This window comes from Microplitis mediator, chromosome 5, assembly GCF_029852145.1.
Source record: "Microplitis mediator isolate UGA2020A chromosome 5, iyMicMedi2.1, whole genome shotgun sequence".
NCBI classification, from domain to species: domain Eukaryota; kingdom Metazoa; phylum Arthropoda; class Insecta; order Hymenoptera; family Braconidae; genus Microplitis; species Microplitis mediator.
The window spans coordinates 8,643,351-8,748,632 of NC_079973.1; the positions used below are offsets into that span (position 1 = coordinate 8,643,351).

The 105,282-nt window shown below is 29.4% G+C and overlaps 3 protein-coding genes and 1 long non-coding RNA gene across 5 annotated transcripts; 3 read left to right on the forward strand and 1 right to left on the reverse strand.

Annotated features, from left to right (window-relative positions):
* Positions 1-14,882: 14,882 nt before the first annotated feature.
* Positions 14,883-85,899, forward strand: LOC130667981 (proto-oncogene tyrosine-protein kinase receptor Ret). 2 transcript variants are annotated; one of them, XM_057469942.1, is made up of 20 exons: positions 14,883-15,184; positions 15,697-16,041; positions 50,425-50,652; positions 51,619-51,737; positions 51,829-51,964; positions 54,541-54,794; positions 56,585-56,759; positions 56,844-56,941; positions 60,647-60,918; positions 61,237-61,428; positions 62,699-62,871; positions 63,130-63,360; positions 73,824-73,926; positions 74,426-74,594; positions 77,878-78,182; positions 80,037-80,232; positions 80,357-80,486; positions 80,591-80,792; positions 81,761-81,939; positions 82,779-85,899. In XM_057469942.1, the coding sequence occupies exons 2-20, from the start codon at positions 15,954-15,956 to the stop codon at positions 83,204-83,206; spliced, it is 3,678 nt and encodes a 1,225-aa protein (XP_057325925.1). In that variant the 5' UTR covers positions 14,883-15,184; positions 15,697-15,953; the 3' UTR covers positions 83,207-85,899. The 2 variants fall into 2 exon arrangements, with proteins under 2 accessions (XP_057325925.1, XP_057325926.1); XM_057469943.1 differs by having other exon boundaries at positions 73,827-73,926.
* On the forward strand, positions 66,989-72,467 carry LOC130667982 (uncharacterized). The gene is made up of 5 exons (XM_057469944.1): positions 66,989-67,341; positions 68,127-68,534; positions 68,632-68,861; positions 70,030-70,204; positions 72,062-72,467. Exons 1-5 carry the CDS (start codon positions 67,263-67,265, stop codon positions 72,199-72,201), a joined length of 1,032 nt encoding a protein of 343 aa, XP_057325927.1. The 5' UTR covers positions 66,989-67,262; the 3' UTR covers positions 72,202-72,467.
* An 8,396-nt stretch (positions 85,900-94,295) lies between the features above and the next one.
* LOC130667944 (uncharacterized) lies at positions 94,296-96,134 on the forward strand. The gene is made up of 3 exons (XR_008989932.1): positions 94,296-94,941; positions 95,021-95,892; positions 95,968-96,134. It is a non-coding gene; the product is annotated as an uncharacterized LOC130667944 (long non-coding RNA).
* Positions 96,135-100,463: 4,329 nt separating this feature from the next.
* Positions 100,464-101,426, reverse strand: LOC130667845 (S-phase kinase-associated protein 1-like). Its single transcript, XM_057469713.1, has one exon. It carries the CDS (start codon positions 101,250-101,252, stop codon positions 100,785-100,787), a length of 468 nt encoding a protein of 155 aa, XP_057325696.1. The 5' UTR covers positions 101,253-101,426; the 3' UTR covers positions 100,464-100,784.
* Between the last annotated feature and the right edge of the window lie 3,856 nt (positions 101,427-105,282).

Sequence of the window (105,282 nt, forward strand, 5' to 3'; positions counted from 1 at the left end):
TAGATACATACATGTATATATAACTTTTCTTTATACTTTTCCAAGGGAGGGATCATTCTGATTGTGACTCACCATAACGGGGAAATCCCCATTGCGTCTCGACGACATACTGAATGATGAAGCGTGAGACGCCTATCCGGATGATGTAGAGAGAAATACCACGATGTCACTGCTCCTGGACCAACCCTCAAGATAACACCCCTATATTATATGAACGAGCTAGGAGTTATGGAATGTCCTCGTATTTTATGTATGTAAATCATAATGTCAAATATTTTTTAGTACAGTTTTACTGTTATTATTTTTAAAAACTTATAAAACCTAATAAATCTTATAGTACATATTATTTTAAAATATATGATGTATAAATAATTTAGTGGTTTATGTACCTTTTTTTTTATGTGTTGAAAAAATTTTATTATCGAATGAGCTCTTCAATTATAAAATATAAGCTTTAAAATTTTATCATTGGTAATAAACGAGGGTTTAATTTGTACCAGGAATGATTATTTTAGAATTTTATTTTAATGCAGAAGGATCATTTAAACACAGACTTTTAATCTAGTGCTTTTTATGATCTAAGCAATAATAATCCTACCAAAAACAGATTCTCTGTATAAAATCGCGCCAAGTACACGTTTAAAATTTTTTACAATTAAGAAAAGATTCTTTTTACAAAAAAAATAAATCAAATCGAAAAAATACCAAGTACCTAATATAATTCAAAATCATGAAAAACATTTTCATAGAATTGAAAAAATATTGAAAAAAAAAATTTCAATGTACTTGGTGTGCATTACTAAATTTATTCAAGCAAAATTAATTTCTAGAATTGATTTCGCATATAAATTATTTTCTAATAAAATTGAATTTTCTTTTTTTTCCAGTTTATAGGCACACCAAGTACATTGAAATTTTTTTTTTCAATATTTTTTCAATTCTATGAAAATGTTTTTCATGATTTTGAATTATATTAGGTACTTGGTATTTTTTCGATTTGATTTATTTTTTTTGTAAAAAGAATCTTTTCTTAATTGTAAAAAATTTTAAACGTGTACTTGGCGCGATTTTATACAGAGAATCTGTTTTTGGTAGGATTTGTCTTTTTTTTGTCGTGTTGATTGATAATGATTTTAACATACACTATTAGAAATCGATTTATAATTTAAGTCAAGTGAGCCTATATTGTTTATAGTATTATCTTGTAGAAACAATAAAATTGTTTGTTAACAATTGTAGTAATTTTGTACTGCTAAATATCATAACCTGATTAATTAATTTTTACAAGACAAAGAGCTGCAATTGTTTAACGACAGTTCCCTTTAAAGTTAACGTCAAATATATCCGACAACGTCGGACTTTTCTGTCAGTAATTTAAAACATCAAATGGCTTACTAGTTCGACCTCTCAGCACCTTCCACCTATTACAACTAGCACATGATGCTAACTATTTATCCTCCCGCCCCTCTGACCCAATGGAATGCATTTTTTTCAGAATCTCAATGGATTCAAACTAGAAAAGGGTCTATTCATGATTTTTAAGCGTGTTATTTAGGTTTTAGGTATCGGGTGACAGGAAACATTCCAAAATCACTAAAACTATGTTTCTATTTTTCCGAATACAATATAATGATTTATTCATCTATTTATTCCAACTTTCTTATAATCTAAATCAATAATTTAATAAGTATGTAATACATTGATTTATTATTTAAATTATCGACTAATTATTGATAAGATGCAATAAATGTTGTAAGATCTCAATGTGTAAATTTCGAATGGAAGTTAAATGCACGCCTATTTATGATTTTCAAGTTCACTAATTAATTAATAGGTGGAGGCACTTGAGACCACTGAGGACATAACATGAGGAAACTTCCTTTATAGCACAGCATGGGGACTTCTGAAATCTCCATGTAGCACAGTTTGCTTTGACAAAAGTTTACTTACAAAAGTGTCCTTGAATTTTTCGTCAAATGTCCGTCAGCTTCGGACTTTTCCGTTTTTGACGACAACTTATATACAACCTGCTATACAATTTGATGTAAATTTACTACCCGAATTAGAATGCAAATTTACTTCAAAAGTTAACTAGAAAAAATTTATTGTCAATATTCAGGCAAATTTTTACATTAATTTATTGTTGACTCGGAAAATTGTAAAGTATTTTACCGTCATGTAGACATTTTTATGTATAAATTCGCTTATCTTCAGCAATGGTAAGAACGAACATTACAGACTTTTTTTTGTAGTAACAATTAACCTTTAAATTGAGGAAAAATTAACCGCAAATTTTTCTTTCCAACTTTTGTTGTCAAAATGTCGGCAAATTAAGGCAGAAAATTTTAGGCAATTTCAATGTCAAATTACTGTCAATTTCAAGCTAAAGTGGTTATTAGGAAAGTACCCTGATAGCCACCGTAACCGCAAGTGAACTTCAAGACACTGCCGTATTCTGAAGCCAACTTAAAGGAAAATATTAGAGAGCAAACAGTTACGGTTAAAATGTAACTTTAATTCAATTTGACTACAAGTGTTACCGTCAAACAATGACATTAAGTTGATTTTTCCAACTTTTGCTTTCAAATTGTCGGCGTATTTGGGCAGCGAATTTCGGTAATTTCAATTGTCAAATAACTGTCAGTTCCAAGCTAAAGTGGTTATTAGAATATATATATATATATATATATATATATATATATATATATATATATATATATATATATATATATGTATGTATTAGGGTGATTCAAAAAACAAACAAATTTTTTTTTTCTTCCAAACAGGTTCAAAAGTTTCGTATGGATACAAAAAGACGCCTGTGAAAATTAGAGCTCTTAATATTAATATTAACATTGTCCGCATTGCATTTTTCTATTTCCCATAAGAATAACATGGAAAAAATTTTTTTTACGTCTTCTGATTTTTATAAGTAGCTAACGATGCGTCATAGAAATAATTGACAGGCATATATTTGTAGGGAATTGAATGCTCTACAAAAAAAATTTCTTATCATTTTTTGAGGAATCGCTTTGTTCAAAAGTTATTTGAGGTTGAAGTCGAATTTATATTAAATTTTGAGATTTTCTTACTTTTTCGGCGAAACTATCAGACCTATTACGAAATATCATTGAACCTTATTTGTAGACAATTTTATTCCCTAGAAGTTATTTCCAATAAAGTTTTTTTGAATTCCGCATTGTTTTCTAGTTATTTTTATTTTAATGTCAAGCTCTTAAAATCGATCAGAAGACTATTTTTTTTTATGAGCATGACGTTAAAATGAAAATAACTAGAAAACAATGCGGAATTTGAAAAAACTCTATTGAAAATAACTTCTAGGGAATAAAATTGTCTACAAATAAGGTTCAATGATATTTTGTAATAGGTTTGATAATTTCGCCGGAAAAGTAAGAAAATCTCAAAATTTAATATGAATTCGACTTCAACCTCAAATAACTTTTGAACAAATAGATTCCTTAAAAAATGATAAAAATCTTTTTTTGTAGAGCATTCAATTCCCTACAAAAATATGCCTATCAATTATTCCTATGACGCATCGTTAGCTACTTATAAAAATCAGAAGACGTAAAAAAATTTTTTTCTATGATATTCTTATGGGAAATAGAAAAGTGCAATGCGGACAATGTTAATATTAATATTTAGAGCTCTAATTTTCACAGGCGTCTTTTTTTATCCATACGAAACTTCTGAACCTGTTTGGAAGAAAAAAAAAATTTGTTTGTTTTTTGAATCACCCTAATATGTATATCCTTATGCATACCCTAATAGCCACTTTAGCTTAAAATTACCAGTAATTTGATATTAAAATTGCCTGAAATTCGCTGCCTGAATTTGTCGACAATTTGACAGCAAAAGTTAGAAAGAAAAATTTGCGGTTAATTTTTCCTTAATTTAAAGGTAAATTTTTACTATAAAAAAAAAGTCAGTAATGTTTCTTCTGACCATTACAGAAGGTAAGCAAATTGATACATAAAATAAATTGATGTAAAAATTTGCCTGGAAATTGACGAAAAATTTTTTCTAGTCAACTTTTGAAGTGAATTTGAATTCTAATTCGGGTGGTAAATTTACGTCTAATTGTTTAGCAAGTTGTATGCAAATCGTCGTCAAAAACAGAAAAGTCCGAAGTTGACGGATATTTGAAGAAAAATTCAAGGAAATTTTTGCTAAAGCAAACTGTGCTATTAGGGTAGTTCGGCCAACGACAGCCAATGACAACACCCTAATAGCACAGTTTGCTTTAGCAAAAGTTTACTTACAAAAGTTTCGTTGAATTTTTCGTCAAATTTCTGTCAACTTCGGACTTTTCCATATTGGACGACAATTTGTATGCAACTTGCTATTGAATTTGACGTAAATTTACTGCCCGAATTAGAATGCAAATTCACTTCAAAAGTTGACTAGAACAAAGTTGTCATCAATTTTCAGGTAAATTTTATGTCAATTTATTGTTAATTTGACTTGAAAAATTGTTAAGTATTTTTTTACCCTCAAATTGTAGACAATTTTATTTATAAATATGCTTACCTTCTGAAATGGTAAGAATGAACATTACCGAGTTTTTTTTTCGTAAAAAGTTACCTTTAAATTGAGCAAAAATTAACCGCAAATTTTTCTTTTCAACTTTTACTGTCAAATTGACGCTAAATTCGGGCAGCAAATTTTAGGTAATTTCAACATCAAATTACCGTCAATTTCAAGCTAAAGTGGCTATTAGGGCATCTGTATCTGTCATCGAGCTAAATATTATACGATTTTGATACCACCTAGCGGATATAACTAGATAGAACTTAAGAAAATAAAAGAAATATACTTTTTAGCAACCCACAAATAATATTTCTGTGGTATATATATCTACATATGTATGCAAAATCAGGAAACATTAAAAAAATACAAGTAAACTTTGAATGCGAAATGAATAAAAAAAATGCATCTTAGCCATTAACGAGGATTTATTTATATCATTGAAATCTAAAACGTTCTTATATTCTATTGATCGTCATCTCCTGATATGATATCGATAATTTAAGTAAGAATTGTTTGAATTTTATATCAGAATTTCTATATAACTCAATGAAACTATAGTAAAAAATACAGACTGAAGCACCGCTAGTGGCGCAAAAATGAATCATTGCTTTGAAAAAGTTTCAATGTTTTATTGAATCATGGCATTTCTTACAACTTTTTATTCTCTGGCAGTGCCCTTTTTGCATGAAAAAATTTATAAAAGTGTCTAAATTGGGGGTGCTATAGTATATGCTGGCCTAATTTCATTATTTAAATTAGTTCCCATTACTAAAATGAATAAAGTTTTATAATTTTAAGACGAACAATCAATCATCTTTCGAATGAAGAAGGAATTTTCTGAAAATTTATTATTTTAAAAAAGTTTTAAAAAATGAGAGCTAAAAAGAGCCAAAAACCACTATGTCTACGGAATAGATACACGGCAGGCTCGCGCCATGACACTTCACACATATACATGTGTTTGAACGTGTACTTGGCGCGAGACACTACCGTGTCTCCTGATACATTTGGTATTCCTCTAGAAGTATTCAAAATTTATCAGTCACTTCTTACTAATTTATATTGAAGAAATGAAAAAATGGAACAAAATGAGACACTGTTCTTGATAAAAAAAAATCGGTCTATAAGTTGACCCTGCGGGCCAGCCCCAAAACTTCCCGCTGTTTTCGAGCTCAACGAGCTCAAAAACACTATTGTGAATACATTTTCAAGCTCTTCGAGCTCGCAAATACTTTTGTATGCCATTGTTTTGTAAAAAACCATTTTTTAGCATTTCTTTCTCCCACGATATCTCGCGAACGAATTAACCGATTTTGATGGTTGAGGCGGCAATCGACGCGTTTTGTCAAGTTCTAAAGCTGATCAAATTTTGGATTCGATTTATCAAGTCGTTTTTGTGATATTTCAGGAAAAATAAAAAATTTTTTTTTTTTTAATTCTTTCGACAACGGTTTCTCTTGAACGAATGAACCGATTTTGATGGTTGAGGTAGCATTCGACGCGGCTTATAAAGCTCTAGAGCCCAGTCCATTTTGGAATCAATCTATTGAGCACATTAAAAGTTATCAAAAAAAAACATTTTTCAAAAAACTTTATTTTTGGAATATCTCTGAACGAGCCCTACCGATCAAGCTCAATTTTCTCTCGGCTTCAAGATATTGTCAATCCGCGTCGAATGACACCTTAAAGTTCAAAATCGGTTCATCCGTTCAAAAGATACAGGTATTTACATACGTACGTACGTACGTACGTACATACACACATACATACATACACTCGGACATCATCGTGAAATTAGTCAGAATAGCTCCCTCGGACCTCAAAACGTCGACATCTGATGGAAATTCGATTTTCGTAAATCGAACCGAAACCAATAACTTCCCGAATTTTTGAAAATTTACAATTTTCTTAGCGGGAAGTTAAAAATATTATTTTTGTTTAAAAATACTCAGTTACGGCTTGGAAATAAGTACGGGCAAGTTGATCAGGCCAGACAGTGAAGTCAATTTAAAGTTTTCCGTAGAAACAAACTTTTTTTATTCGTATTCGTTATTGGAATTATTTTAATGGGAACTAGAGAAAGCTAACTTTGAAATAAAGTAGGAAATTAAATTAAATTGTTTATTAACTTGACGCTTAACGTTTAAAATTGATACAATTCGATTATTATTCAATATTAACAAAACTATATGATTCCTTATACCTTGAAGCCAAAAACCACCATCTCGTGAGAAGTTTGAAATTTCGATTCATCAATGGTTTTCCAGAGACAAAATTCAGGCAAAGATGTAATTTGTTTTTTTTTTAATAGCGGCCTATTTTACCTTAGAGTCAGCTTTTTTTAGCTCTCAATAAAATAATTCCGATAACGAACACTTAGAACAAAAAAAAATAGTTTCATTTAAAATTTTGAATTGTTCGCACTGTCTAGGCTGATTGACTCGCCCTCTTTTTTATGATAAATCGTAATAAAGCATTATTAAATGAAAAACAATGTTGTATCTAAAAAATATTTTGCCTCAGCCTCCCCTATAGTACAATGCCGTCGTACTCCGGATTTTCTTAACTTCCCGCTAAGAAAATCGACGATTTTCGAAAAATTAAGAAGTTATTGTTTTCACCCCGATTTGCAAAAATCGAGTTTTCAGTAAATGTCGGCGTTTCAAGGTCCTAGGAAGCTATTCTGACTATTCTCAGAATAATGTTCGAGTATATATATGTATGTGTGTGTGTGTGTGTGTGTGTGAATGTATATAAACTCTTTATAACTTTTTAACTAATTATGCGATTTAGACATCAACTTTCCTGTGAATTTTACATCAATCGGTTAGATAGAATTGGAGATATATAAAATAAACAAAAAAAAAAAAAATTTTATCTTCCCGCTAAGAAAATTCGAAATTTTTAAAAATTCGGGAAGTTATTGGTTTCGGTCCGATTGTCAATAATCGAATTTTTAAGACTAAGAGATCTTGACGTTTTGAGGTTCTAGGAAGCTATTTTATCTGATTTCAAAATGATGTCCAAATGTATGTATGTATGTTTGTACGTATGTAAATATCTGTAACTTTTGAAGGTGGCATTCGACGCGGCTTGTTAATATCTAGAAGCTGTAAAAATTTGAGCTTAATCGGTATGGTGCGTTCGGAGATATTTCAAAAATAAAATTTTTTCAAAAATGTTTTTTTTTGATAACTTTTACTATGCTCGATGGATTGATTCTAAAATCTAATCAGGTCTAAAACTTTATAAGCCGCTTCGAATGCCACCTCAACCTTCAAAATCGGTTCATCGTTCAAGAAAAACCGTTAACGAAAGAATTAAAAAAAAAAAAACACTTTTTTTAGTTTTATGGAAATTTCTCAAAAACGACTGGATAAATCGATTTCAAAATTTGATCAGCTTTAGAACTTGATTAAACGTGCCGATTTCCACCTCAACCGTCTTAATCGGTCAGTTTGTTCGAGAGATATCGTTGGAGAAAAAATGGTAAAAAACGTTTTTTTTCGAAAACAACGGGATCCAAAAGTATTTTCGAGTTCGAAAACGTATTCACAACAACGTTTTCAAGCTCAAGGAGCTCGAAAACAACGGGAGGTTTTGGGGCTGGCCCGCAGAGTCAACCGATAGACCGATTTTTTTTATATTCTGCCTCGACCTTGTTTATCACCTAAAAGCTAAAATTTATTTGATAACGCAGCTTATATTCCACAATCACCCACGTCTCGGATGGAAACTAGAGATTAGCAAGAATAACATTCGCGAAAGCTCCAACATTTATTTCACGTACAAGTGCGATTATCGTTGCTCGTGAACTATTCTACTGCAGTTAAAGTACTCGAGCTTTTCCCCACAACAATAACGATGTAACTAAATTTCTGCTTCATCCTTCTCATCAACTTCTCTTTTAGTAAAGTAAACTCTCAGAATAGTTAAACTGCTGTCACTTAAATTTTATTGCACACAATACAACAATATCATTTAATAATATTGTCGTCTTCAAGTGAAAATAAATTTTTATAGTTGACATGAGATGACATTTAGATTTTCTTAATCAACATTTAAAAAAAAAAAACTAACTGAAAGTTATAAATAACATGAAAAGATACAGATAAATTTACGAGTCATTGCCATACACCCTCGTTTACTTTCTTGTGGTCTTTGTTTTCTCAGAGGGTAACAAGTATTTCTTGCATCATGATGAAAAACTATCATCAGAGAAACTATGAAGCAAAAAATATCATTGGGTCACTTGGACAGTTTTAGAATGTCATGGGTTCAGTTTTTTATTTACGACATAATTTAAAACACTAAATAATGCCATAAATATATTCCCCAATCATTATGCTAAATTTTTTCATTATAATAAATATACACTGTAAAAAAAATTGTTTGAATTTTCAAAGATTGTATATAACGCAATAAACACATACATTTGTGCTTAAAATTTCATTACTAATTTCGTATAGAATTTAAAATACACGTTTTTGAATTTTCATATTAACACTTTGGATTTTCAAATACTTTTTTCTGAATTTTTAATTAAGTATTATGAAATTTCAAATAGAATTATTAAAATTCAATATATGTTTTAGAATTTTCAATACTTGTTTTGAAAATTTAAAAATCAAGTATAAATTTTCAGTACGTTTATTAAAATTCATATTTTTTTTCTTAATTTTGAATACCAGCTTGATTATTAAATTACGTATATTAAATTTAAAGCTTTTTTTATTGAAAATACAATTCAAATATCTAGTTATGAAAATTCAATTCCTTTTGTATTGTAATTTTAAAATTATTTTTAACAGTGTACACATAATATATAGATTCTCTTTATGAAGTGAGAAAATTAACGGAACAGTTTAATAAATTATGAAAATCATTTTTAAATTTTATGGAAATCTTATGTGTGTATACACTTAAAAAAATTTGCGAAGTGAACCTGCATCAAATCCAGAGTAAATTTGAAGTTATGAATGTGTATTGATATAAAGTCCACGTCACTCCGAAATTACTTAGCTGGAAAAAAACTCCACATTCACTTTGATAGTGGAGTGACTTTTTTTTTTATAAAACTACGGAACAATCTCTTATCAAAATTTTAGCCCTTTACATATTTTAAGAACCCTCTTCAAAAATCATCATGATTAAAAAATTTTTTAACGTCGCTCAAAAATTATAAAAATTTTAGGATATTCAAAAATTTACTTTTTCTTTTCCTCAAATTTTGTTTTTTTTTCTCGTTTTATTACTCTATTTCCTTGAATATTTCATTATTCCTTCGCATGTATAATAGTATGGTAGACAACTAGAGTTTCATCGAGTATAATTTTCGATGTCACTAGTTTTCTACGATTTTGTATTAAAACGACGTTAGATTTCTAAAGTCGGCGTCATGAAGTCGCAATTATTCTGATAATTTGTATTTATAAAAATCCATGTTCATTCATTTTATTCAATTTATTTATTCAATTATAAAAAAATAGCTATGAATAAAAATTTATGACTTATTTCTTAATTGAGTTAATTTTTATAAGTATACTTATTATACTTATAAAATTATAAAATTACGGTGGTTGATTGCAAATAATAACGAACTAAAAAATATTTCAATTATTAGTTGTAAATAATGTTAATCAGAACTTTAAAATATTTATTAAATAAAACTTATTTTAATTCAAAAATCAATAATTATTAATTGAAAAAACCATAATAATAAGTTAATTGCAAAATTAATAAAAAACCTAGGTTAGCCAGTTCTGGCCCAAGGATGGGTAACCATAGGTATAGCCGAACTTAGGTCATCCTACCTTGGCCCAAGTCTGGGTTGCCATTGGACGGCCAAGGCAGGGGCACCCAGTCTTGGCCCAATCTCAGGTAATCATTGTAACGGCCAAAGCTAGGTTACCCAGTCTCAGCCGAACTTGGGTAATCCTACTTTGGCCCAAGCCTGGGTCACCATTAGATGGCCAAGGCAGGGGGACTCAGTCTTGGTCCAAGTCTGGGTTGCCATTGAATGGCCAAGACAGGTAAGCCCAGTCTTGGCCCAAGCTCGGGTAATCATCGTAACGGCCAAGGCTAGGTTACCCAGTCCTGGCCCAGGCTCGGGTGATCATTGTGACGGCCAGGACTGAGTACCCAACCTTGAGCCAAGCATGAGCCAATATAGGTGTGCCAAAGATAGGTTCCCTATTGCTGGGCCAAGTACCCGTACGAAAAAAGTATATATCCGGATATATTCAGGCAAATCTGAATATATGCCGCATACATGAAACATATATTCAATTTTTCCCGTATATATACTTTTTTCATACGGGTAGGTCCTCGTCGTTCAACTCTGGCAGCTCCTGCATGCCTCCCTTCCCCTAGTAGTAAAAAAAAAATATCTATTTAATTTTAATGGTTAATATTATAAATCAATTAATATAAAATCTCTCGACTCAATTGATATTTTCTTATTAACAAATTTTTAGTTACTGTATATTTATAATAATCTATTTATTTATGAAGTCTTCGTTTAATTTAATAAATTCTCAGAATTTTCGTTTTTGTACTTGACTCTATTCATCCGTTTTTCGTATAATTCTCTAGACTGTAGGAGTACTGCCAAATGCGGGGGTGGCTCTCCAACATACATATTTTTTAGTGACTCTATTTATTGTAAACCGATAATTTTCTTGTCTTTTATTTCCAGCAATTTTCCGCTTAAATGGTTTAATTAAAAATAGTAAAAGAACAAATTTAATGGTTTTTTACATTTTAAACAATTGCATTTATTTTAATTTTTTTTATTACAAAATCTCTTTATCTATTAGTGAAATACTCATCAAGTCATCGTATTGTATTTTGGAAATATTATTATAGGCATGAATATCTTCATATAAATTGTTGATTGACGCAAACTAATGCAATGTACAACGATGGCAGATGGAAATAAATAAAATAAACGGAGCTGAGCTGTGGCACGTGGATACACACTATACGGTCTCATAAGAGGATTACATGAATTGGGGATCGACTTAATCCTCTCACTCGTCGTCATTTCGACATTCGTCTTGTGTTACAAAGAAGCTAAATATGTTTTACCAACATTCAATTTTACTAATTATCGTCGTTATTATTTATTTTATTTCGTATTATTACACTCGTAAATTTATTTTCAGTGGATAATAAGTTAGATAATTTTTACTCAAGCACGTAAACAAATTTATTTAGGATAGAGGGGAGCATATTGGTTCCCTCAAGGAAAATAATTATAATATCATTAATTTTTTTTACGCGTTTACTTCTTTTCAGACCCTTGACACTTATTTTCACTTCATTATGGTGCGTCCAGTAAAATTGAAAAATCGAAAATTAGGGGCAAAGTGGGCCCTCTAAAACATTTCGGATTTGATATTTTTTATTCATTACACGTGTGATATTTGCAAATAACTATAAAACAACTGTATTATAATAATTAAAAAAAATCACTTTGATAGTCTGCTGCGATATAACTTTAAAACGTAATTTTATTATCTAGAACCTTCTTAATAAATTATATTTAATGAAGAGTTTTGGTGGTCTATTTTAGCCCTCATTATATAAGAAATTTTGATTAGCTTATTATCCGTTCGAATTTATTGAAGTATAGGAAATTTTGAGGGGCCCACTTTGCCCCCATATTTTTTGAAGTTTTGAAAATTTTAAGGGGCTCTTTGCCCCCTCCTCCCCTATAACATGCGAGGAAATTAGGGCATAATAGAATACTTTAAATATTCTAGGTGTCACATATTACCTCAGATATTTTTATTTACCTGAAAATTCATAAGAATCGCACGTTAAGTAAAGTATCTACTGCCTTTTTTTTTTTTTTTAAATAAATTTCGAAGATGCCGAATTGTTACCTGAATATTTTATATGACTTTCAAAAGTGGAGCTAAGAAAATATCGTGACAACGTATTCAGATCTCTTTTATCATGAATACACTCAGAAAATTGAGTAATTGTGTTTATTATGCTAAATTTTCAATTCCAATCATCTAGAATGATTGGAACGTTTTTCAAGGCAATGATAGTTAGTGTTATAATTTTTTTTGATAGAATTAATAATTATTGGATGATAACTCCTGCAATAAATTTCGTAACAGTTACTATCAGGATCGTAACAGTTACCATCAGGATGATAACTGTTACTATCAAGGATGGAAATTAATATTATTGATTGCAATGAAAAAATTGATCGAAAATTCAATAATTTTCAAGTACTGCTGCAAAATTGTAAATTTTCGAATACAAATATGAGTAAAAAATTCGCGGAGTGAATGCGGATTAAATCCGGAGTGAATGCGGAGTGAATGAATTCTTAATTATTCACTCCCCTCGGAGCAAAATTGACTCCGCAGGGGAGTTTTCGCGGAGTAGATAATTTTTTATTAATTTAACTCCTCCGGAGTGAAATTCACTCCGGAGCGGAGTTTTGTAAATATTATTAATAAAAGATAACGCCACTCAATAAAATCGAAGTAAAAACTCGCGTATCACATAATTGATCAGCTGATACGCACACACATACGCACACACATATTTAGACACACACGCGCACTCGCACACACACGCACGCACACATTTGCACACACACACACACACACACACACACACATTTGCACACATGCACACATGTACACACATGCACACATTTGCACACACGCGGACACACACGCAGATATTTGCACACATTCACACACACGCACACAAACACCTGCACACACCCAAACACACACATGCACGCAAACACACACTCGCACACACACACACACACATTGTTTAGCAGTTTAATATAAATTTATTTAATTATTAAAACTCCGGACTGGAGTGAATTGGGAGTGAAATAAAATCCGCGTCACTCCGCAATCACTCCGCTAAAAAAAAACTCCCAATTCACTCCGCATGCGGAGTATTTTTTTTAAAGCTCTGGAACTCCGAATGGTGGAGAGAATTCGGACTGAAATTAAATCCGGATTCACTCCTCATTTTTTACAGTGTATCTCGTTTTTCTTCCGAGCATTATGATCCATATCCGAGTGGTGGAGTGAATGCGGAGTGAATTCGGATTTAATTTCAATCCGAATTCACTCCGGATTCACTCCGGATTTTTTACAGTGTAACTACTAAAAAATGTTATTACCATTTTAGATAGTTAAAATTACAATTTTTGTATTGTAGATACAATAATTAATTTCTCTCCGTGTAGTTAACGTACAGAATCGTAACAACTATTATAAATATGGTGAATATTATAATCTAGATGATTTATACAATCATCTAGATAATATTCACTCCTATCAGATTGATGGAAGAAATTTTACCATAACTAGATAGTAGTTTCTATTATTTAATTTTCTAAGTATACAAAAAAAAAAAAATATTTTTCTATAATATATCATGATCTAATAATATATAAACATATGAGTAATAAATTTTTGTAAAAGATAATCCTTATAGAAAAAAAATATTAAATTTATAGATGTTGTAATTAAAAAGCTAAGATAAATTTATTTCATGAAAAAAATAATTAAAGCTATAAATTTTCTCGTCTATCTTAAGTCCAAAATCTATAACCGTCCTATGAATTTCTTTAAAATTTTCTATACTTAATTCCATCAAAATAGGCACATATATATGTCTGATCTGTATTATTAAAAAAGATTTAAAGTCAAGTGTAATAATTATAACATCACATTAATGATAAACCGAAGAAGAACAGTAAAAAAAAAGTTTTTTTGACGAGCATCACATTTTATAATGTTAAAAAATCGATATTTTAATTTAATTAGAATAAAAAGGGTGACAACATGAATATCGACTGAAAGGCAATGCCAAGTTGTATTAAAAGGTGAAAGAGAATTATCGATTTCCGTAAGGAAAAAAAAAATTAGATAAATGTATTGTTAATTTTGATCTTTAAAGATTTTATCTGCAAGAAAATATTATATTGTTTTAACATACGAATAATTCATATAAAAACTTATGATGTTTAATAAAATTATAATGATCAATTAAAGGATAATACGAGAACAAGTTCAGGCGGAGGTGGAAATGAGTTTGGAAGATACTAAAGACTGGGGAAGTTGAGATAGAAATGGGTTCAAAGGACAGACGAATAAAGGATAGACTATATCCTATCATATACATATATATATATATATATTATATATATATATCCAGGACTAGGGATAAAAAAAATAAACTTAGTAGTAGTAGACAGCCGTTTCCGGGTGATGCGCAAGCGCGGAAAATTGTCTGATAACAACGTGCGCCCCTGCGACGCTTTAGTGTTGGTTGTAACACCGACGCGTCGCGACGGCGTTTGATTATACGCGCGGTAAAATATCAAAGATACCGGTTTAACGCGCGCTTCGTTCAAATTAAATTTGCAACAATAATATTTATGTATTAAAACTTTTTTAATTCGTTATATGAAAGACTTCTTAAAGTGAATATATGTTTATTGTTTTAAAAAATTTAAATTAGTGCTCTGATATATTTAAGTGTCTAATTTCAACATTATTGTGATGCTTTATTGTTAATCAATGAGTGACCATAATTTTTATTTTTATTTATTGACAGAGAAACTTATTTACAAGAAACGGTAATGGGAGATGTGATTGCAGAATTGTTGATGATTTTTTTTTTCTTTAAATCAACATAAAATTTTTCTTCGATACTGAAATTAGCCGACGTCTTATAATTTTTTAATTTTTTAAAAAATGATAATTTATAAAAAAAAAATATTTAAAAAAATTGCACTAATAGTTTTCTTAATTTTCTGCAGGTGCATATTTTTAGTTTTTATTTTATTCAAATTTAATTTTTCAAAAAAAAAGTCCAAAAAATTTTAATTGTCCGCTAACTTCAGTGTCATAATTTTTCTGATATATTCTATTATTTTTTTTGACTGCACAAAATTAATTCTTTCTTACTAAATATATCCATAAAATAAACGTTTATAATTTTTTGTTTATTTAAAATTTTAAGTTTTATTTAAATGAATTAATAATAAACTTTTTTATTAATCTTATTATTAAATAATTAATATTCAAAATAAATTTTTACTAAGTAATAAAATATTAAACTAGTCAACCTTTTTATGATATTAATTAGAAATGAAACAAGAATCAACATGTCACCGAGTGCAAAAGAGCAGTTAGGTTGCAAAATTAATCGAGTTGCAATGATGAATAATTAATTAACAAATGCTGATTTACATTCGATGGGACAACAAATCTGACTAAACCACGCACTGCAATCTGCACTCGTTTACCCCTTCCATAACTTTCTCGGTGCAGACAAAAAAAAATTAATCAATTAAACTACAACTAAAAATACTTAAAAAAATTTAATTGAAAGAAAAAACAAACATGGAAACGAGTAACGGAAAAAAAGAAGTTCAAACGCAGCTGGTTTTACTGTTTTTATTGTTGACACTTTTCACGACATTTGGATCAGGTAAGTTTACTTACTTTTAATAATACAATACTATATTTTTTATACTATCATAATACACAATACACTTTCACACTTGGAGTCTTTGTAAGTTTGTGTACATTGTACGGTTAGGTCTGCGATGAGGCGACTGGAGTTAGACAACGACCTGCATCGACGACGCATTTTAAAAAAATTAAATAAAATAAATATATATGTATATATATTTAGGATATATACATACATATGTATATTGTATATGCTGATTATACTTAACATATGCAGATGGTTCATATCGTTTTTCAACGTACAATCGACAGTAATATTTAACGATTTAATTTATGCTTTTCAAGTTACGTTTAAAAAATTAGGGAAGATTTAAATATTAATTTTTTATTTAAAGTAAAAGTATGTTTTATTAATTAATAAACGAGCAACCTGCAGTCACTACGTGACTGCCCAAATATCATTACTAAATTTATAAAATACGCAGAAAAAAGGGATTTCTTGCCACAACAAAATTTTAATTTGCACCAAGAAATTTTATGCATTATCAATTAAATACAAAAATTGCCTTGGGGCAAGAAAAGATTATTTGTGTCAATCAATCCTTTTTTTTCTATTATGCACACTTTTTTGGCTTTGGGAAGCTTCCTAAAACCAAAAGAGAGTACAAAAATCTGTCATTTTGGAATAAGTAACGCGATATAAATAATATATTCAGTGACATTCAGTCATATTTAGTGACAGAATAATTAAAGTATTAATTTATTTAAATAAAATAAATACGATCATCTTTTTTCTCGCGTTATTTAAATGTAATTCGAATGATATCGATAAATCTATTTATCTTAATACTTGGCAATTAAAAAGAGTTTAAACTATAAAAGGTACAAATTCAAGTCTCCCTTTAAACTAACCAGTATAATTATTAATTTTACAATTTTACAATTGTAAAAGTTATGTGCTCATATTTTTATTATGCAGAATTTTAAATCTGAAATAATGTCGGTTTTCATTTTTTGAAATGACTAAATTTTGATATTGTTCGTCACACAAATGATCAAAAAATAAATTAATTTAGATGTGAAGATGACGAGTGTGAGGTTGATAAAATTATTAAAATTTTTTATCTACATTTATCACGGAAATGATAAACGACTACAAAAGCATCATTGTACTGTTAAATTACTTATATGAGCTTGAATACTTCTGGTTATATTGAGTAAATGCAATCAATTTTTAGCACAATATGCAACAGGTTAACTATTGACATAACAACATGGTAAATAATATTGACAATTTCAAACAAAAAAATCTGAACGTCGGTTGGCCCTGCAGGCCAGCCCCAAAACTTCCCGCTGTTTTCGAGCTCAAGGAACTCGAAAATAACACTGTGAATATATTTTCGAGCTCTTCAAGCTCTAAAATGCTATTAAATGCAAACACCGAGAAAAAAATTTTCTCCTGACAACAAAATTTTAGTTATGACAACAAAATGATTTGATTGCCCATTGCTAATCATATATTTGGTTGTTTTAGAGTCTACTTAATCAAATGATCTGAAAATTTAGGAAAGTTGATGGCCAACAACCTCTTTCGATTGCCACCTTAACCATCCAAATCGGTTCATTAGTTAAAAAGTTATAGAGTGTTCACATCTACACACACACACACACACACACACACACACACACACACACACACACACACACACACACACACACACACACACACACACACACACACACACACACACACACACACACACACACACACACACACACACACACACACACACACACACACACACACACACACACACACACACAAACAAACAAACAAACAAACAAACAAACAAACAAACACACACACAAACAAACAAACAAACAAACACGCGGACATCATTCTGAAAATAATCAGAATAGCTTCCTAGGACCTCAAAACGTCGACATCTGATGAAAACTCGATTATCGAAAATCGGGGTGAAAACAATAACTTCCCGATTTTGTTAAAAATCATCGATTTACTTAGCGGGAAGTTAAAAAATTGTTTTGTTGAATGAAACAATTTTCGTTCACGTGTAATTTTGTTCATTAAATTAAATTGTTGTAGTCATTTTTAAGTATAAAATAAAATTGTTTTTATCTCAATTAACGATAATTCCGTAATTCCAACGAAATATTATGATTATTTTTTTTCTATTTTGTAGATCTTAAAGCACTTATACTCACCCTCATACTCTTCATACTAAAAAAAAAAATTTTATTATTTATTGATCTTGAAATGCAGCTCATATACTGCCGTGCGTTTTATTGAAATAATTGAACTTTTAGGTAATGCGTAATCAATATGAGTTTAACGCATTTTTATAGCCGAGAAAAAAATTTTTTGCATGATCATATATTAAAGGGGTAAGAGTTGAAGCGGCATTAGTGACGAAAAAAGTTTTTTTCAAAGTGGTTTTGATTTTATAACATTTTGCTTTTTCAAGAAAAAAGTATTAGAAAAAAAATAATTTTTTGTCACTTATACTCTTTCAGTTTTACCTTTATTGATTTAAACGTTTATAAATAATTATAAACTATCACGCAAAATTTTTTTTTCTGTAGTAGTATTGATTTCATTAATTAAAAATATATTTCATTAAATTGAATTTTGAAAAATTCATGTTATAAATTTCAAATATTTCTTATCATTCTGTGAAAATAAATGATTCTTGCCTATAGTCATTTAGTATGGTCATGAAACTACTCCTCAGTTAATTTTATAACAATCATTTTTTCATCAATCTCCAAAAAATCTAATATCCAATTAAAAGAGTTAATTACTTCCAGTAGAGTACCGATAATTGAACGACAAAAAATTCCTTCAATTTTCTAGGATACTTGTATTTACTATAAGGATTATTAGATTATCAGCTTGCGATTACATTAAGTGAAACCAGTCATATATTTTAAAACCAATAATTTATGAACATTTTAATTCTTATGATTTTAATTCATCAAAAATAAATTTTTTATTTTGCACACCTCAAGCGCGAAAACGCTGAGGGTGCTCTATTGTCGTTCGATTTTTTTCGGGTACCTCACTCACTTTCAATCACCTCTACACTTTTTAAAGTACATCAAAATAGGATTACACTTACATCATCATGTAGAAAATTTATCAAGGAATAATTATAATATAACATAAAGTTGATTACTCAATATGTTATTTTTAAAATAAATAATTCAGTTGAGGAGAGGCTTGATGTCAATTAATTAACTGATTTCTTGTGATCACGATAACTCCCGAATAAAACGGCTCAGGATCCTAAATTTTTTTTATTAGCATTAATTTTGTGATTACAAGGACCCTTTTGTTAATCACTATCCAACTATTTTTGGTTTTATTGTAATTAATGAAAACTTAAAAACTTGTAATTCACAAAAAATTGAGCTGCCATTTTTCTTACTGTAGTTATTATTTATGCACCAATTTTCTTTTTTCTTCACCAACTACTAGCAGCAGCACTAGCGTAACTGTACAGGATTAAAAAAAAAGAGCGACATCTAAGACAAAAACGCGGGATATTTAAAAAAAAAAAACTGGAAATAAGAAATAAAAAGAAAATAAAAGTAATAATTTAAAAGTGGAATAAAAATTCATAATTAAAAAAAAAAATTAATGTTATGAAATAAAAATAATGATTAAAAATAAAATGAGCGATTGAGGTGTGCACTTTTGGATTTTTCAACTTTGTTTTTGTTTTTAATTATAAAATAAATTTCTATAGTTCACATTTACGGTGCTATGCACATACAGTTGCCTTGTATATAATATATATTACATACTGAGAAATTTCAAAACTGAACCGTCCATCACTTCACAAGCACTCGGCCATGACATTGCGTAGGTAGTCCGCTAACGAAATTTCAGATGAAATTTATACTACACATCTCTATTATTTTATTTTGGTATTATATACTTACTCGAATCTTGATTGAAGTAATTAAAATGCAGACAAGACTTTTTTCCAAGAAAATAGAAAAATATAAACTTTTATTCGAACAAACTATTTTATAATAAATATAAGCGTATTTGTAAATTAAATTTTATTGAAATAAAAATAAAAAAATTAAGAAATAATATTTTTCCACAGACGATTCAATCAAAAACGTTAATTTAGTTCTGTCACACTAAATTTTTGTTAATTCAAAAGAGCGCATTGTTTCTCGTGTCACATCACTACGAAATGTAAGGGGATGCGTACTTATAATTTATATCTATAGTGGTGGTAACATGAAATAAAAAAAAACCGCCAATTGCAGTCGCAGGGTCTCGTTTTCACGCACAATGAACGCGCTAAAGAATTGAGTAAGGCCCCAAGGCATTTCTCATTCTGTAAAAGTAAAAAGTCCTTCATTTTTTTTATAAATATTTAAAAAAATAAAACTTTATGATCATCATAATAATATAAAAACTTTTATTACAATTATGATGTAATAAAACAAATTTTTTTCAAGTTTTTAATTTCCACTGAGAAAAAAAAATTATATAAGCCGTAAATTATGACTTCTCATCTTCTTTAAAATATTTTTGCCAATAAAAGTTAATGTTTTCACACCGTGAAGAAAGCAGTGTTAAAATGGATTCATAGTGGTATAACAGTGTTACTTAGCGGTATTAAAACGCTACACACACGGAGAGAAATGTACCGAAAATATTCCTATTGCGATGAAAGCAGTATTGGTAATGTACCTTAAACAGCCTAGTAATAATTCCTATGCGGTATAGTACTGAAAATTTGTGTGTGATGGCGCTTCGAATGTACTGTGAAAATGTCTATACGAGCACAGTAAATATTACTGTGCTGCTCTAGAGTATATGAACATTTGAAAAAGTATCCGTGTCCGTTGTGATAAGTTGTAAGTTTTATTTTATTGAGTAATAAATCATAATACTCGTAACTTAATAACTGTATTAATTTTAACTAAGAAATTAAAACATTAATCTTAAAAAAAGGCAAGATATTTACAATCTCGTCAGGATATATAGATTTAAAAAAAATAACTCACAGTTATTTCGAATCACATGATTCACAAAATTTAATAAAAAAATTGTAGCCTTAAAAATTTGACATTTCGACTTATTATGTTGACATGAAGATTTTACCGAAATTTATTTAAGGAATTTCATTAAACAGATAACGTAAAAAAACTATAAGTAATTTTTTCAAAATATACATCCCGGCGAATTTATAATTACGTTTTTATTTTTTAAATTATTGCTCGAATTTTTTTTTTAATTAATAAATGAAATTTCTAAAATAGTTATAAAAATTCATGATCATTAAAAATTTTCAAAAAGTGGGGGGCATCGTCGGAGAATTGTCTTGAGTAATTTACCGCCATAGCTACGACTTATGACTGCTTAGCAGCGCTGGCGTCACTGCAGAGAGATAGCAGCTACTCAGCACAGTAATTCTTACCGTGCTGTTTAGGAAACTACTCTCATACAGGGAAGGTAAATCTACATAAAGCAAAATAAACTTTACTTGAAAATAATCTCTTGACAACATAGGAGCCCTTCCTATCCGTAACGTATTTACGGATCTCACCATACAATATAGTAAAATTTCAGATGCTTATTTTTTTCGTGAACTTAGTACTAGATAGCAAAGTAATATTTACTAAACTTTTTCATCGCAATAGGAATATTTACGATACATTTAAGGAATAACCTTGATTGTAACAGTACAAACTATACTATTTGAAGTTTTTTATACGAGGGTCCTATTCTTGTACTAAAAACTGTAATTTTATTATAATTTCACATGTTTTATTAGACTCATTAAAAAGTTTAAAGACTTTATTTAACTATTTTCACTGTTACATTCTATCACTAAATTGTCAGTTTTTTCGTAAAATATTTCAATCAAAAAGTTAAATAGATTTATTTTGTGAATCCAATTAACTTTTGCAAAGGAAAAAAAAATATGTTTAACCTTTAATAGCTCAGATATATAAATGTCTACTAATATCTTCGTCACTTACAGCTTGTACACAGCAGGAAGTTCTAGGGTTGACCCATATGGTGAATCGATTTGCACATTTTTTATGTCGAGTTGACATCACATCTAATTAATTTCAATTGGTATTTTTAAATTGATGCATCAATTATGATTTGATAGCACTAGATATACCTTGACCTTTCATAAAACTTATAAATAAAAACCTGACAGTTTTACTCAACGATCATAATTGTTAGTTGGTTTTTGAATTTTTTTTCATAATAATAATAATTCATTCATTTTTATCTCTGTTATTGCAGTAAATATTTCTTCAAATTAAACTTTTAGAATTATATATATTTATTGAATAATTTTCGTTCTGAAATTTTTTTTATCATATTTATATTGATAAAAAACGATCGAACTACTTGGGAATAACTCGATGAACGTCATCAGTTCATCACTATACACAATATTGTTGTAATGCTATAATAAAAAAAAGGGATTGACGGTGATAGTAAAGAATCGTGTGAATACACACAATACATACATACATTAGCACTTACATATATATATAGTTTGCAGAGGCAAACGATCGAAAAAGCACAAGGCCGACTGATACACTGTTGGAGATAAAAAGTTATCGTGAATAGGGACATTGATTTAGGATATGTCATAGTGTGTAGGTATACCATACGGGAATAAAGGCTTTACGTATTGACACTGAAATAAAAAAGGTGCATACTGAAATCTAGAGGGTGAAACCGACAAGACTCAATATCGAGTATTTATGTTATAATTTATATCGTATATATTGATACGTAGAGTACATATATACATTAGACCGTTTCAAATTAGGGGACTATTTTTTTTTTATGAACATTGAAAAAACGAAAGGGTATCTTAAAATATGGCGCCACACTGATAGAAAATTTATATTGACTCAAATATTTTCTTGAGCCAAGAATGTATTTCTGAATACAGCCAATTTTCCTGCTTCAAGAAATTCTTGTCTTGATTTAGATTTTCTTGGCTCTAAAGATTTTATATCTTCTATGAATAACTCTCGTGTCTTCCCGGGTCAAAAATAAAACTTGGTTTAGACTTGGTTTACCAAGTCGAAATTTGGAGCCGTTTTTCACCGGACAAACTCAACTTTTTTTACGGAGATATGGCATACATTGAGTTTTCGCCTTGGTTTAGACTTAACTGGCTTACTTAGTCACGATTTAAGACGAAAAAGTTGAAATCAAGTCGAAATTGACTTGGTTTAGACTTATTGGACTTAAATTATAAGGCGAAGAAGTCAAAACTAAGCTGAAAGAATTTTTATATATTAATGCGAAAGTAAGGTGAATAAATAACTTTTTTTCGACTTGGTTCAGTAAGGTCAAAAGTAAGGTGAATGACTATCGTGCTCGAAGTAAAGACAAATAAGTTCAAACTACAGGGTAAGAAATGAATGGCGTTCAACACCATGCTGGTATGGTCTCGAGACAGATACTACTATAGTATGTAAAATATTCCAAGACAGTATTGTAACGAGTCCCAGAAGTATGGCGTTATTTACTATACTGTATAGTACTGGAGCTATTGTATTGCTCACTCGTGTGCATAGCAGGCACGGCGAAACAGCATGGCCCTGAGACCCATACTACAATGTCGAGGGCACAATGCTACTATTTTTTCCCGCCATAATTTCTGGCGTGTCAATCAATGTATACTATCGTATTACCACCAAAACTATATAGATGTCTTTAGACTAGGTTTATCGGCCAGAAACAATGTGGATACGGCAACGCAGTATGGGCCTGACGGCCATACTGACATTGCGGCGTTCGCGACAACTATTGCCAATGTTACTATTCCCGCAATGGTTGCATCATCTATGCATACAATTTTATAACCTATAAAAATCTTCGATACCATACAGTATGGCGTTCACGCCCATACTGGCATAGTGATATCCGCAAAATATTATCTTACCGCGTAAGATAAAAAAATACAAGTAAGTTGAAATAAGTTGAAACTAAGATGAAAAAAGTTCCAAAAGTTTAAAAAAATTTATTTTTTCGTCGAAAAAGTCAAGATCTTATTGAAAAATCGTCGGCAAATTGATAACTTCAAAAGAAAATAAGGTGAAGCGAGCCTGAATCAAGTTTTATTTTTGACCCGGGTTGACCCGAAACTATATTATCTTCAATCGATACTATCGAACTCTTCAAGCAAGACCACTTGTCTTCAACTAAAAATGTCGTATTATTATTTTAAGAACTTTAAATTTTTGGTTTAACTAATAATTCCTTGATGAAAGATGTTTGTTAAGTAATGAAAAAAAAAAATTTTTTTTTTGAGCCGAGTCAATCGATATCTTGATTTTTAAAAATCGCGTCATTATCGAAACAAGTCGGTCGTCATGAAAACAAACACAAAAAATTAGATTTCTATGAAATACACTAAAGAATCATAAAAGAGTAAACGTGAGTAAAACAGACGAAGCTTTTAGTGCATTATATGACACACTCAATGATTTCGCGCTTGATGATGTATGCGAAATGACTACTTATAATATTGTTTTGGTTAGCGTACCAAAATAAATTATGTTTAAAAGATATTACATTGATACTTAAATTTCTTGATAATCATGAAAATAGTATTTTTTAATGCTGTAAAAATATAAATTTTATTTATAATCCATTATTTAATAGACCGTTAAAATGAATTATGAGTATCATATTCCTTTTAAGAACTTTCTATTCTACACCAGTTCATAAGTAATATTACACTGTGAAAATAATAATATTAATAATATTAATGATAATAATATCTTGTTAAAATTATCGTTCATTGAGATAAAAACAATAGGACCTATAAAGAAGGTTATTCGGCAGCTGAAATGGAAATAGATTTCTCGTAATATATTCATTATTGAATCGTGAAAAGTTTTAATTATAGTAAGCACCATTAAAAATTCATGATATAAAGTTAGAATCATAATACACGGAAAGAAAATTATGGAAACGGTTCCCGTAATTCTATAAAATTTTTTTCTATACCAACATAGGAATTATGACCATCAATTATGGTCAGTTCCTATGGGAGCAGTTCCTATAATTATAGGAATGCTACGCATAACATTATAGGAATAGTTCCTATAATTATAGGAATGGTTCCTTTAATTTATAGGAATTATTCTTATAATATCATGAGAACCATTCCGATAATATTATAGGATGGTTCCTATAATAGTATGAAAACTATTCTCATAATATTCTAGAAATGGTTTCCGTAATGCTATTGGAATAGTTCCTATACTATTATAGGAATCATTCCCATAATATTATGGGAATAGTTCCTATACTATTATAGAAACCATTCCTATAATATTATGGGAATGGTTCCTATTCTATCATGAAAAAATGAATCTAAAGAAAAGTGTGGTAATCACTTCCACAATACACAGAAATATTATTAAATATAAAAACAAAAATTCAAACATTGAAAAAAAATTCGGATTTGACAAAAACATTAAAATTTTTAACAAAAATTTTTTTATTTCTAACAAATTTAGCGTCGAAGAAGCATCATTTGAATCTCTCCATATCATGAGGGAAACTTCTACACTATTTTGCAAAAAAAAATTTTCATAATATTATGGGAATAGTTCTCATAATATTATGGGAACTATTCCCATATCATTACGGGAATGGTTCCTATAATGATATGGGAATACTTCCCATGATATTACAGGAATGGTTTCTATATTGGTATAGGATCTATTCCCATACCATTATTTATATATTTATGCGAAAAAATTAAAACATTGTATAACTTTTAAGTTAATAATAATTTTATTCAAATGAATTCAAAGACCATATGGAAAATATGTGATTACTATATAAATCAAAACTTTTTTTTATCTTAATTTTAATAAGTAGTGAATTTCGTATTCGCATGTTCACGAACGGTTTGTCCCTCGTATATTATTAATGTTCGTCATTTTCGTGCAGCTTTTTTCTTTCGCCTTTCATTAATGTAAGCTCGTTTACTTTTTTTGGCTAAGAAATAAAATATAAAAACTAAGAAAAAAATTGCATTGAAGTTTTTACAGAACTTACAATCACGATTATAATAATGAATATTCAAATTTTCTTTAATATAAAAAACATAAGAGAATTGTAATTAATAATCAAATTACACTGGTAAAAATGTTCCTCACCTCGGGCTCGATATTCAATCGCCATAACTCGCGTCTTATACACAATCGCACTAGATACATGAACGAGTGTTTAAATGCTGATGATTTTTCGTCTTTGAGAAAACTTACAAATAATCACGGTTTTTCAAAAAAACTATTCAAACTTTTTAACTTTTCTAATAAAAAATTTCCTCATTACCTTAATTAATCATATAAACCATATACACGGAAAGAAAATTATGGGATCTTTTGCTATGCATTATGAGAATAGTTCCCATAATGGTATAGGAATTGTACCCATACTATTATAGATTCCACGCGTTTTCATCCCCCGACAATATATCCTCGACAAAATATCCTACGGACAAAATATCCCCCGACAAAACATCTCCGGACATAATATCCCCGACAAAATATCCTATCAGCAAAATTTCTCTTTTTTATTTAAATGTTTTATTTGTACTATTCACAACTAATTTGGGTGCTTGTTTTTCAGGGAAATTGTGGGAATTTATAAATAAAAAATAACTGCCTATTTAGAGTGCTAGTTTTTCAGGAAAATTGTGAAAATTATATGGAAAGATATTTTGTCGGGGATATTATGTCCGGAGATATTTTGTCGGGGGATATTTTGTCCGTAGGATATTTCGTCGGAGATATTTTGTCGGGGATGTTTTGTCGGGGGATGAAAATGCGCATTACCCTATTATTGGGATGGTTCCCATAATGATATGGGGATAGTTTCCATAATAATATGGGAATAGATCTTATAACGATATGGGAACCATTTCCATAATATTACGGGAACTATTCCTATATCATTATTGGAACCATTCTTATAATATCATTAAAATTTTTTTTGCTCAATAGTGTAGAAATTTCTCTCATGATATGGAGAGATTCGAATGAAACGTCTTCGACGCTAAATTTGTTTAAAAAAAAACAAAAATTTTTTAAAAATTTTAATGCTTTTGCCGAATACGGATTTTTTTTTTTCAATGTTTGAATTTTTGTTTTTATATTTAATAATATTTCTGCGTAGTTTAGAAGTGATTACCACATTTTTCTTTGAATTAATTTTTTCATGATAGTATGGGAACCATTCCCATAATATTATATGAATGGTGCCTATAATAGTATAGGAACTATTCCAATAGCATTATGGAAACCATTCCAATAATATTATGGGAATAGTTCCCATACTATTATGATAGATAAATGGTTCCTATAATTTATGGGAATGATTCCCATAATATTGTAGGAACAATTCCTATAAATTATCGGAACCATTCCTATAATGTTATGGGTAGCATTCCCATAATTATAGGAATAATTCCTTGTAATTATGGGAAAAACTCCTATAATTATAGGAACTGCTCCCATAATTAATTGTCATAATTCCTATGTTGGTACAGGAAAAAATTTTATAGAATTATGAGAACCGTTTCCATCATTTTCTTGCCGTGCATTTTATTTTTATTCAACTATATGCTCTCATACACTGTCAAAAATTAGCGGAGTGAATGCGAAGTAAATCCGAAGTGACTGCGGAACGGATGATTGCTTCTCATTCATTTAATCCTCTCGGAGTGAAATTCACCCCCAAGGAGGGTTCAATTTAATATCAAAACTCCGAATCGGAGTGAATGCAGATTAAAATAAAATCCAGATCACTCCAAATTCCCTCAACTCAAAAAAGAAACTCTGTATGCGGAGTGACTTTTATAAACTCCGGAACTCCGAGTGACGAAGTGAATTCGAATTGAAATAAAATCCGTAATTACTTCGAGTTCACTCCCAACTTTTTGCAATGTATTTGTTATATTGATCAATGTCACTTCGCTTTTGCTACCATATTTTTATGCAACGAAAATAAAAAAATTATTATGCACTTACAAATACTAATTATAGACAGAAAAATAAACATAATAAATGTTTCTATAAAATGAATTTAATGATGTAATACGACTGAAAGTGCATATAAAGTTAGATAATTATGATGAAAGTTAAAGTTATCGTGGATAATATAAAAAAACATAGGTATTGATTGAAGAAAGTTTCATGTTAACTCGATATAAATGCTAGCAGAGCTGGTCTTATTGCTTTTCAACATGCAAAGTCCCTGGCCTTAACCTCCTCGACGTCATACTAATAGCTATATATATTTATATGTATATCCAAATACATATACACATACGAGAATCTCGTGTTTATATTTTAAAACCACGTGCTGATAGACTTCAACTAGTCAAAGTGGTTCCAGATTATTTATGCTACAGAAAAAAAAAATCTTTATGGTTTTCTTTTTCATCACATATCACATCACGATTCTAACTTTTCTTTATAACTTTAATATTTTTTGTTATTTATTTTTGCGTGTAGAGTTGATATTGTTGATATGTTACTTTATAGGTAAATTAAATTTATGATGTGATAGTTCAAAGGTCACTGATGGGATAGTATTATTTTATTACCTTGAAATAGGTATCCAGTTATACGTTTTGAATTATGTCTAGTATTAAATAGCGTTGTGCGAACATTATTATCAATAAATTTAATTTCAATACAACCCTTACGCTTTGTATTTCAGTATTAATATTCATTAATTAAAAGATACATTCTAGTGATAACATTTTGTTTTTTATAAAATTCAAAAATAAATAAAAATAACATGATGATTTGTAATTAATTCATATACGTCTTATTGATCAATTTTTTTATTTTTTTTATATACTTTTATAAATATTCATTTCACGCCAATAAAAACAATTTTTGGTTTCATAATAAGATCAAGCTTAAAATAGTATATTGTGTGACAAGGGATGAAACAAGACGATTTCAGATTAGGGTGAGGTTGGCTGCCCTAGTCGCAGGCGAGGACTGACATCACCCGTAGTCTGAAATCGTGTTTTATCCTGAGTCACACACTATATTTTTCATGATTACCTGCGCCGAAACTTCAAGATTCAGTGTCAGCGGCCAGTAAGAAACAAGTTAATTTTAGGCCGATGATGCGGAAAACTATTAGAGAATGAGAAATATGTGATTTACAGTATGGCGTTCACGCCAATACTGGCATAGTGATATCCGCAAAATATTTCTTACCGTGTAGATTGTAATTTTACTGTACCATATACGGGCTATAAATTCAGAATTTCTAATCGGCATTGTAGCTGAGGTGTCAACGTCATTAGTCACGGTGCGAAGAAACAGTGAAGACCGGGTTCGATCCCAACTTCAGGCAAACAATTTTATTTTCCATTTTTGATGATAAATTAGTCCGCGTTTGTATACGTATGTGTGTGTGTTTTTGTGTATATGCGTGTCGTAAAAGTGATTTAGTAAATTTTTGTTCATCAGTAGGCAGTACATGAATGCGTGTCTCCCGACGCGCATGACTATTATTTTAGGAGTAGGGACGAAATTACAATCTGGATTGTAAAAATTACTCGCCAGAATACATCTTTCACAAATCGCGTTAATTATTATTCTAAATAATATGCGGTAATTTTTACTTTGAGTTGTGTAAAAATTATGATTTTTTTTAACATTTTGAGATTAGTTTCTCGGATTGTAATTTTTTTTTCAAATTCAGTATGAATTCTTTAATTTTTTCTCCGTGTATTGATTAATTTTTTTTGTTTTTTTATTGTTTATCAATTAATGGTCATATGCCTCATAATTTATATTTAATTATTTAATATATATCCGCATTCGAGTCACAATAGATACTAAAAACATTCTGTAAATAAAATCAATTGTAATGAATTAAAATACTTACAAAAAACAAAAAAAAATCGCCGATAGTTTATTTAGCCATCGAATAGTTTGTGTGAATAAAAAAATTTAATTAGCGAAAGTAAATGTAAAAATTTTACCTTCATGAATTAAGAAGTAAAGTAGAGTGGGGATCGTTTGTAAAGTTATCTTTTATCTCATTCAAGGATTCGTATCTATCTGTGTGTATGCTTTACTGTACGATAAAATGAAAGAACATGTTGTTGAGTGAGAATTGAGAAATTCATTCAATGCTCTCGTCTGTTTACATCCCAAATTCAAGAAGTACAAAAATATCTCGCTTTATTTAACATCACTCGTCTTTCAGTCATCATTGCAATCAATGGACATCAAAAGAATCAATAACAATTTATCATTTTTTTATTATTTTGTATAAACAACAATAACAATAAATTTAAAACAAAATTTAAGTACATCAATATCAATAAATTATTGTATTTATTTTTATACTTTTCGATAAAATTTGTAATCATGCTTTTTAAATTTTTACCGGTCAAATATTTCAATCAATTGACGAAACTGAAGTTAGCCGACGTCTAATAATTTTGGGTTTTTTTTTAAACTATAAATTATAAAAAAAAAAATATTTGAAAAAATCGCACCTATAGAATTTTAAATTTTCTACATGTGCATATTTTTAGTTTTTATTTTTTTTTAATTAAATTGTTGAAAAAAATAAACCGAAAATTGTTAATCGGCTGCTAACTTCGGGATCATATCAATAGCGGCTTGCTACACACATATATATACGTGTGTGTACTTATATATCTATAGTGTACTGCTATAAAAACGTGCAGCAGATTGTCGAGTGGATAAAAAAAATATTTTATTATTTCCACAAACTTGAAAAGTACCAACACATTTTCCACATTTGTTGAAAAATATGAAAATATTAAATATTAAAAAAAAGATATATTGTGAAACTTTTATTTTATTATTTTAATTTATAAATACACGCGTATATATATAAAGATGTAGAGAGAAAGAATAAGAAATATATATATAGAACTTGTAAATGAATTTTGATAGTTAAGGTAAATAAAACATAACATACTCGCTAATAAACGGATTTATTTTCGAAATAAAATTGTTTATATCATAAAGACATTTTTGTTATGTAGATCAAGGAGAAACTGTACGTGTCTAATACAGTATTTAGGTCACCAGGTGTGGTGTAATAGCTCCCATAGGATCGCGTAGATCAAATCGCGATGGCCCGCGTACTCTTGATCTTAATTATAATTAATTTATTACTCATTAATTAAGTAAATTTTTAATGAAAAATGAAAAAAGTTGGAAAATCCGAAAGTGCACACCTCAATCACTCATTTTATATTTAATCATTATTTTTATTTCATAACATTATTTTTTTTGAATTATGAATTTTTATTCCACTTTTAAATTATTAATTTTATTTTTTTTTTATTTCTTATTTTCAGTTTAATTTTTTTTAAATATCCCGCGTTTTTGTATTAGATGTCGCTCTTTTTTTGAATCCTATACAGTTACGCTAGTGCTGCTGCTAGTAATTGGTGGAGAAAAAAGAAAATAAGTGCATAAATAATAACAACAGTACGAAAAATGGCAGCTAAGTTTTTCGTGAATTATAAGTTTTTAAGTTTTTATTAATTACAATAAAACCCGAAAGAATTGGATAGTGATTAACGAAAGGGTTCTTGTAGTCACCAAATTAATGCTAATAAAAAAAATTTTGGATCCTGAGCCGTTTTATTCGGGAGTTATTATGATCACAAGAAATCAGTTAATTAATTGACATCAAGGCTCTCCTCAACTGAATTATTTATTTTAAAAATGACATATTGAGTGATCAACTTCATTTTGTATTATAATTATTCCTTAATAAATTCTCTACATGGTGATGTAAGTTTAATCCTATTTTGATATACTTTAAAAAGTGTAGAGGTGATTGACAGTGAGTGAGGTACCCGAAAAAAATCGAACGACAATAGATCATATTGCGCTTTCGCGCTTGAGGTGTGCAACAGCGCTTTCGCAATTGAGGTGTGCAAAAAAAAATAGTTACATTTACTATTAATGAAAATTTTCAATAAATTAAAATGTTATAAAGAATATAATTTGATAAGATAAAATCGTTTATTGCTTTTGGAATAATTATTAAATGTCATAAGTAACATCTATAATAAGTACAGAAGATAAATGACTATTTAAATGTCAGACTCTCCGTTGATCTGCACCACTCTTATTCTATTTCACATTTTGTTTGTAGCTTATTTTTCTTTATTCATTATTCCTGTCACAGCTTGTTTTGCAACATAAATCTCTGCGAAGTACGACATGTGTGGCATATAACATGCTCACAAAAAATAAAAAAATTCAATCTAATTTTGTGTGACCGAATAGTTTTACTATTCGAGATTGAAAAAAAAAAAAGATAAAAAATAATTTGACGAGATCTGGAATAAAGTATAAACAGAGAATAATAAAATTTAAAAATTGATTTTGTTTTTTCGACAAAACAAGACTGATTGGATGACTTTTTCTAAAAATTATTGCGCTTGATAAAATGAAATATACGCCTATTAAAAAAATATAGAACTTTAAGATTGACTTCGATTTTTATCTCAATTATTTTATAATAACAACAATAATGTTTTCTGGGGTGATGAAAATAAAAATATTTTTTTCATCTTTTTATCTTCTACGACGATAAAATGTAATGAAAAAAACGTATTCCACTAATCGGGGTCGTGTTTACTGAACCTTTGATTAAAGCATTCATCACCTTATTGCGGAGTAAAACTGTCCTGTTAGTGAGTAGATAAGGATGCTTGAAGACTTATTACCTTCGTTACAGTACATCATCAATAAATAAACTATACTAGTTATTATTCAATATAATACTTTATTTTTCTTAAATAAATATAAATCATAAGAATAATCATTTTTCATCCTTTTCATTTTCCAAAGTGTAAATGATTTTTCTATGTCTGATGATGAAAGTCTTTCTGATCTGTGTATTTAATTCATGCATAGTTTTAAAATTATCAAACATTTATTTACTTTTTCTCATTATTCTGTGCCACTCTAGCTTCCCTCATGAGAATCTCGTCTTTAAAGGTGACTTTCGGGAGGTAACCCTGTTTAATTTGGTGATTGATAATGGGTTCTGCAATTGTCATATGCATACGGGGTGGAATCGTGTACGAGCGTGATGGTGTGACCTCTAAACTGAAATGTACAGGTCGTGAGGGTCGGGGAAGCAAGTTTATAGACTGGTGATGGTATGAAATCTCAGCTTGTTCTTTTCGTAAGAAGTTATTGCCAAGGATCTCGACCCCATTAAAAGGTAGATTTTCATCTACCACGTGAAAGAGAATTTCAGATCCTAATACCTTTAATTTTACAGTGCCGATTGTCTTAATTCGGCACCCATTGAGACTTCTCAACGACATGACCTCATTTTGATTTATTTTGATCTGAGGTTTGAGGGCAGATACGTTGATCAAGCATACATTCCCCCCGTATCAGTGTTGAAGCTTTGTGTAACTCACCGTATAGTGAATTACATGCATCGAAAATCTTCGGTCCAGTCCCGAGGGTTAAAATAGAGTGTTCCTGGGGATCCTTATCCATTGTGAATGGGATGGGGCGAGTAGGTCCATAATTTATGTGACCAAACTGTATAAATAAATTTAAATGATTGACATAGAAAATGAATAAATCAATGTTTTTTTTCTTAAAAATAATGTTAAGTACTTAATAACCGCTACTTAACAATCGGAAAGTGCACACCTCAAATATTCATGTTATACTTGAACAATAAAATATCAATAATAATAATATTGAATGATATAGTTTGTATTTACAACTTAATCGTATAAAATCTCTAATTAGTTTATGTATATACGTGTTGGTTTTGTCGATACTACGAATGCGGTTTACTGTATCTCGAAACATAATCAGTATGCGCCGCAGCTTTAACTACCTTCATAAACTGTGGAATCAGCATGAGAGTTCGAGGGAACTCATTCTTGATTCTCTGTACTCTACACTACCCTCCCAGAATCAGCTTCCGAAAGTCATAAACGACTTAAACATTCAACATTGCCATTGAATGTTGACGATACCCTCTGTAAACTAAAAGCATTCTCATGTCGAGGGGTTGGTTCGCATTGAAAAAAATATAAAATAATGCAACACAATACAGCTAATAACTTATGACAATTATTTTAATAAATTTTTCATATGTTTCACAATATTTTCATTTCGATTGTTATTTTTTTTACTATTATTGCGTATGAGTGATTTTGTTTTATCAGCTGTAAGCTCCTATCATAACAAAGGTTTTCGTATGAAAATATTGATTTCAATAGACAGTATTTTTTAAATAAATTTTATATTTTTATCATTTGGTTTTTTTTATTGCCATCTTTTTAAATATACCTCTTATTGATTTATAGGTAAGGAGGCGGTAAAGTGGGCCCCATGGGGCAAAGTGGCCCCTTAAAATTTTCAAAACTTCAAAAAATATGGGGGCGAAGTGGAACCCTCAAAATTTTCTATGCGCCAATAAATTTGGACGGATAATAAGCTTATCAATATTTCTTATAATGAGGGCTAAAATAGACCACCAAAATTGTTCATCAAATATAATTTATTAAGAAAGTTAAAGATAATAAAATTAGGGAAGGGAGGGGCAAAAAGGGGTACTTTAGGAAATACCAAGTTTTCGAGGACTCAAATACGCTAAATCTTTTTTTTTTAATGATTTTCAAAGTAAACAGAAGAAATTTTCAGTTAGGGTTGAAAAAAAAAATTTTTTCATTTCTGCGGGCAAAGTGGGGTACTCCCCAAAAAAGGTAAATATTCAAAATTTCTGGATTTTAAACGAATTTGATCAAGTTGAATTTTTTTTAAAGTAATTTACATAAAGAAAAATTATATTTTACATGTTTATCGAATACAAAAGAAAAAAAAAAATTTTTAATAGTTTTTATCATAAAACAGACGTCGTTCATATTTTTCAACTGACAATTGATTTTTGAAAAAGTTTATCAAAAAAAATTCAAAGTAACGCTCAATTATATTTACAGAAGTGATTTTGGAATGTTTAAAAACCATTGAAATATAAAATTTTTTTTCATCAAATTTTGAGGGTACCCCGTTTTGCCTACCCTACCCCTACGTTTTAATGTTATATCGCAGCAGACTATTAAAATGGCTTTTATATTATTAAAATACAATTGTTTTATAGTCATTTGCAATTATCACACGTGTAAAGAATAAATAATATCAAATCCGAAATTTTTTGGAGGACCCACTTTGCCCCTAATTTTCGACTTTTCAATTATAATCGACGCTGCATAATAAAGTGAAAATTAATATCAAGGGTCTAAAAAGAAGTAAACGCGTAAAAAAAATTGAATGATATTATAATTATTATCCTTAAGGGGCCCACTCTGCTCCCTCTCCCCTATTTTTTGTAAAGAATTTTACCAGAATACATTAGTATATTAGGAATAATAATCATGATTTAAGTATGATCTTAAAAATTCGGTGATCACGAAGCACTATCTATAATGCTTCACGTTAAGAGTCATGCAATAATTAGTGAATTTATAAATTATTCGAGATTGGTCGCAAAGTATTGAGAATAAATTATTTTCATTCAAACGTTCAATTATTGGATTAAATTATATAAATAAAAGATAAAATGAGGATTTAATTAATACTTGAAGCATGAATGGAATATTTTGCATAAACTCTACAATATTGAAGTTGGTTGCTCCAATTAGTAACAGAAATTATACGATTAATAATTTGTAATATTAAAAGTTATAATACCTCATACGTAGTACTTATAACTTTGTAATTATATATTGCGGTAATAAAATTATTGAGCCATTCAAATGTTCAAATATGTGATAATAACATACGTAGTATTGTAATAATTATAATTAAATAAAAATAAAATGACCCTCGTTGAAAATCAATCAGAAACTCCAATTGTTTGAAACTCCAAAAGCGTTTCAATTCATCCGATTGAAATCCAAATTACTGTCAATCGAATCCATCAATTTGAATCGGAGTCATTATTTATAGGAAAGTAATTATACTGTTAGTTTCTGAAAACAGCTTGAAAAATATAATGAACAAAACAGACATTACACCTTTTTAAAACGTTCAAACTCATCGCAGGTCAATCAAGTATCCAGATTTTTTATTATCTCAATTCAATCCTAATTTCTGTAGTAAAATATATTTTTTTATTTTTATTTTGTTTTTATTTTTTTATTTGTCTCTACTTTTTTAGTAAAATTACTATTTCAGAATTTCTTCCTTCTGTTAAACTCTATCCTCTGGCCCAAGGTAACGACCTGCACATATCCCAAAACTAACAACCAGGTAACATAACAAAAATCATATTCTCATATAACCCATTCAATTTGTTCGCTGCGTCCAATCGCTGGCTGCCTTTTAGCTAAAAGTAGTAGCGTTTTTTTTTTCTCAATATAGGAAGTGAAATTATAAGTCTTAAAAATAACAGTGCAAAGTGAAATATCCAAAGGAAACAGAAAGATATAAAATAACAATTTATACTCTGAAACCTTACTTTACATTCGAGTTACGATTCTTGAAAACAAACCCTACCGAAAATGATATGAGCAGCCTTATAATTTAGCCGAGTTCTTCATAACACTTGATGCGGCTAAAAAAAAAAGACAATGAAGAATATATATATATATAGTGTTCAGGTAGGACAGAAAAAAAAATATCGCCTAAATATGAAACACCCTAATATTTATATTTAGCAAATATCTAGATATGCAGTCAATAGAAAAAAAAAATAGATATTGAATTGCGATTGGTCATATTAGAAAAACTTTAAACAGACCTATAGTGTCAGTTCGTGCTTGATCTATATCGACTATATATAGTTCATAAGTATTTTCAGCGCCAACTTATGTATTTTTTGCTTTAAATCAGAGAATATCACATAATACTGAAAATAGTTATTAGTAGTGAAAAAATAACAAGGGTACCAAGATGGTGACAAAGATGACACTGAAAAGATACATAAATAACAAAAAAAACAGTAGGGTGGACGTTTTTTTATTGTTTTAGACAGTAAAAAAAACTACAGGTGGATTTAAAATGAAATATTATATTTTCATAGACATGAAAAATAATTTATGATCCATTTATAAAAATTAAATGAAAAACACTATTAAATAAATTTTTTTTATTATATCAGTATTATTTTTTTAACGGTTATATTTTTATTTAATACTTATAAATATTCATTAAAAAGAAGTAGGTTAAATTGTAAATATAATTGTCATAGTTGTTATGATTTATTAAAGTGTAATTAATTATTAGGACGTTAATAATTTAATAGTATGCAAATAATTCACGTACATAAATTAACGTAGCCACATGCAAATGTATAAGTAAAAAAAAAAGTTTATAAATATAGGAAGGGAATTGATAGAAGCATAAGTTTTAATATAAGTTTTTTTAAAATTATGTACAGGATTTTATTATTCAAATGATTCCAATGAATCGTTCCTTTATTTCTCTATTTTTAAAGATTTAAGCTTAGCAATTATTTTTTATAATTTATGACGACATAACTTAGTAGTAGTAGTATATGCGTCTTTTTTATTTTAATATTTCTATTTTATGCAACAGGTTTAGAACGAATAATCGATTAATTATATCCTGATTAAATCTGATTCAAACTCAATTAAATCCGATTTACAATATTCAATTGAAAAACATTTTTTTTTCTTTCAATTAAAATTTTTCCATCGGAATCAATCGAAAAATAATATACATTTTGGATACCAATCGGTCCTAATCGAATTCAATCGGCAATTTCCGATTGAAAATTTTTAACCAGATTTAGATTCAATCGGAATATATAATTAGGGTAATAAATCATTTTTAACAACTTAATATTATAAATAACTTTTTATAACTTGAGTTTGCTCTATTTTAACAACTTAAAATAACTATTAATTTTTTTATCATTAAAATTTCTTATTTATAATATAAGCCTAATAAGGGAACATTTTAAGTTTAAAAACTAAAAATTAAAATTGAATACAGTTATCACAAATAAATTTGAAATTGTCATAATAGATGTCAGCACATGTATCATGGGCCCACTCATTACATGTTTGGCACCGAGTCCGAAATTCAGTGGATTCAATGTATCGTTGGCCACAAAAAGACAATAGATACGATGTCTTCTTCGCCAAATTTTAATTAAAAAAACATCATATATCTTTAGTCTTTTTTTTTCTGCGTCTATTCTGCTGATCAACTTGCTGCATCCTTTCCTAAGAACCGTAATCGAACTAAGAGTTTTTAAACAAAAAATAATTATTTTTTGTCTAGAAAATTATGTCTCACTGTGACTCGGACCCCAATCAAAAATATGTTGTCTCATTTTATCTCTGTCTTCTCGGCCGTCCTCGAGCTAAAAAAATGGTTATTTTTTTGTTCAAGCGGACGTCCATCCGGAAATAGTCAGAGTAGCTTCCTAGTAAAACAAAGCGTCGAAATCTGATAAAAACTTGATTTTCGGAAATCGGACTGAACCAATAACTTCCTTTTTTTTTTTTTTTTTGAAAATTTTCAGTTTTCACAGCGAAAAGTTAAAATAACTATTTTTTTTCGACACAGTAAAAAACGAATCGTCAAAGTGTAAAAAAAAGCGTGTGTTAAAATCCTGAGTGTTGAATTTTTAACACTTTTGTGTGTCAATTTAACAAACAGTATTTATCTTGTTTGAAAGGTCGCAATCGATTAATTTGTCAACTCACAAAAATGTTACTTCATACGAAAGTAACACTTTTTATGTGTTACTGTCAAATCAACACACAAAATATCTTAAAAATAATCTTGACCATGACAAAATATTCTTAAAAAATTTTAAGTAAAATGACACTTTTTGAACGTAAATTTAACATACAGTTTGTGAAGATTCTTTTAAGTTACACACAGAGAGTGTTAAATTTACATCTAGTCATACCTTAAGGACATTGCCTCTGTTGTTTTTACGCGGGAAGTACTACTGATTGTATACCCGAGCTATTGTAATGATCAGCCGGCATTTATCATTATTCGTGTCATTTTATTATTTTAATTTCAATTATTATGCAGCAAACATTAGTGTTAATTTTTTTATTCGATAGTGTAAATCGAGTTGAACTTAAAAGATTAAGAATAAAACAAAAAAACTTTGTCAATAAAAAATGACTTATAAAAGCTAATTACAATGAGTTTTTATTAATAACGAATCTAAAATTTTTGAATAAATTTTAAGGACGTTTATATTTATGTTGTGCTATGGCAATGGTTATAAATGATATTTCATATATATATATTAATTACTATTATTATTTTACTGCTGAAGAAAAAATAAACTACATTTGTTTGATTGATTTCAACTTTAATATTAAATAGTGTAAAAAATACATTTAAGAAGTGTCCATAAGTAACACAACATCGATTATCAAATTTAAGACTCTGTAAGTGTTACGAATAACATATAAGTGTGTAAAAGTTGAAGGTTCGATCTTCGAGAATTTAGACACTCATATGTGTTACTTTTAATGTTCACAAGTGTAACTTTTTCCATACAAACGACGTATGTTAAAATAACATATAAATCTACCGTTTTACACACGGCAAGTGTCAATTTTGACGAATCCTTTTTTACTATGTAGTATAAAGTAGTACAATTATGAATTATTCATTTTTATTAAAAATTAAAAATAAAAGTACGTGTTAAAATGAGAGAACAGAAATAGATATATATATATATATCTATTACAGCACAAAGTTATTTATCACATGTTTATAAATAGTCTAAAGTCTAATATACTTAACCATATTTTTCTCTACATCACGAAAGCTCGTGTCTCGTGTAGGGAGCGACGGATTTATAAATCCCTTCACGAAAGCCTATCGATAATGATATATTCACGTTCACTTTATTAATATAATAAAAATATCTTCTATACAATTATTTCAAATTATAAAACAAACCAAACAAAATTTGGATTACATTTTTTTTAAGCTTTTACAATTTTTTTTCTTATTGTTAAAACTAAAAGACTTAAGTACAGTTATAATTTTTGAAGAAAATCTTCGTTTCGTAAAACTTTGAAAAAAGTATAATGGAAACTCAAGATAAAAACTTATCTAAACTTTAACAACATAAGACAGAATGTAACCATCGCTCTTACTTCTAACTAAAGTTGTAGTTTATCGATTTACAGCCATAATAAAACAAGCTTAACTGCAGAAACATAGGTTAAAATGTTAGAACTAAATCGCCCAATAGTAAAAAATGCATTAAAATTTTAGTTTTATCTCTCTACTTTTAAAACCAAAAAAAGAATCCTTAATTACTTTTTGGTAATCCGTGAAAAAATAATTTAGATCTAATGAAATCTTCTTATTTCAAGCCTTTAATTAACACTCATTTTTGTTGCTTACTTCCCGTGTAATAAAAATTCGTTCCTAAAAGATTCCAAAAAAGTTCCGCATGTGAAACTACTAAAAGTGGGACAGATTAGAACGTCGAATGGAGCTTTTTTGAAACGTTAGTCATTTGATGGTGAAAAAAAAGTTTTTATGAGCAAATTTAGAGTCAAAAAAGGACGTTCGTAGAACTTTTTTGGAATTTTTTATGGACGTTTTTTTTAGTTCTATAAAAAATTCAAAAGTTGTGATTTTTGAAATATTTTGGCATGTTTCTAGAACGTCTTTATTCTAAAAAGATGCAAAAGTAGTGATTTTGGAAAGTGTTTGGAACGCCTCTTTTAGTCTATAAAAAAGTCAAAGTGGTGATTCTGGAACTTTTTCGGAGTGTTTTTGGAATCTCTATTTTAGTTCTGTAATAGGTTGTAAAGTAATAATTTTTAGACCATTTTGAATGTTTTTGGAACGTCTTTTTTAGCTTCTGAAAGAGGTCAAATGTGGTGATTAAGGAACTTTTTTGGATTGTCGATATAAAATTCCAAAAAATTTCCAGGAACCTCCTTTTTTTGGCTCTAAATTCGCTCATAAAAACTTTTTTTTTTTACCATCAAAATTACTAACGTTCCAAAAAAGTTCTATTCGCAGTCCTAATCTGTCTCATGTTTAGAAGTTCTACATGCGGAACTATTTTGGAATCTTTTTGGAACGATTTTTTTTTTTTTATCTAAATTTAGATCAATGCAAATTTATCTGAATCTTAGATTCCAAATTTTTATTTGAATTTTTATGTTTTGAATTCTCGTGTGAAATAAAAAATTAAAATTTTTACGGTTTGATTTGTCTTTTTTAGCTTTTGACTGTAAATCGAAACAACTTTTTTTCCGGAAATTCATTAAACAGCTTGTTTTATGTTAATATGTACTTTTTCATGTTTTTCGTCAAAAAAATGCGTTAAACGTATTCCATTTGTCAAAGTTTAAAATATCAATTTCAAAACTGAAAAAAAATTTCTCGTAGTTATATAACTATTGCCCTAATGAATGAAACTTTTTTAATATCAATGAGCCATAAGTATTTTTAGGTACAGAAAAATTTGTTTTTTTTATCATTTAAACTAAATTTATTTTATTTAAAAATAAAACTAAGCCCAGGATCTACAATCTAAACACTACATGCGGCATCAGCTTTCATTGTGTCTCACCTTCTTTTCAGTGCACTTGAGTTACCACCAGAATATGCAAATGCTTAGTACCCTAGACACGCGAACTAAAGGATTTCTGATATGTTCACATGCTGCACTACGTTTTCATGATGGCTCAACACAAGTGGACGGGTTGAAGGTGTGTACACAGGTGCTCTGACAGCTTAGTAACCTTATACATATATGCATTTATACAAATACATATATGCATGTACACAAATACATATGTAACACGTATATGACTCTGCAGTACTACTACTATTATTCGTTTAAAATGAGCTTGACTACTGGTAAGATGAAAAGATGGTCACGCAGTTCACCACCCTCGGTTTAACTTTACTTTTGCGTGATCCTTCTTAGCTAACGGTTCAACAAAACAACCCTCTTGGTCAGGCCAGAAATCCCATTCGCTTTTATCACTAATGTATATACAATTCACCAAATTATGTGTTTTACAGTATATAATCAAATTTGTTCATTTCATTTCGTAGTACACTCTTTAGTTATTGCGCATTAAATTTTTAATTATTATTATTAACTTATCAATCACTTTTATGAATACGATCCAGGGAACGTTAACTACTATGTTAGTTTTTTTTTTTTTTGTGTAGGTAGAGAATTAAAGTGAACGATACTGAGTATGCCATAAAAGAGTAGACCGGTATTAATACTCAGTTTTATTTTATTATAAAGCTTAAAAATTCGCTTTTTTAGTGAAATGGAAATCACTGGAAGCTCATTGAAAATAATAAAAATAGTCGAGTTCAAAATTTTATGATCATATTATTTATTTAATTCAGTAAGCCGATTTTTATTGTCGAAGCGGGAGGGAAGCAGCAAAATTAGTTTAAAAAAAAAAAATCTAACTACTAACAGACATTTCTTAGGAAATATTTGAGACAACCCATGCAGGAGCTGCCAGAGTTGAACGACGGGGCCCTACTTGGCCCAGCACTGGGGAACCTAACTTTGGCACACCTATATTGGCCCATGCTTGGCTCAAGATTGGGTACTCAGTCCTGGCCGTTACAATGATTACCCGGGCTTGGGCCAAGACTGGGTTCCCCCAAAGTCTAAAAACCAGGACTGGCCCTGTGTTATCATTCTAGACTTCTACTGAGGCTAGGCCAAGGCTGGCTTACAAGCTTGGCCCAAAGTTCTACACACTTGGGCCAAGCCTGGTCCCGTCGTACTTTCCTCTCTGGGAATTCATGAGATATCGATAATTAAAAAAAAAAGTTATATGATTTCAGCGTTAGTAGCTTTTATTTTTTTTATAAATTATTGAACACCAGCTGTTTGGCCAAGTAAATTGTTGAGAAAAGATCAATGAAGAAGTATCCTATCAAAAAATTAATCGAAAAACTTTTCTTACTGCACAGACCTTCTTCAAGTTTAAATAAAATTATTGATTTTTTTTTCTCTGTTATACTTATCGACAGTTAGTTGCCAAAGTTTGAGTTCGGTTAAAAAATTCGAAATTCCCAATCTCGAAAAATATTTTTAATAATTTGTTGACGATTATTTTTTTTAAAGAGAGTATTTTCAAATAATCAGTCACAATTTTCAAATATTTTTTTTCGTACTTAAATTTTTTATGTTGAGTGTATGTATAAAATTTGAATGCCTCAATTTTTGATTAAAAATATAAATTAATTAATAAATAAATTTTGTAAAATATTGTCATCGTTAAAGTACTATAGAAAAATTTATATTTAATCGGTAAAATAAAAGTTTTGAGAGCTGAATGCACATTTCAAAATTTGTTAAAAAAAATGTAGCTTGAGTAATTTAGAAAGCTAACATTAATTCCTTATTGTCGCTTGAAAAATTTGTTGTTTAAATTATAAGAAGCCTGTTCTACTTCTCGTGAATTTTATTTTTAAGATGTTACTGCGGACAATTTGATCATCTTTTTCTTCTCTTTTTTGACAACTCCATATTTTGTATTAAAAATACTTCAAAGTTAATTCTTCAACACTGCAAGACAATATCGCTCAAATTACTATTATTTTTAATTTATTACTAAGAAATTTATTAATTTAGAAAAAAAAAGTTAAATAATTTTCCGCTTGATATTTATTAATTATATTCAAGTGTAATTAAAATATCATAAAACTTATACGATATTGATGAAAAATATTGCTAAGTAAAGAGTTTTTAAGAGGGGAAGTGCTCCGGAATTATTATGATTTCACACTCGAGGTGTTGAAGTTCTGAAAATACTAACAAAAACCGTTAAATGATACTTGAACGTCTCGCCATTTGATTAAAATAATCAATATATTTGAAATTCTAATATTTGATCATATTAAAACAAAAAAAAATAGACAAAGAATGTTTTTACATTGCACTGTGAAAATACAATAACTTTTGTGAAAACAATGTTTTTTCGAGTAATAAATCAACATAAATTAGTGCATCATTAACGAAAAACATCAAAACATTTTGAAATAAACTTGGCCCGAGTCAAAAAACAAATTTTAGTTTAGTCCTCAAAAGCCTCAATTCCTTTAATGTTTTATTTTTCGCCCAGAAAGTAACTACACTTTAGTACTCAAAATCCTCAATGAGAACTATGTCGTCTAAATGCGAATAATTTATCAATTTTAAATTATAAGTAAGACCTCAAAATCCTCAACGGATGAAAAGTTGTACTTCGGACTTTGAAAAATTTTAGATAGAAAAGGGAGGGGAAAGAATACGTCGAATGAGACTTTCGAGGTTCAAATGTGGATAAAATTATTCATGTATATTTTGAGTATTTTGCGACTCTAATCCAGATTATGTTATTCCAGTTTATTCCTCAAAATGGTAAAAGTGGTCATAACCCTTATTGGAAAAAACAATAGGCCCAAGCTTGGCCAAGGCTTGGCACAAGACTTATTAACTCTGAGGAAAGCTTGAAATCCAAGCTTGGTCCAAGTCTGTCTAAGCATCGAAATAATAACACCGAGCCAAGCTTGAGTGCCAGTATTGTGCCAAGACTGTTGCTAAATAACCACCTATACTTATTAAAAATAAATTAACAAAAAAAAAAAAGTTAGTAGACATGTGCGTGATGGTAACATATGGAAATAAATTTGAACACAGAGAAATCAGGTAGATCGATGAAACTAATTTTCTTTTTTTTGCATTTCTGGGTCTCGAACCTGGTTCTTCATGGCTGCTAGGCAAGTGTCTTATCCACTAGGCTGTTACGCTATTCATAGAAGCCAGAGGTTTTTAGGTACCATTTGTTATTTAGACTGGTAAAGCAGGGCTTGTCACTTGAGTATTGGCTGAATCTTGGCCCAAGACTGGCGAACTGAGGCTCATTACTTGAACGTTGGTCGGATCTCGGACCAACCTTTGGCCCTTATTAAAAGAAGCAATTTAAAACGATTTGTAATGTTAAATTCTCATAAGAAGGGTGAATCAAAGGTATTCAAAGTATTCAAAAGCATTAAAAAGTATTTAAAATTTTTTTTTTCTAATCGTTTTGAATCGCTTTTTTTCTCGTGTGAAAAATGTTATATAATGTTTTTATGTGAACATTGATTTATTAAAACGTAATCGTCATAAGCCTCGAAAATAATTTTTATGACTTTCGCTTAGCAGTCAAATTCACAAAGCGGAAGTATACCAACATCATTTTACAAGAGCACTCTTTATTTTGTAAGAGTACTTGAATACCAGATATTTGATACCTATTTTATTTTCACAATGTAATATAATATTTTTCATTATACACTCTCTCTCGAAGAGGTAAAAATATCTGTATGGTTGCTTCATGAAGAGTCGTACTTATAAAGTTATTGTGATGTAAAAAAATCCATGTATGAACAATTTTTTATTTTATAACACTTTTATACGATTATAAAAAGGAGTGACTTACGTACAGAGTTAATTTTTCATTAGGTTTTAATGTGAAAAGTACAGAAAAAATTATAAAACATAACAAATAAACGGAATGTTTTATAGACAATATTACTTTTACTCGACTAGCGTAATACTGTTTAATGTCGATGCCACGAAATTTTATGTGACGATTATATTAGTAAATTTAACATAACCTTTCATTTAATGTTAATAAACCTGATTAACTTTCCTGGTATTATTAAAATTACAAATCAGAATAATTCGTGAGAATTATTTAATTTTTATATTTGATATTCCAAATTAACTTGATTATTTTTGTTTCATTTTTCTTATAAAGAAGAGTTTAGGTTTCCATCAGTTTTTAAGCAGTTTCATAATTTCAATATTTTAATTAATGTATTCAACTACTTTTTAAAGTCATAAATATTTACTTTTCTTATACAATAAAAGTTTTAACTTATTGTTAGAGCTAACAATATAAATCAATAATTTCGTAAATAAATTATACCCTAAAAAATTATGAAGATAAACATACTGTTTAAAACGTTTCTTTAAAATGTATGGCGAATACCCAGAGAGGAAAGTACAACGGGACAGGCTTGGTCCAAGTATGTAGAACCTTGGGCCAACCTTGTAAGCCATTCTTGGCCCAGCCTTGGTAGAAGTCTGGAATGATAACACAGGGCCATACCCGGTTGCCAGTCTTGGTCCATGGCTGGTTTACCATTGAATGGCCAAAGCAGGGGCACCCAGTCTTGCTTGCCATTGGATGACAGAGTCAGGGGAACCTAGTCTTGATCCAAGCCCGAGTAATCATTGTAACGGCCAAGGCAAGATTACCCAGTCTTGGCCCATGGCTGGTTTACCATTGAATGGCCAAGGCAGGGGCACCCAATCTTGGCCCAAACTTGAGTAATCATTGTAACGACCAAGGCTAGGTTACCCAGTTCGTATGTAAAAAATATATATCTTATGTAGTCAAAATGTATATCCCGTATATTTTTTCTATACGGCAAATATATATGATGAAATACATGCGAAATATATTTTCATTATACAAGCAATCTAATAATTGAAATGTAATAAAAATATATATAGAAGACATTAAAAATATAGGAAAATTAAAGACCGGGCTGAAGCATCAAGGGCTCAAGCTGTCAGAAAAGTTGATGCATCTTGATAGACAGGCTCAGCTCTTTTTTTTTGGCAAAAAAAAGATGGAGCAACAAAATAATTACTAAAAAATACAACTGGTCCAGGCTGAAGTACCAAGGGCTCCAGCTGTCACATTGGTATTCCAGTCTGGACCAGTTGGATTTTTGAGTCATTATCCCCCCCCCCCCCCTATTTAAAAAATCTTATAGAATCGCATAGACTCTCATAAATTCCCATAGAGATTTTATAAGAATGAATGAGTTCTATGAGAAGTGCTATAGTCAAGTATAAGGCCTTCTACATACAACTATGAGAATCTATAGGTTTTTTTAAGCAGGGCCTCCACAAAAAGATCTGAGCCCCCCTGATTAAACAACTGAATTCGATAGAATTAAACAGAATTAAATTTTTAATTCTATTTAATTCAGATGAATTCTGTTAATTCGGTACCTAACTTAACAATGAATTCTGTCTAATTCGGCAGGAAAACCAGAATTTTTCCAAATTAAAACGAATTTAAATAATTCTATTCGGTTTAATTCTGATTAATTCAAAAATAATTCTCCAATTTCTGGTTCTGAATCCGAATTAAACTGAATTAAAACGAATTTGAAATTTTTAAATCGGTTTTATTCTGTTTAATTCAAATTCAAATTTTCAATTCAGTTGAATTCTGTTTTGCAGAATTCGACAGAATATAACAGAATTAAAATTTTTAATTCAGTCGAATTCAGTTGTTTAATCAGGGCCTCTCATCATCGAACAACAAAACATTGAATTCACTGAAAAATCCCTAAAAAAATTTTGAATACAAATTTTGGACACATGAAATTGTACAAAAATGATGATAAGAGTCGTAAATAACGGATAAAAAATTTTTTTTAACAAATAGTATATTGTGTGACGAAAGAGGGAGCAAAACGATTTCAGACCAGAGTAAAATCGTGGTTCTAGGCCGATTCATCTCCAAAAAACTCATCCTCGGTCATTTTAACCCGGACATTGCACATTTTTTATGTCAAATACTCCAAAAACTACTTAGTAATGTATTCTATGAAATAAATTTATGGTTTAGCATCAGCTATAAATTGTATGTGTACAAGTTTTTCCGCACCATCTAACGACTATATAAGCATACAACTTACATTGTGTACATTACGTATCAATAACATATGTTGATAATTCACATTACGACTTTATCGGTGAGTTGAATTGAACCAAGTTTAAATTTTTTGCGACGAAAATACCGAATGTTTAATATTTTAAGATGAAATTACAAAAGGTGAATCTATTTGGGGTGAAATGACCAAAAGGTGAAATGATCAAGGATGAGATTCCGGGGTGGATTGATCAGGATTGAAATGCACGTAGTTGAATCGACCTGCCACCAAAATCGAGTTTTATTCTGCGTTACACATTACATTTTTCATGATTATTTTGTATTGGAAGTTAAAGTTTCGGTGTCGGCAGCCAGTCAGAAACAAGTAAATTTGAGACTAATGGTGTAATCAACTATTAGCGTAAGCGTAAATCGTGATTTGCAATTTATAATTAATCAGAAACTATAAATGCTATTTATCATTTAAATTAATTTTTATAAAACTTCATCACGAAGTCAAAACTGTCATTTACGTAAATAAAATTAATGCTCTAAAATTACTATTAAACACTCTCTAAACATGAATTAGTGAAAATAAGTAAATATATTCACTAATTCCAAGTGCAAGCCGAACCACTAATTCTGAAAAGTGGTTCGGTTGATACTCAAAATTAGTGAATATTCACTTATTTCACTTATTCATGTTTACACGGAAAAAAAAATAGGTGCTGCAACAGCTGTTGCACCAACAGGATTTTATCCTGTTGCTCCCACAGGACTGCATGCTGTTGCAGCACCTATTTTTTTTTCGTGGATAGAGCAAAGGACAAGTATCAGAGTCGAAATTGCGAAAGCCTTCAGTCAGCGAGCAGGAACATGATTTTTGTTTTTTCTCTTTCGCTTTCCACCTGCGTCGAGGAGAAAAACAGTATACACACCTTGGGCAGCAAATAATAAAGCCTCAGATCACATGTTTGTTGACCTCAGCTTCGCCTTGGCCAACCATTACTTTACTGCCGTAAGGGTGTAATATACTATTTCCTAAGGGACGAAACAAGTTTGTTTCTGCCTGCTGACTGAAGGCATTCACAATTTGCACGTTTACTTAAATTCATTCGCAGCATTGGACTGAAATTAGCTTGTTTCGATTGGTTATATAAACACTGAAGCTTTAAGTTTCGATGCTGGTATCATGAAAAAAATTTCTTAAATAATTTTTTTAGGGTAGCCCATTTTTTTCGTTCTATCATAAATTCATTAAAATTTATTTTATTTATATGTAAATATCGTTTTTCATTTTTTTATTTTTTTATTTTTCTTGTCTACAGCAAAAATATTTTATTCATCACTACAAATAATTCAATCATAAATATGTATTTCTCGAGTACAGTCCACCCTTTCCTGAATGTGGTTTAGTTTGGTAAGTACAGCATATAAAATATGAGTAGCTAAATCGATGGACCGAAATATACATATATTTTAAAAGTATATTCAATAATCTCAATCAATCATAAACAAAATTTATTTAAAAAGTAAAACCTTCATTTCATATATTATCTATATTATTAAGAGAATAAGGAAAATTTTGTTCCCGCCATATCTATATAATAAAATAAGTTAATGTTATTAAATTTGGTATCGTTAGAAAGGTCTTAACTTGAATTTGTGCCTTTTCATACTTTAAACTCTTTTTTACTGCCAAGTATTGAGTGAAACAAAGTTATTTATATCATTCGCAATACATTTGAATTAGGCGCCAAAAAAAAAAAACAATCGTATTTATCTTCTTTAAATAAATAAATAAATACTTTAATTATTCTATCACTGAATATAGCTAAATATCACTAAATATACATCTAATATCAATATTATTAAGAGAGAATAAGAAAAATTTAGTCTATGCCATGTCTCTATGATAATAATTAATGATTTTATAAAATTACGGGCATACAAATTTTAAAAAACTCTAAGATTAGATACTGGATTTTTTTCGTATCAATAAAAGCCAACAGCCCCTTGGTAAACCCACCAAATTTAATCAATTTTTTGTATTTTTCATCGTAGTTGATATATATTAGAAAAAAAAAAGTATCGACAAATTGCAAAAAAAATTTTATCGTGTAGATTTTTTTTTCAAATCCTATGATTAACACAATTTTTGAAATCGATTGGTTTGCGAATTAATAAAAACATCTGAAAATAAATTGTTAAGACCTTAAGAAACGAGCAAATCAAATTTACGAAATTTGGTAGTGATACTCGGGCTGTGGGTTGCTCGAAGTTATAAACTATTTAACCAAGTTCTAAAAGACTTTAATTAAATAGTATCAATTATCAATCTCAATATATATGTGTAATAAAAGTTCCTGATTAAAATCCAATAATCCGAAGTAATTGCAGACAATGTTACTCATGACTAATTCAGAGTATTGTCGTCGTAGCACCACAAATTCAACCTTTTGCTCTTTCATGTGCAGGCGTCAGGTATTTGATTTATGCGCAATCTCCAAGTTAACTTTAACTACGACATTGTTCACCAATTTAACTGACAAGAAACTTTAAGTAATAAAAAAAACCCAAAACATTTAGTAATCAAAGCTTTTTTTGTTCATTTGTTTCAGCACTATATTTTCCACAATCAGAATTAACATTGCGGCTTCCATATTTCTTAACAAATGATGAAACTTTAGAAACAGAACTTACCCTCCTTATTTTACGAACTCTACCTAACGATTCTATTACATCAAAATATCCAAAATATAAAATCGTCTCTGAAACTGATGAATATGTAAGATTAGTCGATGGAATTGGTGAAATTATTTATGATCTTCATTCACTTACAAAAAAAGGTAAAAAAATTCTATTTTTTTCTCATTTATTAAATAATCGCTTATTTGTTTGAACGGCCCTGTGGTAGAATGAGGCACTATTTCTTTCTTCTTCTTCTTATTATTATTATTATTAAAAATATTTCATTATGAGATCTTGAAAAAATCAAAAATTTTGACCCAGAAATTTTTTTATCTTTTTTTTTTATTGTAGTTCAGTCTACCCATTTTTGATTCAATTTGATAAAATAACTCAAATAACAAACACTTAAAACGAAAAAAATAGTTTTTACCAAAAAGTTTTGCCGTTCTACTCAGGATGTCCAATTTACCCGATCACTTTTTAAAGTCCGGAAATTAACATGTTTAAATAAAAAAAAAATCATTTAAACTTTAATCAATACTAAATAAGTTATTTTCAAAGTTTACTGTCCGTACACTGTAAAAAATTCACAGAGTGAATGCGGATTAAGTCCGGGGTGAATGCGGAGTGAATAAATTTTTAATTATTCCCTCCCCTCGGAGTGAAATTCACTCCGAAGGGGAGTTTTGAAAATATTATTAATAAAAACTAACTTCACTAAATAAAATCGAAGTAAAAACTCGTGTATTACATTACTGATCAGCTGATACGCTCACACACACGCACACACACGCGCGAACTCGCACACGCACGCGAACTCGCACACACACATGTTTAACAGTTTAATATAAATTAATGTAAATTAATTTAAATGTCAAAACTCCGGACCGGAGTGAATTGAGAGTGAAATAAAATCCGTGTCACTCCGAAATCACTCCGCAAAAGAAAATCTTCCAATTCACTCCGCATGCGGAGTGGTTTTTTTTAAACTCCGAGTGACGGAGTGAATGCGGAGTGAATGCGGATTGAAATTAAATCCGGATTCACTCCCGATTTTTTACAGTGTACAAAAAAAAATTATTTTAAAAACTTATTATTTAACTCCATATACTTTTGAATAACAGACACTTCAAAAGCAATTATAATACAGGCTGAAGAAGAAGGAAGTGAAGCAAAAATGGAAATAAAAATTTTGCCAATCGAAGGGAATAACGGAAAACTAAATTGTACTGAACTTACGAAGGTAAGAATTTTAAGTTATTCTTTCCAACACTAAAAGTAGCTTAGATTATATTTAATATATTAGAATAAACCGATTAATATTATTCCAATAGGACATGTGTTTTTGGAATGTATCAAAATATAGAATTTATGAAAATCAACCTGCGACAATGCTTGGAAGACTAAATTCACCTGCATATAAAACTCTATGCCCAAATTATCAAGTAACTCACTATGAATTACTTAATGGTACTAAAAATAATTCATTTCGCTATACAGTAAAAAGTTTTACCTCAAAACTAACATAATCACACGTAGAAAAAAGGTTTATAGAAATTTTTATGGTTTTTTGATACTTCGTTGGTACAAAAAGAGTAATAAAAATCTATGTTTAAAGTAACACGAATAAATTTTAATATTCACTGCATTCGAACCATAGGTTATTTTTACATACTTAAATGTTATCTGCAACACAAATAAAGAATATTTATTTCAATATTTGTTTTCGTGTTGTTTTGATATTTAAATTCATGGGATCAATACTCGTATTCATCAAAAATGATTTATTTACAAAAAAAATAGTATCCGAAATAACTATCGCCATCGAGTACAATATACACGATGTCATTAATCGCTTGTACCATATTTTACATAATGAATGCTCACAATTAAAACGCGGTTAAATTCCTAAAGTCGGTGTCTTGCGATCGCAATTATTCTAATAATTTGTCTTTATAAAAATCAGTGTTCATTCATTTTGTTCAAATCAACCCGAATTTCATATAGAATTTACATTTGTACTTTTAATGTTCCACTAATTGGCCCGTAACCTCCGAGAGTATTTTAATCTAAAATTTGCATTAATTTTACAGTAACACTCAGAAAATATTAATTTTGTATTTAAAAACATTTTACTTCGTTCAAAAATAAATTGATTCAAATCTAACAACCTGTATGAAAAAACCATACACTGTCGATAATATATAAAATTATATGGTAAATAACTGAACATATATGACGCCAATTTATTTATATTTATTAATATATGTTTGATCATACACTGAGAAAAAAAAATACTTTTATCAAGAACATTTACTTGATACAAGAACATATATTCTTGATAATGTTCAAGAATATATAATTTTGTCTCAAGAATTCGTAGAATTGAGGGAAATAATTTTTATTTAATTCAAGTAAAGCTATTCTTTTGTTTACTCATAATATAATATCAAATTCATATGATAACAAAAATAAATTTGATGCTCTTTTCTCAAGAAATTGATAATTAATAAAGATATAATAAATATTTTGATCGGATTTCTTAAACCAAGAAATTCTGGTTTGGACAATAGTATTTTTTTTTCTCAGTGTATACACTTATCCAAAAAATGAAAGGAACAAGAAAATTTTATAAATTTTTTAGTGATTTTTGGAAGGCTGTATTTTCGTGAAAAATGATTGTATCGAAAAAATAAAAAAAAGCAAATTGAAGCTTGAAATCTCTAGTTTAAAGATCTTCCAGCAAAATAATTTTTTGAGGCACGGTTTTTGCGGAATCATAAAAAAAAGGTCAAGACAAAATTTTTCCAAATTTATTAGATTTGTTTTTCAGGTCTATGGGGCCGGGAGAATTTTTTTCGAAAATCCAATTCATGACTCGTTTAGGAAATTTAATCAGCTACAATTTGCTTTTTTTGTTTCTCTGTACGACAATTTTCTGCTGAGATATCAGCCTTCAAATGAAAAAGGATCCTTTTATCTTTGATTATCGATATCTCAGCAACTAATGGTCGCACAGTAATTTAAAGGACCGTTTGAGAAACTTGAATCAATTCCCCACAAGCTCCATTTTCGATTTAAAAAAAAAAAAATTTTTTTATCCTTAACATCAATTTGAAAAACCCACAAAAAATGAACATTTTCTGGTTTTTTAGTCAACTCATCGCTACTTTGCAAATATTGATGAAAAGGTTAATGTTGTCAGGTGATTTTACAAATTAATGTACCCCTAAAAACCCTGGAAATTTTCAGATTGATCCATTGAACCGTTTGTCCGGTCCGATTGAAAATTTTTTTTTTCTCTTTACCTTACATTTATCGAATAACTAACGCTTGAGCAAGACCCTTAGCTGCTATTAGTAGTGTCTTTTTCTACCTATGTGTCTTTCACAAGATCATGTATCGAGAAACCTATGTCAAGATTTGTGTATGTCTAGCTCATGGTATCGTACGCAAGAATATTAAAGATATCTTGAACACGTGCAATGAAACAGTGTCTGACGCATTTCTTGCACCAGTAACAGCAGGTACTTACGTATGGCTTGCTCAAGGCTCAAGGTCAATTTCAAGCACTGAGCAGATCTTGAGCAAGCCATGCGCAACTATTTTCAACTATAGTCTTCCTCCAGAATTGAGCTATATTCTGGCATGAATTTCTTGTGTAAGGCTTCCACCAGGTTTGCAATTTAAATCTGGTCACAACTATCTGCAGCAAGACACATACGTAGAAAAAGACACTAGCACCCATCGATCTTGAGAGCAGACTTACTCAAGAATTGAAAAAGATTGTTATATGGGTATGACCTCTTACAATTCCATATAATTTACCATATCTTTTAAATTATACTGAAGCTCACATATTGCTTTTTCATACGGGAACACAATGACATTGTGTTATAATTACAAATAACAATTTGAATATTCAAGATAAAATTTTTCACAATTACTTTTGTTTACACAATTACGGAAAACTTTTTACTGTGTAATTGAATAATATTAATTAATGTAAATAATACGAATTTAAAAATTAAAATAATTGTTTTTAGGAACAGAATACTTTCATGTTGTAAATGAAGATTTTTATTCAAATGCTTTATTAGACAGAGATACTGTAGATTATCCTGGTGGTCCGGGTGCTCATGTGGAAGTTCAAGTTAAATGTGTTGTACGAAATGAAAAGACTGGAATACAGTACTCGCATGAAACAAATCTTGATATTGACATCCTGGATTTAGATGACAATCCACCTATAGCACAGATTAGTAACAACGTCGAGATAACACTACGGGATTTCACAGCAGTAAGTAAAAATAAATTTCTTTCACCATACCCCTGTTTCAGATTATAGTATTATAAAATACCGGGAGAATAAGTAAAATTAAATGAATAGGATATACAAAAGAATTAAAAATAAAACGAAATAAATGTATAAAGAGCGAAAAATATATAACCTCAGTTGAGAAATAAAGCGTGAGAGAAATTCATGGTGGCTTATCTTGATTAAACTCTTGCTCATGATTTACTTTTTTTTTTTTTATTATTTTTTTCACTACTTCAACTTTTCTCTTACTCTTTACATTTTGAATCCCTGAGTTTTCAGTACTTTTAGCTTGACGAATGAGCATTACGATTACTGTCTACTGGGATAAAATTTTATCTAAAAGTTATTAATAAATAAAATTTATATGAAAATTCGTACTTTCATAGAATTTATAACTATTTTTTTTCTAGTGCTATAAATATAATTTATTTATGTCAAGCTCATTAAAGTATACAAAATATAAGTTTCATAGAACTTAAATAAAGTTGTCCAAAAAATATTTAAATAAAAAAAATGAATTATTCAATCAAATTCAGTTCAATGATTTCAGAGAAATAGAATAAAATGAGAAAGAAAAAAAACATTTGCAAAATATTTTTTTTTCATGCCTAAAAATAAGTGCAGCCGTCCACTGTAGAAAATCGAGAGTGAATATGAACTTTATTTCAATTCGAATTTACTCCATCTATTAGAGTTCCGCAATTTTAGGCAAATCACTCCTCATACGGAGTAAATAGGGATTTTTGTTTTTACCAGAGTCATTTCGGGGTGATATCCCTAGCCGATCTGAATTACGGTAAATTACCGTAATTTACCACAATTTACAGTACCCAGCAGAACTATCGTAATCTACGGTAAATTACGAGATTTTACCGCAATGCCCCGCAGATTACGGTTATTTACGGAAAAATACCGTAGATTGTGGTAAATTACCACATTTTATAGTAAATTACGACAAATACCGTAAATTGTGGTAAATTAGCGCATTTTACCGTAATATGCGGTTAATTACGACATTTGATCGCAATTTGCGGTAACGTACTTCAAATGCCGTAAATTGTGGTAAATTACCACATTTTATAGTAATATACCGCAATTTACCATAGGTTACGGTGATTAACGGCAAAACATCGTGAATTGTGGTAAATTAGCGCATTTTACCGTTATCTGCGGTTAATTACGGTATTTGACCGCAATTTGCGGTAATTTACGACAAATTCTGTAAATTACCGCATTTTGCCGTAATCTATCGCGATTTACCATAGATTAGGTTATTTACAGTAAAATATCGTGAATAGCGGTAAATTACCGCATTTTTGCCGTCAATTCCGTCAATTCTACTGGATGCCGTAAATTACGGTAATTTACCGTAATTTGGATCCACTCGGGATGGATCGCATTTCTGTCAGCGCCCATTCCGATCGGGGATTTCAATGTTAAAATAAAATCCCATTCGAAGTGAATTTCACCCCAGGGAATTAATAAATAAAAAATCATCAAATCTTCATTCATTCCGGATTTAATCCGTATATTTTCTACGCCGTATACTTACTTATATTTCGTATCTTTACTGGATTGTTTAATAAAAATTTTTTCAAGCATCGAGTGATTACATTTCATTGAATTATTCAAATCAAAACCTAAACCGCAGAGTTATAGGGTTCCGCAGTAATACTCACATCTACCCAAAGTGAATTTTGTTTATCTTTGAATAAATTTTAAAAAATATAATTTAATTTAAATTTCATTATTTTTTTTCGTTCTTACAGAACACAAGACTGGATGACAATGATTTAATGGTAAAAGATGCTGATTCAAATGCAAGCAATACATATACTGTTAAAATATTAGGCGATATTCATAATGCATTATATATAACATACGATGCGATATCCGTTGATTATTCAACTCCAGAAACACCCCCGACAACTGCAATATACACAAGTCAGTTGAATAATACATTTATGTGTGTCCTTAATAATTAAATATATCTATCAAAATTTATTAGCTTTTACTATTTTAACATAGGAGTGTTTTCACGTACGACATTACTTCCAAAGTCACCTTACAAAGTAATATTACAAGTAACTGATGAATCATTGATTCCTGGGAAAGGAGAAAAATCCGTAAGTAAAAAAAAAAAATAAAATATTTTTATTTGTAAAAAATGAATATTTCAAGGTCATAAAAATATTCTATATTTACTCAAATATGCAAATATATACACAACATGAAAATACAATTCAGATCGTTTTTAAAGTATACAAACAATAAAAATTATTTGAAAACTCGTGAAAAGATTGAAACGAGAGCTGGATGATTTAATATGCAATATCCGTTGAAATAATAACTGATGTGAATGCACACACACAATACAGCTTAAACACTCACGTTTGCATTCTATTCCCGACAAAAAAAAAAAAAAAAACATTTATCAATTTACAATTAGTTCGTCCTGTTTTAAAATCAATACCACACCCCAAGAATAATCAACTATATTATCTGGTCTATAATATAACTTCGATTAGGTGCTAAGTATGAATAACGGATTGTGTAGTACTTACGGAAGTGTTGTCTCGACAGGAAGGAGAATTTAATTACTTTAATTATCACTTCCGTATATATATTAATGTCCTTAAAATTCTTCCGATTAAATAATTGTTCAGTTTAATATCTCATTATTCATAAGTAGAGGCCACAAAAAAAACATAGTGTCTTCGCTATATTTAAATTTTATACGCTACTTATCTTTAATAATTTTGTTCGTTCGAAATCTTTATTTACTACACTCGGAAAATTAAATAATAGAAACTACTATCTAGTTATGGTAAAATTTTTACCATTGATCCGATAGTAGTGAATATTATCTAGATGATTGTATAAATCATCTCGATTGTAATATTAACCATATTTATAATAATTGTTACAATCCTGTATGTTAGCTAGAGTTAATTATTATTATTATTCTAAATAGTTATATTTATAATCCAGATGGTAACAGTTACCATCAGAAATTATAAAAGTTACAAGGTTCAAAAAATACTGAATGTTAATAACGACCAAATTTTATTTATTATTCAGTACTTGAATGATTCTTATTTTGAATAACATACTCAATCATTCAAAGATATTGACAGAAGCTCTCTCGCTTGGAAATTTTTATTTTACGCTGATCTAGACGACTGTACAGTAACTTATTTCAAAATTTTAAACAATAAAATGTACATTACTAAATCATGGATTTAAATAGAAAATATTTGTTTACAATTTGAAAGTAAAATTAAAATGGGGCTAGTACGCCAATGAAAAATTTAAAATATAAATAATTTTAATACTTGTATTTTAACTTTTAAAAAATTGTCATTTTCTTGTAAAAATTTAATAATTAAAACTTAAGTATGTTTGTCATCATATTTGTATTCGAAAATTTACAATTTTGCAGCCGTACTTGAAAATTATTGAATTTTCGATCAATTTTTTTATTGCAATCAATAATATTAATTACCATCCTTGATAGAAACTGTTATCATCCTGATGGTAATTGTTACCATCCAGATAGTAACTGTCACGAAATTTATTGCAGAAGTTACCATTCAATAATCATTAATTCTATTAAAAAAAATATAACACAACTATTTTTGCATTGAAAAACGTTCCAATTATTCTAGATGAGTGGAATTAAAAATTTAACATAATGAACACAATTACTTAATTATCTGAGTGTAACAGTTTTAAAAATCTCTTTTTTACTTAGATTAGATATAAGCAAAAAAAATTTTTTCTAACTTTTTTTGAGGGGTTGTCGGTTTTTTCCACCCGTTGAAAGAAAAATTTTTCTATGGCAATTGAAAATTTTGTTTAATGACTTCAAATAGGAGTGAAAAAAAAATATTTATCGAATTCAAATACTCATTCTATTGTTTCCTAAGTGGTTCCGTTTTTCCACCCTTCCTTCTATACATATATGTTTATATATATGTTTCAGAAAGCATATAGTTATATACATGCAAATACATTCATTAGTTTTATTTAAATTGTGATGCAATCAGATATAATTTTGTGACATTATATTAATGTATCTAATCAGATGTAATTATTTATGAGTAGATAAAATCATTGTAAACATTATTTGACGTATAATCATGTATCCGTAAGCTCGTTGATATATCTTTTGTTTTGTAATTAAATTTATGCTTTTGTTACTGGGAAAAAATAATTAAGATCTATGTAAATCTGGAATTTTGAATGAATTGCAGAAGATCTCTGATGATTTCGGCAGATTGACAATCATCTTAAATCTATGGTGATCTCAAAAGATCTCGACTGATCTCAGCAGATCTTCGAAACTTTCACGATAATATCAATGGAGATCTATTTAAATTTCTGTAAATTTACTCAGATAGATAAGTTATAAACATCAATTTTTCTTATTAGGGCTACAGAAATACGGAAGATTCTTGTAAGTTTCAACAAATTTTTGTCAATTTCGTGAAAGAAAAAACAAGCAGTATCAATTATGAGATCCACCTTGATCCTTGTAGATCTGCGTGAAGTAACGTAGGTCTAATTTTTGGAAAAATCAAATCTCAGCGTAGATTTAAATGATTTTCTTTCGGGGTAGTGAAAATTTTTTTGAACTAAATAAAATGAATTGACTTTAATACTAGATGATTTAGATATTTTTCAGTAAATTATCTATGGATTTGCTAGGGAAATTTGATACATCTAATTTATTAGTGGAATTTGACTAGGGAAATTGTGAAATTCACAAATTAAGAAGTTAATAATAGCTTCACTTGTAGAAATTATGAAAACATCGCTAGTTCATTAGCAAAAATCACTAATTTGCCAGTGAAAATTATAGTACTAAATTTATTAGTGAGATTTCACTAATTTGTTGTTTAAATATACTGATTATGAAGTGAATATACACTGTAAAAATAGCGGTGTTAAAAATGAACTCATTTTAACTCCGCCCGGTGTTAAAATAAAATTACACCGGTGTAGAAGGCGTAATTCGGCGGTGTTATAATACCGGTGTTAAGCTGGTGTAAAAACGGGGTAAGCGGAGTAAAAGCGAGAATATTTACACCGGTGGCGGAGTTATTTTAACACCGGTATAGAATATTTACACCGGTGGCGGAGTTATTTTAACACCTGTATAGAATATTTACACCGGCGGCGGCGTTATTTTCACACCGCTTTCGGTGTTAAAATTTAACACCGCCGATTTTAACACCTACACCGCTTGGACTTACCTCGGTGATTTTTTACAGTGTAGCTTTACTAACGTAATTAATGAAATTTTCACTGATTCATGTTAAGAAAGTAATGTTTGCATTGCTTCTTACAAAGTTAACATCAACCAAAAAAAAAAAATAATACAACCAAATTCGCTATAGTTTCATTTATGAATAAAAAAGCGATTTTAAAAAATCTATGAGGAAATAACTGTTTTTATAATAAAATTATTTTTAAAAAATTTGTCAAAAATGTCGTGACCAAGTGCCATTTATTTAATGTCATGCTTCAAACTAAAAGATAGTCGCATGTAATTACACTCTCATAAAAAGAAAGTAAAAAAACGTGATAGCTATATATCAGATCCAACTAAAAAGGGGTTCAACGAGCTAGCAATATAATCCACCCTTTTCGTCACGTTATTCCTTCTTCACGACTTTTAGACACACACACTTACACACATATATACATATATATACCTTTTACAATATTAATGTATTCAAAAATTCTTTTTGTATTCAACGTACATTATATTGCTATTATAATACACTTCATTGTTCTTCATAATTATCATTATTCTTGACTTGTAGGTAAATATCACATTGTCTTTCATTGGACCACAGCATCATGTAACTTCAACGACAACGGCAATACCACCAAAGAAGCCAATTTCTTTTCCCAGTAGTGTAACAATATCTCGTCATTCTTTACACTTTTTTCGAGTCGCCCAACCGTCTTTTAAGCCACCATCAAAATTTAACTTTAGTATTTTGAATTCTAAAATTTTTAATATCACTACCAAAGGTGGTATTGTTTACGTCACTAATTCTTCTTTACTGCAAGCAGCTCCTTCAAAAATTTCGTAAGTAGAAAATAATACTTATTATTTTATTGTTTAGACGAGACCGGACACGATGGCCCAATAAGTAAGCGAGTAATTATTTCTTTCGGCTTTTGATAACCAAATAAAAATTTTTTTGATCTATTTTGAAAAAATCTGACATTATTTTATAATAATTATGATAAGCCAAAAAGTTATCGCTCCAGCGCATGATGACTCATCCCGAAAAGTTTTTACTAAATTTTGTGGGTGGGCCATTGTGCTCTAGTCTCATGGATTTACTTTGTTATTAATGACTACTATGTCTTTATATATTATCATCATTATTTATTTTTATAGTTTAACAATTCAATGGAATTCACCAGGGCACAAATTATTTACGGCATCATTGACATTATACATAATAAATACATCAACTGTATTCGTAAACACTAGCTGTGCTAATCAAACTACAGCAATACACTCGTGTGCGAATGCCATGACACGAAAATCGTGCGAGTCGCAATGCGGAATTGGTAGTGGTTCACTTAGGTATACAAATTAGTCTAATGCATGTTTTATAAATTAATACGTGTTCAAATTATCTGACAAACAAATATTATTATTATTATCTATATTTTTAAGAGAATAAGGGAAATTTTGTTCCCGTCATTTCTATATAATAAAATAAGTTAATGTTATTAAATTTGGTATCATTAGAAAGGTCTTAACTTGAGTTTGTGCCTTTTCATACTTTAAACTCTTTTTTATTGCCAAGTATTGAGTGAAACAAAGTTATTTATATCATTCGTAATACATTTAAATTAGGCGCGAAAAAAAAAACTATCGTATGTTTCTTCTTTAAATAAATAAATTAATACTTTAATTATTCTATCACTGAATATATATCTCATATCTACACTCTAAAACCAAGTGTGTAGTCGAAATTAACACACCTGTCGAATAGCATTGAAACGCCAAAAGCAATCTATAGATTTTTAACACACCGTGAAACGTGTTTTAAATGACTACAAAAAACTATAGTTTTGTTTATGGCCTTAAACAGAACACATTTAATATGTGATAAAATAATACACTTGTAACACACTTTGTTTTAGAGTGTTAGAGTGTATATTATTAAAAAAGAATAAGAAAAATTTATTCTATGCCATGTCTCTATGATAATAATTAATGATTTTATAAAATTACGGGCATAAAAATTAAAAACAACTCTGAGATTAGATACTGGATTTTTTCCGTATCAATAAAAGACAACAGCCTTTTGGTGAACCCAGGGAATTTAATCAGTCCCCAACGGACCCAAATTACGGTGGGTTTACCGTAGATTGCGGTAAACCCATCGTAAATTACGGTAATCCGCCGTAAAATACCGGTTTACCGTAATTTACGGTGATTTTACCGTAATTTAGGGGAATTACCGATTTATCGTAAATTACCGTGGATTTACCGTAATTACGGTAAACGCACGTAAATTACAGTAGATTTACGGTAAAAATAACGTAAATTTGCGGTAAATCAGGTCTGCTAGGGGTTTTTTTGTATTTTTCACCGTAGTTGATATATTTTAGAAAATCCTATAATTAACACAATTTTTTAAATCGATTGGTTTCCGAATTAATGAAAACATTTGAAAGTAAATTGTTAAGACCTTAATAAACGAGCAAATCATATTTACTAAATTTGGTAGTGATACTCGGGCAGTCACGTAGTGAGTGTGGGTTGTTCGTTATTATTATTGTCTAAAATAACGATAAACATAATTCAATATTTATTTAAAAATTTAATTGCATTTCTACAACAGTAATTCTACTGCAAGTGAGTGCATTTGGAGATCAAATAATGCTGCGAATTCAGCAATAATGACTGAACGTTATGAAACATGTACTGCGGATTTAGTTCATTGCCCAGACAACATTTGCGATGAATTGGAACATCTGGATCCACGGATATGTCCTCAAGACTGTACTATTGAATGTAATTCTTTTATTTCATTTTTTTTCTTGTTTACTTACTTATTGATAAAAAAAGTTTTCCTTTTTTTTATCGAAAAACTATTTTATTTCTATTGCTATTCAATTTTACTGTTTTATGTAGTATCTAACTTTTTTTTTTTAAGAAAAGAATCCTTTTAAATTTATCGGTATTCCACAAAAAATTCAAAGAAAACTCATGGAAGAGAAGCATCTGTAGTTTAATAGTGTTAAACGTCAAGATGTATTTATTTTATTACAGCGGAGGTGCACTTTGGTGAAATGAATCGAGGTGGCAGAGGTATAAAAAGTGGTCTCGGCACGTGTTCATGCAATGATATGATGCAGTGCACATGCGGACCTGTATCTTTTCGTAAAATAAGCTCTGGCGATAGTTCAGGGGATGCTGGTGCTTACGGAAGTGGCAATAAAGAAGTGGCTAGATCGAAAAAGGAACGTCAAAAAGAGGCAGCTATATCGGATGCTCATAAAGGTTAGTAGAGTCGTAAACGTCTAAGCCGAAGAAAGAAATGAATCGATTTGTTAAAGCTCGTTAAAGGGAGCTGCCGCTGAAAGAATCTTCATTGTTATTTTTTTTGTCCCTTTGTTTGAATCGATTTATTTGAGTCTTTTCATGCAACTGATAGAAAATAATGAGGGATTTAATTGCTGTAAAGCCTTTTATTACGCGCAATTAAAGCTTCTGGTTGTAAAAGAATTTTATGTTACTGCCATCTAAAAAAAAAAATAGCATCACATTATTTATTTGTGCATTTGAATTATAGTATATTACATAGCAAGGGATAAAATAAGACGATTTCAGACGAGGGTAAAGTTTACTGTTCGACTAAAAGGTGACGGCTGACATCGTCCGAAGTCTGATATTGTGTTCTATCCCGTGCCAGCACTAATTTTTCATATTACTTGCATTGATACTGGAAGCTTCAATGTCTAGTGTCCATCGAAACAGGCTAATTTCTGACTGATAACGCGGCAAAAAATATTGTTGCATTTCAATTATGGAAATTTAAGGAATTTAACAGAGACAAAGTTAACCCTGATTAAACAACTGAATTCGACCTGCAAAGCAGAATTCGACAATTGAAAATTTAAATTCTGTTATATTCTGTTAAATTCGGTAAGACAGAATTTACAAGAATTCAAGAATTTTTTTCGAACTAAACACGATAAAACTGATTTAATAATGTTGAATCTGTTTTTATTTAGTTTAATTCGGAATCAAAACCAAAAATTTGAAAATTATTTTCGAATTAAACCGAATAGAGTTATTTACATTCGTTTCAATTAGGATAAATTCTGGTTTTCCTGCCGAATTAGACAGAATTCATTTTTAAGTTAGGTACCGAATTAACAGAATTTATCTGAATTATATAGAATTAAAAATTCAATCCTGTTTAATTCGATCGAATTCATTTGTTTAATCAGGGAACTTTTTATTACACGGAAAAAAAATTCTATGAAAATTTACTATACGAGTATCGTAATCCTGGACCCGACTCGTTTTACCGTAAACTATCAAATATTTTATATGAAAACTTACTTAGAAAAAATTTTTTACAATTTACTATCGTTATTTTAGCAGAAGATTGTTGTATTAAGTTCAGTTAAAAAAAAATTGGTCTGTCAGTTGACCCTGCGGGCTAGCCCCAAAACTTCCCGCTATTTTCGAGCTCAAGAACCTCGAAAACATTATTGTGAATACCTTTTCGAGCTCTTCGAGCTCGAAAATACTTTTGTATGATGTTGTTTTCGAAAAAAAACGTTTTTCACCATTTTTTCTCTAACGATATCTCTCAAACGAATAAACCGAGTGAGACAGTTGAGGTGGCAATCGACGCGTTTTATCAAGATCTATAGCTGATCAAATTTTGAATTCGATTTATCGAGTCGTTTTTGAGATATTTCAAAAAAAATTTGTTTTTTTAATTCTTTCGACAACGGTTTCTCTTGAACGAGCCTTACCGATCAAGCTCAATTTCTCACAGCTTCAAGATATTGACAAGCCGCGTCGAAGACACCTTAAAGTTCAAAATCGGTTCATCCGTTCAAAAGATCCAGGTATTTACATACGTACGTACATACATACATACACACACTCGCACATCATCATGAAATTAGTCCGAATAGCTTCCTAGAAGCTCAAAACGTCAAGATCTCTTAGAAATTCGATTTTCGTAAATCGGACCGAAACCAATAACTTCCCGAATTTTTGAAAATCTACAATTTTCTCAGCGGGAAGTTAAAAATACAATACTGGTATCGTAAAAAATATAGGAATGAAAAATAAGAAATAAAAAACATAATTATTCTTGTATATTTTTTTTAACTTTCCAGTGCTGCCTCTGTATCTTTCCAACGTAAGTAACAAATTTTACGATACTCAAATATGAGTATTTCTAAATTGATGTTAGTAGATTTGTCGTGCATAGCGCTAGTGTACATATGAGTGACCAGTGTATGAGTTACCTACACTATGATAAGATGTTTGTATATAGGTATATGTAAATGAATACTGGGATTCGGCTTTTCCGTACGAGATGGCACTACCATCTACGCTTCTCACAAGTGTTTATATTTATGCCTGTTTCAATATATAAAAATTCTACCTCATAATCATTTGACAATCTGGTCAAGAGCCATGACGTGAAATCCTCAGATGATGAAATGACGTCATGTATAACCTCAACAATCTTCCTTCAATTCTTCTCTTTTTCTATTTTCGCTCTGACTGCATCAGTCAAAAACCTACTCTTTTTCGTTCGTAGGGGCGGAAATTCAACATTATCGACTTTTCAATTTTACGATACTCGTATTGTGTAAACTTTATGAACCAGACTTGTATAATTTGCTCTGTAGTATTAGTCATCATAATGTTTTTGGTAGTAATATTTATTAAATAGAATTTACGATAGTATATAGTAAAAACTATTATTTGGAGAGTCTGGTCCAGCGTTACGATTTTATACAATAAAAAGTACGATAAAAATATCGTGAAAATTGCGAGAATTTTTTTTCCGTGTAATTTAATAATATTTTTTATTCGAACTTAATAATTTTTTTAATTTTTCAAACACAACAAACAGTTTGATTGGTGATTAGAATGACATATAGTATATGTCACATCAAGAGAGGAAAATTGGACATCCCGACCGTCTGTGTAATGGCCTACCCGAGACGAAGGCGAGGGAGGCAAACACGCGGATCGGGATATTCTACCTTTCTCTGTGCTTTCTTAAGCTTTAATTAATGAAAATAGTGACTATCACTGTTTACTAGTAAAAAGAATGTCACTAACTCAAACAGTGGTATATTTTTTACTGACAATAAGTGACTATTCACTGTCAAATAATGATTTTCACTAATTCGTTTTTAGAGAGTGGTGTGTATACTATCTTTCACCAGATCTGCAGCTAAAAGTTTAAATTTTTACCTTTGTTTGCGGAAAGAACAGCGTGTGAAAAACATACGACTTTCTTCCTCTAAACCGGACAGGAATTTTAACTTCCGGTGCAGGAAATCGGGGATAAATGAGACACTATTTTGGAAATAATTTTTTTAGTTTTTGCTAAAAATATTTACTCACATAATCAAAGAATAGATGGGAAAAGTTTGGCACCCTGAGCAGTGTGACGATTCCAAAAATTTTATCAAAAAAATATTTCTTCTTATTTTAATTCCATTATTATTAATTTCCTTTCATTACCCCTTAGGTTCATTTTGCTTCAGTTTCTCAAATTCAAAAAAATAATAAATATTTAAAAAGAAATTTCCATCACTCTGCCCGTAATCAACTTGCCCCTAGATTTCCATTCTCTCCTAAATAAGTAAATAAATATTTGTGAATAGAAATACACTTAATTTCCCTACTTGTTATTCATAGAGTCATAAATAAATATGAAATGTATATTTTTCAAGAGCTATATCTATAAAAACATTAAATTATTATGACCTGTAGGGATTTTATTGAACTTCTACCACTTATTAAACTTTCAATTTTAATCTCGAAAACAAATAAATTATCTGCAGTATAAACAGAAAATATATAGTAACCGGCTTTATTTACAATTAGAAGGTATTTAAAATTATATATAGTGTGAGTACAGTTGCTCAGTTATTAGTAATTTACTGTACTGATAAATCCGTGTTATATTTTTAATTTCCTGACAAACTCTCACTCGTACACTTGAAATATTTTTTTGTTAAAATTACATTTCGTATGTTAGAAGTGACTTAATCGATAACTATTTAATACGTTTCATTTCCAACGACTTAATCAATCAATCCATACGTCTCAATCCACAACAGCTGTATCAAAAAGTGGATTTATTAAAGTGAATTAATTTGTTAAAAATAATAAACTAGTATAAGTGAATTATGAATGACATTTTGGGTGAACGTTCACGAAAAAGACGTTATAATCACGTAGATACTGACAATAGTTTATTTGATGGCGGTAAGTATTATTTTAAATATATAATTTGAAAAAATTAATATCCAGTGCAAAAATATGAGATTTAAAAATATCTAATAATACAAACATGTCGGTATTGCTGATGGTACAGTACGCGGCTGATAGAGAATATTTTTTGTAATTGAATAGTTTTGTCGGTGGATATTAATTTTTGATATTTGCACCTGAGGCTAAGGAAAATATCATGAGATTTTATTAATTTCTTGTGATCACTCGCAAAATGTAAATAAATATTTTTTGAGGTAGTTCACTCGCGACCTATAGTGTGTGCTATTGGTTACTCTGTCACTCGCTATTGCTTCCTCTTTTACTTGATATCGCTTACTCGCTTCTTCTTATTTGAAATTGTGAGACAGATTTCTTTGAATATCTATAACTTTTTTACTAATTCGTAGTATGATTATTCTAACATTTTTTTAAATTTGAAATTTTTTTTTCTATAATCTGTTAGTTTTTAGAAAGATTCTTAAGACAAATAATTTGAAACATACGTGAAAATATGACGTTTTTTTAGCTTAGTTCGAACTACTACATGTTAACTCAGCGTACTTTGATTATCAATATCTCGCCTTACAAACGATTAAAAATTCTGATTTTTTTAAATTACATGCAGGACATCTACCTGCGGTGACAAATTGCTTAGGAAAATTAATTGCTTGACTATAATATTTACAACAATTAATAATTCTTGAATAAAAATTAACTAATTAACTACTGGAAAATAATATTTTTTGTATGCATTAAAGATTTTCATTTATTTCATTTAGAGAATTGCCATATTCCAATTTGTAAACGTATAAAACTAGAACAATTTGATGATGAGGAATCTGAAGAAATACTTCATACTCAAGATTTGACATATTATAATTATTTATCTGAATCTGATGTTAAGCAAGAAAATATTTACGATTACGACAATAATATTGATACTAGTGATGACAATAGAACAGAAACTTCTGATATTGATGAAGGTATTCAAAGTTATTGCAGTGAAACTTATATTAATAAAAGCTGTGATATACAAAATGACATTCGTAATTGGGGATCAACTTGTGGAGTTAATGATGAAGATATTAATAAGCTTTTTGGTATTTTAAAGGATAAACAAGTTTTTTTTCGTAATAAATCTATAAATGAATCAGAAGTTTCTGCGAAATCCGCCACGAGTAGTGAGTGTAAGTTACTACAAAACTATCAAATGAAATTAAATAGTTATAGACATATCTATCAGTTTCAATTTTAATGGAGAGTTTCATTATTTATTGATTACAGTTGAAAAAAAAATTTTAGAAGAAGTAAAAAATATAAAAAATTATCAAGAAGAAAATTTCAACAAATTATTGAATAAAATAAATAATAAATATATGGGATTTGGTTCGGAAGATGAAATTCGACGCAACTGGTTTAGAGAATACAATTTATTTTTGCCTATGTCGACGACTGAAACGTTTGATAATTTCTGCAAATTGCTGAATCAAGTAAAAGAATTTGAACAGAAATTTGTAAGTTTTTTCAAATATCTATTTTTTATTCATAAATGTGTGGCATGAAAATATTTTTTCATGATACTAGCATCGAAACTTGAAGTTTCAGTGTCTCTACAGCTCGTCGAAACAAGCTAATTTCAAGCCGATGCTGCAAATGACTGCTAGCGAATTCGTAATGCAAAAATACCTTCATACAGCGGGAAAAAACACAATTGTTTCTGCCCGGTGTCAGTTATATTTAATGTTTATTTGCAGCCTTATTACTCTCATTTGTTTACTTGTCACTTCAGTTTACTAATTTCATTTTTTAAGTTACAGTTTTAATTAACCAAATAAAATTAATAAAAAATGAGTGAAAATAATATTTTTGTCTTATTTACTATTTAATAAGTAACTATGTAACTTTCTCATTATCTAACAGTTCTCCGCATCATCGGCTTGAAATTAACTTGTTTCTTACTGGCTGCTGACACTGAATCTTGAAGTTTCGATGCAGGTAACCATGAAAAATATAGTGTGCGACTCAGGATAAAACACGATTTCAGACTGCGGGTGATGTCAGCCAACCTCACCCTAGTCTGAAATCGTCTTCACGGTAAGAAATGCATGGCGTTCAACACCTGGTATGGTCTCAAGACAGATACTAAAATAGTATGTGAAATATTCCAAGACAGTATTGTAACGAGTCCCAGAAGTATGGCGTTATTTACTATAGTGTATAGTACTGGAGCTATTGTATTACTCACACGTATGCATAGCAGGCACGGCGAAACAGCATGGCCCTGAGACCCATACTACAATGTCGAGGGCACAATGCTACTAGTTTTTCCCGCCATAATTTCTGGCGTGTCAATCAATGTATACTGTCGTATTACCACCAAAACTATATAGATGTCGTCAGACTAGGTTTATCGGCCAGAAGCAATGTAGATACGGCAATGCAGTATGGGCCTGACGGCCATACTGACATTGCGGCGTCCTCGACAATTATTGCCAATGTTACTATTCCCGCAATGGTTGAACTATCTGTGCATACAATTTTATAACCTATAAAAATCTTCGATACCATACAGTATAGCGTTCACGCCCATACTGGCATAGTGATATCCGCAAAACATTTCTTACCGTGTTGTTTCATCCCTTGTCACACAATATACTAATAAATATAATCATTCTTTTTTAGATGACTTTTGTTGAAGTGATTGCTAAGCCGAATGAACGACATACTCTACCTCAAAAAATTGGAGTGATTTTAAAAAAATTGATTACTCGTGAAGTAGTTGTAAAACTCTGGGTAGTAAGATCCAAGGAGGGTAAAGTTACTTTGTCTAACACAAAATTTTATGATTGTTTACTAGGTAAGAAATTTTGAAAAAATTTAACATATGAATATCTCGATTGTCGCAAATATTTTATATCATTTCTTTTCGCATCACATCTATTGAAACTATGAGTTCTAATGCCTATTTATCCAGTTGAAATAATCCTATTTCTGATTAATGTGATTAAGCGGGTTCAAATTCATCGGTTTCACCCCTAAGGCAGAAAACGTCTAGTTTGTCGGTTAAATTACTGACCAAATTGATAGTTAAATTAGTACATGCGCTATTAGTATCAAGGAAAATCGAACGGAACTAATAATGAGCCAAAATAACATCAAATTTTTTTAATTTACTTAATTCTTTTGGTGATCATGACTATTTATAGTTATAATTTATAATCAGATAACAAGCTAGCTTATTGATACCTGGCATATATAATCAGATCAATAAATTAGACCCCAAAATTTTCTGATCGAATATATATTAAATGAGCATACAAGTTTGAGTCTGAGTTTGTTCCCTTGTCGGTCCCATACACGCAGGGAAATTTTTAGTAAAATCTACCCAAAAAGTTTAATACTGTGAGGACTTGTAGTAAATATCTAAATTTTTTCCATGCACTGATAGAAGGATTTCTTAGCATTTAAAAAAGATTTCTTAGTATTTGAGAAATCATTTCTTAAGCATCATTTTTTTGTATTTAACAAATATTTTTTACTATTTAAGAAATTCTTCTATCAGTGTGCACATTGGAAAATATATAACTCGATAGCATGTAAATAACGAGCGATTTCTGCTAACAACATAGTAAAAGTTAAGTTACTGGCTAGATGTCCATACAGTACCAAACTTTATGGGTAATTTTTACTCAAAAATTCTCTGCGTGCACGGAAAAAAAAATAGGTGCTGCAACAGGACCCAATCCTGTGGAAGTAACAGGACTAAATCCTGTTGTAGCACCACAGGATTTTCATATTACAGCAACAGGACACATCCTGTTGCAGCAACAAGATTTTTCCTGTAGAATCGATAAAATAAGGAACAAGTTTTATGTACCAATTTTTTTGTCAGTATGGTAAAATTTCAAAATGTGAAAAAAAATTCAGTTTAGAAAAAATTCAAATTATGAAAAAAATTCAAATTTTGAAAAAAACATTATAATTTTAAAATTTGATTTTTTTTTTTAAATTTTAAAATTTTACTATACTGACATAAAAATTAATACATAAAACTTGTTCCTTATTTTATTGATTCCACAGGACAAATCCTGTTGCTTCCACAGGATGTGTCCTGTTACTGTAACATGAAAACCCTGTTGCCATAACAAAATTTTGTCCTGTTGCAGCGCCAATTTTTTTTGCGTATGTAGTTACTCTCTAAAAATGAATTAGCGAAATTCATCAGCAAATTGTTAATATTAACTAATTCAGTTTTAGAGAGTACAGACTCACAAAATTTGGGCCATCTGTGATAGTAGCCCTTGCGTCTGGCTTGGACAGTCTGCATTACTCTTGTCTAAAATCACCTTGTTTCGCTCCTTCACGTAAAAAAGAAAACAGAAAAAAGTAGAATTCCACTTAGTCACGCAGAGCTTCACGTAGAAAACTGGAAACATTTGAAAAAATTCTGGAAAAAGTACGGTTTTAAATAAGAATTTTATTAAATACTAATACGATAAAATATATATGAGACGTATATGCACCGATGTATTGGCTATATGGGACATGTATATTTTGTTTTGTACGGATGTAATTCTTAGCAGTAAGGTTTACAGTTTAAGATGTATGTTAAACTAAACCTTTAATAAAATTGTAAAATTCTTATAAGAAACTGTAATTTTTCTAGTTTTTTTTTTTTTGTCAGGCTGCTACATATTGTACTATTTTATTCCAGATTATTTTAAACCACAACTCAAAGCTAATAAAAAAAAACCGAGTCAAATAAGAACAGAGTTTAATGTGGCATTGAGATGTGCGATTGCAAATGCAAAAGATTGGGGTAACAAGAAAGCTAAAAATCGCCAATCCCAGTAATAATAACTTTTAGAAGTTTTAATTAATTTAAACAAGACTTTATCTTCAAAGATGTTAATATCAAACTATTTATTCATTTTTATCTTTCAATTTTGTTATCTAAAGTGTTTATTTTTTGTTATTCTTACAAAGGAAAAATGTTTGTTGATTATTGAAAGTAAATATATGTATTATTTTTTATTTTAATGAAATGATTCGCGTATACTTAATGTTTATATTCTGCACAAAAATATGTTTATCGTCTATTATAATTATCAAATATTTTTTAGTTTTTATAATGATAATTTATTGTTATTATTACTAGTGTCTGTGGTTAAAATTAAAGTTTTTTATTTTTTAAATTAAAAACTGTTCAAGTTGACTGCTGATACCAAAATTAATAATTGAATAAAATATTAAATAAGACTTTTTTCTATAACGAAAATATATATAAGGTTTGACAATGTATGATAAAATTATAATTAATTTTTACAATAAAAATGTTCTTTATTAAAAATGAATAATTATTAGCCCGATCCTCGACAATCGATTATTTAAACAACAAATGTACAAATATAGTGGAAACCTAAACATGCAAACATACAAATAACCTTCTCAATAAGACAATTTATAAATAAATTAAGAAAAATATAGATAGCCCGAACTGGTAAGCATTACCATAACATTATGGTAACCGTATATATACTATGGTAATGGTTACCACTATATTATGGTAACGATCACTGTAATTTTATACCCTGTAAAAAATCACCGGTGTAAGTCCAAGCGGTGGAGGTGTTAAAATTATCGGTGTTAAATTTACCCCCGAAAGCGGTGTGAAAGTAACGCCGCCACCGGTGTAAATATTCTTTACCGGTGTTAAAATATTTTATTTTGTGAATATTTTTATTTACTCGATCACTATACTAGTTGATAAATGATATTTTTTATAAATTTTCATAAAGAACTGAAATTTTTTGTGTTTTATAATTTTTAAAGTTAATACTCCAAGCGGACGCAATTAACCCCGCTTTTACATCGGCATTACTCCGCTTTTACTCCGGTTACCCCGCTTTAACACCGGTATTTTTAACACCGGTGTATTACTCCTCCTACACCGATGTAATTTCATTTTTACACCGGGCGGAGTTAAAACGAGTCCATTTTTAACACCGCTTTTTTTACAGTGTAGTACACTCAGAAAATTAAATGATAGGAATTATTATTTAGTGATGGTAAAATTTTAACTATCAATCCGAAAGTAGTGAATATTATCTAGATGATTGTATAAAAATACATATGGGTGCCGTTCTTATAATCAACTTTAAAAAAAACCAGCTACCACGCATTATGGGAACCATTCCCATAATATATTGTAATTATTACCATAAATTTCTCTCCGTGTACTGATAATTGTCGTTCGGACTCGATAAGATTTTCAGATATAAAAAAAAAAGCTAAAAAATTTAGTTTATTCAAGATAAAAAAATAAACGATCTTTTACCGTTTCCATTTTGCCCACCCTTATATACCTTTATCATAAGCAACTAACCAATAAAATAGTAATAAAGTTCACCGTCGACTGGAAACTAAAAAATACTTTCTTGATTGTAACGTAAAAAAAAAAATTTTTTCATTTTCAGTAGCGTCATTAAACAATTGTGGTCCGGCTTGTTTAATTGGTGCTGTTGGAGCCAGTTTCTTTGTTATCTTGGTTTTTGGAGCTTTTGTCATGTGGAGATATAGGTGAGATCAATTCAATAGTTCATTTATCACTACTATATTTGCTCGCTTTATTTTTTTTGCTTTTTCAATAACTGGAAAAAATTACCCGTCAATAATTTATGTTCGTCCGTTTTTTATGGAAACTTTATTCTCAAGGGGTTCCTGAATAAATTTTAAATTTTAATCTAAAAAACTAAGAAGTTTTTGAAAAAAATTTACAAAGTGATTTTATGTAGTAAAGATTCAATGCATGCAATAGTTATAAAAAAACAAACTTTGCTTCAAAGAAATTGATGTTTGTAAGAAGATTTTTATCGTAGACATGCAAGTTGTACGATCGAACATTTTTTACCACTTATGCGGTAGAGGGATAAAAGCTTTTTTTTTGTTGTTGTATTTACTCGTGAAATCTTAGAAAAAAACTTTTGATTGAACTATTAATGGACAGCACAAACATGAGAACGTTTGTAAAAAAATTTAATAGCATGATTAAGCTTGGTTTTCATGTTCTTATTTTCAGAACTATTGGGAAAAGTTCAAGACGTGAGTGCAAGCACCGATCAGATGACATGAATAACGGTCTTGGAATTCTTCCATTGGACTACTTAGACCGCGGAGACGGACACCTTATCAGTGTCGATTCATTTGCTGCTACTAATCGAAGTCTGCTTCTTCCGAAATCATCACCAGTAAGTTTTTTTTTTGTGTGTCCCGTAATTGAACATTTATGAAATTGCTCGGATGTCCGGCTGTCATTTTCACTAAAAGTTTCACCAAGTATTTACAATACTTAACCCATTAGAGCACAATGTCTAGCTTTCGATAAATCATACATCAGATAATCTTAATTTTAGGGAAGGAAAAATTTTTTTTTTTGGTAATTTTTCATCTTATCGAAAGTTTAATATTTATATTGTTCGCTAAAATTTAAACAAAGTAAGCAAATTATTAATATTCAATGCGTTGTTTTTGTTTCGAAACTCTCCAAAAATGAAGTAGTGAATATTCATTACACAGAAAAAAAGGATTTCTTGGTGCAAGAAAATTTTACATCATGAAATGAAAACAAAAATTTTCTTAGCCGAAGAAATTTTTTCTCGCCTCAAAAAATTTTTTCTTCGCTTAAGAAAATTTTCATTTTCAATTTATAATGCAAAAAATTTCTTAGGACATATAAAAATTTTTTGAAATAATTAAAAATTTTTTGTGCCAAGAAGTTCTTTTTTGCTGTTGATTTGCTAGTGAATTTCGCTAATTTACTTTTAGAAAGTACATGATTAAAAAAATTCCAAGTTTTCATTGTTTCCAATAAAAGTCACAATAATAAGAACATAAATAATTTTACACTGTAAAAAATCACCGGGGTACGTTCAAGCGGTGTAGGTGTTAAAATTGGCGGTGTTAAATTTTAATCCCGAAAGCGGTATGAAAATAACGACGCCGCCCGTTTAAATATTTTTTACCGGTGTTAAAAGAAATTTTCCGGTGTTCAAATATTTTACTTTGGATATGTGTGCATATGTGTGAGAGTGTGTGTGCATGTGTGTTTGAGTGGGTTCGAGTGAGTGTGCGCGCAACCGTGTGTGTGCGATCGTGCGTGTGAGTATGTGCGTGTGCGGCTGGCGTGTGTGGGCTCGCGTGTGTGTGTGGTCATGATATTTTTTGCCTTTTATAAACTTCCCAAAACTAATACTTTGAGCGGACGCAGCTTACCCCGTTTTAACACCGGTATTTTAACACCGCCGAATTACGCCTTCTACACCGGTGTAATTTCATTTCAACACCAGGTGGAGTTAAAACGATTCCATTTTTAACACCGCTTTTTTTACAGTTTATAATTTAATGAGATATCTGATTATTATAAAATTTGGCATAGAAATAATAAAATTTCAGCGGAAATTTCAATTTCTATGAAGAAAAAAAAGTTCCGGATAATTTCGATTGGACAAAAAAAACGACAAAGTAGTTGACAATATATTATATTTCAAATATTTATACCACTAAATTATTAAAAGTCACAATAAGTCAATTTGTAAAGAGATTGATGATAAATAAATTCAACAATTTATGAATTCAAAAATTCGATTGTGAGTCAACTCACCTTTGATGAATTTTTTTTCTTTTTCAATAAAATAAGAATCGATTAATTAATTAATTAATTAATTTTCACCTTTAAAATATATCTAATTTTAAAAAATTACGCATTTCCTCAAAATAATTTTTTTTTTGTCTATAGCAGTCAATTAAAAAAAAAATAAGCAGGATGTTGAATAAATATATATTTCTTAAAATAAATTATTTTTATTGCTTAGAAAATGTTATCACACTTCGGATCTAGCCTTTTATTGTATTTTTAAAATAATAAACATTTAATTTTATTACTTAATGCTAATTAATATCTTGGTAATTTTCGGGTAGCTTAAATACGTCAACAGTACTTTTGTCATTAAAGAAGTTAATTTATTCTATTTAAATTAGTAATTAGATTTGTAAATTCTCATCATAGATCGTATTCATTTACATACAGATTAGCGGATTAGCATAATTCAAATAAAGTCTTCGTCAAATTATTATTTTATTTTCTTCAAAGTAAATTATTGTATTTATCTGATAATATTTCACTAAACTTCCGGAAGTTAATAATAATCTCTATTTCCCTTAGTTTTCTCAACTCTACAAACAAACTTGACGCTAACTTAATACCGACAATGGTAAAATAATTTACACAGTGGTATTATTTATTTCGGGTACACTAGTTCCTAGTGATAATGATCTCCACACATATTTCACACAAGTTTTGTACAAAAAGGTACACAGTAAATTGTCTCGCGATAGTGAGCTTCGTTTCATAGAATACACGTGTCACGGTAAAAGTTACACTATAATGAGATCGATTGTATACGCCTAGAGTAGAGTAAAAGTACAAACATATATATATATATATATATATATATATTGAGAGGTCGGTATCAATTCAGTGAACTGAATCAAATGATAGCTCAAGTGTGATATCTCGTTTTCTCGCACCAGGTTTTTATGATACACGTCTTTGCTTCCAAATACTCAACTTTTTATTTATTCTTCCAGGAAATCGAAAAATTCTCAGTGGAATTCTGTAGAGTTTATTACATTCATTAAATTACTGTCAATAATTTTTAAATCTATAATACGATCTACAAGTCAAAAATGAAATTACAAATCATTAAAAGATTAAGTTTTTTATGTATACGAAAAGAAAATTATGGGAACTTTTGCTATGCATTATGGGAATAGTTCTCATAATGGTATAGGAACTGTACCCAAACTATTGTAGGGATGTTTCCCATAATATATGGGAATAGTTCCCATACCATTATGGGAACCATTCCCATAATGGTATGGGAAAAGATCCTATACCAATATGGGAACCAATCCCATAACATTATGAGAAGTATTCCCATATCATTATGGGAACCATTCCCATAATGGTATAGGAATCGTTCCCATAATATTATTGGGATGGTTCCCTTTTCCCTTCAGTTTCATTAAAAATTCATAATGGAGTGTACTAATGAAAATTGCAGTAACATATTATTGTAAGCGAACATGAACTTTACAGTAAATCTAGTCATCGAAAATTATTCAAAAACTAGACATTAAAAAGTTATTTGCCATTTATTTCAATTTAAATTGAACGACTAGTTTATATAATTTTTATAAAGTGTTGGTTTTTTTTGTCATTATTACCGATTAAAAACTAAAAAACACGGAAAAAAAATTATCTTTAAATGTACAGAAGGTCTCGTAATGGTGATTTACTGTATTTCTCGATTTTTAAATTTAGTAACTTACTTTCATCGAATCACTTAGCGAATATCTGAACTCAATCCTAGTGTATAAAAGTTTAGAAAACCCGTTGTTTTTTTTTCGAAATCACATTAATAATTTTGACAAAAATATAAATATGATGATATTTTTGACAAAAATTTTCAGCCGGACCCTAAATGGGAGTTTTCAAGATCAAGATTAACAATTGAACAAGTGTTGGGTGAAGGTGAATTCGGCAGAGTATTACGAGCCAAAGCTGTTGATATTGGAGGTTGGCCAGGACCAACAACTGTCGCTGTAAAAACATTAAAAGAAGATGCCAGTGGAGCTGAACTTGCTGATCTTCTTTCCGAATATCAACTACTTAAAGAAGCGCAACATCCAAACGTTATTAGATTACTTGGTGCTTGTACATCGCCTGGAGGCCCTGTCTATTTGATTATCGAATTCGCTGAGTTTGGTTCATTGAGGTAAAAATAACAACAAATACCAGTAAATTTTCTATAAGACTCTTATATTTTATCTTATATGTTATATTAAATAACAATAATAGTAATAATAGTATTAATAAAATAAACGTATAAAGTTGAACCCGTTCTATTCAATATAAAAAAAACTCGTGATACATTTAAATATATTATGTTATGTATATTGTCAATGTGGAGTCCAATAAAAATACCATTGTCTGTCTAATGTACCCGGAAATCCTCAACTCAACAAATTCCATGACCACTAGAATGCATTCCATCCAAAACAATAACCGTCTAGTAATCGTAAAACTTTAGTAATTAAATTTTTCTCCCTTTTAACATTCAACACAATAAATTGAAATAATAATTAAAGTCCAGAGTCGAAATTTCAGGTCTGTTTTGATCGTATTTTTTTTCTATACATTTTAGACACAAATTTGACGATTACAATGAATTTCTACTGTATTGGTATCTATACGATAGCACGTCTGATTTCATCGTAACTAGTGGAGTTTTGTCCACTTTGACTGTTTTACGATCAAACCAGGTCTGAAATAATAATAATAATAATAATAATAATAATAATAATAATAATAATAATAATAATAATAATAATAATAATAATAATAATAATAATAACCATCTTTAAAAGTATCTAGCGAGCGTGGGTTCGAATCCCACATAGATTTTTTAATTTTTTTTTCATTTATTTTATAACAACCCAAGGAAAAATTCATTTGTAGCTGACGATTTCTTAAATTCCAAACAAATTTTGTAGAGTTCCCTAAAATTTTACGGACAAAAATTATTTTTCAAAAAAAAATTTGAAATCGCAAAAAAAAAAAATTTTATCCAGACATTTTCTATGATCTGTTGAGTAAAGATATTTATACTGAGATTGACCGAGTATGTATGATGTTGATGAAAAATACCTGGTATCTGCTGCATGGTCTCGAACCCGGATTTACGTGCGTGATCGCGTTGGAGTAAATGGTATATTTATTGAAATAAAAAAGAACAACTTATGAAAAAATGTTAAGATCATGATATCATGGCTGACTCCATAATTCATGTTCGGAGCAAAATATATTATTTTATAAACTTATATTAGGGAGATTTTCAAATAGAATAAATTATAAATGTTCTTAAGTTCAAATGTTGTTATCATAATTGATAAGATTTTTTAATAGCTTAGCGAATTTTATAAAATTATATACTAATGTATAAAAACTTTGATACTCATAACGATTTTTTTTTGCTGGCCGTTGAAAATTTTCAATAATTTCGAGTAAAAAATAGCATGAAGTTTAATAAAAAAAAAATGTAAAATTCGAATAAAAAGTATCATAAAATTGTTCAATATTTTATGACATTTATAAAAATTTACAAAAAAATTAAAATTTTATGTAATTTTACTTCACTTTCTTACAGATTATTAAACGGATATTTTAAATCGAATGAAAAATTAAAAAAAAAAAAGAATTAATCTAAGTGGGATTCGTACCCACGCTCGCTAGATACTTTTAAAGATAGTTGTTATTATTATTATTATTTCAGGCCTGGTTTCATCGTATTTATTCTTATGTTTCATCTTGCACGGTCAAAACAGGCTTTTTTTTTATGCGATAAATGAAATATTAGTGATTGGAAACTGTTACGATCAAATCGGTTCTTGAATTTCCACTCGGGCGTGTCATTCGAATAATTATTTATCATATCAATAAACATAGTTAGAAGTTGAATATTTACATAGTATATGCTCGTTATCAATTTGCATATATGATTTTTAAAATAGTAAAATGAATATTAATACATGATTTTTATAGAAAAAAAAAAAAACTTGTTTTTTTCTAGAAATTATTTAAGAAGAAGCCGTCACCTTGAATCAGAAGGACGTGTTCCTTGTTCAACATCTTTACTATCTGCATCGCCTGGCAACACACATGAAGAATTACAAGATACTTCGTTAAATTACACAATAACTCCTCATGATATACTATCCTTTGCTTGGCAGATCAGCAAAGGAATGGCGTACTTGGCTGACATTAAAGTAAAAACCGCAATACATTATTCTAAAACATTGTTTCAATTATTCACAGCTTCTATTGTATATATGTATGTATATATATGTATACAATATAGGCTGTTTCTAAACTATGTAATCAATTTAACAGTTGGTGCATCGCGATCTTGCTGCTAGAAATGTTCTGCTCGCAACTGGCAAAGTTTGCAAAATTTCCGACTTTGGACTGACTCGGGATGTTTATGAGGATGATGCATATTTGAAACGAAGTAAAGGAAGAGGTATTTTGATCCAGACTTCATTATTCAATTAATAAATTAAATAATAATTAATAATTATAATTGATGATTAAATAATATTAAACTTCTCGATTAAATCAATATAGTACCGGTTAAGTGGATGGCCCCCGAATCTCTTGCTGATCATGTGTACACGAGTAAATCGGATGTATGGAGCTTTGGAGTGCTTTTATGGGAATTAGTAACGCTTGGTGCTTCGCCTTACCCAGGTGTAGATGTTCATAATCTGTACAATCTACTCAAAGCCGGATATCGAATGGAGAGGCCTGCTAATTGCTCTACACAATTGTAAGTATATACTGCTTATATATTGATATACATTTATTCATAATTATAAAATATAATATAAACTTCTCAATGTTCGGAAATTTACTATCTTTTTAGTTTTTTATTTTAGTTCATTTTATCAATGCATATTAAATCATTTTGATTGCAGTATGAATTTGATTTAATTTATGTTAATTTATCTGTTGGTTAAATTATTGTAACACAATATTCCACATTTAAAGGGGGACCACTTGTGTGAAATTTTTAAAAAATCAATTTTTTTTTGCATATTTCGATAGTCTGTATCTTCAAAAATAACATACTAAAATTTGAAGTGCATATCTCAAATAGTTTTCAACTTCCCGCTAAGAAAATTCGAAATTTTCGAAAATTCGGGAAGTTATTGGTTTCGGCCCAATTTTCGAAAACCGAATTTTCAACAGATCTTGACGTTTGAACGTTCTCGGGAGTTATTATGACTAATTTTAAGATGATGTCCGAGTGTATGTATGTACTTACGTACGTACATATATAAATATTCTGTAACTTTTGAACGGATGAACCGATTTTGATCGTCAAGGTGTCATTCTTTAGAAGTCAATAAAACACGTCGATTGCCACCTTAACTGTCTCAATCGGTCAATTCGTTTGAGAGATATCGTTGGAGAAAAAATGGTAAAAAACGTTTTTTTTCGAAAAGAACGGCATACAAAAGTATTTTCGAGTTCAAAGAGCTCGAAAATGTATTCACAACAATGTTTTCGAAATTTTCGGGCTGGCCCGCAGGGTCAACCGATAGACCAATTTTTTTTTAGGCAATCACACTAGTGGTCCCCCTCAACTTCATAATTTCTTTATTCGGATTTTTTAAAATTCTTTATAATTTTAGCATTTTCTACATTTTATAAACACTAATAAGACGAAAATTTTTATTCCATTTTGACATTTTGCGTTTGCTACCATCACATACTTTTTTTTCCTTATTACAGATACAAATTAATGGTTTCATGTTGGCACGATGAACCTGGTATGAGACCCTCATTTAAAGAACTTACTTGTCAATGGGAACGTATGCTTGAGGATGGTGTTGAGTATCTTGATTTAAACCCTCGAACTGTTCATAATCAAGCTTATTTTGCGTCACTTCATGCACTTGATAGTCCAACTAGTAAGTATTTTAAAAAAATATTTCTAAAAAAATAAATGATTGTGTACATTTCAAATGTTCATGTCCAAATTAAAAGTTTACAAATCACTAAAGAAAATCACTTTTGATTAGAAAAATATTGTTGATTCAATAATTCACTTCATTGAGAGTCATACTGTAAAAAATCGAGAGTGAATTCGGAGTAAGTACAGATTTTATTTAAATTCGAATTTACTTCGTCATTCGGAATTCTATAGTTTTAGAAAAAATCACTCTGCATACGGAGTACATAGGGAATTTTTTTTTAACTTCCGAGCTCAAGGAGCTCGAAATCATCAGGAAGTTTTGGTGATCTGCATTATATTTAAGTCTGCATTCGGTCCGATCCGGAATTTTAATATTAAAATAAACTCTACTTCGAAGTGAATTTTACTCCGAGAGGATTAAATTAATGCACAGTCATCCGCTCCGCATTCACTCCAGATTACATCTACATTCACTCCGAAAAGTTTTTACACTGTATTATACTAATTTAATGTTGTTAATGTTTAATTATTGTTAATTTTCATGAAAATTAGCAATTGGTAAAAAAAAATCATCGACTTTTTTCTAACAATAATCCAGTATTGTTTCTCTTCAAACATTTAATTAAATGAAATTATTATTTAAAATAATTTTTACGTCAAGAAATTTACACTTTTTAATCATTCATTTTCTGCTCAGTGTTTGTGGATGTTATCAAAGTGAATTTATTAACGTAAACTTTTTAAGCGAATATATAGCAGCCATTACTTAGCATTTGAAATGTGCAAACATTATTTTAATCAAAAATAAATAATCTATAAAATTAATTTATTTAGGTACAAGTAATGAAGGAATAACAAGCGGTAACTTTAGTACTTTTCGTACAGAAGCAGTTAACTACCTCAGTAAACCATCAGCAGAGCCTATAACAAAATGTGATAAAATCGATAAACTTCAAGCTCTTTGGCAAGATCCAATTTGTACCTTTCCAGAAGAACCATTAAAAACGACTTATGTCAATGAAAGACCGGATAATTTAAATGTTAATCATTATGAAAGTCCTATTAAATTACGTAGAGTAAGTGTAACAAGTAATTGTGAAAATAATCTAAAAACACCGACAAAGGAACGGCCTCAATCTTACATCGATATGCAGGGAAAAAAAACCGATAACACTAAAGATCAAAATGATTTTTTATTATTCAATAATGTTAATCATAATAATGATGATAAAATAAACATAACAAACGATTTTACTAAATGAAACTACAAATAGTAATAAATAGAGATGCTGTGCGAATAGTGTTTGAATTTAATTGAATACAACTACGCTGTAAAAAGAGCAATGTTGAAAATGGACTCAATTTAAAACCACGCGGTGATAAAATAAAATAACGCCGGTGTAGGTCGTGTCATTTGGCGGTGGTAAAATACCGGTGTAAAAAAAGTCCACGTATAAAAATTAAATAAAATTTTAATACATATAAAAAAATTGATATAGCCCTGGCAGATCCGAATTACGGTAAATTACCGTAGTTTACAGTATTCGGAAGATTAACCGTAATTTATCGCAAATTACCGAATTTCACGGTAAAACTGCGGCGATACCCTGTAAAATTTGCAACAAAAGTGAGGTATTTTACCGCAAATTTGCCGTAAAGTTGCGGTAAAACACCACAATTTACCGTAATTTATGACATTCGAGGAATTGCCGTAAATTACCATAAAGCGCGTCATGTTACCGTAAATCATGGTGATTTACGGTAAATCACGGTAATTTGCGCTAATTTGCCGTAAAATAGGTAATTTACCGTAATTCGGATCCACTAGGGGGGCCATGGGACGATAAGAATACCGAATTGGCCCCAGAAAGGTATCGGACTCATAATTTCAGGAAATGTTGGTATCGAAATAATTTCATCGAAAATTGAATGAGGAATTCAAAAAAAATAGTTTCATATTTTTATCAGTATCGTAACATGGTTAAAAATCAAAATTAAAATAATAACCTCGTTTTTTTAAAGGTTCTTATGAACAGATATTGCTCATATTTTTTTCCTTAGAAGCTACCATCATGCCCCAAAACATATCCGGTATTTAGATCAATCGATTCACAAGGTGCTGAGAATAACAATTTCTACTGATTGTCACCCTAGCAGACCTGATTTACCGAAAATTTTTGGTATTTTTGCAACAAATTTACCGTAGAATAGGTAAATTACCGTACAATTTCGGCAGATTTACCGTAATTTACCGTGATGTACGGTAAGCTACGGTAGGTTTACGGTAAGTGGGTAAATTACGGTGGGTTTACCGTAAATTTACCGCTAAATACGGTAAATCTACCGTAAATTTACCGCTAAATACGGTAAATCTACCGTAAAAGTTCGGGTGGGTTACCGAATTACCGTATTTTACGGTGTATTACCGTAAATTACGGTAAAATCGCCGTAATCTACGGTAAACCCACCGTAATTTGGGTCCGTTAGGGCAGTATTTTTCGATTTATTCAAAAACGGTAATAGATAAAGATCTGAAACTTGCAGCATCGAAGTATCTTATGAGTACCAACATTTCCTAAAATTATGAGCCCGATACCTTTCTGGGGCCGATTCGGTATTCTTATCCTCCCATGGCCTTTAATGTATATTATTTGGAGGAAATTTTAATTTTGCTAAGTTTTTATTTAAATAATTGTTTATGGTATACGTAATTATTTAAAAATTACACAATTTTACGCCAACCATTTCAATCACCAGTAATTTAATTAGTTAATAAATACACTAACTGTAGTAATCGAGAAAGTAAAAATATTCTGAAAGTAAAATATCTTCAACACCGAAAAATATTTCAACACCGGTAAAAAATATTTGCACTGGTGATAGTGTTATTTTAACACCGCTTTCGGTGTTGAAATTTAACACCGAAGATTTCATCACCTACACGGCCTGGACTTACCCCGGTTTTTTTTACAGTTGATTAAATAGTTCGAATTATTCGTAAATTTTTACATTATTCGATTTAAATTCGAATTTTCGAACATAAAATTTATATCTGACTTAAGATCGATTCAAAAAAATTTGTTACAATAATTCACGAATAACTCGAAAAATTACGAATACTTTGAACTTCTTAATGATTTGAAAACACGAAAAATTTAAAAACTTACGAACACATAATCGGAAAACTGACGAATACTTTAAATTATTTGTAAATTCAAATTATTCGATTAGAATTTCGATTTCTACTCGATTCGACACAAATAATTGGTGAGCTTGAATTATTCGCACACTCTTAGTAATAAATTAATAAGGCAATTATTTAATCAAAATGTATATAAAAAAAAAAAATAGTTTTTTAAAAAGCTAATTACGAGCAGTTGCAAATGATTAAAAAATATGATGACTATAAAAAAGTTTATTCGACTCATGCGCGCTATTCACGTTTTATCATGCCTAGAATCCGAACTCTAAATGGCCGTTTACCGACTGGTGAAAAATTATTTGTCAAAACGCAATAAAGATGTCTACTATCCCGGCCATTGTGGCGTAATAAAAATAAACGTAACTACATGGATAAAAATAAATAGAACTGGCTACCATGTCAGATAGTAGTCAGTGCCATCTGTAGAAAAAAAAAAAAGTTGAAATAGCAATGGGTCCTATCTACGTAGTACTGGCTACTATCTACATTGGACTCACTACTATCTTACATATTACACTCTTACATGTTGCCCAGTTCTATGTACATAGCAGCTAGTCGTATGTCAGATAGTAAAGGTTACTTTTTAAACATATTACCCATTGCTATCTGCAGATAGCGCCTGCGTCTATTTTTACATATTGCTGGTTACTGTGTATCATAGTAGAGACTTCTATGTAAGATAGCAATGAGTACACACTCGTTGTCATTAATGCCTGGTCCCCTGCATGGCTAAGATTCTATATTCTGGGGGACCAGGCATTAATGACAACGAGTGTACTATCTGAGATATTTTTTTCCGTACCATCTTGAATAATTTTTTTTAGAGATGGCGCTAGTATTTATTATTGACAACGAACAAATAAAATTATCATCATAACTAAATTAATTATGAATTATTCAATGTTTACGTATTAAAATATATGATTATATCATATGAGTGAGTTAATTAATTAACACTTAAATTTTAAATTTCATTTTATAAAGATAACTTTTTTTATTCATGTTCATAAATTTATTATAATAATAATTATTATAATTCAATTACAATTATTAATTATAATTAATGAACACTTGAATTTTGAATTTTATTTTAATAAATAAGTTTTTTTCATTGATGATAATAAATTTATTATAATTATTATTATAAATTAAATAATGTTACCCATTGAGCAGCCAAGATTGTGATGCCGAATGTTTTTAAAGTGGAGTTAAAACTTTGACTTATTAAATTTGAACTTCCGTTGAATTAAATCTACATCCCTGTAATATTGTCATATTCTTAATATGATAATTTTTTTTTTTTCACCATGTCAGTAAACAACTATTTCGACTTCGCTTTTTAAGCGATGAATAAAACGTAAATAGCGCACGTGAGTTAAATAAAATTATGGAAGCAACATGTAGGTTAAGTCATAATCCGTCATCCGCGATGTGTTTAGCGCTGACACACTATGAATAACTTACCCTACTAGTTACGCCAATAACTAAAATAATTGCAATGTTTGTTTGATGTAAACTCGGACCAAAGTGAAAAATGAAATAGATGATGTATACCAAAGGAATAAATAATTAATCTTGCCATATTTTTGAGTAATATATTTATATCAGTAAAATCAACAATATATTTATGATAAATAGATAAAATAAGAATTACTTTCTCTACTTAATTTATAAATATAATACAAATAACATCATTTATATGCTGCAATATATGTTATTTGAGCTTCCTCTATACTATTATGTATCAAAAACCAAACCAATGATTTATATAAGATTAATAAGAAAAATCCTCAAGTTTATTTAATTAACCAAAGTAAACTTAAATAAATATTTCATGAGATCGCAATAGATGAGATCGACGGACTGAGATTAAATGAACAGGAATAAAAAAGCTTCATAAATATAATTTTATTGATCCAATTAAATCTATGAAGGTCAAGCACAGTCGAGCACAAAAAAATCTCGTTTTTTTTTTACACATTTACTAGACAGCATCAGAATCATAATGCCTAGTATTTTAGAATTTTTAAGCTATCGTCATATCAATAATATGAGAAAATATTTATTAGAGCCCTGGTGGATCCTAATGACGGTAAATTACCGTAATTTACCGCGTATGTCGCACTTTTCAGTAATATACGGTATTTTACGGCAAATTACGATAAAATGCGGCTATTTACGGTAATTTGCGGCATTTTTACCGTAAGCACCGTATGCTTTTTTATTTTTATAATTTTTGTAGTGCAATACTTCACCTTACGGTAAAATACCGCAGGTTTGCCGCAATTTTACGGTAAAGTACCATTCTCTTACTGTAAATATGCGGTAAAACTACCCTACTGTTTCCGTGAAATGACGTACTTTTGTCGTACAACACCGTAATTTTACCGGGGATCGCGGCATCTTCTGGTAAATCAGGGAATGATATCGGAAAATACCGTAATTGACCCTAAATTACCATAATTCTTTCAAATACTGTGAATTACGGTTATTAACGTAACTACCCCAGCAGATCCGATTTACGGTAAATTACGGTAATTAACGCAATTTACAATTTACGGTATCCAGCAGAATTGCCGCAATCTACGGTAAAATACGAAAATTTACCGCAATTTACGACAAATTACGGCATTACCGTATTTACAATAGATTACGGCCAATTACCGTATTTACCGTAATTTGCCGTAATTTGGATCTGCTAGGGAATTGCGGTTATTACCGTAATTATTACCGTCGTTCGGATCCGCCAGGAAGGGACGAAAACTCAAACGGAACATAATAATAGATTGATTTACAAGTGCATTAGAAAAAAAAATTGTAGTGCGTACTTTGAAAAAGAAAAAAAAACAATAATAAAAAAATAAAAATTGATTCTGATGGCGGTTACATTTTTTGGGATTCTGATTAAGATTCAATTATAGTAAAAGATTATTAATTGTATAAAAACGAGAATTCATGATTGATGTGTGTATATGATGCGAGGTATAGCAAGTGCATGTGTGTTTTTAATTAAAAAATAATTCTAAGGCTTTTTTAAAAATATTAGGGTAGTATTTATTATAAGTAATTAGTTATTTATAAGAGACTGTGTTATATGTACCTTAATTATATATTTATGTTGTAATAATTTGTAATTATACATACTTCACCATTCCATTATTATGTATCAAGTTACATTTTGTTTTTCATTATATTGTAAAGTTATTTATATAAAAACAGAAGATTAAAAATATAACGATAAATATTTTATTGATTTGAATTTAAATTTATTTAAATATTATTACTTTTTGAATTTAATAATTGTGCCATGTGTCATTTATCAATATCTAATGGATATACTATTCACCGCTGATATGAAAAAGAAATTAACAATCACACGCAGAAAAATGCCGCTCAAAATTAAAGAGTAATTACAATCAAAACTAAAAATTTGCTATCTCAAATAAAAAATCCCAACCCATAATAGTATATTGTGCACCTAGGTAGAAAAGTAGAACAGAGTTTTTAATTGTCTGCTAATTTCAAAAGCGTCTTTAGGTTTTTACTAAAAGATAATATTATCCTATTTCGTATCAAAAGCCCTAGTTACAATAGTTTTTCAATCAATGTTGCACTCACAAAACTATATTGTTTTTGAAAACTGACAGAACTATTGCTGCGCAAGGCAATCATGTTAAAATAGTGAATCCTTGATAAGACCTCATTTAAGTTATATTTATTATTTATGGTCTATCAAGGACTAAATTTTTTAGAGTAATAAAAAAAGTAATGTGAAAGTATTAAACGTTTGTCTTCTCACTTTTGGTAGGGTTTCATTTTTCTTTTTGTTTAAAAGCTGCCTATCACTTTGTACAATTTTCCATTTCGGTAATTGCTCTGTCAAGATCGCTTTTCTGTGGTAGTTCTTTTTTTGATATCGTTTTTTCGAATCGGAAATATTTCAAAAGTAATACTTTTACTCTACTGTACACAAAAAAAAAGATTATCGTGAATCAAGAAGAAAATGTTGTTTAAAATTTTGTTTGTGAATGAAATAAAAAATTTCTATTTGATTAAAGTGAAAAATCCTTCGGATCTAGAAATTATTTTCTTAGTCTGATAGGATTATTTCTTTTAAGTATTGTTATTTCATAGTATGAGAGATATTTTATTGAAGAAAGTTTTTCGTTAAAAGTGAAAATGAATTGTTTTTTTAGTGGCATTATATATAATTTTGTATTGTTGTATATAATTCTACATGAATCATATATAATTACATACACTTATCCAAAAAATTAAAGGAACAAGAAAATTTTATAAATTTTTTAGTGATTTTTGGAAGGCTGTATTTTCGTTAAAAATGATCGTATCGAAAAAAGAAAAAAAGCAAATTGAAGCTTGAAATCTCTAGTTTGAAGATCTTCCAGCAAAATGATTTTTTGAGCCACGGTTTTTGCGGAATCATAAGAAATAGCTCGAGACAAAATTTTTTTTAATTTTTTGGTTTTGGTTTTTGGGTCAACGGGGCCGGGAAAATTTTTTTCAGAAAAATTAATTTTTTTTTCGGATTTTCTTTTATTTTTGCGTTTGTTATTCAGTAAATGTAAGGTATAGAATAAGAAAAAAAAACTCCAAAAACGAGATAAAAAAAAAATTTTTTTACGTTTTACTTTTACTCGGGTTTTTTTAACTTCCCGCGAAGAAAATTGCAAATTTTTAAAAAAAGGGAAGTTATTGGTTTCGGTCCAATGTTCGAAAATCGAATTTTCATCAGATGTCGACGTTTTGAGGTCCTTGGAGACTATTTTGACTATTCCCGGATGGACGTCCGTGTGTATGTGTGTATGTGTGTGTGTGATCTTTTTTTTGTCCGACGATATCTTTGGAACGAAGAGCTTACCAAAACTTAGGATTGATTAGATTTTGGGGTATATCGGTCATGGAGTTTATGAGTTATTCGAAGAATAAAAATTAAAAATTTTTTTTGTTTTTTGTCTTTTGCGTATAACTTATGAACCACTTGCCCGATTCACTTCAAAATGTAATCAGTTTTAAGTTTTGTAGAGCCCTTTCGATTGCTACCAAGAACGTTCAAATCGGTTCATTCGTTTCAACGATATCGTCGGACAAAAATTATAATATTTCAGTGAAGGCATGGTTTACCGGCCTAACAAATTTTTGAGCTCGAAGAGCTCAAAAATTTACAAGCAATAATGTTTCCGAGCTCCCTGAGCTTGGAAAAAGCGGGAGGTTTTGGGGCTGGCCCGCAGGGTCAGGCGATTTTGAGATTTTTTTTTTTCGTTTCTCGGAAATTTTTGTTTTTTTTCTTTTTTATTGTAAGGCTGATATCTCAGCAGCAAATAGTAGCTGAATAAATTTCCTAAACGAGCCAGAAATTGATTTTTCCGAAAAAAATTTTCCCGGCCCCGTAGACCCAAAAACCAAAACCAAAAAATTAAAAAAAATATACCCATATACATATACATACACCGAATAAATATATGCTTAAATATAACAAAGAAAATATATGGTGCCATATATAATATAAATTATATGCTACCATATATTTCATTTAATATAAAAATTCTATATTTTTTGAATATAAAAATAAATATATCGATAAAATATATTATAAGGTAAATGCAGATGTATGTATAGCTCAATATAAAAAACATATAATATACATATATGGAATACATATATTTACTACTATATATAATTTTATAATAAATCGGCGAAAATCTCTGTATGATTTTTTATATTATACAATATAATATATCATATATTTTTTTGTTGCAAAAATATATGATTTTATAGATTTTAACCATATATTTTTTTTTTTTTTCATACGGGGTCTTACTAACTTTGATAATTTCGTTATGTTCAGTAAAAAATCTCAGTTGATTTATCGATTAAAGTTTAGTTCTTTCAATGACTTCTTTGAATTTAATATAACTATTTTTAGTCAGTTACATTAACAATAAAATAATTGACTTACTTAAAAAATAGTTTCTGCAACTAAATTTAGTTGTTACATTAACTCAAACTGATTTGTTATCGTAACTAAGAAAAATATTTGTCTCCGTAGTTCACTATTTTTTTGTAGTTACAGTTACTGAATTTTTCTCTGAGTGAAGTTATGTTTATATGAATTTCACAAAAATTATTCATCCGTATTGACTATAATATTCAAATTATTATCTGTATCATCTTGACTTTTACAAAGTTAATTACTATCTAAGATAATAGAATCTACAAAACCAATATTGCTAGTGCTAATACAAAATTTTTTTTGTGTACAAATTTCTTTTCTTACTTTAACAAATCAATTTTCGTAGTGTAACACAACAGTTGTGTTATAGTTATAAACTATTTCTAAGCGCAACAAACAATTCGCTATCATTACAAAATTATTGTAATCACAAAAAATGTTTCGTTATACGTATGTCAAAGCAGAGATTTGTTACCATACGAGTTATCTTATCTCGCGAATAAAAAAAATTGTGGCCGTGCACAGGTATGGACATTAATGCCTGGTATACTAAACTAGCACTGCAATAGTATACTAAGCATTAATGACCACATCTGTACGTGCTACCTATGTAATGAATAACCCAGTTGTTACTTAGCACTCGTTGCATACAGAGTATTTTAAATCTTCGACACATGGATTACCAGGAGTGCGATATTTGTAATAGACCATTAGTCAACGAACACAATTTACGTATACTACGTCAACGTATATTAATATATACTTCAGCTGGTTTTGTTGTCGGTGGAACAATTGGTCCAGCAATATTGCCAATTTTAGGATTTGGGTCTAGTGGAATAACCACTGGGTCATTGGCTGCATGGTGGCAAACACCAACCATAGCTGCTGGTTCGTTGTTTTCAACCTTACAATCATTAGGTGCAATGGGTACAGGACATTTGTTGTTTGGAGGAACTGGTAGTGCTCTTGGATTATTATCACAAATATCTATTTCAATTGGTTGGTGCTCTGGCCATGAGGGTCAAAATTAAACATCACACAATACAAGTAATTATTAAGAAATAAAAGGTAACGAATACTTATGATTATATGAACCTATTTATTCAACGATAATTAATGGATGTATGATTTAATATAACTAAGTTATATTATTTTATTTATAGACGTTAATAATAATTATTTATCTCCATCATTGATACTGACATCGATATCCGTTCCTGCATACTGATTTCTTATATTCACTTATATGCACTATTATGTTCACACTGTTGAAAACAAAAGTTCATTTTCATCAAAAATGTATAAAAAGTTTTTTCTTTATAAACAAAATTTTAATTTTAGTATCTATGTAAGATTGGAAATTAATAGACTGAAAAAAAAAATAATAAATAACTGAACTCAAAAAGAATTTACCCGAGTCATGGATATCATTATAAAGAAAATAGTATATATTACACACTAAGAAAGGTAAGTAAGATATTTCAACCGACATTTGTAATGGCTCCTGAGTCGAAATTTTTTTAACTTAAACTCTGTTTCAACCTAGTATAGTTTTTAGTCTGAACGTCAGGGTGAAATGGGTTTTAGAAGATAGAGAACTCCATTGAAATTAAACCCTATTTCAGTCCAGTAGCGCCTACATACGTTCGTTTCCAGACGGGTTAGGTTGAGAAAGGTTTTAAATTTAAACTCCCTTTTGGTCCTACTCATGTTTGTTTCCAGGCGAATTAGGTTAACCTAACCTAATCTATAGATCATCAGATGAACTAGGGTCTAACGGGGTTTTAATTAAAACCCTTTCTCAATATATTTACGAATATCAGGACTTACATTATTTCCACTAAATTTATAAATAATATTAGAAAATTATAAATAAAATTATACTTTTATATAAAAACAAAATTAATTGAATAATATCGCGGTATTTTCATTCAGAAATGATTCATCATTCTTAAATAAATAAATATAAATAACATTTTTTTTAAATGTCTACTTCTTTGAAAATTACAATTGAATAATCTATAAATTCCTATTGGTTGATTATTTATCTAACTCAATCATTAAACTCATTATTCAGTTATTAAATTATCTTTTATGTATTAATTTCTTGTATATTTTTTTTTAATTTTAGTTTCTTATCAATACTACAAGATAAATAATTTTTAAGTTTTAATCCCATTTTCACCCTAAACAAAAATTTACAGGTTCGACTAGTATAAATTGAAACAGAGTCTTAAATTTCAAATTAAACCCTGGTTTATTATTTTTCGAACTTATTTGAGGCGTACTACACTGAAAAAAATAAATATTTGTCCCAAATAAATCAATTTATTTATGGCTTTTTTTTGAATATTTCTTAATGTCAAATAAATATATTTGGTGCAACAAAATATGACAGTTGATTCAAATTAAACTACTCAAATATATTATATCTTTCTCACAATTAAATATTTATTTGGCCATATCCAAATATACGATATCTTTGGCCCAAATAAATCTTTTTTTCAGTGTAGGATGAAATAGAGTTTTAAGCTTCGAACTAAACCCTCGTTCACTCCTTCTTACCCGAAAAAGGTTTTAAAATCGAGGCTTACCCGAGCCAAAATCGAAGATGACAAATATGTGGGTGGGAACGCTTCATTTTCCTGTATTATTTTTCACTAGATATGCACCTAAAAGTTCTAATTTTTCCTCTGTATGAAAAATAAATGACACATGCCTAATTTTCTTTCATTCATTTTTTCGTAAAAGAAAAGTTCGAACTTTATTTTCGCTTAGTGTGAACATAAAAAATGAATTCTCATTTACTAACACTGATTTCAATATTACTTTTGTTTTTTATTCAAATTTTAAAATATGACATCAATTACTGAGCAATTATTCGTGAATCAATCACAGTATTTAAAAGCTGACGGTCGTTCTGCATTACTATACTAGCCACACGTATTATCGTGCTCACAAAAACTTAACTTTGTTCATATATATTGTCATCCCAACAAGAGATTGGTTTTCGGGTATCGTCGGTTTTTACTCCCACTCTGGATGTTTTATGTGCTAAATGTTCTCCCACTTTTCTATACGCATGCGCAGTTCATAAATCTTCGGTAGTGGGGGCAATCTCCGAAGTCTATTCTCTTACGGAGACCACAATACTACTCAAAGTGGGGGTATAGGAAATATGTATGAAGTGATTGCAGTAGGGCGACCGTTCGCTTGATGGGACAACAATGCTTGATTGATAAGCGATAAGCCAGTTGTTGTTTAGTACTCGTGGTGACATACAAAGTATTTCAAACCTTTACAACATGTATCAGTTGTGCAAAATTTGTAATAAACCATTATTCAACAATCACAATTTACGCGTACGACTTTGGAATATATTCAAATGTAGTTCAATCAGTGGTCTTGTCGGTACAATAATTGGTGCTGCAGCATTGCCACTTTTGGGTTTTAGATATGCTGGAGTAATGGCTCGTTCATTGGCGGCAGCATGCCAAACAGCATACACAGCTGCCGGCTCAGTATTTGCAATTTTACAATCATTGGGAGCCACTAGAATTGGAATTTTTTTGTTTGGGGCTATCGGTGGTATTGGTTTTGGACTAATTAGTTTTCTATTATCATCAAATTATTTTACTACAACTGGTTGGTGCTATGGTCATAAAGATTAAAATTACAGTTCTCCGAATGAGAAAGTGTACTTTGGGTTTTCAACCCTCTTTTATAAGTTATAAACACTACACATCGAAAATAATTATTAAAAAATAAAATATCATAAATACTAATAAATATATAAAAATTTTCATTCAATGATGATTTAAAACGTATGTATGATTTAACATAAATAAGTAAAAATTTTTTCTCTATAGACATTCATAACTATTATTTTTTTTCTTTTCATAGTTGATAGTGCTATCAACACCGACATTGTGCTTCACATACTCATATTACACTCTTGTATGCAGAAACTTATACGCATGTATATAAGATTGCACTCCTTCCATACACTCCATGTAGCAGTTACGCAGTCCAATTTAAGATGACAGCACTTATTTTTTATATTAAATATTGCGAAGAGACGGCATTTCTTTATATATAAACAAATCAAACAGTTGATATATTATGTACTATTATTTACTTCATACTTTTTACTGCTTACATAAAAATAAGAAGTTAATCATTAGCAATTCAATAAAATGATTTTCTTAATAATTTGGTAATTGATAAAATTGTTAAACTTATAATTCTAAATTAATTATATTTGAAAAAAATGTCTTTTGTGTGCAATAAAAATTTTCAGTCCTTATATTTACGGCAAAACTTCTCGTATAAACAAAATTGGTGTGTTTTACTTTATTCCTGTTTATTTTAAGGTAGTTTACTCGCAAACCGACTTTTTATAAGAATTTCATATGATTGAAATATGATATCAAGGTATATGTCCTGCATGTATTTTTAAAAAATCAGAATTTTTAATCGTTTGTGAGGCGAGATATTGATAATCAAAATGCACACAGTTAACGTATAGTAGCCCCGACTAACCTATAAAAAAAGTCATATTTTCACGTATATTTCAAATTATTTCGCTTAAGAACCTTTCCAAAAACTAACAGATTGTAGAAAAAAAAATTTCGAATTAAAAAAAATTTTTAAATAACCATACTACCGATTAGTGAAAAAGTTGTAAATATTCAAAGAAATCTGTCGCACAATTTCAAATGAGAAAAGCGAGTAAGCAATATCAAGTAAAAGAGGAAGCAATAGCGAGTGAGAGAGTAAGCAATAGCATATACTATAGGTCGCGAGTGAACTGCCTTAATAATAAACAACTTTTTTTTTTTTTTGCTTAGGTGCAGTTCCTGGTATCCAGTTGCTCATTTATTGCCGGTTTAAAAATTGCTTATCAGTATATAATTTTCTCATTTTAATGGTGGTTCCTTCATCAAAAAACTGACAAAATACACTGTTAGAAGTATTTATTTGAGCCAAATAAGATTTATTAATAGTTAATAAATGATTTATTAAATGAGATTTATTTGAGCCAAATAAGCCATTTCTTAATAGTTAATAAATGGCTTATTTGAATAGAAAGAAATGACACATGAAGTTAAGGTTATAGCTTGAACGGAATGAGTATGATTGTTAGTAAAAATTTATTGTAATATTTCATTTTTTTTTTTATTTTTTGTATAATAATTTTTATCTTCAATTAACATTAATTGTGTGTATTATTTTCTTTAAAAAAATAAAATTAAACAGTCCTATAAATTATTTGTCATAACCTTACTTAATTAACTTCATGTGTCATTTCTTTCTATTCAAATAAGCCATTTATTAACTATTAAGAAATGGCTTATTTGGCTCAAATAAATACTTCTAACAGTGTAGTGTTTGACGGAATTTAATAATCGTGATAGTAATATCGGTATCAAAATAATTGTTTTTTAGTATTATATCTTTTATCAAACAACTACAATAATATATGTTTTATGTTACTTCAATAGATATATGTATAAATACTGCCATAATCCCCCCCCCCCTTACCCGTTTTGCTGGGTGACAATGGAACTTTCAATGCTGTTTTAACCAGAGTATCAAATAATATATTGGAAAAATAATTAAATTAAAATTCACATTAGGATTTTTTTTTTTTTTGTAAGCCTGAAAATTTTTATTAAATATTATTTTTAAATAACTAATCCCAAATACCGGATTAAAAAATTAAAAAATAGTAATTTATCAATCGAGTGCGATTGTGTTTAAGACAATGATGATAAAGATGAGCATCAAATGTTGGCATTTTTAGATTTCCTAAACCTTTATTAATCTATCCAATTGTTTAAAATGATTATGATAGTAGAATCAACAGACAGAGTCAATTTTTACATTTTCAAGGAAATAAATTAAACGTTAATAAAAAATAATTTGAAAAAAATGCATATGAAGAAGATTTTTCATAGTATTAATGTCTTCCCTGTCGAATAATTTTTTAATAACATAGAATTCAGTAATTAAAAATTATCAATTTTCTACTGATTTCATAATCATAAAAAATAAGTTTATTTTATAATTGATTTACCCTTTAGACTTAGATTTCTTTCATTTCTGTTTTACTATTAAATCACAATGTAATATCTACTTTATCAACAATAAACTGTAGCTGAAATCGTTGGCTGGCACCACAGTTTAATTATTTGAAAACCAAGTACACTTGATTTACCATTAGAGTTGAACTAAATCCCAATGGAACAAACTCACATTCTCTACAACTTCAATATCATCACAAAACTGTGTGTAAGCAACACTAAATGATGACTTTATTATAATATGAATCTACATCGCATTGATGACAAGTACAATTAATTAAAAGTTAACTTTCTCTTACATCGATTAGTATAATAGACGTATCGATTCCACCATCAATACCAACTTAACGTATACGGTATCAAACAGAAACGATGAAATGTATGTTCTCCTCAAGTACTTACTGTAATTAATATAGCGTTCGTGCCTAAAATGAATTGCCTCCTCGTTCTACGAAAAAATCTTCGATTGATACTTAAAAAGACAAAAAAAGATGTACTTCGAAGACAAGTGAATGGCACCCGAATATTTAAAACAACCAGCAGTGATCGGCAAAGTCGGTTAATTTACTCTTCGGTTATTTCACTGTAAATTTGACTTTAAGCTCAAGTACCTTTGGAACAGTTGGACTTATCGAAAAATAATTATAAACTTTTTTTGTAGGGTGTTCGATCTCCTACAAAACTAATTATCGTGCATTAAAGTTCGTTGATTGGTTTGTGAGCTAGAAAATTCTAAAAAAAAAAAATTTTTTTCTGTGTTATTTGAATAGAAAATAGAAAAATGGATTGAGGCAAACCTTAATATTATTATTAAGAGCTCGGAATGGTACCAAAATTTTTATTTATACTTTCAATTTTCGGATACCATAAAAAAAATTGTTTTTTTTTAACTTCCCGTTAAGAAAATCGATGATTTTCAAAAATTCGGGAAGTTATTGTTTTCACCCCGATTTGCGAAAATCGAAATTTCATCAGATGTCGACGTTTTGAGGTCCTAGGAAGCTATTCTGACTATTTGCAGAATGATGTCCGAGTGTCTGTATGTATGTATTTTTATGTGTGTGTGTGTTTGTGTGTGTGACCGATCTATGACTTTTTAACTAATGAACCGATTTGGATGGTTAAGGCGGCAATCGAAAGAGCTTGTTGGCCATCAACTTTCCTGATCATTTGATAAAGTAGACTCGAAAATATTGACGAATTACGAAAAAAAACTGTGCGTCGGTTGGCCCTGCGGGCCAGCCCCAAAACTTCCCGCTGTTTTCGAGCTCAAGGAGCTCGAAAATATTAGTGTGAAATCGGCGCATTTTATTGAATTCTACACTGAAAAAAATAATCGCTAGCAGCTAGCGATTGTTTTTTTTCAGTGTAGAGCTGATTAGATATTGGAATCGATCGATCAAGCCATTTCTGAAAAATAAAAAAAAAACTGAAAAAAAAAATTGGTTTTTCTGTATTCCTTCTATATATTAAAGTCCATTCGATCGATCGATTTGAAATTTTCAGAAAAGTTGACGTCCAACAAAATCTTTCGATTGCCACCTTAACCATCTAAATCGGTTAATTCATTAAAAAGAAATGAAGAGTTTATTTCCATACACACACACACACACACACACAGACACTCGGACATCCTTCTGAAAATAGTCAGGATAGCTTGCTAGGACCTCATAACGTCGACATCTGATGAAAACTCGATTTTCGCAAATCGGGGTGAAAACAATAACTTCCCGAATTTTTGAAAAGTAACAATTTTCTTAGCGGGAAGTTGAAAATTAATTACAAGTAAAAATTTTAATGCAACTATAAACTTTGAATCTTAAATTTTTAAATTATTAATATTATCATGATTTTTTTTGTTATCATCCTAACTTATTATCATAAACTGTGCATACAAATAGAGGAATAAATTTTTTTTATAACACATTCTGAGCTATCGTAATTAAGATGAATTTGATGTAATGAAATTAACCGACAAAATTAACAAAAATGTTCAATCGAATTCAAATTAAAAAATATAGGAAGAAACTAAATTCAAAATTTGCTAAAGTTATATATTTTCTCCAGAACTGCCGGGTCCAAGATTGCTGGTTGACTCATCATCATCAACAATAACAGGGTCCATGAGATCAGGTTACTATCGAGATTTTTATGGTATTTGACATCATCGCAGTTTTTTCATCAATCTCGAGTATTTTTTCATCACTAGTTGGAACTTTGACAGTCTGCATTTTTAATTGATAATTAATATTACTAATAGTAATAATAGCAAATAGTTGAAAATTTTATTTATAACTGATAACTGTATGTGGTAACGATTTCGAGACTATTCGAATAGATACTCTGCAAAAGCAAGAGCTCAAGTGTACGTCTGATCATTTTGAAATTCTGAGCTCGCCTGTCTACGTCTTTGCTGGTTGAGCTTCTGGTATTTCGAATTGTCATAAACTTTAGAGTAAGGATGGCTTTGTACTTTGTGTCGTATTTCGAGGAATTCAAATAGTAAATTCATTTTGAATGGTTGATAAACTTTCAGATAAACAAAAAAATTAATTAAAATAATAAAATTTAAAAAAATGCGCGTACTAATTTTTGAAATATCCAAGTACGTATTTTTTAATTTTTACTCCACTTAAATTCTATTTATTTATTCAAACATTGCCAATTGACAGCTACATTTACAATCGTTCAAAATATGGTCCTGAAGTTATAAGACAGTTACATAACAATTTTCGGATTTTTTATATACTTATTTCTTACTTCAGGATCATAACTATCCAAGCTGCCAGTTCTATGAACACTAGTCATACGACTATTAGACAGCAATTAGGCTCGTCATTATTTAAATTCTTGGAAAGGTTCGGGATTAAATCTTTCATAGAAATCTGTTAATGACGAGGAACATTAGAAATTCAAGCCTCACATGTTTAAATGGTCAAATAATTACTTTTGCTTAGTGTGAAACATCTGGACAAGGTCCATAACAATGGCCAGCGAGATAACAAAAAAAAAAAAAAATGTAAATAATAAATATGAAACTAAATCTAACTTTTGACTATAAGTTTTCTTGAACTTCAACGAGATAATTTAAGTATCAATTATAAAATTGCTAATTAGTATAATTAACAAATATTAAAAATCAATTATTAAGTAATTTAAAAAAATATAAATTCTAGGTTATTGATAATTACATACTATGAGAAATTAATTAAATACAAACGACAAAATAAAATATTAAATTTCTTTTATTGTAATTTTTCATTTAACCACATGGTAACACTGTACAATTACCAAAATTATTATAAATCATTTTCATTTCATGTAACAACAAATTTAATTATTATATTAATTGGTCATCACGTGTAATCGTATACTTGTATATTTTTTGTTAAATATTTAGTCGTATCACAAAACAATTTCTTGCAATATAAGAAAAAAGAAATGAAAAATACAATCAGATAATAAAAAAAAAAAGAAAAAAAACTTATTTGATTAATAATTTATGTTTGAACTTAATAGTTACTTTATCATTGACTCGTCTCCTTGTCCGTCTCTTCATCCTTCTCCGTGGGCCCGCCATCTTATGCTTTTACGACATCGTTATTATCAACAGGAGTTTTGGTTGGAGGCAGGTTGAAAGTCTTTCTAATTTCATCAGGAGTCTTTCCTTTAATCATGCAGGCGACAGTTTTGCAAGTTACGTCCATTAAGCCCTTGATGTCTAGGTAATTAGCAGCGCGGATTATGGCGAAGAGAGTTGGCTGATCAACTTTCAGGAATTCAGAGTCCCAGGTACTGATGTCGTCGCACCTTTTTTCTTGAGTTTCGTCGTCTTCAGGAGCTGGTGGATCATCCTTGTGATGCTCAGCCCATTCAATAACTTTTTTTAAGATTGCCGAGTGTACATTAGGTAGAGGCACCACTTCGTCATCGCTATCTCCCAATCCAAGATCTTCCAACATGGTTTTAATGGTCATCGACATCTTAGCAACTTTAATATCAACCTCGAAAAGCTCTTTGTCGTTGCTCTCAAGTTTTATTAAAGACATTTTTTATTTATTTAATAGTAGTCACTTTTAATTCACAGATCTTGTTCAATTATTTTTAAAATGTTTGTAATATTTTTATGCGTCACTAAAAACTGTTGCACGTGTTGTCGGTTCGACGACGAATTACGATTTGTGAAGCCAACGACGCTCTGCTAGTTTTTCCGTTTCGTTGTTATTTTTAGTTCCTATGAGGTAAAGTGGGGGAAAGAGCGCAGCAGCATCGTGTTTTTAAAATCTACTTCCTTCCGTCTTGTATCAGTACTCGTTTTACAGCGCCACGGTGTACGAAGTTAAAGTTAATAAATATTTGAATTATAAAATAAAATTTATGACTTATCGAGTATTCAAATAACTAACAAGAGTTTAAACACTGAGGGTAAATATTTAAATCTGATATTTACTTAAATCAGAAATTAATTTTTTATTTAAAGATTTAAATAAAAAATTTTAAAATTTATGACTTACTTTGATTAAAGCAAAGCTTCAATAATAAGAGTTTTATTTCAAAAGCCTTAAGATTTCATTACGATTTCTGAAAAGTAATAGAACTAAATAAAGGATTTAATATTTGTATTAAAAATAAGTACTTGATATGAATGAATTTTTATTTTTATTGCACTGAATTAAATTATAAGACCATCAGAGTAAATTATACATATCAATTTGATTAGAATTGGAAAAATTAATGACAAGCATAAATTTTAATGCAACTATAAACTTTGAATCCTAAATTTTTAAATTATTAATATCATTATAATTTTTTTCGTAATCATCCTAATTTATTATTATAAAATATACTAAATTGTATACTTTTTTTATACTTATTTTATATATTTGGGATATTCTCGTTGACAGATTTGCAATGTATATCGATTATGAAACTTTCTACTTCTATAATAAATATCTTCAATCAACTATAGTTTAGTTTATAAATTCCGAATATATTAAAAAGTATACTTTGAGGTATAGTTTTGCATATATGTAATATTACACAATTAATAATATCTTAATCATAATAAATAATAATTTAATAATAATAATTCAAATAATAATTTAATAATTATTATTTGAATATTTAAATGTTAAAAAAGTTTTAATATTTTTCTAATTTTTTGATAGCCAGTGAGTGTGCACAAAACTATTTATATTAATACTCTTTTATTAGCTTCACCTGTATGTATGTTTGTTGTATGTATGTATTAGGGTGCTTTATTTCGATTATTTTTAACTTCCCGCTAAGAAAATCGACGATTTTCAAAAAATTCGGGAAGTTATTGGTTTCACCCCGATTTTCAAAAACCGGGTTTTCATCATATGTCGACATTTGAAGGTGCTAGGATGCTATTCTGTCATTTTCAGAGCGATGTCTGTATGTATGTGTATGTGTGTGTGTGTGTGTGTGTGTGTGGATGTAAACCTTTCATATCTTTTTGATGAATGAACCGATTTAGATGGTTCTTGGGGTATTCGAAAGATATCTTCTGAACTTAGATTTTCAAAAAAATTTTAGACCATTTAGTCAAATAAACTCTGAAATATTTAAGAAATACGAAAAAAAAAATAATTTTTTGGATATTATGAAAACTGTTGGATCGATCAATTCCAAAATTTAATCAGCTCTAGAACTCGATGTAAGCATTCTATTGCCACCTCAACCGTCCCAATCGGTTAATCCGTTCGAGAGATATTGTTGACGGAATAATAAATGTAAAATCTATATCTGCTTTTTTCATTAAAAAACATCATAATTACTGAACATAATTACTCAAAACTAATATGTTCTTCTTTATATAAGTCATTGGAAGGGATTGCTCAAAAATCGTCATGTTCGCGGGTATCACGATGTACTTACACGATGTAGATACAACGTATCACATAAATACTTATTTTTGAGCTAATTATTGAACATAATTGTAAATAAATATATAAAAAACGCTCATGCATTCATTATTTTGGATTCTAAATTTTCAAACTTCAACATAAAGCGTAACCCTTTTGAGCTTGAAAAGCTCATAAGACAAGAGAAACAAAGGTTTTTTCGAGCTCGAAAATGTATTTATACTAATGTTTTCGAGCTCTTGGAGTTCGAAAACAGCGGGAAGTTTAGGGGCTGGCCTGCAGGGCCAACCGATGCCCAGATTTTTTTTTTGATCACATCACGAAATTTTGTTGAAAGTACCCTAAGAAAAAATTCTCTCACAATTTTAGGCCTTAATATTAATATCAAGTGGTGGTCCAAGGCATGTAAAGATTTTCCATTGAAAATACACGTAAACTTTGATTTTTTTTTTTAATTTCTACAGCGCAGCCGTATTTCATGGCATCATTTTCACCGTAGACACTTATTTCTCAGAATTGAATGCTCTACAGAAGTGCCCATTGTGGCTAAGTCGTAACTCACACTAGCGAGGTAGTACGGGCCACTAAACCTAATTTTATCATGAAATTTGCATTTTTTTAAATATATCTCGTAGATAAGAAGAGCTACAGAAAAAATGTGAATGATAAATTTGTAGAAAATTTAATTACCTACAAAAAGATTCATATGAAATATTCATTTATTAACATTTTTGTAACGATACTCCAAAGTAATTTACTAAAATTTTGTTATTAATAAATTCACTACCAAGTAATTGAAAACACAATAATTATTAATTAATAAATAAATTTTTCAATAGTAATATTTCTATGGTTAATTATTAAGTATCGAAAGAATTGATTATATACTGATAAATAATTACTAAATATCGGATCAATTAAAAATACTTAACTGACTAATTATTAAGTATTTGAATAATTAGTAACTTTTTTAGTTTTAATTAATTAATATTTAGCAATGAATATTATTATTATTATTTTGTCATATTAATAAATAATAATAATAGTAATAATTTATTACCAGAAAAGATAGGGGAGGGTGGGGCAGAGCGGCCCCCATGGGGCAGAGCGGCCCCCCTGAAATTTTGACCAAAAAAAAAATTTTTTTTTTTTCGACTTATTACTATAAATCCGATATGTTTGCGCATTTTTACCCCTACGCATGACATTTGGGGCAAAATGGACAAGCCCAAAATTTTGAAAAAGTGATTTTTTCATATTTTTATCGTCAAATTAAAAAAAAATTGTTATAATTCCACATTTCTAGCCCTACGCATAACACCTGGGGCAAAATGGACCAGCCGAAACTTCCGAAAAAATTATTTTTTCATATTTTTCGGCCGTTTCTCTATGTAAGAGACAAATTTGGTCACTAAAAATTTATAAAAATTAAAATTTTTTTTTTAGTTGATAAATTTTTTAAATAAAGTAAAATTATAGAATTGATGTTTTTTTTTCTTAAATAACAATTAGTAATTAAGGTAATCGAGAATGAACGATTTTTTACGCTTTAAAAAATTTTTTTCGAGTAATATAAAACCAAAAATAGTTGTCAAGAGGAAGAAATACATTCTTAATGATGAAAACAATTTAAAAAAAAAAAAAACGAAAAAAAAAATTTTTTTTATCACTTTTTGAAGGGGGCCGCTCTGCCCCACAAAAAAAAAAAAAAAATTTTCAGAATTTTGGCAAAATGTCCATAAATTTGTTCGAAATAGGACAAAAGTAAAGTGATCTTATGGTTGAAAGCCACAAAAAATAATAATTGGCTTAGGGGGGCCGCTCTGCCCCACCCTCCCCTACAGATATTTGTTCTTAACTTAATGTTAATATTCAGATATTTAAAAAAATAAAATTCCGAAAATAATAAATTTTAGAAAAATAAAAAATAAATAATAAAAAAATATTTTTTTGCTAATCTCGGGTCCTTATATTTACGGCAAAACTTCTTGTATAAACAAAATTGGTGTGTTTTACTTTATTCCTGTTTATTTTAAGGTAGTTTACTCGCAGAACGACTTTTTATAAGAATTTCATATGATTGAAATATGATATTAAGGTATATGTTGAAACGAAGTTGAGGTCCACCCCCTATAGTAGGGGTGAATCAACCGTCCCTTACCCATTTAAATTAAATGGACCCGTGTCTTTT

Excerpts from the sequence above, each read along its gene's own strand:
- LOC130667981 (XM_057469942.1), top strand. The coding sequence starts at position 15,954 with ATGGAAACGAGTAACGGAAAAAAAGAAGTTCAAACGCAGCTGGTTTTA. Across the intron at positions 73,927-74,425 it reads TTTGTCATGTGGAGATATAG|AACTATTGGGAAAAGTTCAA; the intron begins GTGAGATCAATT and ends TCTTATTTTCAG. Across the intron at positions 74,595-77,877 it reads TTCTTCCGAAATCATCACCA|CCGGACCCTAAATGGGAGTT; the intron begins GTAAGTTTTTTT and ends AAAAATTTTCAG.
- LOC130667982 (XM_057469944.1), top strand. The coding sequence starts at position 67,263 with ATGAATGACATTTTGGGTGAACGTTCACGAAAAAGACGTTATAATCAC. Across the intron at positions 68,535-68,631 it reads ATCCGCCACGAGTAGTGAGT|TTGAAAAAAAAATTTTAGAA; the intron begins GTAAGTTACTAC and ends TATTGATTACAG. Across the intron at positions 70,205-72,061 it reads ATTTTATGATTGTTTACTAG|ATTATTTTAAACCACAACTC; the intron begins GTAAGAAATTTT and ends ATTTTATTCCAG.
- LOC130667845 (XM_057469713.1), bottom strand. The coding sequence starts at position 101,252 with ATGTCTTTAATAAAACTTGAGAGCAACGACAAAGAGCTTTTCGAGGTT.